This window comes from Sminthopsis crassicaudata, chromosome 2, assembly GCF_048593235.1.
Source record: "Sminthopsis crassicaudata isolate SCR6 chromosome 2, ASM4859323v1, whole genome shotgun sequence".
NCBI classification, from domain to species: Eukaryota; Metazoa; Chordata; class Mammalia; order Dasyuromorphia; family Dasyuridae; genus Sminthopsis; species Sminthopsis crassicaudata.
In genome coordinates, this window is record NC_133618.1 from 373,087,489 (window position 1) to 373,231,667 (window position 144,179).

The window sequence follows — 144,179 nt, forward strand, 5'->3', positions numbered from 1 at the left end:
TTTTTTTTTTTTTTTTAAAGCTTTAATAGGGGAAAAAAAGGATAGAACCACTATTGGGGGTGGAGGGGACAATGATGACTGACAGTAGCCAGGAGGCATAGATGCTTCATCTTTCTTTTCCTTTTATTTTCTCTGAGAAGGAAATAGGTCGTAGACTAGAAAGGACAGAACAAAAATGGCTTGAAATTGATACACAATAAAAATGACAGGAAATTGATATGCAGTAGAAATAAGGAGATAGAGGATGCTCAACTGCTCTTAATGAATTAAAATTGCTAGCAAGAACTACATAATTGGATACTTAAAGAATTGGCAGATGTGATTGTCAAAATAAATTGGAGAGATCATGGAGAATAGAAGAGAGAGATTGCAGAGTTTAGGAAGGGCAAATGTCACCATTTTGAAAAAAGCAGAGAATATATAGGCTGGTAGATGACTAATTTCTGCAAAAAAAAAATCTAGAATTAAAAAAATGATTAGTGAATTCATGGAAAAGGAAGCTATGATTACAGATTACATGTCTTCATTAAGAATAGGTTATGTTGGATTAACTTAATTTCCTTTTGTGATAAAGTGATTAAATTGTTACCTGAGATGAATGTTGTCATTATAATTTATCTGGGTTTTAGCAAACTGTCAAAGTATTTTAGCTATTCACGTGGAAAAAATAAGCTAGAGGATAGTGCATTGTATGGATAAGGAATTGGTAGAATTTCTGGAATCAAAAAGAGTAGTCAGAGCTTTGATGCCATTGTAGAAGAAGGTCTCCATGGGAATGGTCCAGAAATCTATGTTTAAGAGAAAAATCATAGGTATAGAGCTGGAAGGGACCTTGGAAGCCATACAATCCTATCTCCTTGTTTTATGGATAAGAAACTGAGGCTAAGAGAAGTTAAATAATTTACCCAAGAGGTAGTGAATAGCAGAATTAGGTTTATTTTATAGTTGAAGATATTGAGGTAAACAAAAAGTGTCCAATGTCACATAACTAATACATGTCTGAAGCCAAATAATAATAATAATTAGCATTTATATAGCACTTGCTATGTGCCAGGCAGCATGCCCAGTGCTTCACAATTATTCTCATTTGATTGTCACAACAACTTTAGAAAGTAGGTATTATTATTTCTATTTTATAGTTGAAGAAACTGAGGCAAACAGTAGTGAAGTAATTGATGTCAGTGGAAATTCACTAACAATTAGAATTGCTGTTTTGGGAAATAAAGGGTCATTTGTCTCTCATTTAAAATTTTCATTCAGAAAATGAATGGCCCCTTATTGGAAATTTTATAGAAGAGATCCTTGATTGGAGTGTAGGTAGGTCAAACACAGAGTCCAATGAGGTCCCTTCCCATTTGGGGACTTGAAGCTAGGTTTTCCATTGAGTCCAATGTTCTTTCCACTAAGTTGCTTCTAATTATTTTTGTTCTTGAAAACCATACATTTCTGATGTAAAATGCTCACCCATAATAGAAGACTGTGGGCTCCCTCTAGGAGAAACCAGCTCTGGTGCTAGAGATATAAGCGTGGCAATGGTGCCCTCTAGTGACCTCTTTTATACTAAACAATTAAGATCTGATAATTTTACTTTGGCAATTGGATGGGAAGAAAGCCTTTCATATTAAATTCAGTTCAATCATTCAACTGAACACACATTTCCCGACAGCCTAGCATGTGCAAGGCCTCATGTTAGGAAGAGGAGGGGAGAAGGAACTGAGGCTCAAATAGGCTGAAGAATTTACCCAAGATCACAAAAAAATAAGTGACAAAAGTAACTCACAAAAAGTGGAATTAAGATTCAAATCCGCGTCTTCTGTCAATCCAGAACTCTTTCTACATTCTTGTGTTGAATATAGCTTGGTTACTTGTGGTTTCAGCTGAACTCAGATCTTCATTTGCCCCTACACATAACATCCATTCCCACACACCTGTATTTAGGAGCTTTGTAAAGGTTGGTGGCTTGGTGACTAAAGCCACAGAGCTTGGAGTCAGGAAGACCTGAGTTCAAATCTTGCTTTAGACACTTATTAGCTGTGTGGCCTTAGGCAGTTCAATTAATTCTGTTTGCCTCAATTTTCTTATCTGTAATATGATCTAGTAAAGAAAATGACAAACTACTCCAGTATCTTTGCCAAAAAAAACCCAAATGGGGTCATGAAGAGTCAGAAAAGATTGAAAAAACAACTAAAATAACAACAAAAGGTATGCATGCAATTGAGTTTCACTGGAATAGACTAAATTGTATGGAAAAAAGACATGTATGTTATAGATACATATATATGTATGTTTTAATGTACATAAGTATGTATATATGTCTGAGCTTAATTGTAGCTTTCTTGGGGAAGGAAAGAAGGAATAAGGAATAAAATAATGAAATAAAAAATGCACAACAAACAAAAGAAGATCTACAAGAAAACAAAAGATGGACAGCTCTGAATACAATGTATAGGATTTATTATATAGACTTTTTTGAAATGGAAATTTTTTGCTTCATATTTTGAATCCTCTCATGTTCTGCTGTGTATATGGGAATATTTTGTCTTCCAAATATTTTGTATTTAGCTTTTAAATAAATAAATAAAATTTAAAAAAAAGACAACCTGGAAAATCTGGATCTGCATTCTAGTCCTGACACTAGTTCTATGATCTTCAAAACTTCAAGAATCCATGATTTTTTTCAGTGGAAGCACTCCCTACTAAAGTCACCCCCTATCCTCATAAAGTTTTATTATATGGCTAACAAGAGTTTCTGTGGGCCAGCTTTTTGGTTAGGGGCATCTCTGAACTTAGTGAGAGGAGGTGCTAAAGTAATAGCCCATTTCTAGACCTATATAGGAGGGCCTTCCAACTTGGTAGGTCTTGCCAGAATATGGGCTTTTGCTGGCATAGTCTTTGAGAGCTCAGGGTCACTCTATGTCCCAAATAAGAGACTGAAGGAGCATTTTAATAGAACATAACCCAGAGGATCCCCAAAGTCTTAGTGCACCAAGACTGTATTTATGTGGTGGCTGTTTTTCAGTCATGTCCAACTCTTTGTGACCCCATTTGGGGTATTCTTGGCAAAGTAATGAAGTGGTTTTCCATTTCCTTCTCTAGCTCATTTTACAGATGAGGAAATTGAGGCAAACAGGGTTAAGTGGCTTGCCCAGGATCACATAGCTGGTAAGTATCCAATGTTATATTTGAACTCAGGTCCTCTTCCTTCCAGGTCCAACACTGCACAATCCAGCTGCTCCTAACCATTTATTGTAGATACTTAAAAAATGTTTGTTGAATAAATGAATAATTGCTGGCATTTCTATAGTATTTTATAGTTTATAAAGTGCTTTCTTCATAATACATTTGTGATATGGATAATATGCATACTACTCCTCTCATTTTACTGAAAGGTTCATTGACTTGTCTAAGCAGTAGGTAGTAGAACTGGAACTCTGTAGTGCAACTCCTAGTCCTTTCCATTTCCCCCTGCTGCCAGCTCTAAATTATGTAAGAATGAATTCTAGATGGCTTGAATGTACTGATTAAAAGGGAATAACAGGACTTTAGCCAAGTTTCTCATTAGCTCCATTCCTTTAAAAAATGAGAAAATAATCTAAAGCACAGGTGAGAAGAAAAGTGAGGTAAATTCACATTAATGTCATACCATTTGACTAATGATATTAATTTTAATTTGTAATATTCCCTTCTCTGTCAAAAGGCTATCTCTTATACTAGCTTAAAGAGAATCCCCTCCCCAGCTAAGGAATGTCATCACATAAGTGTCTTCTTAAGGCATCTTTATTAGATTTATTTTTTATTTATCTTTATTAGATTGGGTTGGGCCCCACTCAACTGGGAACCTGAGTTCTGTTTACTCTATAAACAGGACCCAGCTTGAGTTAGTTCCTTCCCTGGGGGGATGAACATATGTCTTGGATCCTTTCATGAGAATCTGGGGTGGCCTGGCTCATGAAAGAGAAATAAAATCAGAGGGAACCTGATCAGGATATCCAGATTGCTAGAAGGGGTTCAAAACTCATGACCAAGCCTAATTTCTCAGATGACCGGCCCCTCTCAACAGCATAATAATCTGTATATATTAGAAACTAAGACTTTTTAGCCTACCTTATTAAGTGTCATAGTTGTCATTCACTTCTTAGGAAAGGAGCCTGTCAAAAGGAAACAGATAGATTTAAGATGACCCAAGACCCTGCCTTTTTGTTTTTAATTACTAATAAATCATCATCCATCAATTTATTGATTTTTGATTAGTATAATTACTAATTTTATTTTTAAAATACTTGGAAATTTTGTTACTTGGAAGTACTTGTCACAGAAGAAAGAGACCCTATTGTAAACCTGCTCGGGCTGTGCCTCCGGTTGCACTGGTAGACTTGGAGATTAACACAGGGGACCCCTTAAAGAAGTTGGGACTTAAGAACAGCAAAGGATGAAGATTGCATTTGTCTGTCTATATGCAGATTCTACAACTGTCAGAAAAATGAATGAGGATGGCAGCAATGAAGATAGTTTCCAAATGCAGAGGAGTCAGGAAACATTTGGAGGTGAGCCCTGACTAGATGTTTAAAACTTAAATGTTCCAATAGTTGAAAGAGGGAAGATTTAGGAGGAAAGAGAATGCGTTTCTTTTTGGACATGTTGAGTTTGAAATGTCTGTGGAACATTCAGTTCCAGATGGTCAATAGACAGGTAGAGATGTGAGAGTACATCTTTTAACCTTTATATTTCCAGTGCTTATTATAGTGCCTGGCATATAGTGGCACTTAATAAGTGCTTACTGTCTGAACAATATGGATAATCTCTTGCTGGCTGTTATTATAGGGAATTCTCTTTAGGATATGGTTTACTCTAAATGACTTCTGAGGTCCCATCTAACTCAGAAATTCTGGGATTTTGTGTTCCTCTTACTCTTGCTGTTATTTTGATAATATGGTGGATATAAAAGAACAATTCACATTTCTACTGGATTCTAAAGAGCTTTCCTAACAATAACCTTAGTAGGTCAGTAGCAGCAATTATTATTCTCTATTTTATATATTAGAAACTGAAGCATAAAGAGATTTCAATTCAGTAAACATTTGATGGCCTACTGAGTGGAAGGCCTTTTGCTCAAAGATAGGGAAACAAATGTGCTGAGTATCCTCTGGATCATTTTACCAGAGTTGGGCTGTTGTATCTTTCCTTCATGAAACCTGAGAGTTTTAAAAAAATACTCTTTTTCTCTTACCATTAAATTCTTACAATTTATGTTCTAATCTTTGTAAGGTACCTGAGACAAATACTCAATTCCATTTTACCAGTTAGCATCACTTAGCTTTTACAAAGGGATATTTACTCAAAAATAAAGCAATTACAAAAGTACAACCATTTCCTCCATCACTTTTGGGATATATTTTACCAAATTTCACCTCTCTCTCTCTCTCTCTCTCTCTCTCTCTCTCTCTCTCTCTCTCTCTCTCTCTCTCTCTCTCTCTCTCTCTGTATACGTGTAGTGGGGGGATAGCAAAATCAAAATTTAACTTAGTTCCTATGTAGCATTGGTTTTTATTAAGTTCAAAACCATATATGGCTTTATTGTGAGATGAGTTCTCATTTCATCTTCTATTGGGACTACCTCCAGAAGATCATTCTTGAAGGTCATAGCTTGTTCCTTGAGATATCAGTGTTGGGCTGGGTACAAAACCCATATGATAGCTTGCTCTCCTGACCTTTCAAACTCATGAAGTCAGACTTCATGCCTTTTAGCTAGAACAGGAAAAAAAATTGAGGAAGATAGGAACCAAGACTCATTTCATAGAGCCACATGGGGGAAAGGACCTGAGGTCTTACATTTCATATATATATATATATGTATCTTTTCTCTAGTTACATTTAAAACAATTTTTAAACATTTAGTTTTTAAAAAAAAAAACAAAACTTTTTGAGTTCCAAATTCTATTCCTCCCTGTTCCCTCCCTTCTCCACTTCCTAAGATACTAAGCAATCAGATACAGGTTATATATGTACAATCATATAAAACACTTCCATATTAATTATTTTGTTCAAGAAGATTTAAATAAAGAAAGAATGAAAGAGAGTGAAAAATATAGTGCTTCTGTTCTGTATTCAGACAATATCAATTCTTTTTCTGGAGGCAGATAGCATGCTTCATCATTGGTCCTTTGAGACTGCCTTGGATCACTGTATTGCGTTGTACGTCTTGGCATATCTTTTTAAAAGCATTGTTTTTCATCAGAGTCTCTGACAAAGGGAGTCTCCTGTTAGAGCAGCCAAAAAGGCTGAGGTAAGAAAGATGTGTAAAAAACCAGCTAAGGCCTTTTGACCACTTCCAGAGCCAATCCAAGAGCTTTCCATTCACTATGTAGTTAGATCTATGAATGTCCTACTGTTTCCCCAAGGATTCTCCCTTATATGTCATCAAGACTTCTAAAAGCAAGCTTCTTGGCAGCTCTAGATGAGGAAGCTGTATCAGCCCAGTGAGCTGGTGCATGTGTCTGTGCTCTAAATCCCCATTATACATAGACAAAAGTTAACACTTCTTACTGTCAGGGAAGCCACATTCTACTGGGGGAATAATAAGAATATAGATAAGTAAACACAAAAGATGAACAAAGAATTTACTGAGTAATTTCAGAGGAGTCTGGGATGCCCTCAATAGAAAAAAAGGAAGTTAAGAAGAGGATTTGTGATGAAGGAGATGGAGTTATGTTTTGGATATAAGCTTGAAGTGTCTAAAGGATAACTAGGTGGAGATGCATAGTGGGTAATAGTGAATGAAAGACTGGAAATTAAGAGAAATGGTGATGTAGATTTAGAAGTCATCTGTAAAGAGATAAAAGAGACACAGAGAGAGAGAGAGAGAGACAGAGAGACAGAGAGACAGAAAGACAGAGACAGGGACAGAGACAGAGACAGAGACAGAGAAGGAAATTTAGGGCACACCCATGAATAGAATCAAAAGGGATCATTTTTCCAGGGAATGAAGTGGAAAAATAAATCAGGGATGATGTTGAGGGGCTTTGAAGTGTAGAAAAAGTCTATAAATATTAAGCACTTACTATGAGTCATGAGCTGAGCTAAGTGCTGAAGATACTTACAATCTAATGGGGGGAAAGACAATACACAAAAAGAATCTGGAAAGGAGGGGAGGAAGGGATCTAGTGAGGGGGCAAGTTGGACAAATCCAAAGGACTGCGGCTGGGCAAGGCAAAGTTCTTTAGCCTGAGTATCCTCCTTAAATTGAGATTTTTGGAGGAGCTCTCCAATCAGAGGGGAAAAGGTGTATTGCAGAGGTCTGAGTATCAAAGCTATTTCCAACTTTCCTCCCCCATCCCCGGATGAATTTTTTTTTAAATGTTAAATAGTATTTGATTTTTCCAGATACATGCAGATAGTTTTCAGCATTTAATTCTGCAAGATTTTGCGTGCCAAAAATTTTTCCCTCTCTTTCTTAGCTTCACCCTCCCCAAGACAACAAGCAATCTGATGTAGGTTAAATATGTGTAATTCTCTTAAACATGTTTCGATATTTGTCATGATGTGCAAGAAAAATCAGAGCAAAAGGGAAAAACATATGAAAAAAAGAAAAGGTAAAAATACTATACTTTGATTTGCATTAGTCTCCATAGTTGTCTCTCTGGATGTGGATGACATTATCCATCCCAATTTTATTGGATTTATTCATTCATTTATTCATTCAATCATTGCTGAGAAGAGTCAAGTACACCATAGTTGATCATCTCATAATCTTGTTATTATTGTGAACAATGTTCTCTTGATTCTGTTCACTTTACTCAGTATCAGTTCATGTAGGTCTTTATAGGCTTTTCTGAAATTAACCTGCACATCATTTCTTATAGAACAATAATATTCCATTACATTCATATACCATAACTTATTCAGTTATTCTCCAAATGATAGGCATCCACTTAATTTCCAGTTACTTGTCACAACAAAAAGATCTGCTATAAACATTTTTGCACATGTGAATCCTTTCCCCTCTTTTACGATTTTTTTGAATACAGACCCAGTAGTAAGATTTCTGTATCAGAGGGTATGTGCAGTTTTATAGCCCTTTGGGCATAGTTCTAAATTGCTCTCCATAATGACTGGATTACTTCACAATTGCACTTTCCACATTCCCTCCAACATTTATTATTATCTTTTCCTGTCATCTTAGGCTATTTCCATCTTGAAGGATAATAAGGTTCTTTAATCTCTAACACATGATATCAATTTTCTTGGAAAACTATGAGATACAGTTCTATGCTGAGATGAAGGAGATGGAAAAGTGTGAATAGACAAGTTAAATGGATTGTGTTAGTCACAAAGATAGGACATGTTGCAGCTAGGATTTGAACCCCCTAATCTGACTTCAGCTCTAATGTTTCTTTCTTTATAACACATTCCTTTCCTTTGGCCATCTTCAGTTATTCCACTCCTTCATGTCCCTCCCCCTTTCCCCCAGCCTTTAGCTTTAAAGTAGTCATCAAATATCATTTCTGGAAAAGATGTACCAGTCAATTGACAGTCACTGCCTGTAGCTTCTTTGGCAAAAATTACTTCTTTTCCTGCAACACTTCTATATGTTGTTCTCCCCATTCATATATAAGGTCTTTGAAGGTAGGAATTAGCTTGCTTGTTTTATACCTTATTTTGTCCAACATTGAACATAAGACCTAGCAAATCGTAAGTAGGTAATAAATGATTTTTCATTCATTCTTAATTTCTGAATTCTGAATTTGCCTCCATACTTGGACTTCTCACCTCATATCTCCCTTAGTTGTGCTTCTGATTTTAACTTCACTTCCTTTTTAGAGACTTCTGGCTCCTGAACTTGGCATCTGAGACAGAAGAGATTTTTTTATTCAAAGAATTGCATCAGCAGCCAACTACCTTTGTTTTTTTTTGTTTTTTTTTTTTTTTGGTACTACAATTTTGCCCTAAACTCTACCCTGAAGCCTTCATCAGGGAGGTCAAGTGAAACCTTTTCCCTTTCTCCCCAGGAAGGCTTTTTAGTTGAGAAACCTGCTCAGTTGAGAAACCTCTTGGTCCTGATTGACCAGTACAGACCAGCAGAGAGCAGCAGTGTAATGAGGATTTCACAAAGTACTTTGAACAGGGGCAACTCTGGCTAAGGAACTATAAATGACCTTGGAAATAGATGTTGTAGAGCTTTCAGGAGTGAGATTTTATATTTTTCTATCTTTTAGTAAAACTGTTCTTGTGAATTATCTGTTTGCAAGAGGGAATGTGTTAGTGTCTGTTTTCTTGGCCTAAAGATTTTCTCAAATTTCTGAGGGGCTTGAGCAGGCAAAGTGTGAACACCTCTCTCTCCACTAAGACACATTATGGTTACTTTATATCTCATGAAATGATAGTCTGATATAATGGAAAGATTGCAATACTTTAAGTCAGGGCAGCTAGGTAGCATCTGGAGTCAGGAAGACTTATTTTCCTGAATTCAAATTTGGTCTCAGATACTTACTAGCTGTGTGATCTTATGCAATCCTGTTGCCTCAGTTTCCTTATTTGTAAAATGATCTAGGGATGGAAATGGCAAACTACTCCTATATCTGTGCCAAGAAAACCTTAAATAGTATCACAGAGACCTGGATTCAAATCCTACTCTCTGACCCTTATTAGCTAAGTGATCATGGGCAAACCACTTAACTTTTCTGAGCTTCAGTTTCTTATTATATAATGGGAACTTATCCATCTTCTAAGTAATATCCTTTTTTAGGTATGAAATTATTATAGAAATGTGTATTGTTAGTGTTCGCTATTTGTTGTGGCTACAAATATTTCCTTACCTGGTAGTCATTTACCTGTTGATGAAAAGTGTTGTCTCCTTACCTGGGCTGGTTTATAGAAAAAGCTGTTTATAGTTTGTTGAAGCCTTTTCAAATTGATAGGACCTGCTAGGGTGTGTTTCGTAGTCATAGCTTTTGTGAATTTGGGATCATCTTCATGCCCTGTCAAGGCTCTGTACTAACTTTATTAGTGTGAAACTGGCTATGTCACCCTTTCAGGGGTTCTTGAATACCCTTCAGGGTGTTGGGGAAGTTTTTCTTTAATGCTTTTGGCTCAGGAACCCATACTCTTGTATTACTTCACTGTTAACTTCCAGTAATGACTGCTCCATTTAATGAATTAACAATTCTATTTTACAAAAAGCTATTTGCTGTGAAGTTATGGCAAGAAGTGCAAAGATTCCCTATTCCCTCTACTACCTAGTGTGAAAATCCTTTTCTATAGCACTATTGGTTCCTGGAGAGAGTGGTCTCAAACTTACAAGTTTTTACATGGTGAATATAAGTATTCACAACCAAATTTATTTCCAAAAGAAGCATCGCTTCTGGATATTTCCTTGTCTAATCAACCATTAGGCTAGAACTTGAAGATCATTCATTCTTTGGAACCTTGCTACTGGACTGGCTGCCCAAAAATACAGACCACATATTTTCCTTGGAGGGGAGGTCCCTAGGCCTTTCTCTTTATAGCATTGCATTGTGTCTCTCTTACAGTGAAATAGTCAGGTAACAAAGACCAAGACCAAAGGCAAGAGACTCATTTTTACTGATTGGTACATTTTGTATGTATCCTATTTTTAAATCTAAAGCCAAACAAAAAGGTTTGTCTTCAAAATATAGTTAATAGATTGTAGCTACTTAAAGTATGTCTGCTGCACATACTTCACATTGGAGAACAGGATATTTCTGTTGCATGTCTGCATACTTTTCTGGAAGCAGGCTCCATAGCCTTTTTCATGTGAGGATTATTCCTTATTATAAAGGCATCAGAGGTAGACATCAATAGAGAAACAAATAAAATGACTATATATGATTTAAGCCACATTTCAAGATATCAATACAAAAACTGTTAAAAGGCAGAATGTGATTCCTTAGGTTGAAGGTCTGACATTTGCCAGTCATGTGAATTTAAGAAAAACATGTGACGGTTCTAATTTCCCAGTTTCTTCTGTAAAATGAGGAAGGAAACAAGTATTTATTAAGAGCCTATCATGTGTTAACTGCTTCACACATGTTATCTCATTTTATCTTCACAACAACTCTATTATATTATTAACATTCCTATTTTGCAATTGAGGAAATTGAAGCAGACAAAAATTAAGCACCTTGCTCAGGGACATAACATCTAGTAAGTGTTTGAAGCTGCATTTGAACTCAGTTCTTCCTGACTCCAGACTCAGAGCTCTATGTACTATACCACCTAGCCCGGCATTATAATGCTTATCCTGCCTATTTTATAGGGTTGTGCCCAAGAAAGCATTTTGTGAATAATGCTATGTAATTGTGAATAATTGTGATAAATGGAATTGCTAAATGAATGGTATGAAAAGAGGGTGGATGAAAATTTAGCAGAGAAAGAAATCTGTAGGAAATACTACGAGGTGATGATTTAATAGAAGAAGTTATGACTTCACCAAAGAAGTGAGGTTTGAAGGTCTCAGAGATTTCACAAAGGTTTCCTTTGAGAAGAACAAGTTGGAAATGTAGAATGTCAGAAGTAGAAGGAATCTAAAGAGAGGAAAAACTGGAGAAATAAATGGCAAACATTCCAGTATCTCTCCCAAGAAAATCCCAAATAGGGTCATGAAGAGTTGAACATAATTTTAAAAAATGATAGTACACCAATTGAAGAGGGAGAAGAAGAAGGGTCTTATTTTACAGATGAGGAAACTTATCCCATGAGAGCAAAAGTACTGGAAGTTAGGAAGAAGACTCAAATGACCAGTATGATTGGACCAGAGAGCTCATTTAGTGGAGTAGTAGCCAGAAAATTAGATGGGGACCATATTGTGATGATAAATACAAATTCCCAGAGAGCTGGTCTGGCTCTAGTGGAAATGGCATTTAATCAAAGAGAAGAGAGAAGCTTTCTCAGCATGCCAATAAGGTAATAAAAGCAGAATTAGTTTGTCAAAGGCCATCCAAAGCATTATTTCTCACCTCTCCATAGAGTTAATATCAATTTAGCTCTAAAGAGAGCAAGACAAATTCACAAATCAGCAGGTCTCTTAATTGGATATCCTTTTGTTTTATAGACAGATAGACCATGAATTTCCATTTGCAGATTTAATGATTTCTTTTATTAGGGTTTCTCACACCAATTTTGCTCAGACAGTTAGTAGTGACAGGTTGGGTTTTAGTGCAGGGAATGAAGTATCCTTGAAAGCACTTTCTTTTGACAGGAGCTGTCCATCAAGCCAGAAAACCAGTGTGTTGCTACAGTAAACACACACACACACACAAATACAAAAAAAACTTAGGATCTTTCTTAGCAACGACACTAACTCAGGCAAGTAACTTCTACCCTCTGGATTTCAGTTGCTTTTCTGATAATGAGAAGGTAAAATTAAAGGCTTTTTAAACTTGCTACCCTTTTTTACCCACAAAATTTTTGTGACTTCAGGTATATAGGTATGTAAAATAGGTATAAACATTTGCTGATAGCAAATCATAATTTTATAATCCCCACATTCAGTTACAAGACCCAATATAGGGTTGTGAATCAGTTCAAGAAGCTGAGAACTAAATCTCTACTATTCCTTCTAGCTTTGATTTGTAAGGTTTGAGTACTCAATGATTTTTCATATTAAGGCCTATTTTATTCTAAGTTTTGACATTCTATATTCTATCAATGAACCCTTCACTGACTAGTCTAGCTCATATTGAACTTAACTCTATAGCAATCAATCAAAACCTAAGTATTTATTAAACATCCAGTTTCCTTTTCCAGGAAGACTGAAAAGCATAAATGAAAATAGTATCTGTTCTGTCTGTTTTGTTGGAAGGAGATAAACTGAAAACATCTAAGTATGTACAAAATAAATACAGGGCAAAAATTTGGGGGCTGAAGGAGACACAGGAAAGAGCACACATAGAAGGTAATATTTGTGCTGGACTTTGAAGGAAAGTAGAGATTCTAAGCTTGGTGGCACAGTGGATGGAGATTCTGGCCAGAAGTCAGAAAGCCTCATCTCCCTGTGTTTAAATCTGGCCTTAGATGCTTCCTAGCTGTGTGATCCTGGGCAAGTCAGTTCATCCTGTTTGCCTCAGTCTCTTCATCTGTAAAATGAGCTGGAGAAGGAAATAGCAAACGACTCCAGTATCTCTGCCAAGAAAACACTAAATGAGGTCATGAAGAGTTGGACATGACCTAAATGACTAAACAATAACAACAACAACAATAGATTCTAAGAGGCAGAGCTAAGAAGGGAAGGTATTCCAGACACAAAGACACTGTTGAAAGTTATGTTGACTCAGTGACCTATTGTTCCCATCCTTGCTTGTCAATCAGTGTCAGGGGAGGCTGTTTTGGGAAAAGCAACATCCAATCTGCAGTTTTTTACACTACCTGCTCTTTGTCATTTGCCCTTTGTTCAGTTATGTCATTCACGTTCCCATTTGGAGTTCTTTTGGCAAAGATATTGAATTTCCTTCCTTCTTCTGATCATTGTACACAGATAAGGAAACTGGGACATACAAAATTAAGTGACTTGCCCAGCTAGCAAATATCTGAGGTCATATTTGAATTCAAGAAAATAGGTCTTCCTGACTCCATGTTGGATGCTCTGTTCGCCATCCCACCAAACCCCTCTCTGTAATGTTTGTATCTCTATCTGAAAATTGTCCTTGCCACCATGAGAAAGAACCTAAAATTCAAAGATTCAAATTTTTGTTGAAATTGACCTTCCTGAATTGTCTTTATCTCATTACAAAAATTACCAATAAAAGTTGGTCCCACCTTGAAGCCATAGCTGATGTGTAATGATCAGAGTGAAATATACAGCTACCTAGATATACTAATAAGTAATTCCTTTTGGTTCTTTTTGTATTGAGTTTTGCCTCATTAATCAGGATAAATGCCCAAAGAATTTTCTTTCATTCATTACTTATACCACATTGTTAGCTATTGATTGTAAATGATCAACTTGCCCTGCCATTGTTTCTTGTGTTCCCAACCAATAGGTACCCGAATAATACAGGAATTGTTTCTACTTTTCTTGTAAATACCCCTTCCTATTCCTACACAATTCCTAGAGCAGGCCTGGGCACTTAGTAAATACACCTTCAATGACTAGTGTAGTCTAAGAAATGTATTTATACATTTTTGATGACGTCCAGAATGATGTTTTGGACAGAGAGAAACTAAAGAATTGATCCTTGAGACAAGCAGGGAGAAGGCACTAATAGAATAAGTTTAGCTCCATGGTGCTTTGCTGAGGTCATCCAGTCTGAAATCCAAGCCTCTGTAGAGGTCTTGAGCACTCACCTTGACATGCCCTGTCAGAAATCCCAGTCATGTCCCTGAGTTAAATTTTCCCTATAAAATCTACTTATGGGCCACCCCATGGCTGCTGCCCACTTTTGGGTCAGTCCACTACGGCACTCTGCCTCATGATGTCTTTCCCCTTTCTCCTCCCCCATGCCATGTGGTCTCTCTCCTAACTCCACTATGGTTACCATCCCTACTTCTCCTCCTTATAGCTAACTCTTTCAGGGTGCTAGGTCCCTTTCAGGAAAACCCCTTTCTATGCTCTTCATATTTATCATTCCTGGTGTCTGTTATATTCCTTCATTTTGTCTGTAATATATTCCCCTGAATAAATCTACCTTTTGTCAAAGAAAATGTCCATTATGAATTCTTCACATGACCAAACCCCAACTTTTGGTGTTTACCATCTGGTGTATACATCAACCAAATCATGTTAGTCCTTGAACCACAACACTTCAATATTTTAGAATGAAAGTTGTAATGATTCCCAAATAATTTAATAATTCAAGACTCTATAGCTCAATTGATATTATGCAGAATCTCTTCATTTGTGGATTTCTTGGTAGTTTTCTCCTCTTACAAGGAACATTTTAGATTTAGTTATTGTGGCTAGTATTCAACAGTCTGGGCTCTCAAAGAAAGGCAGGTCTTAGCAAACTGTGAAAGTTGTGAGGATGACAAACAGGTGAGTGAATGTCCATCCACCTCTAAAGACCGTCAGCTTAATTGGCCAACAGGTAATGACTGTAACTATGGCTACTGATTAAGATGCAGGGCCTCCTAAAGTATAGCAGTCATATGACTTGTGTTAGTGGAGGGAACATACAAATAGATGAATTCAGCAATTCTTTGAAGTGAATCCAAATAAGAATACTGCATTCTAGGATCATTGTGAACATTCCCTTATTTGATCCTTCCACTAACCTCAGAAGTATCTGATGTGATGGAGGCATTTGCTCCATTTTCTTTAAGGAAAATTGGGTTTCAAAGAAATAAAAAACTTTTCCTGGGTCTTAGTGATGAGGTGTGAGAAAGGAGAGTTGAGAGATCCCCTAACAGTTAGCATTGGGATCCCCTTGGCTGGTGGCAGGCTTTGCGAAAGAATTCACAAACCCCAATGAATACAGGCTCAAGGTTTGTGGCAAAAATGGATTTATTTATTCTAAGAAAGCAGTGTGCTAAGAAGACAGCTTTCTTAGTGAGCAAGATCCTGTTAGGACCATTGCAAAGATAGTTTACACTGAGAAGAAAATATCTTCATCAGGGGGGAAAATCCTATTAGGACCTCTGAAAAGATTTACACTGAGAAAGACCCAGCAGGCTAAGTCCAGAAGGGCATTAGCAAAGATTTGGGCTTCAGAGTCGTCAGAGTCAGAAGGCTAATGCCTTCTGAGGTTTGATTAAGGGCTAATTTTTGATTCAATAGAGGGAGGTGATTATGGCCCAGGCCAAGATCTCCAATTGAATGAGATTACTTATCTGGGAGTTACCCTCATGAATGGACAGAAGGGTGGGCCCTCCCAGAGGTCAGGAGGGTTTCCCCCAAAAGTTCCTTTCCAACCCTTCTCCCCAAAAAGGGATACCATTTACATCAGGGCCCCCCAAAGATTAAAGGGGACACAATTTACATCATTAGGATTAATAGGTCTTGGAGCTAGGAGTTCAAACTTAAGCCTTGGGACTTGAAGGCAATGTGTTGTAATGGAGATAACAAAGTTTTGACCTTGAGGAATTAATTTAACTACTTTCAACCTCACTTTCTTCACCTGTAAGATGTGTGTGTATGTATGTTTGTGTATTTTGTGTGTGTATGTATAGGAAATGAACTGGGATGGTGATGCAAGGAGGAGGGATCTCCAAGGTTCTTTTCAACTGTCTTCCACAAAGCCCTAAGTTCAGGGCTATTTAAAAACAATACCAAACCAAACTTTAGAACTGTGCTTATTGGAGAAGTGAGACACATTAGATGTTCCTATAGATATTCATAAAATCACAGAACTTGAAATTTGGAAGGAGCCTCAGTAGTCATCTAATCAAATGCATATTTAAAAGGAATCCCCACAATAATATACTCAACTAGAAGTTGAAGACCTCTACGAAAGGACAACTCATAGCCTTCAGAGCAGCCCATCATTCCTCTTTTCCTTAGATCTAATTATTAGGAAGTTTTTTTTTTTTTTCTCTGACACCAGCTTAATTGCAGTGTCTACCCATTTCTCCTTATATTGTCTTCCTGGAAGGTGAGGGAAAATGACTTCCATTCTTCAGGCTAAACATATTTGATCCATTTAACTTAATTCAATTTGGAATTTCTGGTTTAATGCAAAGAAGAATTTTATAGTCATTGTTGTTGTTCAGATATTCTGACTTTTCATGACTCCATTTTGGGTTTTCTAGGAAAAGATAGTAGAGAGGTATCATTTCCTTCTCAGCTTATTTTACTCATTTACCTAAGTTGCCTAAGGAAATTTAGGCAAATAGGATTAAGTGACTTGTCCAGGGTCACACAGCTAATAAATATCTGAGGCAGGATTTAAACTCAGGAAGAGGTGTCTTCCTGACATCAGGCTCAAAATTCTATCCACTGCACCACCTAGATGTTGGTTAGACTTGCCCAAAAGTGGAATTTCACAACCTAGGGGATAGTAAGTTCCTTATCACTCAGTGGAAGCCTTCAATCACAGTGAAGAATAACAATAGCCTGCATTTACACATCATTTTAAAGTTTATAAATCACTTTCTCAAAGCAACAAGAGTGAGATGATTATAATAATGTAAATGAAAAGACTGCAAGTCAAATTCTGAGTAAATGAAAAACCAATAATGATTCCAGGGAATAGAAATGAAGAAATATACTTGAAGACTACTTGAAAAGAATTGTGTATACATTGTTGTTTTGATTACTTGTTGGTTGTTGTATTTAACTTTTTTTTTTTTCAAGTCAAATCAAGGCAATAAATATTTATTAAGTGCTTACTATGTGCTAGGCTATTCACTGGATAGTCAAATATTGAAGCTGAAGCTTAAGTATTTTGGCCACTTAATGAGAAGATGGGACTTGATGTTGGGGAAAATTGAAGGAAAAAGGAAAAGGAGATTTGCAGAGGATGAGATGGATAGTGTCATGGAAACAATAAACATGAACTTAGATAGACTTTGAGGGATAGTAGAGGAGAGAAGGGCATGGGGTCACAAAGAATTGGGTGCCACTGAACAATAACAATGTGCTAGGTACTGGGAATACAAAGAAAGGCAAAAGATTGTCATCATTCTCTCTGTCTCTGTCTCTGTCTCTCTCTCTCATAAATCTTTTTATTTTCAAAACATATGCATAGTTTTTAACATTCACCTTTGCAAAACCTTGTGTTCCAAATTTTTTTCTACCTCCCTTCTTCCTCTCTCCTAGATTTTATATTTGATCTGGGAAGTAATAGGAAGCCACTGTTACTGAATAATAGGGAGGTAGGGTAGGTAAGGGTAGGTATCATGGTCAGATCCATGCTTTCCGAAATTCAAATGAACAGCAAAGAGAAGTATAATTTATAGTGGGGGGAGACTTGAACTAGAGAGACCCACCAGAAAAGGCTTGACCAGAGTAGCAGCAGTGTCAAAGGAGAGAAGGAATTATATGATACACACACACACACACACACATACACACACACACATATACACACACACACACATATATACATACACAAATATGTATGTATATGTAAATATTCCTTCTTTCCTTTCCCTCCTTCCCTCCCTCCCTCCCTCCCTCCCTTCCTTCCTTCCTTCCTTCCTTCCTTCCTTCCTTCCTTCCTTCCTTCCTTCCTTCCTTCCTTCCTTCCTTCCTTCCTTCCTTCCTTTCTTCCTCCCTCCCTCCCTCCCTCCCTTCCTTCCTTCCTTCCTTCCCTACTTCCCTCCCTCCCTCTCTCCCTTCCTGTCTTTTACTTGTTCCAAGGAAGCAGATCACAAAACAATATAAGAGGAACAGGGCTCCTTTCTCCCATTAGGAAACAAAAACAAAATGGCAGAAGGTAGGTAGGGAGTTAAAGCAGCTTCAATGACATTTTTTAAAAAAAGAATTAGATTGAGTCAAACGAATAACCAATTCCTCTAAACTGTTGAAATTTTGGCTTCCTTGTCTATTATAGATTCTTTGTCACAGACACATGGGTGCCAATGCTGCCTTTTTTTTTTTTTTTTTTTTTTTTAATGTTTAAAACCCAACTTGTGTTTTGCTTCCTCAGCCCCAGGTGAAGATTGTTTGTCCTCATGCCCAGGGATTTGAGTAATCACTGAAATGTATTGATTAGCTTTTGGAACTGGCACTTCCATTTTGAGGATGAGGAAACTGAGACTCAGACTTGCTCAAGAGAATGTGGAATCAGAACCCCATCTTAATTGTGTTTTTAGAATTTTACATTACTGCAAAGGCCATTGGTAACATGAAGAAACTATAAGGAAAGAAAGCTGTCCTTAAGTCAGATGATGGAAAATACTTAAACAACTTGTAACATTTTTTCCTAGAATACTCTAATTATAGCTGAGTCATTGTGTTCCACTAACCATAATTTCAACAGAATTCTAATATTTTACTTCCCTCTCCCAGCGTAGTACCATTTTCTATTCATCTTTAATACTGTACCTTCCTCAATCTATTCTTTGTTTCCTTAAACCAGTTATAAGATTATAATTTGGCTAGTCATACACCACTTTGAAGAAAATGGTTGTGAGACTTGTGTGTCCATTGTCTAGTTCTACCTTTGTGTATGTACAATGCTTTGGAGAAATAAGGAAAATGAAGAATATTAAATTAATTTTTCAATACTGACAAGCACTAGAGACAGAACCTGGATAGTATCTGGTCTCTGGATTTTTCTAAGTCAGGATTCTTTCTATTGTAACACATTGCCTCTGATAGTTAAAATACTTTTCTATATTTAATCAATATCATCAGTGTTGATGAAGTGCTACTATCAGAAGTCTTTTTGAAATAGATTTAGATTTTTGAATATTATTGTTAGATGTAGATGAAATATGACCTTCATAAATTATGCTTACAATTTTTAAATTATAGGTTAACAAAAGGAGATTTATTTAGCTAGAATCAAGTTTACCTAAACAGAAATATTAAATGCAACATTATTGACCAAAATGTGATAGTTATATTTAATAAAAGGCTTTTGAAGAAAATAATAAAAGTTAATTGGAGATAAAATAATTTAATCCTGAAGAAAATCATAGAAAGAAATAAAAATTTCATTAAAGAAGATGAGACAATAATGAGACAATATATGGGATAGAAGATATAGAAGACTTTAGGGGGAAAGTTGTATCTCTAAATTTTTTCATCAGCAAAAGAAATAAAACAATAGATCAATGAACAGGGCAAGCAATTAAAAAGCAACACTTAGAAGAACAACAAATAAAAACCAACAACAACTAAATATCCACAAACCATGAAAGTTGAAGAAGAGATGAACAAAATTGAAGGTGAAAAAAAAACCCAAACTCAAAAAACAAATCTAACAACAATTTACTGAATAGATAATTAAAATTAGGAGCTATGTTTTAAAAAACAAACAAATAAAAATGGTGAAGTAGTGTGAAAAATAGAGGAAATCAAATTATTTGTATCAAAAAATGAAAAAGGAGAATTCAGAACAATTGAAAATGAAATAAAGAAAACTACCAAAAGCTATTTTGCCCAACACTATGCCAATAAAACTGATAACAGATGGAATGGATGAATATTTACAAAAATATAAAATAATTAACAGAACAATAAATAATTATTTAAATAGTCCAATATCAGAAAAAATGAACAAGCCAGAAATGAACTCTCAAAAGAAAAAAGAAACAGTTGAATTTATAAGTAAATTTTATCCTTCACAAAACACTTAATTCTAATATTACATAAAATGTTTGAAAAATAGGAAAAGAAAATATTCTTCTAATTCTATAATATAATATGGTCTTGATGTTTAAACTAAGGAATGAAAAAGCAGAAAATTTTTTTTGAGCATTACCTCCAATTAATGCAAAATAATAAATTTAATATTACAAAGAGGAGAGTATTTTAAAAAATTATTCATTATGCCTAGGTTTTATTTATACCAGAAATACATGTTTGGTTCAATAAAAGGAAAACTATAAACATAATAAGCAATAATAGTAACATTAATAACCACATGATCATGTCAATAGGTATTATACAACACTCATTTGGTAAATATTTTTAAATAGGAAAAACATCTTTCTTTAATACTATCTAATTTACAAGTACTATCTACTAAGTAATCTACAAATACTATCTATCTAAAACCAAGAGTCAACAGTGTACTTAATGAAGAAGATTAATGAACTTTATAATAAGATCGGAATAAAGCAAGGATATCCACTATTGCCACTATCATTTAACATAATGTTATAAATGTTAATAATAGCAGAAAGACAAGAAAAAAATAAAAGAATACACATGGGCAAAGAGGAAACAAAACTCTTGCTTTTGATAAAGAATCTAAGAGTCAGTTGAATAATTAGCTAAAACACTAAAACAAAAAAACCTCAGCAAAATTTCTAGATATGAAATAAATTTATACAAATCATTATATTTTGTGTATGTTACCAATAAAACCCAGTAGGAAGAATTAGAAAGAGAAAGTCCATTCAAAATAACTCTGGAATGATATTGAAATGTCCATATACCAAAACACATGGGAACTACATGAATAATATTACAAAATACTTTTTGTACAGAAATAAAAATAATTGAAATAGTAGTAATTACTCATAACAGGCTATATATATTGATCTAATATAACAGTAATGATACTTAATAACTTGATGTACTTATTTAGGGTCATATCAATTAAACTACCAAAGAATTACTTTATGGAAGTAGGGAAAATGTCATAATTATCGCAAATATTTAGTAACAACTAAGAAACAGAAAGGTTAATCAGTGGAATAAGTTAGGTATACAACATAAAGAAACAAAAGAAACTAAAAGCTAGTGCTCGATAAAGCCAAATAGTCTAGCTACTGGGATCAACGATTTAGTAAAAACTCATGGAAAAACTAGAAAGCTGTCTGGAAGAAATTAAGTATAGAGATTGATCTCACACCATATATTAAAATAAAGTCTAAATGGATACATGACAGGCATAAAAAATTAAATCATTAATAAATGAGAGGACTGAGAAACAGAATACTTTTTAGATATATGTATAGTAGAGCAATTCATGGTCAAACAAAGGATGAAGAGGATTACAGAAAATCAAATAGATACTTATGATTTTATAAAATTTTTTTTTTTCAAAAAAACCACAAGTAGTTAAAATTAGAAGACAGACATTTAAATAGGAACAGATTTTTTCAGGACATTTCTCAGATAAAAATATCAAAAGATATGTAAAGAACTTAATCAAAGTTAGATGAACAAGAATCACTCCTCAGTTGGTAAATGGTCAAAGAATATGAATAAGTAGTTTAAAAATTTTAAATTCAAGTCATGAACAACTACATGAAAGAATGCTTCAAATTAGTATTAATGAGACAAATACAAAGTTTTACTCATTTCATATCCTCAGATTCGTAAAGATGATCAAAAAGAAAAATGCCAATTATTGGAGGGGCTGCTTAATTCACTGTTGGTCTAGCTAAGAATTAGTCAGTCATTATCTGGAAAACAACTTGTAATTATGTTACTAAAGTCACTAAATGGTGCATACCCTTTTAATTACCAATACTGCTTATTAGGCTTGTAGCCCTAGAAAAATCAAAGAAAGAGGAAAAGGACCTGTATGTACAAAAATATTTAAAGTTATTTCTCTTTATTATAGCAAAGAATTGGATATGAAGGTGGTGCCCATCAATTAGGGAACAGCTGAACAAATTATGATATATAAAAGCAATGGAATATTATTATTTTTTGAGAAACTTGGAAAAAGTTATGGGAACTGTTGCAGAGTAAAGGGATCAGAATAAGGAGAAAAATTGTCACATTAACAACAATCTTTCAAAATTAAAACCCTCCCACTCACAGTGTTTAGACTTAAGAACTTTGTTCAATATGATAACCAACTGTGACTATAGAGGACAGATAATAAAGCAAGCTACCTATCTTCAGGGAGAGAAGTAATGGACTCAAAACTCAGAATAAGGCAGACATTTTCAGACATGGCCAATACGGGAATTTTTATTTTTTTCCTATGCATTTTTGTTACAATGTTTTGTTTCTATTTATTTTTTTCTCCAAATGGCAGTAAGTAGCAGTGAGAAGACTAAGAGATAAGGCCAGGGGGAAAAAAGGAAAAGCAAAGAAATAAAAAGATCATTAAAGTACATTTTATAAAATGTAAAGAAAAGAACAGAAGAAAAGCCAGAAAAAATCAGAGAAAAGCATGGTAGCTTTGAAAGTTGCATTTCTAATTTATTAAATTTTTTATGTAGCATATGTCAATATACTATAATATAAATACACAATATGTTTTAAAAGAAAAGCTGTCTTTACCTAACATATTTTTAGTTTCATGTTCAATTCTCTTTTTAAGGTAGCTAGGTGGCATGGCAGATATGGTGCCAGGTCTGGAGTAAGCAAGACCTGAGTTCAAATCTCATCTCAGATACTTACTAGTTATGTGACCCTGAGTGAATCCTTCGCTCCCTGTTTGCCTCTGTTTCCTCATCTATAAAATGAGGATAATAATAGTACCTATCTACCTATGTTGTTTTGAGGATCAAATAAGTTAACATATATTAAGTATTATGCAAATCTTAAAGCATGACATAAATTTTAGATATTATTATTATTATTTTTCTTTTCTATTATATATGTGCTTGTTTGATGTTTAAGTCAAGAAAATGTAGGAGAAAACATCTAAGGATTCTGGATTCTCCTCTGTCCCTGTTTTGGAGAGGAATCAGACAAGACACCAGAAGTTAAGAGTAGATTGTACCTCAGGGATCTAGAGGAGAGTTCTTGTACTATCCAGGAAGATTTCAAAACAATTTACTTGCTGTAGCAAGTGGTTTTGAGGCTGGGGAACACAGGGTTAGTTCCATTTATATATGGCTTAAAAAGGAGTATTTGGTAGGTATCAGTTGTGAAAATGGTACTGGTGTACATATGTTGAATTGGCTGATCTTTGGTGATATGTGCTGTGAAGAATATGTAAATTAATTGTTAGGTAGATGTCCAAGAACCAGGACTATGGCTCAGCTGCTGTGATCTGGTGTTTCTCTATATTCTCCCCTGTATTCATTGTTTGGTTTCTGACTGCTGACTCCTTGGAAGAGATAGAAGCTTGTGTAATGTGCCTATTTTCTCTCAGTATCTATATGTAGATGGATTCTTTTGTCACTCAATCACATAATTATTAGAGCCTCACATGTTCTATGTCCTAGGCTACTTTAGGTTCTCTGGTTATTTGTTTCACAAAACAGACTAGGAGAGATAAAAAAAATATCCTATTCAGGTGGTGGGAAGGGTGCTAGACCCCCTTTTCCAAATTAATTAATCAGAAACATCTTTAGGTACAAAGAGAAAGCATCTCTTTAATTCCTGCACGGAGAGGCCCAGACACACACCTGGGAGATTCCCAACTCCTGCCATGTGCCCCTGGAGTCTGGCCAGTTTCCACCTTGTCCAGGTCTTAAAAGCAAAAGACCCAACCAAGCCTTCTCATTGGATAGACTAAAAGGACGTAACCATCCTTGATCAATGGTCACCAATGTTGGCTACCTCTACAGGTCATGTCACTTCCTGCAACTTCACTGACTTCCTGTATCCCAGGGTTCAAAGTTCATCCCCCCAGAGATCAGGGGCTCCCCCCTCCCCCAGGGTCCCAGTTCTGGGAACAGGGATCATGTGACTCAATACTGAGAAATCCTTCATCCAACCAGTCCCATTCACAGGTAATTGGGTGAGATGAAATCTGATTGTAAAGTTTCATTCCTTAATCTCTCTGTCTGTCTCTATGTCTATGGTTCTCTCTGCATCTTTCTCTCTCTTTCTCTGTTTCTGTGTCTCTCTCTTTCTATCCCTTTTTTCTCCACTCCTCAAATATACATGCTAACTGAATCCTCCCTGTCCTCATTATTCACTCTTTGCTTGTTTAAATATATATGTAACAAAGTATATATGTAACCAGAGAGTGTTACAGTGTAGATAGACCATGTAGATAGGACCATGGACAGGGGTACTGACACAGGGTTGAAAATGACATCAACGCTTGCTTCTTAGCTAGTCTACCTAGAATTGTCTAGCTGTACTTATTTGACTACATTCCTTCTTTGTGTAGTTTGTGTGACCTTCACTCAAGGTCAGAATTTAAACTCAGAATTTAATTATAGATTAGTACTAGTAAAAGCGTTAGTCACATGTAATATAGACCACATATTCTACCCAATTCCCAGAACTAGAGATCATTTCCCTTATTGAGTCTTAGTTGAAAAAAAAAAAAAACACACACACACAAAACACCTAGTTCTGATAGAAATCCCTGCTTCCAGAAAAGTCTCATTGAATCTTTTTCTTCCATGTTCATGGATTGGACATTGTCAATAGTTAGTGGAAAGCTAAGCCTGCTTAAACAATGGTTGACAAAATGTCTTAAGGCTGGTACCCACAACTGGAGTCCTGGAGTGCTCTAATACTCTGCATTCTCTTTTTACTGATTAATTTTGGGCACTAAGCGGTGCTTATCTCTGTGTCATTTTTATCAGAAGTGATGACTCATATCACATCAGGAAATTTTACATTGTTTTACATTGTTTAGAATTGGAGTCTACTATTTTCTTTTCCTATCTTTTACTTGAAAAACTGCTCTCTCCATCAAGTACAGCTTCATCAATCTAGTCCAAGGTATCACTTGACCTGCCCTATTTGCATCTAGCTACTGCTAGGGAGTAGAGCAACATTCCCTTTTATAGTAGAATAGTAATAACAATTGGCATTTCAATAGTGTTTTAAGATTTCCAGACTCTTTCAATATTATCTTATTTAATCTTCAAAATGACTTTATGAGGTAATTAGTATAGATATTATCCCTGTTTTAAATTAGATTAGATTAGAAAGACTAAAACACTTGTCCATGATGTCAGTAGGGTCAATAATAAGATTGAACTAAGTCTCTCTTTCCTTCAAGTCCAATGTCGCTTTCCCCTCCCCCCTTTATACTATGCTGCCTCTCTGACACTTTATTTTGACTGCAAATACTTCCCAAGAAACACCCAAATAGTATCCTTCTTGTTCAGCTCCATCCCTCAAAGAACCTTTGCCATAAAACCGCTCAATTCTTTATTCACTTTCCTAGGTCCTAATATTTAACATTTAAATTACTCATTTTAAAAAGTTTTATTGATACCTTTTATTTTGACATCAAAATCTTTTCTAGATATTTCCCTTTCCAGTATAACCCATTGTAACAAAGGAAAAATAAATTAGTTAGGCAAAAAACAAACAAAAAGCCAAAACAAACTCCAAAACAAACCCAAACCACAAGCAACTAATCTATCAATTCCATTTGACAGCATTTGCAACATTCCACACTTTTGTCTCACCTCTCCAACAAAACAAAAAAGAGGTGAACTTCCTTTTTTTCCCCTCTAGGGCTAAATTTTTTCATTATAATTGCATAATATGGTAGTTTTCTTTTACTGTTTTTTTTTAGTTGCATTGTTAGTCGTTGCCTTCACACATTCTTGATCACAACAAATAATCTCTTTGCACAACCTTCCTTTCACTGTATCCAACCTAGTTTCCAATTTCCAAAATGATCAACAACTTTAAATACTTTCTGGTCCTTTATAAAGGCATTGGGGAATTGATGTAGCTGTTCAATTCCCCCCCTCCCACCCCCCATCCCATCCTGTCCCTAATCCCTTGCCTGCCCACTCAGAAAGGATGCTCAGCTTGTCCTCCTTTCATGGCATATCAATTTTTGGTCTTATGCCCTCTCCAAAGTACATCTTCTCCTACTTCTTCTTGGAGAGGTAGAGAGGCACATCTACTCCATTGGCATGAGGAATTTCTATTTGGACTGAGGGCAAAATTATTGGAAGCCCTTGAAAGTGCTTTTGGATTTAGTACTGTTTCACCCTTTTTTTCTGGTGTTCCTTTTGATACTTTTAAGTACACTGACTGAGTACCTCATTCAACCTTACTCCTCTCTTTGAGATCTATGTAAGATTCTCTCTTTCTTTTCAGATATGACTGCTTCCCATACCCACTTTTAGACACAGAACTGGATGATGATGTGCTCTTTTTTTTAACTTCTAAAATTCATGTTGGAGATTATTAACCTTTTCTTATTGATCACTTTGAATTTGGGTTGTTTTTTCTTGGGAAGGAGGTATGAGAAAGCATCTCAATCTCATGTCTTGGAGGTTAGTCGGGGCTCAATACATTGTTTTAGATGAAAAGAGAAGAGAATAGTGCTGGAACCTATAGATCAAGGGTTTCAGATCCTCCAAAAGCAAAACATGGAACCAGGGCCTTTGTCCTGAGTATTTGATATGTCCTTTTGACACCTAATGGTGGCCATTCTACTATGGCTTCTTTAAATGTTCCTCTTTTCCAGTTGCCTTTATGTGTTGCTAGGGTTACTTTCAAAAAAATATTAGTTATGTATATCCTGCATCACACTGCTCTTTAAGTACTTTCTTAAAAAAAAAGCCCAGAGAATGCCTTAAAAATTCTCAAAACAGATCAGATAAACAGCATGTCAAAACCTTATTACCAGTGTCTTATCACTGCTTTTCTTTGTGTTGTCATGCACACGTGTGCATGTATAAGTCTATATCTGTGTATTTATGTATTTGTGTGTCTATGTCTGGACACTGTGATGCACATTCCTAACAGTCCATACTGGAATAGAACTAAAGGCATTTCTAGAACACAGCAGTTTTACATTTGTCCAAATACTTACTTTTTCAGAAATTTTCATTCTCCTGTACCTTCTTCCAGGATCCCCATCTCAAACACTAGCTCTCCAGTCTTTTGGACTCTGGGGACACCCAAGTTGAAATGTAAATAGCTATGCTAAGAAGGTGGTACAGGCATGCAGCTGCCCACAGCTGTTAGTTATATCCACAAATACTCAGGTTATTTAGGCAGTGTCAAAAATGTTGCTTTGATACTGGTGATGGTGTTTGGAATGGTGGTAGGAAATCTGGCTCCTGGATGTTTGCAGTGGGATATGTGGAAGATGGTGTGTGGGTTGGTTTCCATGAGTCAGTGAATTAGCAAAGTGTGTGACTTTGTGATATGGAACTCTGGTAGTAATTCTAGGCATAAACATAAGAGTGGAGGATATAGAGTCCCAGTAGGCTATGAATAAGTTTTGAATTGTGGAATTTTGGAGACTGACAAAGACTAGCTTGTTCCTACAGGTGTTTCCTGTCCTGAAACTATACATCTCTTATCCCAAGCGTCCTCATACTGTGGCAGCAATAATTGGAGAGCAATAGTACAATTCTGAGACCCTGGCACTCTGCCCATGGGAAATGAGAATGCAGGTGGGAGAGAGAAAATCATGCTGGCAGGAGCACAAATAGATTTGCTGGACATGGGAATGAGTTTAGTATGAATGTGATTGGGCCAGTAATACTATGTGCCTTCCTTTACTACAGCCAGATCAAATTCAACCTCCTAAACAACTAACACTAACTCAGAAGCTACTTCTTTATGCCCTTAACAGGCTAGGGAGAGCAAGAGTTAGCTGTATGCCTTTGAATCTTGGATTCATGATTATTTTTTCTTTGTTGACATCCTTAGTATGACACTTGTGCTGTTTTAAAGCTGGACACAGAATGTTCCTTTATATGATGCCAACGTCAGTCAGTCAACTATCCTGTATTTGGTACCTACCATGTGCCATACACCATGCTTTGTGGAAACAACAAAAGGCAAAGAACAGTACTTGCTCTCAAAAGCTTTATAGTCTAAAATAGGGGAGACAACATGAAAAAAACTATTTACAAACAAGATTTAGAAAAAATAAATTGGAAGTCAATAACATAGGAAGACAACTGAGGTGGATAAAGAAAGGCTTCTTGAAGAAGGTGGGACTTTAGCTAAGACTTGAAGGAAGTTGTAATATGAAGTAAATATGAAGAGGGACAAAGTTTCAGCTATAAGGGATATATCTAGAGTTGTGAGATGGAATATTTTGTGAGAGGACCAGCAAGAGGCCAGCATCATTGTATCATACATTATTGTGGGAATGGAGGTATCAGGTATAAGAAAACTGGAAAGGCAGGAAAAGGCCAGTATATAGAGGACTTTAAAAGACAAAGGATATTTATTATATTTGATCTTAGAAGTAATAGAGAGTTACCAGAGATTAATGAATAGGAGGGCTGATATGGTCAGATTTGCATTTTAGGAAGATTAATTTGACAGCTGAATGGAGGATGGACTGGAGTGGGGGAGAGACTGAAAGTAATAAGAACAACCATCAGTCTATTGTTATAGTCTAGAAAAGAGGTGACAGAGGCTTGTATCAGAATGGTAACAGTATCAGAGGAGAGAAGAATATGTATCCAAATGTGTATTTTAGATTCAGTTTAAAAGGATGCCTAAGAGCAGACTAGGCTAGACTAGCATCCAGGAAGACTATAATTCCTGAAAAAGGAGAGGACTAGTTTTAGCCATAGAATCCAGGATCAAACAACTTCTGCCTCTGCTTCCCAGGAGTATGATAATAGACTTTGACTTAAGCACAAGTCTTCAATTCATAAAGGGGTCGAAGATATGAACAAATAGAAGAAAATGATCAATATAATAAAGAAATATCTTAGATTCATCAAAGCCCCAGGAGTAAACTGAGAACAGAAAAGCAATTCAATGGTGGACTGAAGTAGCATTTCAAAGAGAATAATGTTGTGAGTACTAGGACTACATCAGAAAAAAGAAATGAAATGTTTTAAAATGGAAGCAACAGGGAGAAAGAATGGCAAGGAGAATAAATATTATAGAAGAGTCAGTGATAAACTATTCCAAGAATTGAACTCTTTGAAAATTATAATGTACCAAACAAAGCAAGACCAAACAAGACAGCAGGAAATATTAAAACAAAGTAAAAAGATTTAAAAAAGAAGAAAAGTGTAAGCTATATAGTGTAAAAAATAACTGACCTGGAAAACATGTTAAGGAGAAATAATTTAAGGATCATCAGATTATTTGATAATCATGACCAAAAGCACAAATTCTATATTTTAAAAAAGAATAAATGAAAATTGTCCAGAGGACAGTGAATCAGGGCAGATTGAAGTTAGAAACAATCCACTAAGCACCTCTTGAAAGAAATTCTAAAAAAGAAAACTCCCAGGAATGTCATAGCTAAAATCCAGAGTTTCTTAGGTCAAAGAAAAAAAACATTACAATTAGTGGGCAGAGGATGAGGGTACAGTAGAGAAAGCATCCAAGCACTAAGGAATCACAATGAGGATCATTTAAGCTTTGTCAGCTTCTGTAATAAAGAAGAGGAGAATTTAGAATGTGATATTCTAAGAGGCAAAAACTAAAAACTTACAAACAAGAATTACCATTCCTTCAAAACAGAGGATAATCATACATGGAAGAAATAGAATTTTAATGCAATAAATTACTTTCAAATATTCCTGACAAAAAGGCCAGAGCTGAATAGAAACTTTGAAATGGAAACATAGGAGCCAAGAAAAACATGGAAAGTTACACACATTTGATCACTTGTAAAGGACTGCAAGAGAATGAATTGTTTACATGCTAAGTGTCTTTTCTTAGTCTTAGATCTTTAAGAATCATAGAGAAACTTACATAAAACAGGAAGATGATCTGGGCATGGTGGTGGCTTGTTTTGCTTTGAAAGTCGTGAGAGAAGAAGGAAATGGGGGGGGAAAATAAGACGATCATACTGGGGAGGAATGGACAGAAGTCTTTATCTTATATACTACAAATGCATGCCTTATGGGTATAGTACAGATGATGAGCCAGCAAAAGGAACTGAGGAGTAGTCAGATTGATAGAAAAACTATGAGAGAATAAAGTCACAAAAATCCTGAGAGGAATGGATATCCAGGAGAAGGTATTCAACCATGTTAAATGATCAAGAGATCAGGAATGATGAAACTTGAAGAAAGGACATTAGATTTGACACTTAAGAAATAAGTGGTAGGGGGCAGCTAGGTGGCGCAGTGGATAGAGCACCAGCCCTGTTCAGGAGGACCCGAGTTCAAATGTGGTCTCAGACACTTAACACTGCCTAGCTGTGTGACTCTGGGCAAGTCACTTAACCCCAGCCTCAGAAGAAAAAAAAAATTAGTGGTAATTTTGGAGAGTACAGTTTACTTTGAGTGATGAAATCAGAAGTTAGACTTAAGAAAACAGTAAAAGGAAAAAAAAAAGTAGAGGGCAATAAGTCTCAGAAGATAACTGTAGTCTAGGACATTTGTGGCTTTCTTGTTCTTGCTTTCTTTATCCTCTACCCTATGGTCAGAGCTGATGAGACTGGCAGAAGGATCTGATCCGTTCTACATACTATAATGTAGAGAAGTAAGTTCAAATAGAAATGGGAGCCACTCAACTGATATATAGAGTATGTATTTAGCTAGGTGATGTCATAGTATACAGAGTGCCAAGTGTGGAGTCAGGAATTCATCTTCCTGAATTCATGTCTGATCTCAGATACTTACTAGCTGTGGGATCCTAGGTTAACCCTAACTTAACCCCATTTGCCTCAGTTCTTCATTTATAAAGTGAACTGGAAAGGAAAATGGCAGACCATTCCAGTGTCTTTGACAAGAAAACTCCCAAAAGGGTTATAGAATCAAACAGGATTAAACAATAAACAATCATAAACTGATATATAAGTATCTCTGTGATGACATATTGACATATTAACATTATTTATATTCTATTCTTTTATTATTTCCCAATTACATGTTAATCTAGTCCCTCATACTACGTAGCTAGAGGTGATAAGAATTAAGTAAGGGGGTAACCTCTTTTGGTTCGGCGCAAGGATACATAGTTAATTGCAGTCTAATGACGACTCAGAATCCCCTGTAAAGGAATTTACAGGCCTGAAAACTTAGATTGATAAAAAAGGTTTATTGCAGGGGTTTGGAAGTAAGGGTAAAGGTAGAAAGACGCCAGGGCCAGAGCTGATCACCGGGAGGACAGAAATCCTTACATGGTCAGTATAAGGACACCATGTTTAGGGCTCTGCAAAGAGTGGACTCCAGGGTTTCCCTTTTTATGATCTTGAAGGTGGGTGGAGTCCCAGGCTCCTGGCTGGTTTCAGCCAGGGTTAGCATTGAATAGAATTCAATGAGTTTTTAGATAAGGAAGAAGCTGTTTGTGGGGAGTTGGGGAAATGTGAGCAGATAGTGGGGGACTGGGAAAGTCCAAGTTAGCTCAGATCCGGTGGGGGCTGGGAAAGCCCGGATATCATTGGAATTCAAAAGGGTGCTTTTTGACCAGGATTTGTGAATCAAAGATCCTAGCTTCTTCAGCCATGGGGAGGTTTGGAATCAGAAAGGAATCTTAAAGGGACCCTAACCCACATCAGAGGGAGAACTTGGTAATTGATAGAGAAAAAGGATAAAGAGGACAAGAGAGAGTTAGCTTGATGCCCCTGCTGAAAATAGAGAGAGACATTTGGAAGAAGGATTGTAATAGCCACATAACTCTTTTAAAGGGCTGTAGCATGTTGTAGCCTTTAAGAGCTCCCAATCCCAGAGGATTTTTAAAGGTACAAACAAAGTACTTCCTTATGACCTTATGAGGTAAGTAGTATAGAATGATGATTATTTAGGCAAGATGAAAATGAGAAAAGCAATTAAATGACTTGTAGCCAAGGTTTTAAACCCTAAACCCAGTTATCTTCTCCCCAAACCGCTCATATTCCTGACTTTCTTATTTCTGTGGAAGGCCCAAGGTCTTAACCTTGGGGTCATTCCCATCCTTTTCATCACTCACATTGAATCAATTATTTAGAAATGTTGATCCTATGCTCACAAGGTCTTTTTCATCTGATCCATTCTTTTTACCTACTACCATAGTATTCTCCTCTCTCCAATCCATCTCTTCCCCAGTTGTCAAATTGATGGCACTAAAATACAGAGCTAACCTTTGTTTTCCTCTAAAGAAGTTTAAGAAGCTCCTTTTTGTCTCTGGGATCAAATGCGAATTCTTCTGTATTTAAAGCTCTACCTCCAACCTACCTTCTGGCTGATTGTATGCTTATCTCTTTCACATTCTGTTAGCCAAATGAGCCTACCTGCTATTCCTTGTTGTTGGCACAGGTTGTCTCGCATCCTTGGAATATGTACCTTCCTCATTTGTACCTTTTCAGAGCCCTGACTTCTTTCAAAGTTTAATTCAAAGGTTGCTTGCTAGAGGAAGCCTTTTCTAACCTTCCAGTTTTTAGTATTATCTACACCCTCACACTTCCACCAGAAATTATTTCGTATATATTTTTTGCATTTACCTTTCTTTTTTCCCATTCATACTTTTCCTCCCCAAGGACAGGAATTATTTTGCTTTTTTAAAAATCTACAGTCAACCCTCAATATTCCCATGTACAACTTTCAGAACTTGAAGCATTCGGGTAATTTTATTAATGACCTCATTTTGACTTTTGACTTGGCAACTGTGCATATTTGTGGCTATGCGCAGTAAGAAAAAAAAAAAAAAAAAGAGAGGCATGATGCATATAACTTTGTGTAGTGGCTAGTATACTACTAGATCCTTCCCTGGTCTTGTTCACCCTCTCATTGTAAAGAGATTTCTGTGAATTTATTGCATATTTTCATGGTCTGCCTTTCAAACCAAAGTTTTATGTTATAATATCCCTGCAAAGTATAGCATAAGTCCTTTAGGCTCTAAGCCCAAGTATGCAAAATCAGTGATGTGTCTAAGTGAGAAAATAAAGGCGTTAGATAAACTTCATATTAGAATGTCTGCAGCCACTGTCGACCACAAATTTGGTGTTAACGAGTTAAGGATTTACTGTATCCACAAAAAGGAGGAAAGCAATCATAAAAGTGTTCATGAATTCACCAGCTGTGAAGGACAGAGTATTGGAGGTAATGGTGAGACCTCATCAGTCTTGGCATCTTCTGACAGAAGTCTCATCAACCTCTCCTTTGAATTTCAGAGGGTGATCAAGGTAGAAAGGTTGATAGCAAGTAGTAAACAATACAATACAATGTCCTCACATTACTATCTGACACAGTGGATGGCGCAATTCATGTTAAAAAAAATCTTGGTTTTAAATTTTTTCTTTGCTGTATAGTATTTATGGTACTGTCTATTTCATATGTTATGAAAAGTGAATATTGTTTGAAATAATTTTTTTAAATATTAGCACAAAAGGTCACAAAATTCTAGGAAATTTAGTAGAGAGAAAAATGTTTTGCATGTTACCAATTTTATTTTGTGTACTGCATTTTATAGGTTATTTTATGGTTAATTTATTAGGAAAAGTGCATATCATCAGAATTAATATTTTATTATAAAGGATTATATGCAGAAAAGCTTATTTTCAGTGAACTCTAAGTGAAATATTACAGTTTTTAGTGGTCCTAGGAACTTAGTCCCCTACTTCCCTTAGGTCCAATGTATCAACATTTGTATTTTTTACTTTTGTATCATTTTCACCTAGAAAGTTGAGGATTAACTATATTTGCTTTTTTGGTTATTTATTTTGTCTGTTTGCTGGTGGCGGATCGTGTTGGACCTGGAGCCTGGAAGACCTGAATTCAAATCTGGCTTCAGAAAATTATAGCTATGTGGCTATGGGCAAATCATATTGTTATCCTCTGTTATCCTCACTTTTTTAATCTGCAAAATGGAGATAATAGCATCAGGGTTATTGTGAAGATCAAATAAAATAATATTTATGAAGTCTTTAGTACAGTGTTTGGTACATATTAGGCACTAAATAAATGCTTATTCTCTCTATACCTCTCCCCATCCCAGCACCTGGATTAGTGTCTGGCATATAAAGAAGGCACATGATAAATATTTGTTGGTTCATTCTATCACTTTAGTAATCTGCTCTTTTTAAAAAGATTCTTTAAAAAACCTCTAATTATGAATGAAAAGTTTCTTTAGTGTCATAATGGTGTTTAAAAAAATTTTTTAAAACAAGGTAAGAATGATTTTTTATTTCTTCTATTGAGCAGAATTAGTATTGAGTAGAAGTAGAATTGAGTATCTGGAAATTAAGTTTGGTTTGGAATTGTGGTGTTCACCTAATTGCTTTCCTACTAATTCCCATTCATCTAGATCCAATTCTTCTTCCAGAGAAAAACTCTTAACTCACTAGAATCCAGCCCCTCCCTATCTAATCATCTCTTCTTTGACACTTCAAGGTGGACATGTTTTCTGAATATGCTGAGCTCTTTTCTGCCTGTGAACATTTGCTCAGATGGTCTCTCTTGCCTAGAATGCTTTACATCTTTTCCTCTGCCTATCCCAGTCTGTATCCATTTTGCTTTGTCCAACTCAAATACCACTTTCTCCAAAAAACCTTCCTTTAACTATTTCAGTCCAAGATAATCTTTCCTTTGTTTGAAATCAGTTATTATTTACCATACAGATGAATCAGAGTTGGCCCTTAATAATTTATTGTTGTAGAAGGATTCCTAAAGGAACCCCTGAATAACTTTGTCACAGGGTTCACATAGTTATTAACTATTCCACTTGCACAAACTTACCTTTATCTCTCTTGTAAACTTCTCCAGAGCAGGGGATTATGTGAAATACCTATGTTGACTCCCCAATGGGTCTTGTCTGCAGTAATTGTCCAGTTAATAATACTTAATGAATTGAATTGGGTAACTTTGTTTCAATTCAGAATGATTCATTCATTTATTCATTATTTGTTATTAATACATCTGTAATGTCTGAGTTTTTTCATCCAGCAAATATTCAACACTAACTACACTATTAAAAATAATGTTTTATTATATACTTAATAAATATCCACAAATGTAAACATTTAAATATTCTAAGGATAGAAAAGAGGATTTATATGAAACTGACCTGTTACAAGGCAATTTTGAAAAATTAAATGTATATTAAATTTAACATGTCAACAATAAAATTGTCCTACTTAGCTTTTTCTCTTATGATTTTTTCTCTATTCTGTTCTTTTCTGTATATATTTTTTTAAAATGCTTCATTGCTATTTAAAAAAATAATTCACATATCTATAGAGCTTTAAGGTTCTCAAAACTGTTTTCTCCTCAACAATCCTATATGGGAAAGATATGAAAATTATCATCTTCATTTTATAGAATAGGAAACTGAGGCCTAGAGAGGAGAAATGAGTTGAAATTGAAACTGGGAGGCTTACAGAGTTCTTCTGATCCTAAGCCTGGAGCAGTTTTCATTCTGTCATGCAGCTTGGAAATTATGATTGTCCAAATTTTGCTTAGATTTGAAACAATTACCCAGTCATGAAAACTCCAATTAAGGGAAAGTATAGAGAGTGAAACAATGGATGGGTGGAACTTTCTTTGAGTGAAAGTGTCAGAATGAAAAATGGCAATTTAAAATTACATCTAAATGTTCCCTCTCTTCCAAGAGAATAGGGCTTAATGGCAGGTGCAAGTTGAAAATTAACCAGGAAAAAAGAGAAATATTCAGACTAGGTTTCTAACACTCATTTCCTTAATCTTATATTCCCAAATAGAATTAAATGTTGAGGGAGATGGTAATTTTCAATTTTGGTGTAAATCACCATACTTTGCTATTTTCTGCCCTGTATACTAAATATGGCTTCAGTTAAGCAATCTATTCAATTTTGCATATGGAGATATTGACTCAAAAGTCCCTAAACATTAAGTGTAAATTTTAAACACATTTATTATATTTAGAGAACTAGTTATTTGGGGGTGGAATTCTTTAACTTTTTTGTTGTTCCAAGTCTTCTCTTCCTTTCCCTTACTCCATCTCATACCATGACTTGTTTCCTTTCTTAATGCAATAGGAACCTCTGAAAATCTATGATGACAGGGGAGTATAGAAAATGATGTGGAAGATGGATCAAGACAGGTAAGTAAGAAACTTCTTCCTTTTATTCTCCTTCAGTTATATCCTCTTCTTCATGATCTCATTTGGATTTTTCTTGGCAAAGATACTGGAATGGTTTGCTCTTTCCTTCAACTCATTTTACAGATGAAGAAACTGGGGCAAACAGTAATTTGCCCAGGGTCACATAGCAATGGTTGAGGTCAGACTTGAACTTATGTTTTCCTTACTCTAGACTCAGCGATCTATCTACTATATCTCCTAGCTGTCTACTTTATGTGCTTTGTTGATTAAAAAAAGTTACACACTCTCTCTCTCTCTCTCTCTCTCTCTCTCTCTCTCTCTCTCTCTCTCTCTCTCTCTCTCTCTCTCTCTCTCACACACACACACACACACACACACACACACACACACTCATTCTCTCTCTTTTCTTTCTCTCTCTTTGCTTCGCTGTTTCTCTCTTTATCTTTCCTTCTCCTTCTTCCTTCCCCTCCCTTTTTTCTCCTCCCCTTAGTATCTCTCTGTGTCTCTATCTATCTTTTCCTCTGGATCCTAGTTCCTTTATCTATAAAATGAAGGATCTAGAAATGTCTACCAGGTACACATCTATCTCTTCATCTCCATAATTAAGCACAGTGCCTCCTGAATATTACATACATTAAGTACCTACATGCTTCATGGAGCTCTGAGGAAAGTGTTTGGTAAACTTGAAAGAGCTACAGAAATGGGAATCATGATTACTAATTATTCACAGAAATGTTGACTTTATTGTTGATAAGTGGAAAAGAACACCAGAGAAAATCTGAGGTAGAATTCTGACTCTATTTTTTATTACCTGTATAGCCTAGGGTAAGATATTTAATTTCTCTCAGCCTCAGTTCCACATTTGTAACCCAAGGGAGACTAGAACTAGGTGCTGGATTCTTGTCTAGCTCTGATCCATGAATCAAAAGTTAGCTCTTGACCCAAATGAACTGGATTCAATCATGAAATTTTCTCAATAACCATGATTTATTTTATTCTCACCAAGAGAAACTGTGGTAACATTTGTGTTTGGTTCACTTGTAGTTCTCCTCAAAGGTATTCAGTTCTTCTGAAAGAATTAAACTAATGGGGAGGATTCTGGGGAGATGGTGAAGTAGGTTGGCAAATTTCAAGCTCTCCCAATTTCCTCCACAAATAGAACACATTTGTGTCTCAGGGTGAACATAGAGAGTTGAAAAACCAAGAAGACTTGGGGCAGAACAAGAGTCCTCCTGATATAACCCAATGAGATCTGAAGTAATACCCCTAGCCCAGGATTAACCTGTCTGAAGTGCAAACACCTCCAGGCTAGCTTCACAGAAACAGTCAAGTGAGGATCCCTGGGCTACCTGGTTGTGGCTGGAGCCTCAGCAGGAACCACAGAGACTTTCACCTCTTGGCCTGTTTGTCGAGTTGGGTTTGAGTCCCAGAAGACAAAGTAACCTTGACTGATTGGGAATGCCAGGCCCAGTTGTGCTCACACCTAGTGAGTGCAGAAGCAGCAGGGCAGGGGCATTGCAGGAGGGTAGAGCTCTTGGTTCTGGTTCCTGGTCAGAGTAGAGAGTTGAAGGGATGCTTGAGGCATCATCCCTTCTACCCCCTTTAGAACTTACATTAATACCTCTTATTCAAAAAAATGAATTGGCAAAGAAGAAAGAACCCTACCGCTGAAATTTATTATGGGAACAGGGAAGACCAGGATTCATCTCCAGAAGAGGAGACTTTATAAAAAGGCTTCTCCCCCAAAGAGTAATGTGAAATGACTCCCTGCCCATAGAGAATTTATAGAACTCAAAAAAGAATTCAAAAATTAAAAAAGAGGAAAAACTAAAGAGAAAATTAAAACCATCCTTGAAAAATAAGATTATGAAAAAAATTTTAACCAATTAGAAGAGAAGGTACAGAGTTTCAAAGATGAAAATAATGCTTTGAAGATTAGAATTGGGCAAGGGAAAGCCAGTGAAGCTATTAGAGATCAAAAAATAACAAAACATTATAAAGAATGAAAAAATAGAACAGAAAGTGAAACACCTTATAACATTTCTGGAGAACAGATCGAGATAAAAAAATAAAAGAATAATTGGATAGCAAGAAAGTTGTGACCCAAAAGAGAGCCTTGACATAATAATGCAGGAAATAATCCTAGAGAAAATTGTTCTGGAGTGATAAAACATGAGGGGAAAGTAGAAATAGAAAAAGTCCACCAATTTCAACCTCAAAGAGATCCTTTGCAGAAAACACATAGGAATATTATTGCAAATTTCGAAACCACCAAATCAAAGAGAAAATTTTGCAAGAAACAAGAAAAAAACCCTTCAAATATATTGGAGCTACAATTAAAATTGTACAAGACTTATCAGAAGCTACAATAAAAGCCTGCAGGTCCTGCAATCATATCTACTGCCAATAAAAAGAACTATGCTTGCAGCCAAAAATATCATATCCAGCAAAATTATCTATAATTTTGAATGAGGAAAAATGGACATTCAGTGACCTTGCAGATTTTCAGGACTTTGTATCAACCAAACCCAAACTTAGCAGATTTAACATATAAGAGACAATATCAAAGAACAATTTTAAGGAATTCAACATGGACAAATTGTTTATGTTTCACGGGAAATGTAATTATGAGAAGAAGAAAGATAAGTATACAAAATATACAAAATGTATACTTTATGTTTAAAACTTACATCAAAATAAGGTAAGCTCAAAAGAAAGGTTGGCAGAATAAAAGTAAAAATAGCAATCATGTTATACAAAAGAGGTGCAGAGGAAGAATAGACACAGAGGTATTAGAGGGGGAGGAGGGCTCATAGTTCTGAAAATCTATTAACATTGGGAATGGATCAATAGGCAATACTACATATATACCATGAGAATGATATAGCACCCTTCAAATCTATAAAGAAATAAAAGGAGAGGGACAGGTAGATAGGGAAATAAAGGGTAAGGGAAGCAGACAAGGGAGGGATCTCTGATTGGGGGGAGGTTAAGTAATAGTAAGTCAAGTTATGGAGCAGAATTTCATGAAAGAATCAGCAAGGATATGTGGGGTATGTGTGAGTATGTGTATGTATGTATGTATGTATGTATATATCTATATATGTATAAATAAATATATCTCTTCTTAACTATAGCCTGTTTTGGGAAAGGGGGGATGAAAGAGAGATATGTCTGTATGTCTGTGTATGTACATATCTACATGTGTATATATAAATATATCCTTTCTTAATCTGGAGTGGGGGGGATGAAAGGAGGAGGAAAAGAACAAAGTAAATAAGGTATATAGCAGAGAACAAAAGAACAGTTTACAAGGAAGTAAAGAAAAGATGGACACAATATAATTTCTTTTATTAATATATATATATATATACATATATATCCATATCTATCTATCTATCTACCTATCTATCTATCTATCTATATACTTTCTTAAATTGGTATTTTGTTATATATTTTTAATCCTCCTTGATGTTCTGCTTGGCACATGACATGTTTTGTTTCATTTTGTTTTGTATTGCTTTTCTGTTTTTCTTTTTGCTCATTCTTCAAATGAAATAAATTTGAAAATTTGAAAAAAAAGAGTTTATGACTTGCATTTGAATAAACTGTTTTGGTGGGGCTTCAATCTCTATTTCTTAAAAAAAAAGGACTAAACTAGTAAGGCATAATACTTTATCAAAATACATGTAAAGAACAGAGAAGGACTAGTATCCTAGGCTGGCTAGCAAGACAACATTTATTTCCTCTCTCTCTATCCCCTATTTGGTTTAATTACACAAGTAACCCACAAAACATTAATAATGTCTTAATAATTCTGGCCACTTGCCCAGCTTACTTGAGTCCCAAGGTTGGTACCATGTCAACTGTTCTCCAGGGTGTGTACTCTCTTCCTTCCTCTCACTACAGTGTCTGCTACCATTATTCTGGCTCCTGGCCACTGTTCCTTGTACATACTGTCATTTTTCTGCATGTACTGCAGGCCTAGCTTGGCTCTAGAAGTCCAAGCTCGTCATAGAGAAGTTATTCTTTTTACTCACTGATGCCAGTTAATCTACATTTCTCATTGCCACCATTGTCTTAGTCCCTTTATTTCCCGAAATCTCTTCTCTGAACTTATTGTGTTCTGGCATCCTTGTTCCTGTGATATCATCAGAAAAGATACTCTGGACCCTTAGGAATTACTCGGATTCTTATAGCACAGATCTGTCATATGACATCCTAGATCCTTTATAAAGTTTCTTCCAGTTTCAGAATTTCATAGTCTTTATTCTGAGGTTCCTTCCAGTTCTGACATTCTGTGTTCTCTGATACTATGTCTCCTTCCAACTCTGACACTGTGCGTTCTAGGATTCCAAGGTTCTTTCCAGATTGACATTTTGTGTGTTGTGATTCTAAGGCCCTTTCCAGATCTAACAGTCTATGTTCTGTGATTCTAAGGTTCCTTCCAGCTCTGACATTCTATGAGAGTATTTTTGTGTTCCAGGCTGTTTATAACAGGTCATTTGTGCTGGAAGCAATTAGGTATTCTGTGTGTGTTTTCCCTTCTCGTACTCAGTTCAAACTAAACTCCATGATGGGCAGTTTTTTATTTTTTTTCAAGGCTTGGTCCTTGGCATTGGGTTAAGGGAAACAGACCAGGAAAATGTAATAGACATAAGCCTGAAAAGCAGCCTTCACACTTTGAGATTTCCAATTGCAATTACCTTCTGTTTGCTCAAAGCCTAGCAGTATGGTGACCTTTGAGGCTGCCCATCCTGTGATGGCTAGCCTGAGAGATGAAGTGTGTACATACCCTGATGGTGGGCGTGGCTGGGACTACTCACCAAGAAGACTGAGTGTCTTGTTACCCTTGTTTTTTCCGTTGTTCATAACTTTGACATTCTACTTTGGCTAAAATTTGTCATGTTGTGTCAGAGTCCAAAGATGATTTTTTTTTCTCTTTTCAATTTTAGTTTTAAAAAATCCTGTAGTTGCTACTAAGTTATGACTATTAAGAAAACACTAGATTCCCATTAAAAATGAAGCTTTGATTTTTAAAAAAAGTTTTATGTTTTTAAATAACTCAAAACAGATGAACAAACCCACTTAGCATGAAAGTTGTCCCCAGTGAAGAACTTCTATTTGGGCAAATTAGAGGGAATCTGTGCTTTGGAAGTGAAGGCATTAGCAGGGCTCTCACTGGGCAGGGAAAAGATGCCAGGCCATGGTGTGAAGACTCATCAAGGGAGAGGAGTAAAAGGTGCCAAATCCTGTAGAAAAAAAAAGAATTTGGTTTCCCTGAGAATCTGTCCATAAAAGCCCCTGGTTACTAAAATTGGAAGGGGGAAAAAAAGAGATTTTGAAAGTGTTTTTCTTTTTCTGCATGTAATGCACCCATTGTAGGGTGTGGGTTGATTGAAGGCCTTGGACACAATCCTAAGCTCCTAAGAAAATTGAAATCATTTGATCATTTCTCATAGGTGAAGCTATTCAGAAGGCTCCAATAAGCCCCTGTGCAGAGAATACCCAGTTGATATATTATGTGAGAGCCTGAAGGAAGAGAGAAATCATGTCTTAGCTTAAGAATTGCTGCCATTTGGATGCCTATCCCTGTCAATGACTATTGTCACATTCCTGACACTAATTAGTTTTATGATCAAGGTTTAGTTTTTTAAGCTTTCAGGGTCTGGTGCTTCATTTGTGAAATGGAGATCATGTGTACAATACTTGGCTCACAGGGTACTTGCAAGGTGTAAATGAGACATCATGGGAAAAGTGATTTGTAGACTTTAAAGTGCTATATAATCACAGTTGTGTTATTATTGTTATTGTTATGGCAAGGTGGAACAGTGGATATAGCATCAGATTAGGAAGTTCAAACTCTTGAGTCTGAGTCCAAATTCAGTTTTAGATACTTACTAGCTGTGTGATCCTGGGCAACTCATTTAACTTCTGCTTCAGTTTCCTTAACTGAGTAAATCAGGGATAAAAATAGAACCTATCTCATAGGTTATTGTGAAGATTAAATGAGCCAACATATGTTAGCACAGTACTTGGCATGCAACAGGCACTTAATAAATACTTGTGTTTCCTTCCCTCTTCTATTTATTATTATGTAATTGAAAAATTAAAAATACTTACAATTCAAGGGCCAAGTATCCAAAATGAGCTCATAACATGATGGAGAGAGCTCTGACCTTAACATCTGGGGAACTGAGCTTTGTATCCTGGTTCCCATTCACCACCCATCTGAATCTCAGTTTCTTTCTTTGTTAGATGAGAAAATATTTACAGTACCTACTTCCCCACTACTATTGTAAGGAAAAGAAAACCATACAAACCGTAAAGTGGTATAAAAATTGAAATCATTACTATGAAGGCCCTTTTGCCTCCCTTCTCATTAAAATGAAGAAATTTCCCTCTAAGGAGGAAGATGGGTTGGGACGGGTTGCCCACATCTGCAGTCTGCCTTGAGGAATGCAGATGCAGAATGGGGAAAAGAAGGGAAATTCCTTCTAGGAGTCATTTGACTAAAGAACTACTTTATTAAGAGAAGTGCTTGTTAGGAATATAGCAGTTCAAGTAGAAGGTGAGGATGATTTTGAATTTCATCCTGGATATTCACCTCATTTATCTTTCTAGCAATAAAAGATCACATTTCTCCTATTCTTGAAGGTTTACAAAATTTCTCAACACTAGGAAGTATCAGAGCTGGGATTCAAACCTAGCTCTTGATTTCTGTTGTAGTGGTCTTTCCATTAGGCCATCAAGCCTAATTTGCAAGAAAATTCTATAGGAATTAAGAGGAAGTAGGGAAGAAAAACACAAATCTATATTTCTTTTTCTTTTTGCTGAGGCAGTTGGGGTTCCGTGACTTACCCAGGGTCACACAGTTAGGAAATGTTAAATGTCTGAGGCCAAATTTGAACTCAGGTCCTCTTGACTTCAGGGCTGGTGATCTATCCACTGCATCACCTAGCTGCTCCAAATCCATATTTCTTAAATGAGTTTCTCCCTTCTTTGTTTTGCAAGTGCAGGCATAGAGTTAGTTCAAAAGATGAGATGAAAATAAGCCAACTAAGAAGAGTTAAGGGGCTTTTACACATGCTTAGAATCATGTTGGCGAGGTCAGCCCAAAGAGGAGTTGCCCTTTCAATGCGCCAGGGAATGAAGTGGATCATTTTCTTGGACATTTATTGCTCTCTGGCTTGGTTTCTTCTCCAGCACTCCCCTTCCATTATTCTTTTGGAGAAGATATTCAGGCTCAGGCTACATGGGGGAAAGCAGATTGCAAATTTTTATGGTTTCCTTGGCCAGAGACATTTACATTGTTTCAAAGCATAAGAGACTTCCAGATAGGAGAATGGTTGCATCCTGCCCCATTTTCACTTCAGAGTGATCTAAAAATTAACAATAGTTTGAACAGACTAAAAAAATCCAAAGAGAAACTTATGTAAGTTTCTTCATCCAGCTCAGGACTGAATAAAAAGATTGGGGACAGTGGAAGAGTCTGGAAGCCCCTAACTCAGGAGCACCTGGATAGTAACATGAATAGGAAAAAACTCTTTGAGAGTGGACTCCTTCATCATTCTCATTGGGAAAACCACTAGTTATCCAGTAGACCTAGTAGTGCCTTCTGGAAGAGGAAGGAGAAACATGTTGCCCAGAGAAATAAAAGAGGCAGTGGCAAGACCTGGAAAACCCCAGGAAAGGTGATAAACCAGGTTGTGCCCTTAATAGAGGAATCCTAAAGGAAAGACAGACTTCTGATCATGAAATGGGTGAGGGGAGCAACAGACCTTGGCAGAACCTAGACTAGGGAGTCATAGGGGCACAGTCTTGATATGGCAGGCAGCATATTATGTTTCACAACCCCAGATGATACAAGAGAGACAATGCCCTTAGGCCTCAAGGAGAACAGAAGATTACCAAGGATACCGAGGAAAATAAAAAGAAAATATACTTCAGTGCAAAGGTCTGGTCTAGCTCCTCTTGTCAGGATAAGCAAAAGTCCTTGCCCCACGTTGGGCACCAATTGTAGCGAGCTGTCGTCTCCAGAAGCTGTTGGATCGCTCTCTGGGAAGAGATCTGCTGTGTCTACTCAAATCTTTCAGACAGATTCTTCTTCCTGTAGTGAACCGTTGTCTCCAGGCAGTTGCTGTTAACTCTTGTCCTTAGAAGTGACTTCCCTTCCTGCAGAGAGCCCCGTCAAGCCTGATGCAATGCAGAGTCTTTCTCTTGAATCCTGGCTCTGAATCTCCTCCAACTCTTATCCTTCTTCAGGCCGATCTGCTCTCTGCGCCCAGTGCTGTCTCTTTTTATCCTCCCAGAGAATGGGCGTGGGATAATGCAAGGGCTTCTGGGAAGAACCACCCCAGCCAATGAGCTTGCCCCCTCTATCAAGTCAACCTGAGTTCTCACCTTGTAATTGTCCAGAAAACCTGAATTCTCACCTTGTCACCATCCAGACAACCTGAGTTCTCACTTAGTAATCCTAACATCTCCCCCTTTCTTTTGATTTAGAACATAGGACAGTCATGACCTTGAAACATAAATCCATCAATATGGGAAGTATTACAGATAATTACATAAATTACATAAGCACATAGTAACATAGTAACATAACACATGCTAGAAGTATATAACATAATCATAATCATAAATTGAAAATTTATAAATGTCCATAAGTCCATTGTCCATTATTCTCATCTTGTGTGAGGAAGTCCAATGATTCCTGCTGGTTTTTAAGTTCTTTAACAGTCTTCTTATTATCCATGCTCTTTCAGTGTCAGATGTTTCTTAGATCTTCTCCTTTATTTTGAGGTCTTTCTCTTTTTCTGTCTCTCTGGTTCTGGGTCAGAGAGACTGAGATCTAGATCAGAAGCTTTTCCACTGGAATCAGGACCGTGTCTGTCCCTGTTCAGGCGCCAAAATGCGAAGGTCTGGTCTAGCTCTTCTTGTCAGGATAAGCAAATGTCCTTGCCCCACGTGTGGACGCCAATTGTAATGAGCTGTCGTCTCCAGAAGCTGTTGGATCGCTCTCTGGGAAGAGATCTGCTGTGTCTACTCAAATCTCTCAGACAGATTCTTCTTCCTGTAGTGAACCGTTGTCTCCAGGCAGTTGCTGTTAACTCTTGTCCTTAGAAGTGACTTCCCTTCCTGCAGAGAGCCCCGTCAAGCCTGATGCAATTCAGAGTCTTTCTTCTGAATCCTGGCTCTGAATCTCCTCCAACTCTTATCCTTCTTCAGGCTGATCTGCTCTCTGCGCCCAGTGCTGTCTCTTTTTATCCTCCCAGAGAATGGGCGTGGGATAATGCAAGGGCTTCTGGGAAGAACCACCCCAGCCAATGTGCTTGCCCCCTCTATCAAGTCAACCTGAGTTCTCACCTTGTAATTGTCCAGAAAACCTGAATTCTCACCTTGTCACCATCCAGACAACCTGAGTTCTCACTTAGTAATCCTAACACTTCAGCATTTGGATAATTTAAATGAGATGAAATATTTACATTCTAATAGATGCAAAAAGATAAGTTCCTTCAAAACCCTAATGTCTTCGAGGAAGTTAAATAAGACAGATGCCTGGGGGCTTGATTGTTTCTATTTTGATCATCCTAGATGAAGAATGAAAAGGTAGTGAAAAGGGAATGTACAAGGAAGAAAGAAGGAAAGGATAATATCATCTCAACATTATTGGGATGAAGTAGATGAAGAATATACAAACATAGAAGGTCTTCACTTTCATCTGAATTAGACAAAGAAGAGTTGAGCAGTCACATATATCAAGAGTTTGGTGTAAAATTACATTAAACTTAAGTCATAAGCAACATAATAATAATGGTGTTTTGTAAAGAGGAGAAGAAAAGAAAGGAAAGAAAGAAAAAGGAAGAATTTGTGTCGTTTAGTTATTTTTCAATTGTGTTCAAATCTTTGTGACCTCATTTGGGTTCTCTTGGTAAAGATACTGGAATGGCTTGACATTTCCTTCTCCAGCTCATTTGATAAAATGAGACAAACTGGGTTAAGTTGGTTGCCCAGTGTCACACAGCTAGTTAAGTGTCTAAGGCTAGATTTGAACTCAGGAAGACGAGTCCTCCTGATTCCAATCCCAATGCACCACCTATCTGCCTTCTCTTTAATTAAAGAATATTAGTATTAAGCACAGTCATTATACTTTACTACCTTCTTTGTAATGAGGAGATGTTGTTGTTTTGTCCTTTGTTCTTCACAAGGATCATGATATCAGGGAGGCTGATGCCATGACATGCAAGTGAATTGGATTTAAGAGAGGGAGAGCTGTGCAAAGTCACCTGCTTCACTCCCTCCTCTGGAGCCATCCAAATCTAGTGGCCAAATATAGACCAAGACAATTGGAAATGGCCTTGGATGCAGTGGAACACCTTGGTCTTTTTAAGCTAAGGTCTTTAACAGCTCTCAGTTAGACTAAGTTGATAACCCAATCAGTGATTAAGGCTAGTTAAGATTTGAGGCAAAGAATGGCCTCTATGACCTAGTGAGAGAAAAAAAATCAATCTGAGAAGGATAAACCCTTAGAGTTTCTAGGCAAAAGAGAAATATTTCCTATTTACATTCATCCTGAGCCAAGAATCCAAACAAAGTAAAAACTTCTTGAACTAATGCTTAACCTGCACTTATTTAGCACCTCTCTCATACTGCCCACCATATGTGCCTAGCAGTAAGGTTGCACAAATCAGCCCATGGACTTATAATAGAACTCAGTCCCTAGTATTATGAAGATCCAATTTAAAGGAAATTTGTTCAGACTGCAATAGTGTATGGGAACATTCCATGTCATAGTAGAAATCTGCAGGACAGTGGAGGAATAGAAAGAAGAGAGCAATATTTTGTGTCTAGTTTTATGAAAGAACTAAACTCTTCAAATGAATATGGATCAAAGCATAGTAATTTTACCTTTTTCTTTGTTTTTTTCTCTCATGAATTGTTTTTCTTTTGGTCTGATTTTTATTGTACATTTATTGACAAATGAGACTATGAGAATTTCCCCTTGGATGAGATCCAGAAATCTCCATCTTGGTTGAGCTGTATTATTTTGCTCTCAATGGGAGGACCCCTTCATTCTGTATTGCCTCATATATAGCTTTTCTGATTTCCGTTTTGCTATGATTTGGATGTTCATCGTGGAATTGATGGAATTGGGGAAGGGGTCAAAACTTGGATATAGAGCTTGGGCTGCTCCTTTCCCCCAAATGACAAAACAATCAGAAGTTAGCTTAAACTTAATCACATTCCCTAGAGCACTAATATTTAAGGGAGTAAATAGACATGAGAAATTTTGATGCCAACTAGATCAGAAATCCTGATTGTGATTCTACAATAAAATTTATGATGAAGTAGGAAAAAAAAGTCTTATTTCAGTCTGGAGAGAAAAAAAATTAAACATGATTGTTCAGTTGTGTTTGATTTTTCAAAATTCCTTTTGGAGTTTTCTTGGTTAAGATACTGGAGTGGTTTGATATTTCCTTCTTTAACTCATTTTACAGATGAAGAAGCTGAGGCAAACAGAGTTAAGTGACTTATCTAGAGTCACAAACTAGTATAAATCTGAGACGAAATTCAAACTTAGGAACAGGAGTCCTCCTGATTTAAGCCTATCTACTATGCTATCTAACTGCTCAAGCAATAATTGATAATAGTTAAATATCAGTGATACTAAAATATATTTATGCACTTATTTTCTTTTTTTTACTTAGAGATTTTTAATTAATTTTATTTTGTAATAGTATTTTATTTTTTATAAATACATGTAAAGATGGTTTTCAACATTCATTTTTGTAAAACTTTGTGTTGAAATTTTTTCTCCCTCTCTCCCTCAACTTTACCATATTTGTCATGTTGTACAATAAAAATCAGACCAAAAGAAAAAAAAATTCACAAGAGAAAAAAACAAAGAAAAAGGTGAAATTATTATGCTTTGATCCATATTCAATCCCTATAGTTCTCTGTCTGGATGCAAATGGCATTTGCCATCTTTATGCCATCCCAAATATATTAGAATTGCCTTGAATCACCCCATTATTGAGATGAGCCAAGTCCATCACAGTTCATCATCACATAATCTTGTTATTATGTGCACTGTTCTGGTTTTGTTCACTTCCCTTAGCATCAGTTCATCTAAGTCTTCTGAAATCAGCCTGCTCATCATTTCTTGTATATATTCCATTATATCCAAAAACCACAATTTATTCCACCATTCCCCAACTGTTGGGCATCCATTCAATTTCCAGTTCCTTGTCACTACAAAAATAGCAATATACTTTAAAAAAACCACTCCATTTTTTGGGAATCTTCTTTAAGCTATCTTGACAATTTATCCCTCAATAATTTTAAAATTATGACATCTCACTCAGATTTATTCCATATATATTTAAGGTTTAAGCCATTTCCACCAATTTCATATTCTTGAATGTTGCTTCTCTTTAAAAAGTTTTATTTTTTTATTTTTTTATTTGTTAATACCAGTCACAACTTCTTTCAATTTCTCCTTACCCATAGAACCCTCTCTTCTAACAAATCAATCTTTAGACTTAAAAGGGAACTTGGAAGATATTTAGAAAGTGATTCTTAACTCAGTTTTGTGGTATGAACCTTTTGATAATCTGGTGAAACTTATGGATCCCTTCTCAGAATAACATTTTTAAATGCTTGAAATAAAAAATGTAGTATTACTAAGGAAATTAATTACATTGAAACAATGAATAATTTTTCCTATCTAATTTCACAGAACCCCTGAAATCTCTTCATGAATTCCGTGGGAGTTTGTGGAGTTCAGGTTAAGAGTTTCTGGTGTAGAGAGCCAAGCAGCTAGAGAAATAAAAGGATATATTTGGATAGTAGCAGGCAGACCCCCCCCCCCCCAAAGAGAGCATTTAGATGCAATTAGATAATTGGGATAATTTAATTTTTTTTCTGGATTGGCTTCTGTTACCTTCTGTTCATATTAGGAAATGATAAGAATATACTAATTGACAATCAAAAGCAACTGAATAGCTAATATCACTCTATCAGGAGGAAAGGGAATTCCAGCACAAATAAATTAAGGTTCTGATCAGGATCTGTTAGGACCTGAGTCCCTACTGCAGTGAACACAGTTGCAAAGGGGCAATTTGTCAGAATAGTTAGCTGAAAAAGCTATCTGAAAGAAGTTTCATTTTTATCTATTTCTGGATTTTTATTTGTTTGAGTAAATGCCAAAAAGCACCTATGTATGCATGAAGTTCAAGCTAGTCTTTTCCTTAGGTGAAATTATTGGAAGACTTTAATTTTACTTCCCAGATTATGAGGAAAAATGAGGTTTTCCCTTGCAATTGTATAAAAAGTGCTTCCAGGAAGAAATAAAGAAGATAAAGTAAATGAAGAGTCAAAGGAATAATTTTACCTGTGCTGAGAGGTTGGGGATAGAGGGAGGTAACATAAAGAAGAACTGGGGAACAACTATGAGGACTGCTCCAATTTATTGAAACAGTTTGGAGACTAAAAGGAGGCTTCACAAAAGAATCAGATCAGCTTGTAAATGCTTAAAACTTTGTCTCCTAGAATGTAATACATCTTGGTCTTTATAACAGAGTACCAACAAAAGGAAAGGATTTAAAAAGATAACTGAACATTGGAAGTAAAGAGATAGAGGGAATAAAGGAAAGATACAACTAGGGTTGCAAATGCATGAGACAGTCTTTATTTCACTCATCATAGAAAATATGTAAGATGTGACAAACTCACATGTTCCCATGATTAAATAGAAATGAAAAGCATTCAAATAGTCGTCCATCACCTTCTACCTCTACCTGAAGGCAAAAACCTTTTGGGGACTGCCTAACAAACATTCCTCTATTTACATTCCACCTACACTGCAACTCATGCCAATATCATGGAGGGTTGACAAGGTCTAGATCTGTTGGATCTCCATGTTGTGGCTCCAATTTTCCATTTTCAGAGACAATGTTAGTGGTCCTCTTCATTCTCTCAGAAGTACATTGTTGAAGGAGTCTTCTTCCTCCAGTGAGAGATACAGCCCTTGAACTCTGAATCTTGATAACTTAGCATTACCCATGAAACAATCCACAAGACTAGGAAAGCCCATTTACAGGGATGGACTGTTTCATCAATAAATTCTCAGAAAGTAGAACTTTAAAGAAGGTGACTAGGAACTGTAGGTACAGATACTTCCCTCTAAGGTTCCTCATGTGCTGTTCTTGCAAGTCACCATTTTCCTTTCAAGGTTAAGAGAGGGAGAAGTCCCCTTTACTTCCCTATTTGGTCAAGTCTGGAAATCTAGAGGAGAGAAAATAGACAAAAGGTATATGTTTCATAGCTTGTTTTTGCAGACCCTAGGAAAAAGATGACTCAAGAAAAGCCTGCCTGTCCTTACTTTCAATCACCAATCATCTTGGAGGCAACCCTGGTAACTGGGAATCAGAGGGATCCCTGTGTTCACTCAACAAGACCCAGGAAACATGGCTACCTTCATGAGAAATGTCTTACTAATGAAAATCCATACTCTGTAATCTCATCAAGTTGATTAGTGGACTGTCTATGAAATTAATCTGGAGTTCCCTGGATCAATATCTCCTAAAGAAAAAAAAAGGAAAGAGAAATCTTCTATTTCTCCCCAAATTCTAGAATATAATATTAAATGTATCTTTTTGAACATTTAGAAAAGAAAAAAGTAAACACAAAGGGCTCACACAGATTCATCAAAAACAAGATATGTTAGACTAGCCTCATTTCCTTTTTGGACAGGTAACTAAATTTTTAGTTCACAATAATGCTACATACATATTATTATAGTATCATAGATTTAGAGCGCCCTCATTTTACATATGAGAACTTGAAAGTAAAAAAAAAATGACTAAGTGACCTGTTTAGAATGACACAACTAGTATGTGTCAAATTTGAGGCCAGGTCTTTCTGACTCTGAGGATAGCTGTCCATGTACTGTGCTGTATTTATATTCTTAAAAAGTGTTTGAGTGTTTAATCATGCTATGATCCTAATTAACTTTGAAAGGTAGGAAGATATGGACATCCATTGACCCTAGTAGCAGTGTCCAATTGAGCCATTTTCTCTAATGTCCAGAGCAGCCCTGACTTATGGAAACAGGTACATTGTGAACTAAGAGACATATTGAGGACACACTAGACACATGGAGGAAAGAAGGCTCAGAACTCAACAAGGGCATGATTCTCAGAATCTAGCAGAGAACTACAGCCAAGGGAAACAATGAGGTCTCCATGAAAGTACAAAAAGACTTCCAGAAATCAGAAACTTTTAGTTTTACCTTTGATCATATGTAGTGTCTAATTTTGAGCCCACCCAACCCAGGTACTTTGTGTGTCTAAGGAAAGAGTTTACCTCTCATTTTTACTATACTTCTAAGACAACTTCACTCTATCATTTCAATAAATACTCTTTGCTATAAATGAGGCAAGATGCCACTTTGGATAAAGTGCTAGGTTTGGAGTCAGGGAAATAAGAGTTCAAATCCAGCCTCAGGCATTTAATAGATATGTGATTTTGGATAAATCATTTAGCTTCTGTCTAAGTTTTGTGAACTACAAAATTAGGATAATGAAAGGACCTATTACCTATTGAGGTAAGGATCAAAATGAGATATTTGTTTTTTAATGCCTGAAACAGAATGCTACTTAAAAAGTTAATTGCAGGAGGACCTGAGTTAAAATCTGACCTCAGACACTTAACATTTCCTAGCTGTAGGATCCTGGGCAAGTCACTTAACTCCAATTGCCTCAGGAAAAAAAAAAGTAATATATACAACAAGCTAATTGTGTATACTGTTTGCTTGAAATGGGAAGCACACTAGTTGGGGCTCAATATTAGAAAGGTAATGTTTTTCAGTTAGGTAGAAACCCCTGAGGGAGTTGTTTCAACTACTGAATACCTAGCCTGCAATTTCATTGAGAGCTAGGGGAATGAGCCTGAGTGGTGAGGGTTGGGGATGGTCCTATTCTATCAGGATAATAATAGCACCTACCTTACAAGGTTGTTACAATTAAATTAGATGATATTTATAAAGCACTTAACACATTCTTCCTAGTGCTATCGAAAAGCATTGTAAAAGTGTTTTGAATGGAGTATTTATTTAGGTACAGGTTGCATTAGGTGCCCTTTGAGTTTCCTTCAAACTCTGAAATTCTATGATTTTGTAATCCTACTTACTTATTGTATTGATATAGAATCAAAGACCCAGAGAATATAAGAACTGTGACTCTAAGTCCTTCAAAGCTAGTGCTTTTTTTAAATTATAATCAATATAACACAGATGCAATATCCATAGTCTCAGTCTATTAATTGACAGTGATTATCTATTCTGAATAGGCCTCCTTTCTATGTTATATCATGCTTAATAAATGGTCAATCCAACTTTTTCAATAAAATCTCTAGCAAATGGGAACCTGCTATGTTTCTTTTTTTTTTCTTTTCTTTTTTAAATTCAATTTTATTGTGTTCTTAGGTCCAAATTTCCCACTCTCACCTCTTTTCTATCCTACTACTGAGAAATTAAGAAAAATAAAATCCACTCCAAATATGCCTAGTCAAACAAAACAAATTCCCACGTTGGTCATGTTCACAAAACAAAACAAAACAAAAAATAAGCCTCAGTCTGCATTCTGAGTCTATTACCTTTCTATCTAGAAGCATGAAACATGTTTCATTATGAGTCATATGGAATTGAACTCACTATCTTTTGGAACAATTCAATCTACTTTTCAGTAGCTCCAATTGTCAGAAAGTTTTTTCCATGTACAAAACTAAAATCTGCAACTATTATCCACTGCTCCTATTTCTGTTTTCTGAGGCCAAGTAGACACTCCCAATATGTAAGTGTGAAAGCTGGAATCTGAAATTCAGTTGCTTAACTCCGAACTATAAATGTAGCACTTTTTAAGAATTATGCTTCTCCCTAGAATGTGTATTGAGGGATAGATAAATTCTTGGATCTTATGCAGCTTGGGATACACAAGATAGAGAAGTAAGCCTAAAATCAGGATACATCTGAGTTTCAAATCTGGCCTCAGATACTTGTAAACTGTGTGACTCAGTTTCCTCAATTATTAAAGTATGAGCTATTAATAGCATGTTTCTCTGGGTTGTTGTGAAGGTCAAATGAGAATAGTAGTAAATTTATTATGCAAACCTTAAAAGTACTCTATAAATGCAATTATTCTGAAGGATTAAAGTAATAATTCCATATATATGGTAAATAATAATTATGGTAAGAGTAAAATTTTTTTTAGATATTTGGGACTAGGACAAGAGAGAGTAGAGTGATCAGGAGAATTAGAATCTTAATTTATCAGAGGCAATAGGATAATTTAACTTCATGCTTCTTAATTTCATTAAAGGAAAACATATTCCACTGAAATAAAATTTGAGAGAATTGTCAATATTCCCAATCACACCACTCAGGTAGTTCTCCAGCATTGCTAAGCTTTAAAAATAACATTCCCCTGCCTCTTTCCCACTGGGCCAGCGTAGTGGTGAAGAATGTTGATTTGACTTATTTTACTACTGCTAAGGGTTCTGGGGAGGGGAGGTTGGAGGAAGGGGGGCAGGAAACCAACTGTGTGGTCACTCTGTATATCCAAATATGAAAGAGAGACCAGTGGAAGTTGTCAGTATTCAAATTTGGACAGCTTTTGTCCCAATGGATGTCATAATCACCATCCTGATCAAAACAGTAGAACTTGTGATTCAGGGAGAATTATTTATTTCTTTTAAGGGGGTGTTTTACCTTGTATCATAGCAATTAAATTTTAAAAAATCTCTTGTATTCTGACAACATTCTTCTTTTTTTTTTTTTCAAGGAACTTTCACACTCAGTGTTTACTTTTGATAATGAAACATCAGGAAAGACTATGCAAAAGATATGAGTCTAAATTACCTTCTAGTTCTGACAGTTTTTATTTCCTATTATAAACTATTTCCTATCTTTAACCTGGTATCTTTGTTTTAAAATCCTCTCGGGGAAGCTAAATGGTATAGTGGAATGAACTCAGTCCTGGAATCAGAAGGACCTGAGTTCAAATATGATCTCAGACATTTAACACTTACTAGCTATGTTACCCTAGGCAAATTATTTAATCCCAACTGCTTTGCCAAAAAGAAGTCTCCTCCAACTCTGAGATTGTTTTGTTCTATCTAAGGGGTCATAGCTCTCAGAAACCACCTACTCTACCTCCCTCACTTGTTGGGTGAGGAAAACTGAGCCCAAGGAGATTGTGATTTGTTTAAGATCACACTCATAAAAGCATCGAAGACAGGATTTGAACTTGGGACTTAGATCATAGATCTAGTGTTAGAAAGAGAGGTAGAAAGAGTAGGAGAGCTTGGGGCTTAGAGGCCATTGAATCAAATCCCCTAATTTTATAGATGAAGAAACTGAAGCTGTGATTTATGCAAAATTTACCAAGGTAGTAAAACAGGTAGAATTTGAACTTAACCCAGTGCTCTTTTCATGTTGTCTCTACTCTATGAGTCAATGGGGGAACTGAGAGAAGAAGGAGAAGAAGAAGGAGGAGGAGGAGGAGAAGGAGGAGGAGAAAAGAGAGAGAAAGAGAGAGGAGAGAGAGGGAAAGGAGAGAGAGTGAGGAGAGAGAGAGGAAGAGAGAAAGGAAAAGAAAGAAAGAGAGAGACAGAGAGGGAGAGACAGAGAGAGAGAGAGAGAGAGAGAGAGAGAGAGAGAGAGAGAGAGAGAGAGAGAGAGAGAGAGAGAGAGAGAGAGAAAGAGAGAGAGAGAGAGAGAGAAATACTTAAACTCAGGTGCTCCTCACTGGTATAAATGAGTCATTGAGTCATTAGAATGGTTGGGTAAAAGGTGAAGAAATGGATGGAAGAGAAGAGAGAACTGAGGGGGCTGAAATTTGCTTGTAAAATATGTTCTCAAGGAGCCAGACTGAGTCATTAGTACTCAATTCATATTTGCCCTAGGAATCCCAAATCTTAAAATTCCCCCACCCGCAGCTGTATCTCCAGTTCTGTCCAAAGGACATGATACATCCTGTTTCCTGAGTGACTCACCAAGTCCTAGCCCTAGAGGTTTGGGGGGGACCTGTGAGACATCCTTTTAGCACAGGCCTTAGCCGTGTGGGTGAATGACTCCAAGTACAAGGTACCAAGCCAACTGGTGACCCTACAGTCCTATGAAAAAAAGGTCAAAGCACAGGGTGTCTGCATCAATCCCCAATTTTTCATGAGGAGATAATTAAAGAAAATCAAGAGGGAACATTTACCCTGTGTCCAAAAACACTCAGAAATTGAATGGGGGGGAACCCAAATCCTAGCATTGTGTAGTTTGCCAAGAAATTAACATTTGATTTTGGAGCTTGGAGAACTTGATGCTTTGCACACAGAGGTATGAAAACCATTTGTCAGTCCCTCTTTCTCCCCATTCTCGAATCTCCATTGCTTAAGTCTCTGGCCTCTTATTTCAACCTGCTGCCAGATATTGGGAAACCCGCCTCAGTTTTGGATTGATCTCCATTGCCTTTGATCGCCAAATGGATTCTTTCTGCACCTTTCCCCAACTTCTCTTCGAGGATCTAGGGGCCAATGGACAAACCAGAGCCAAATCCCTTGTAGGATTCAAAACCGCTATTCTGCAATCTTGCGGAAAATCGGGTATTATTAAACAACTTGAATTTCTGGGACACTCATTTTCTCAGATTTTTGCTGTCTGCGCTTCCTCGCTCCCAACCTTGCTGGGTTGTGAAATGATTGGGTTTCCTAAGTTTTTGGCTCTACTGGCTCCATAAAAAATTGAACTTCTTGATCTATTCTCTGTGGTTTCTCATCTTCTGTTTCCATTAGGAATTTTCCTAAAGAAAGAGACATTAAAGTCCCATTGTACTGAACAGTTGGGGGATCTTAGCAATGGATTTGGGGTTTTCTTAAAAATGACACAAATTTGAGGGAGAGGGGCTAGTTTTCTTCTGTTCAAATGCTGAAAGAAATTAGTCTATGTAATGGGAAAACCACTGGATTTGGAATCAGAGTAACTGAATTCATAACCTGTCTCTGCTACTTACTACTACCTGTGTTATTTGGACAAATTTCTTATTCTCTCTGAGCCTCAGTTTTCCCATTTGTCAAATGAGGAAAGTTAGGGTAGATAATATCAAAGAAATTTATAGCTCTAGTTTCCTGTTTCAGTTTCTTTATCTGCTAAATGAGGGATTTGTACTAGATGAAAGCTAGCAATTCTTTCCACCTCTGAATCCTATGATTCTATGAATGGAAGAGTCTCTTCTCACATACATCTTGCATCAGTTCCTTCACCTGGCAGAAATCCTAATTCAGATCCTTATCACTTGAAAAGAGTAGTAGTGAATTTGAGAGGTTCAAGGACCCTGGTTCAAATCATGGATTTTATACTTAACTGGGTCAGTTGCTTCTATTTGGGCCTCAGTTTCCTCATTTATTATACAAGGGGGTTGGAATTAAATGCTTTATTAGCATTAATTATTGGAATTAATAATTGGAATTAAAAGCTTTGCTTAGAGTAATAAAAATGCTTTATTTAAATTTTTAAATTTCAAATTAAATTAAAATTTTTTAAAATATTTTATTTTGAAAAATAATATAGGTGTTTCCAGAAAATTGCTCCTCCCAACTCTCTTTTAGCGAAACCAAAAATTCATTGAATTTGTAGTGATGATGATATAAATAATATTATACATTCATAGTGTCAGAAAGGCAGGGAGGTGGCTTAGTGGATAAAGTACTACACTTGAAGTCAGAAAGACTTGAATTCAAATCTAGCCTCAGATACTTATTAGCTATATGATTCTGGACAAGTCATTTAATCTTGTTTGCCTTAATCCCCTGAAGAAAGAAAGAGCAAACCATTTCAGGATCTTTGCCAAGAAAGCACTCTATGAGGATCACAAAGAGTCAGACATGACTCAACAACAAGTTATTAGAAAAACTCCATAGCATTTCCCTTTTGCACTCACTATCTCTCTTATTTTCATAGTTACTTGTGTAATTGTTCTACTTGCTTCTCTCCCTCCTCCATTAAACTATACATCAAAAATTTCAAAAACTGATGATTTCATCTGTCTTTTGAATCCCCAATACCTAGCACAAGGTTTTGCATTTACAAAGTTTACTGAATGGTTGCTGAATTGAATTTATTTATTTAATTTAATATTCTCCTAACAGGTCTCCTTACTTCTAGGTTGTTTTTCTGTCTCTCCATCTCTCTATCTCTCTTTTACCTCTCTGTCTTGGTCTGGCTCTCCCATTCATCCATGGTTATACATCACAATGCCCCATAGAATTAAACTATAGACTTCTGGATGACCAAAGAATCAGAATAAGCATGGTACAAGATTGGGTCCTTTCGTCCAGCAGGGTCAAAGAATGTTATATTTAGAGTTGCTTAATACATGACCAGAGTCAATTCTGATTGTAATGATTCTCCTGTTTGGGCAGGTGTTTACCTGACCAAGATAAAGTCCAAACTTTTATTTAAAATTTTTTTAATAATAGCTTTTTATTTTCAAAATATAAGCAAAGATAGCTTTCAAGACTCACCCCTGCAAAACCTTGTGTTCCAAATTTTTCTCCCTCCCTTCCTCCTAATTTTGTCCCCCAGAAATTCCAAATTCTTTAACCTGGCATTCAAGATCTCTTGTAATCTGACTCTAGCCAACCCTTTTTATCTTTCTGATACTGCTTCTATTCATGTAACTTACTTCTACCATCTTGGGTGATTCACTGTTCTCTGAATACACTCAACACTTTTTATTCTCCAGACTTTATGCATAGGCAACTCACTTTTGTCTAGAATTCTCTTTTCTCAAATTCTTTCCCAATTGCAGTTCTACCCTTCTTCAAGAGCCTAGCTCACAGGTTACTCCCTCTGTGAAATACTGCTGCTTTGAGGCTAAAGTCCCATTGCTGGTGATATTATCTCTCCTCTGAAGTCTCATTGCACTGTTGATCCCTCTCCTCATTCTGATTCAGCATGCACCTTATTAGGCCTTATTATTAGTTGTCATTTCCCCTTTTGAAGGGTCAGTTCCTTATGGACAGGCATTTATCTTTTCGTCTATCTTGCCTAGGAGATGAGAAGTCAATTTAATCCAGTGATAAGATTTCTAAAATTGAAGATTGAAGGCCTGAGTTTCCTTTCTGGCTCTGCCTCTGCCATTTAGGGCCTAACTAGGAAGAGTGGAGTATGGCCTGCTACCTAGGGCCTAATAGTAAAAGGTACTTGGCATACTAGTAGGCACTATATAAATGCTTAGTACTTTCCCTCCCTATTTGTTATTTTTGTGATGTTGGGTCAACCACTTCTCTTTTGGCTTCAATTTTCTCACCTATAAAACAAGGAGTTTAGACAAAATGATCTCTAAATCCCATCTAGCTTCAAACTATAGTTCTTAACACTTCACAAGGAATGAGAAAAACTTTGTAAATCTTTAAAGACTAGAGAAAAGTGAGTTTATTAGGGTAGTAGGAATTGATTTCTTCTTTCCTATGGAGAATGAATATCCTTTAGCCTCATAGAGTTCCCATAGAGAGGGGTGGTGGGTCTTTGTCCTGTACTATATGCAGTAGGTAGGAGCTTCTGAATCTCCCATGATCTGTGTAGTTTTTGACTTTCCTGATGTCAGAGAAGGCTACCACTGGAGGAGGGTAGGTTTAGGACTATGAAGGAGATAGGGGGAGAAGAGTTGAATTTGAATTTTCTTATTTCCATTTTCAGGCTTCTCCCTAAGCTATGGAAATACTGGGTTATTCCCAACCGGCTGCTGGGCATCAGCCTCTGGCTGAGTTAATTGTGGATTTTTAAGAAGTCTTGACTTGTGGATGAGAAGTTGCCAATAGCAGCCAACCCTGGGAGTAAATGACAATAAATAGGGTTTTCATAGCTGATTCTCTGTTCCTTTATTGCCTTCAATTACAAGATGGAAGCACAGAAAAAGAGACTTCCTTGAATCATATCTTGTCCAGAGCCAAGGGGGATAACGACAGAGTCATAGGGTAGAATGTCAGAGTGGGCTTAAAAAGAATTTGTGTCTGGAAAAAGAGAGATAATCCTTTTGTCATCTTTTGCCATGGTCAGACCACATGTGGAGAATTTCATTTCTAGTTCTGGGCATTGCATTTGAAAAAGGAGATAAATAAGGGGGAGGACATTCAGAAGAGGCTGACCAGGATGGTGATAGGAGTAGAATTAATGCTATATGAAGACTGAGTGAAAGAATTAAATAAAGGTGCTTATCTGGAGAAAAGAAGACTTAGGTGGGCGGTGGGAGTATGGGGATGAGACTAGCTCTTTTCAAATATTTGAGAGGCCTCTGTTTCCATATAGTTCATGGCCCAAGGGAACAGAAAAGTGTCATGTGGTGTTATGAAAAGAGATCTGGTTTCAAATTCTAGCACTGCCATTTTTTTTATTGTAGTAAGTTTATTTATTTTCTTAAACATATGTGGCTTTATAAATCATGTTAGGACAGAAAATTCAGAGCAAAAGGGAAAAACCATGGGAGAGATTTTAAAAAACCCACAGAAAAAAGAGGTGAACATAGCCTGTGTTGATTTATATTCAGTCTCCTTAGATCTTTTTCTGGATACAGATGGCATTTTCTGTCCAAAGTCTATGGTGATCACTGAACTACGAGAAGAATCAAGCCTTTCATAGTTGATCATTGAACATTCTTGATCATTGTTACAATGTCTTCCTGGTTCTGCTTGTTTTGCTCAGCATCAGTTCATGTAAATCTTTTCAGGTCTTTCTATAATCAGATTGTACATTGTTTTTTATAGAAAAATAATATTCCATTACCTTCACATAACATGGTTTGTTCAGCTATTCCCCAATTGATGGGTATCCACTTCTTTTCCAATTCTTTGCTAACACAGAAAGAGCTGTTACAAACATTTTTGCACAGGTGGGTCCTTTTTCCTCCTCTATGATTTCCTTGGGATACAGACCCAGTAATGGCACTGCTAGGTCAAAAGTATGCACAGTTTTATAGCCCTTTGGGCATAATTCCAAATTGCTCCCCAGAATGGTTGGATTATTTCACAAGTTCACCAGCAACACATTAGTGTCCCAGTTTTCCTACCTAACACTGCCGTTTAATACTAGGTGGCAAGCCACCTCATTTCTCTGGACCTCAGTTTCCTCATCTGTAAAATCAAAGGATTGGAGAAGTTGGCTTCTAAATCTGATCCTGTGTTCCCATTGGATGGGAATTGCACAGAAGTTTTCAGCTCATTATAAGGAAACCTTTTTTAATGCTAAGAGCTGTCCAGAAGAGGGAAGTTTTACTTCACAGTTTCCTGTCACTAAAGGTCATTAGGTGGACCTTAATGTGGATGATCTCATATTGGGAATACTGTATAGGATATTCTTGACCATAATTGCACTTGATGTCCTCTGAGGTCTCTTCCAACTCTGAGGTTCTGAGATGCTGTCCTTGGAGTGAGAGAGGCAGCTCTGAATGGATGCTACTTTGGAAGTGGTGGTGTCTCCCTAGGATAGGTTTTTAAGTAGAGGCTGGATGGTAATCTGTTAAGGATGCTGCAGAAAGGATTTGTGACTAGGCAATTCATTTTCCCTCCAAGAGAGTAGCTTCCTTTTTTGAAAAATGAGGCATTGGGCTAGATGAGCTCTGAGGTGCTTTCAGTTCTTAAATTCTCTGAAGAGAATTTAGAACTCAGAGTTGTTCAGAACTGGAAAGGGCCTTAGACACCATCTGGTCCAAACTCCCATTTTATAGAGGAAGAAACTTGAAATCCACAATGGGAAAATGACTTGCTTTAGCCTGAATTAGTGACTTAGTGGCAAAACCAGGTGTGTGACATCCCAGAACAGTTATGTGCTTTATCAAGTGCCCCCACTCTCCTGACTAGTGACCAATTCCTCTCACTATCTCTGTCCACCTTCACTTATACTTTTTACTGTCCCAGTTTAGATCCACAATGCTCAAAGTCTTGTTTTATGTCCACTTTTTGTGTGTTTGTATAAAGTATATAAAGTATAAAAACTTTGTTTTCTCTTTTGTTTAGAGGAGCTAAGGCCTGGGAGGGCTGGGGGGGATGGGGTGGGATGAGAACGAGAGGGACTTCTCCAGGCTCAGTGGGTGGCTCTGTACTCTAAGTCGGGATTCCAGGGTTACAATTGCCTGCCTCAGGGAAGGAGATTTTACTGAGACTTAGCCAGGTGTCAGAATGTATTACATGTGAAGTCCTTTGGCAGTAGCGGGGAGGAGCACACGCCCCCAGGGAAAGGAACTATTCCAGCCAGTTTGTCAAAGAAATTACATCAAGCATGCCTGATTGGTAAAGAATGTAGAAATGTATATATATCCCTCTTTTTTGTGTAATTGTTTATATATTAAAAATGTTTTTGGTTATTCTGAACTTGACAAACACCTGAAACATGATTATTGTGCTATACAAAGAAGAACAGAATAAGAGGATTGCATATGAAACCAAGAAAATTACATATTTTTAAAATTATAAATTCAGTTTCTTCATCTATAAAATTAGGGGATTTGATTCAATGGCCTCTAAGCCCCAAGCTCTCCTACTCTTTCTACCTCTCTTTCTAACACTAGATCTATGATCTAAGCCCCAAGTTCAAATCCTGTCTTTGATGCTTTTATGAGTGTGATCTTAAACAAATCACAACCTCCTTGGGCTCAGTTTTCCTCACCCAACAAGTGAGGGAGGTAGAGTAGGTGGTTTCTGAGAGCTATGACCCCTTGGATAGAACAAAATAATCTCAGAGTTGGAGGAGACTTCTTTTTGGCAAAGCAGTTGGGATTAAATAATTTGCCTAGGGTAGGGATAATGTGAATATACTTTATATTTTGATAAGCAAACCCTTAAATAGTCTATTATTATCTTCAAAAATGATAATTTTGTTTCTTCTTAGCTTATATATATTCCCTCATTTTTTCCCTTTATTATTGCTATTTCTAATATTTCTAGCCTTAGATCAATAATGTTGGTGATAACGGGTATCTTTTCTCTTGGTCTTAGTGGGAAGGCCTCTGGAAATTTTTCATCATACATCATGCTAACTTTTTGTTTTAGATAGTTACAATTTTCTATATTAAGGAAAGGTCTGTTTATTTTCATGTTTTTAAATTTAAAAAAAAAGGAATAATATTATGATTTCAATATGATAAAGTCCAACAGTTTTGAAGACTTTTATAAATTGATGAATTAGGAAATGAGTAGGACTGGGAGAATGATTTATACAGTTAAAATAGCACCATAAGTAAAAATAACCTTTAAATCTGTAAGAATTAAGATCAATATATAACCATGATTCTAGAGGAATAATGATTGAAATATCCTATCCCACTCTTGACAAAGGGGTGATGGATTTAGGTGTATTTTTTACAGTCAATAGACCTATACCCAATGAAAGAATTTTTGTTTTTTTTGCTTATGAAAATTATTTGATACAAAGCATTTATTTTTCCCCCAGTAGGAGTGGGGGTAGGATGGAGATAATATAGATTTTTATTAATTTAAAAGAAAATTTAAAAAATAGAGAAATGGGTAGAGAGTTACAGATGTGGAATATTTCATGTACTTTCAGATGAAATCACTATATGTCAGTTTTGCTTAATTATTTTACTTAGTTACATATCAGTACTCATACTATGAAGTTAGTGATGTAAAAACAAAACATGTCAACTTTGCCCCCAAATATTTAAAAAGCCAAAATCTAAATTGTGCTGCATTTTTATCAAAAGCTTTCTTTAAAATAATTGATAAAATGAGCTTTTTGTTATTATTATGATATATTAAGTTTATTATTATACCAATTCTGCACTTAGTTTTTAACCTTTAAATATGTTTCTGTAGCTTATTAGTATTTTATTAAATATTTTTGTGTTAAAATTCATTACAGACATCAAGTTAGAAGAGGAGTTCTTAAATTGAGATCAATAAACTTGTTTTTTTTTCCTTTGTAATCTTACATATTTTGTTAAGCTTTTAAAAACATTTTTCTGAGGAAGAATCACCAGATTTCACCAGACTTCTAAAGGAGTCCATGAAACAAGGTTAAGATATAGGCTCTAGTTCTAATTTTTTTTGCTTTCTTTTTTTCTTTTCCTGAATTATTTGTTGAGATCATCAAAGAAAAAATTGTCCTATTCCACTCTCATGCTATTTATGTAACATTAGAATTGTTTGCCTTTTTCAAAAAATTAATCTGTAAATCCATTCATTCCTATTTTTTCATTTCAGAAATTTTTTGTTTATTCAATTCATTTTTCTGAAATTGTGTTACTTAAATGTTCTGTTTTTCATTCTATTAATCTGGATATTATATATGTATACAAATTATACTATGTAATAATCAACTGTGATGGACCTGGCTCTTCTCAACAATGTAGCAATTCGAGATAATTTCAATAGACTTGGAGTAGAAAAATGCCATCCACATAGAGAGAGTACTATAGAGACTGAATATGGATCAAAGCATAGTATTTTTACTTTTGTTGTTGTTGTTGCTTGTTTGCTGTTTTTTTCTTTCTTTGTGTTTTTCCCCTTTGTTGGGATTTTTCTTACACAATATGACAAATATAGAGATATGTTTAAAAGAATTGTGTAGAGTTCTCAGGCAAGAATTCACTAATCAGAAAAAGGGGTATAAGAAAGAAAGCATTTCAAGGATGAGAAAGCTGCTAGTTCAAAAATAGCAAGATCTGGAGAGTCAGAAGTGTCAATAGTAGAGATATATACAAAGTAGTATACAAAGTTTATTTCATTAATTAGTTTTGTTAGCATCTAATTAGACAAAATACTTTCTTCTAGTAATATTCTTTATATCTTTTTATTTAATTAATTTTTTTTTCAATACTGGCAAATTGGTTTCCATATCTTCTCTTTTTAAATAAGATTAGCTAACATTTTACACACACACACACACACACACAAAAAAAAAAAAAAAAAAAAAAAAACTTCCTTTCTTCATCTTTTCCAAATATTCAAAAATCTTCATAGTCAAGCTATTTTCCCTGATATTCTGCTTGTAATTGTGATTATTCTCTTTCAGGTTTCCACTTTGGTAGTCTTTGGAGTCATGATACTTATTTATTACATTTGATCTTCATCTATTTTGCTCTTTTATTCTGCTTTAGTTTTTGATTTGTGACCTTGTGTTAGACTTACCTTCCTCCTGCTCTTGTACGAAAATTTAAGATCCTGTTTCCTTTTGACTTTAATCTCCTGGATTCTTGCTGTTGATTTTTAGACCACTGTCAATGGTCAGATTTACTAGATTATTGTGAGGTCAAGCCAATGTTCTTACCAAGAACTTTCTCACCAACATTTTTTCTTCCTGTCCCTAGGTAAAGAGCACTAAAGATCTCAGGTGACCTTGAAGAAGTTCTCATCTATGTTGACAAGCTTGTGCCTATTTATCTGTGCTTCTGGTGGAAGCAAGGAAAGAAATTAGGGAGGAAGGAAGTTGGAAAGGAATGAAAAAAGGAAAGAAGGGAGGGAAAAAGGAAGGAAGAAAAGGAGGGAGAAAGGAAGGAAATAAAAACAGAAATACATTTTGGATAATATACTTAATATAAAACAAAGAATATTTTCAATTTGTGAGTGTTATCTTAAAAGGTGAGTTTGAATTTCTACAACTAATTTATTGGAAAACATTCTTTCTTTCTTTTTTGAATGGAAATGTAAAACTTTATTCAGTAACAACAATTTCTTAATGCCTCAGGTCCATGTTGTGGCCAATTAGGTGAATATGTTGCTTTTTAATACAAATACATATTTTTATTTATTTATGTTTATCATAGCTAAAAAAGTTTTTTCTAACATTATCTAATCCATGTTGAATTTGTATTTAAGATTTTTTCTTTTAATTATTGTTTTTATATTTTTGTGGTTCATGCAGTTTTAAATTTATTATGATGTTTTTATCTCAAAACAGCATCAATATAAATTTCTATGAAAGATTATGAAAGATTAACATTTATTACAACTGTTCATATGTAGAATTCATTGATTTAAGTGTTTTTTTGTCCTGTGTGTCAGAATTGTACTTTACATTCATTTACTTCCTTTTTTGTTTAGAAAATTTTTCAGAAGTCATCTGTTGATTCAACATAATTTGAGCACTCCAGAAGCAAAATAATTATGGTTAAATAAAAAAAAAGAAGTGTCTATGTGCCAAGTACTTTACAAATATTATTTCCTTTGATCCTTACAATAATCCTGAGACATAGCTGTTATTCTTATCCACATTTTGTAGTAGAGGAAATCGAGTCAGACGGGGATTAAATGATTTGCCCAGAGTCACGCATCTAGTATGTGTTTGAGGTCAGATTTCAACTCTGGTCTTTCTGGCTGTAGATCCAGCTCTTTTTCCTGCTGGAGATGAGACTTCTTTTCCAATGCTTGCCAGCTTTTGGCTATATTTTTGTGTAGTTGTCAGCTGGGATAAAGGTACTTCTTATAGTTTTTCTTTGTATTTTTTTTATCATTATTTGGTCTAGCACTCTTTTTATAACTTTGTTGGAGTACATATGTACTTCAGTTTCTCTCTGTTCATACAATCTTCATTTGAAATATGGTTTATATTTTTCAAAACATTTTCTTTGAAAATGTAGTAAACTTGGGGCAGCTAGATGGCACAGTGGATAGAGGTCAGAAGAAGCTGAGTTCAAATCTAGCCTCTGATACTTAATACTTCCTAGCTGTATGAACCCTGGACAAGTCACTTAACCCCAATTGTCACAAGTAAAAAAAAAAGTAGGAAACTAATATAAAACTGAGAGCCAGAAGGGCTAAACTGTAGGCATGGTTCTACTAATGATAAGATGTTTGATTTTTAGGAAAATCCTTTAATTTCTATAGCTCTCAGTTTTTTTCCTGATAAGATAGGGATAAGATGTTATCATTTTAGGGTTTAGAATGAGCCTCAGAGAGAATCTGTTTCAGAGAATCTGATCCAAACTCCACTTTGATGTAAGAGTAAAATGAGAGGATATCCTCTTGTTTTATCCTCTCAGAGAAAAGAGTATCCCTGAAAGGGAAAGGAATTTTTTCCAAGATAACAAAACCTTTTGGTGTCATTCTGGAACTAGAACCAAAATGTTCTGTTCTGTTGCCACTTGTACAGGAACAATCTCAAGAACGATCAAACCTGAGAGATGTTCAAACAGCCATGATAGTGTGGTGAAAAGGGCTGGGCAAGTTATAGAATATATAGAAGTTATAGAATCAAAGGATTTAGAGATTATAAGGAATCTTGGAGAAGTTCAACTCTTCATTTTATTAGTAAATTGAAACTCAGAAATTAAGTAATCTGCCCAAATTCAGTCAGATAATATGGAAACAGGCCTGGAAAACAGATCCTTTGGCTCCAAATTGGGACTTGCACATCCTAAAGATTTTGGGCTGATCTTAATCTCATTAGCTGTATGAACATGGGCAGGTTCCTTCTGCTTTCTGAGCTATGGGTTTCCTCATCTATGACAGAAGACATTTGGAATAGATTATCTTTAAGAGTTCTTCCTTCCTTCCTTCCTTCCTTCCTTCCTTCCTTCCTTCCTTCCTTCCTTCCTTCCTTCCTTCCTTCCTTCCTTCCTTCCTTCCTTCCTTCCTTCCTTCCTTCCTTCCTTCCCTCCCTCCCTCCCTCCCTCCTTTCTTCCTTCCTTCCTTCCTTCCCTCCCTCCCTCCCTCCCTCCCTCCCTCCCTCCCTCCCTCCCTCCCTCCTTCCTTCCTTCCTTCGTTCCTTCGTTCCTTCCTTCCTTCCTTCCTTCCTTCCTTCCTTCCTTCCTTCCTTCCCTCCTTCCTTCCTTCCTTCCTTCCTTCCTTCCTTCCTTCCTTCCTTCCTTCCTTCCTTCCTTCCTTCCTTCCTTCCTTCCTTCCTTCCCTCCTTCCTTCCTTCCTTCCTTCCTTCCTTCCTTCCTTCCTTCCTTCCCTCCTTCCTTCCTTCCCTCCTTCCTTCTTTCCTTCCTTCCTTCTTCCCTTTTCTTCCTTCTTGTTGTTACTGTGCACAATGTTTCCTTGGTTCTAGCTCATTTCATTTAGCATCAATTCATGCAAATCTTTTAAGAGCTCTATCCGCTTTGACATTCAGTAATTGATTCTAAGGTCCCGTAATGCTGATAAATCTGTGTTCTATGTTCTAGGATTCCCTCCCTCAGCTCTGATATTATGTTCTGAGGCCCTTTCCAGATCTGATATTCTATGTTCTAGGTTTTAAGTTTTTCTCCATCTCTGATATTCTGTGTTTTAAGGTTCTTTCAGTTCTGACATTCTACATTCTATGTTCTAAGGCTCCCTCCAGCTCTAATATTCTGTGATCTATATTCTAAGGCCCTCTACAAATCTTTCCTTCTGTGTTCTATGATCTAAGGCTTTTTCCAGCTCTGATATTCTGTGATCTATATTCTAAGATCTCTTTCAGTCCTCACATAGACATACACAGACAGACACAGATATACACACAGACACACACACACAGACACACACACAGACACACATACACACAGACACACAGACACACACACATACACACACACACACACACACACACACACACAGTCTCAGTTCTTTGCATTTCCCTTCTGCCTTTGTAGAGTGAAAGGAAAGAAAGAGGTTCACAAAACATTTAGACACCTATAACCATTAAGTTAATTGTTTTGGTGTTCTCAATCATAGGACCACAAATTTAGAGCTAGAAGCCACTTTAGAGAATATTTAGTCTATCTAGTCCTTAAAGTTTACCTAGACTAACTCATAACAAAAAAGAAATCCTCTCTATGTTGACTTCAACATCTTAATCATACAGATGAAGAGACTGAAGTCCAGGAAAGCAATGACTTACCCAAGATCATAAAAGCACTAAAAATAAAAAATGGAATTGAACCCAGGTTCTCCAGTGACCAAGGACATAATAATAACATAATATTTCTTATCTAGTTTAGCTAGGGCATAAAATTATATGAAAATGAATCATGAGATAAGGTAGGGTAGCAATAAATTGTAGGGGACTTTGGATGATCAGGAATTAATAAGGAGCTGCTGAAAATTTGGGGATGATGAACTATATATGCTATTAATAATGAAGATTATTCAAATATTGGAAGGGATAGGAAAATTGAGACATTAATATACTTTTTTTCTGGGATGATCAAGACAGAAAGGGGACCATCTAGCATGATGAACTCATATTACAAATGAAAAAAACTGATGCTCATCTATGTTATTTGGAATGCCTCAAATCTTAAGAGTAATAAGTGGCAGAACTGAGTTTTTTTAAATTGAAGGCTATTTGCATTGCATTACATTCTTCTTCCTTTTTGAGAGGTAAAGCTTGGATGTGGATTTGTAGATCTGGATAATCTTGTTACCTGGGAAACAAAAATGAAGAAATAGTTATCCACCAGGCCAATGGTTTTCCCCATTTTAAAAATACTATTCCTTCCCTTCCCTGGATGATAACTCTAATAGTGATAACTGCTCTCTGACTTGGCTCTTAGGGGCCAGTGTAGAAACTGCTCATGCTGAGAATTAGGTTCCATGAAGAGGACCTGAGCAGCTTATAAGAGGCATGCCTGAAAATTTCTAACATTACCCTATCTGGACCCAAATTTGACTTTCCGCTTAATGATACTTTAAGCAATTCCAAGCCTTAGTCTGAATTTTCCCTTTTTTGTTATTTTGTTGCTTTTCCCTTGATCGTTTCCAATTTCTCCACATCTGTCAGAAAACAAGACCAGAGTGAATACCACACTGTTTAAAAAAAAAAAGTACTTTACTGGTTCCAGAGTCAGTAAGTAGAAATATTTATTCTTCAATATTTCAAGTCTTTATCCTGGGTAACACACACAAGTGTTAGATTTCTTTTTAACAAAATCAATAACAGTACCATATTGGAGGCTCATTCTGAACTTGTGATCTACTCTGATGCCATTGTCTTTTTTTATCTATTTGTGCCTGCCCATCTCTCATTTGTTAGTTTGGGCATGGGACAAAATTGAGTTCAAGTCTTGGTGTGCCCCTGCAATGTGACTGTAGGCAAAGTCCCTTTATCTTTCTGCCACAAACGCCTTCTCTGCTTAGATTAAATCACCTCTCAATTCCTTACTGACATTCTCTAGTCCTAGATCATTTCTCTTCTCAGACTTGCTTTTATAGCTACAAATCATACAGTTGGACTAGACATTTTCTAGATGCTTTCCCATGCTAATATTCTGTTTTATTATGTTTTCAATCCCTTTTGGACTTTAAACAATTTGGTGAAAATTTATTTAGTGCCTTCTTTTTCAAACAGTCTGTTCTGGGCTTTGGGGATAGAAAGATTAAAGACATTATCGTTTCTGCCTACCAGGAGGTCACAAAGCATTGGGAGTTAGGAGTGGTTTCAACATGTAAACCAATAGGTGTGATCCATGGCAGAATATGGGGGGTGCGGGTGGGGAGAGTGTTGATGTGCAGAGGAAAGACTCAGCCAAAGTGCTCTGGACATATTAGAAGAAGTAGGGTTAGGGTGGACTTCACAAAGGACAAAGTGACACTTGAATTTGACTTTGAAGAAAGAAAAGGATCAAGGGTTTGTTCGATGTTAAAGTGAGTCTACTCAGATTTATAAAACTCAGTAGTAATGCTATCTTATTTGATCTTCACAACAATCCTAGGAGGCAGGTGCTATTATTATCCCTATTTTGTTGAATTATTGGCCTGGTGTCTCTCCTTCTCTGCAACTTTCTAGTCTTCTTCAACCTTAATCCTCATCACATACTCTTCAGGGATCTTTTTCTGTTCATCCAATAAGACTTTCCTCCATATCCAGACACTCAACATTTTCATTGGCCGTCCTTCCCTACCCTCCATGTCTGGAATACTCTCCCTCTTCATCTATGCTTCCTGTTTTCCTTTAAGTCTCAGCTAAAATCTCAGCTTCTTTCATCCATTTTCCTTCTGTGATCATTTCCATTTTTATCTAGATGGTACACGACTTGTTTGCACATAGTTTTTGGCATGTTGATTCTCTCAATTAGACCATGAGATCCATAAGAGCAAGGTCTAGCTTTTGTCTTTCTTTGTATTTCCAGTTTAGAGCAGTGCCTGAAATATAGGAGGTGTATGTACGTACATGTACTTATACATGACTGACTGAGATGAGGAAATAGGCTGAGAAGTTAAGTATCTGAGGTGGGATTTGAACTTGGATCTTCCTGGCTTTAAGCACTCCTACAAATTGCATAAGAGACACAATGTGCACATGAGCAGAGGTGGGATTGAGATTCACAGTTTCTCCAATGTGACTAGATTACTCTGAAATTTTTTCCAAGAGGTTTTATTTTTTCCTTCACCTTATCACGAAGCTCTGCAAAGAAGTTTTCAATTCTAGCCAAAACATGGCATCTTGCCAGAACCAAGATATTGCTTCTTGTAAAATATCACTTGCTGTGTGCCTTGGAATCTCTCCTAAGACATTGTGTTGGGCAGTGGTTGTGTTTGGACTCCTTGTATGGGCAAATAATATCAGCCACTCTTTGTGGGGGCTATTGTGTAGGACAGAAGCAAATTTTGTTCCAGCAGGAGAAAAATGAAAGATTCCTGAGATTTAAGTATAATGTGTTTGTCTATTTCTGTGTATGTGGTGGGTTTCTGTGTGTGTGTGTGTGTGCACACAGCTATATTGTTCAAGAACGTTTATACAACATCCAAGTTTGATAATTTCTCGGAATGTTAACAACACTGTAGCATCTTTGAAAACTTGGACCTTTTAAAGTTCCAGCCCCACCCTTCCCAGTGTTTATGGGCCCATCTGAGCTATGTTTTCTTCCCCTAACTTGTTTCCTTAAAAAAAAAAAAAAAAACCAACAAAAACAATAAAAACATGTGGAAGTCAGCTAGGCTAGGAGGTCTGTCCCTATCTATCTTCCTGGCATTGAGTACAGCCCTTTTCTTCCACTAATCCTGTCTTCTCCTTTCTAATCTTATCCTATTCTCTTCTCTGTCCAGCCCCCTTATCCCTCTCCAATCCCCTAAAGCTGCACAAGCTATGAGCCCCAGGAGGACATGAGAGGACTTGGATACACAATTTGCTTTTCTCCCTTGGCCTTGAGCCCTGGGTGCTGGCCCAGCTCAATCTCCACAGCTCTGGCTGACTCCAAATGCACTTTGCTACCACAACCCTTGATATAGAACCAGTGAAAGCCAAAAAAGCAATTTTATTTTTAGACTATCTACCCCTCCACGTCCCTAGAGGAATATATATGCACTTGTATTTATTAGAAGACTCAGCCCATAGGAAATTTTAAAAGATTATTTTTTTGTCTCTTTTTAAAAAATTATTATTATTTTTCCCATAGGAAATTTACAATGGAAGCAAGGAAGGACATTTTGGAGGTTGTTGAAAAACAAAAACAGCCATTTCTTCAGAAGGTTTTTTTTTCTGAAGTTTTCAGATTGATGGTCTCTTTGCTTGCTCCCATCTGTCTCCATCATACACTATTACCTCTAAACATCCCCTGAGTATATAGCTCCCTCTTCACCCCTTTAAGAGTCTTTGAGGTCATTGGTCTGAATCCTTTCTCCATCTACTAAAATCCCAACCCATACACAAATGGGTAAGGCTAAGAAAAATCAATCTTCTAGTTATCAATTTTCTTTCTAGTGCCAAGTCTCCCCATACCTACCTTGGATGGGAAACAGATGCCCAATCTGCCATGGAACTGGAACCTTTCAAGCTTCATAGGTTTGCCAGAACTTGAGTTCTGAAAGTTCCACTGTCTTTTGCCCTGGGCAGATCACATCTAGAGAATTGTGTTCAGTTCTGGGAGCCCAAATTTAGGAAAGATTATTGATGAGCTAGAAAATGGCTACCAGAAAGGTAAAGAGCCCAGATTTCATGTCCTATGGGATCCATGAAAAGAACTGAGGATATTTAGCCTAGAGAAGAGAAGGCTCAAGGGAGTATGAATGTATTTGAAAGAATTTCAAGTATTTGAAAGTTATCTATATGGAAAATGCTTTTTATAATATAACAATAAAAATGATCTTTAAAAAGGAAAAAACAAGAAATCTGTTTTGTTTGGCCAAAGAAGAAAGCACCAGGGGCAGTTGGTATAAATTGTAAAAAGGTAAGGAGCAGGGAATAGTGGACTATGCCTGGAGTCAGGAAGTCCTATACTTTCTGGCCATGTGATCTTAGGCAATTCACTTCACCTCTGTCTACCTCAGTTTCTTCATCTGTAAAATTGGTATTAATAATAGCACCAATCTCATAGGGTTGTTGTGAAGTTCAAATGAGATAATATTTGTAAAATATTTTGTAAATGTTAGTCGTTGTTGCTGTTATTATAAGGGAAAACTTCCTTATCATTGGTGCTATCCAGAAGGGGAATGGGTTTTCTGTCACTCTAAAGCTTCAAATAGAGGTGGGATGGCCACTTGTCATTGTAGTTAAAGACTCATTTTCAGGCATGGATTGGGTTAAATGATCTCTTAGATTCCTTTTAGTTAGAAAATTCTCTGATTCTGAGAGTTCCTCTGACACAGTCTTTGCAGAGCCAGGATCACTACTATGCTAGAGAGAGGCATCAAGTCTAGGACACCAGTGGCCTCTAAGACCTCATGCTGTTTTTTTTTTCTTAAAAAGAATGCCATTTATTTATTCAATCCTCATTCACTCCGAACCTTATATATGTCTAGCCCTGCTCTATATACCAAGGGAGATTCAAAGTTGTTCTCAAGCAGAGTAAAGTCTAGCACCTGAGATAAGACAAACTAAAATAGAATGAGGCTCACTATTTCCTACCTATGTGAAAGAACCAGTTACTTCATTTTTCTAGGGTTTAGTTTACTCATTACTAAATCAAAAGTTTATTCCCTTCCAGGTCTAAATCCATTTTAATCAGTGTATAGATAAATATAACAGCAAAAATAATAACTAGTACTTAAAAGTTTATAAAGTGCTTTGGGCATATTATTTCATTTGATTCTCAAATGCTATTTTTTTTATCTGATTTTACAGATTAGGAAACTGAGGCAGATTGAGATTCAGTGACTAGACAAAGGTCACTCTGCTAATGTTTGAAGCAAAATTTAAACTCAGGATCTCTCCACTCCACTCTAGCATTCTTTCTCTTGTGCTACCTAGCTTCTAGCATTTATACTTCTCAAGTTATTAAAGCCTAAAGTAGCATTAAGACTTTTGGGATACCTTTTTTAGATAACCTAGTTATATTACAGATGAGGGAGAATGTAAGGTAGTGCACATCACATTAATAATAATAATGACAGCACTTACATAGCATATTAAGGTTTTCAAGGGCAGCTAGGTGGCACAGTAAATGGGGCTGGAGTATGGAAGACTTGAGTTCAAATGTGGCCTCAGACACTTATTAGCTCCATAATCCTATTTGCCTTCATTTCCTTGTCTATAAAATGAGCTGGAGGAAGAAATAGAAAACCACTGCAGTATCTTTGCCAAGAAAAGCCCAAATGAGGTCATGAAGAGTTTGAAACAACTTCATAACAACAAAATTTGCCAAGATCTTTATGTATATCATCTTATTTAGTCCTATCATTAATAGGTAATAATTATAACCTACTGATAAGCATAGAGGGAAAGTGCTATAGAGGCTATAGCTTGACCATAAATAGGTATACGATTGGCTAACTAGAGAATGGGAAGATGGGTCACATTTTCTTCATCTCTTAGCTATCTAGTTCATTACTTCTAGAGCACAATATTTCTATTGTGCTCTCTCTTTCTGGTGGACTCCCCTATGGCTAGTTCCCTTAGGGAAGTTGCAGTCTAACCCAATTTGGACACCTGCAGCAACCCATCAGGTGAAATTCCTTGCCTCTCTTTCCTTTCCTCTCCCCTTACTTCCCCTTCCCCACTCCCATTCCCTCTTCAACCAGCCACAAGTTCAGAACTTGGGACACTGGCTGGTGAGCAAACCTCTTTAATATTACTCCTTCCCCCTAATCAACCTTCCCTTACTCATCTTGATGAGTAGACCTTTTCCCCCAAAACTCTCCCTTCTTTCAAACTTCCTAGTTCTGTTGAGGACACTGCCATCCTTCTAATTATCCAGTTTTGTAACTTTGCCAATATCCTAGATGCTTCCTTCTGTCTTAGTCTACATATAAAATCAGTTTCCAAATCTTGTCATTTCTACCTTCACAACATCTCTTGTATACGCTCCCTCACCACTCACTCAGCCATCAGCAGGTTCTCATCACCTTTAGACATTCAACTTCTCAATTGATCTCTCTGCCTCAAGTCTCTGTTCTCACTCCAATTCATTCTCTACTCGTCTGCCAGAAATTTTCTTAAAGCTCAGATTTGATCATGTCACTTACTTGTTCAGTAAACTTCAGGGACCCTTCATTACCTTCAGAAGTAAATATTATTTTGCCTTTGTTTCATCCTTTTAAAACTTCCTTTTTGCATGCAAATTTTGAAGGATACATAATTATTGGTATATTAGGTGTATATAATTTTAAAATAAGTATATATGGAGATATGTGTTCAGTTAAAAAAATTAATGTTATAAAAGTGTGCAAGAATTTGATCTTAAAGGCTGTCATAGAAGAAGAGTTAGGGTTGTTTTATCTGGTTTGGAGGGCAAAACCAGGAGTAGGGGGGAAAAGTTGAAGAGAGAGATTTCTGTTTCATATAAGAAAAAAAATACACCAAATTTCTAGCAAGAATTATCCAACAGCAGAATGAACTGCTTCCAATAAGTTGAGAATTCATTTTCACCACCAGTGTTAAAGTAAAACATTTCCCAATCTTCCTTGATCTTAATGCCTCCTCTCTCAGATTACCCCAATTTATCCTGTCTATATTTTGTTTGCACTTTTTTTTGCATATTGTGCCCTTATTAGATTGGAACTCCTTGTTAGAAGGGTCTATTTTTGCTTTCCTTTGTATCCCTAGCACTGATTACAAGGCTTGGTAGCAGGCTTGGTAGGTACTTATTAATTGCCTATTGACTTGACCTGACTTAAGGTATTAGAGGAGAATCTAAATGATTATTATCTGACAGTAAATCCTTGCCTAAGTGGTAGATTGAAAAACTGAGAAAACATTTAAGTGTCATCTGTATGTAGAATACTGTGACATGCTGTGACATGCAAAGTTTAATTCAGATTGGATCCTGCCCTTTATGCAACCCATAGCATTATAGGGCGTATATCATATATGCAGAATCCTGGAATTTTAGAATTCAAGGGAAATTCAGTAGCCATCTAGTATAATTTGGCTTTAAAAAGGAATCCTCACTGTCAAAGGATTATCTAAGACTATCAAGAATGGCAATCCATAACCACTGCTGGTCATATACATATGGGACTTGGTTTTTTCCTTCTGTCTCTGATCTCCCTGCAGGACATGCCTAGTCACATAATTCTAAGTTGCTTTCCAGACTCATTAGACTAGTTTACCTTTCTACCAACAGTCTTTTAGTGTGAATGATTTTCAGCAGTCCCTGCAAATGTCTTTCAAAATCTGACATTTTATGGACTATTTCCATTTTATTTGCTCATCTTTGCCAGTTACTTTGAATTTTTCTAATTATTAGCAATTTGGAATAGTATTATATGGTTGGTAATAGATTGATTTATCCTTTGGAAAACTGTATTTTTTTCTCTATAAGTAGGTATAAAATAGGGAATGTAAAAATTTCTTAACGCAAAATATGTCCTGCCTCAGTCTCTCCCTTTTGTTAGAAAGTTAACTTCTTGAGGGCAGGAATTGTTTCATCCTTTGTTATTGTATCCTCAGTGTCTAGCATAGTATGTGGCACATAGTTGGTGCTTAATAAATACATGTTGATTGATTGATAGCTTTATGTTGGAGGTAGAATCAAATCCTATTCATATTTCTGGGTGATTCTGGGAAAATCAAAATCTCTGGGTCTTAGTCTTCTCATCTGTAAAATGAGGTTTCTTCCTCTTCTAAATCTATGATCCTATCATATGGTTGTCTGATTATTTTTCTAATGTTTTGTTTTGATCATATTCCTTGCTTACTGAAAAACTGTCAGTGGCCCTTCATTTTATTCCAAAAATAGCTTAAAGCCTTGATTCTAATCAGTTGTAGAAATAAAAGAGTGGGTGAGTTATAAGAAAGAAATAAACATTATTAGGCATCTACTATGTGCTGGGCACTGTACTAAGTGTCTTACAAGAATTATATATATAGTATAATACAAAGACCTCTGGACTTGGAGTCAGAGAACCTGAATTTGAATCTCATCTATATCTCTTACAATCTGAGTCATTTGCCTCTTTTGAGGTCAATAATCCCTGCCCAGTAGACCTCACATGATCATTTTTTATTGTTCAGCCATTCGCAGTTATGCTTGACTCTTAGTAACTCCGTTTGAGGTTTTCTTGGCAGATACTAGAGTGATTTTTCCATTTCCTTTTCCAGCTCATTTTACAGATGAGAAATTGAGGCAAACAGGGTGAGGTGACTTGACCAATCTCACAGCTAGTAAGTGTCTGAGGCTGACTTTGAACTTGCGAAGATGAGACTTCCTGACTTCAGGCCAGGCACTGTATCCACTACCCCACTGAACTGTCCACAGGATCATTGTTGGGAAATATAGTTTATTCTGTGAAGCTGTCCCTGTTTCTCCTCTGAATCCCTACCTCTAGCTAAAAGTGTTTTGCCTCCTAAGATTTCTCCTAGTATCTTGCCTGGACTTTTCTTCTGTACTTAATTTTAAATTTCCTTTTATGATAGTTTAGCAAATTCCTTTAGGTTGGTCATTTTTTGAGAAGAGCTGTATTATATATGTCTCTATATCCCCAAAAAAGGGTCTTGCATACAGTAGGGATTCAATAAATGTTTATTGAATTGAATGAATCCAATAAAATAATGTGTATAAAAATGTTTTCCAGTTATAAAGTATTACATTGTATACTTTATTGCTATCATATGTTTCTATATCCTGATCCAAGTGTGACATGAACTTTTAAGGCAGACACATTAAATTACATTCCTAGAAAGAAGTTGATTTTAAATCAAGTTCTATCCAAGGCTTCCTCCATTCCTAGCTGAACCACCCCTTCCCCCGATTTCTTGGATGTATCTTATCTGTCTTGCAATAAGACTTGGGCATGCAGCCAAGAAAATTCAATATAAACATATCTTTAATTGCATGAAAGATAATGTTCATGGAGCAGGTTCTTCAAGACTTATTTATAAGAGTTAGACTCCAAGATCATAAATATTTGCATAGTATGGTAAAAAGCCTTGAACTGAGAACCAAGAGACCTGGATTCTTATGTAGAGCTCTCTGTCTCTGAATCTTGGTTAGAAGCTCTGCAAAAAAGAAGGGTCTAGATCAGATCTTGGAAGGCCCTTTCCTATGTTCTGATATCCTGTGTTCCACAATCTAAAAATTCCTTCCAGCTCTGAGATATTCTATGTTTGATGATTTTAAGGGGTCTTTCCAATTTTGACATTCTATTATTCATCACCAGATAAGATGTTTACCATCTTCTCTGATGTTTTCAAGCCAGTTTTGGATTGCATCAATTCCATGCTTCGGAGAGAACAGATCACTCTAAACTTTCCATGCCTCCCTTGCCATGGGCCTGCTCAAGTTTCTGACCCATCAAAAATGTAGCCCTGGCTCATAAACCTGGAACCCAGAGATTCTCTACAACTCATTTCAAGCAAATAGCACTTCTCTGGCAGTCTGTGGCCTACAGGCAGGTTCTGGAACATTGACCAAGTGACTTGGGTACAATGCAAAATGAAATTGCCTTATCCAATCCAACAAAGATTTATTGAGCATATATCTTATGTTCAGTTGTGTAGGGGATATAGGACACTGTCCTTAAGAATTTGATAGTCCAGTAGAAAGACAAGATAATCATGGAACAATTGGACAAAAATAGAAGGCAACTGATGTAGAAAGAGTGCTGAATTTGGAATCCAAGTTCCAACCCTAGCTGTGTGACTTTGGATTCATTAGTCACTTAACTTCTCATTGTCTTAGTTTTTCTACCTATAAAATTGAGGGGGGGGCCCTCTGAACTTGATGATTTATAAGGTCTTTCTATGATACTAAAGAGCCTTTTTCAATTCTATATCCTATAAGGTCCCAATGTAGAGTAGCATTGGAGCTGAAAAGGACCTCAGAGATCTTCAAAATTGACCCTTCCTATTTCTGTTGAAATCTTCTCAGTCACCCAAGTCCACATATTAGGAATTTTCTGTGATTCTCCCTTTCCTAGCCTCCCCACACTGCCCCAGAATTTGTCAAGTTTTATCATTGCTACCTCCATAATATCTCTAGTGTCCCCCCCATCTTCACCAATTACATGGCCACCATTCTCATTAATTAGTTGTTATTCAGTCATCTCAGACATGTCCAACCCTTCCATTTGGGGTTTTCTTGGAAGAGATAATGGTATAGTTTACCTTGTCCTCCTTCATTTTACAGATGAATAAATTGAGGCAAATAGGATTAAGTGAATTGCCCAAAGTCACACAGCTAGTAACTGTCTGAGACCAGATTTGAACCCAGGAAAATGAATTTCCTGACTCCAGACCTGGCACTCTATCTACTACACTACCTAGCTCCCCAGTTCTCAGATATACTATTGCAATAGCTTTGTGGCTGAGTTCAACTAATAGAGAATATATAATCAATTGATTTGGCAAGCATTATTTTATTTTCTTACTACAAGTCTAATTAAAGACTGTATTCTCAATTCCTCTGGATAGTATAGGACAGATTTTTGTTCAGGAATTGATGAGGTATATACCTAATGATGAGGTTTATGCCTCGTTAAAATTAGGATTGAGGTCTAGTGGCAGGTTTGGGGTACAGAGAGTCACATGGAGCTCCCCTGAAATCCCCTTTGGATTTGGCGCAAGGATACAAAGTTAAATGAGGTCTAGCAGCGGTGAGAGTCCCCTGTAAATGAATTTACAGGCCCAAGAACCTAGATTGATAAAAAGAGGTTTATTTCAGGGTTTGGAAGTAAGGTTAAAGTCTGGTTAGTAAAAGGTATTAGATAGAGGAAGAAATACACCAGAGGTGGTGGGACGGAGAGTCTGTGATGCAAAGCATGTTGCTGGCATGTTTCAACTCTCCGCCAAGGGATGATTCCTGCTTGGCTCTTTTATTTGCTTCAAGGAGCTTAGTGCATTGCCAAATTCTTGGTGGGTTTTTCAGATAAGGAAGAAACTGTTTTGGGGAAACCTGAGCAGATAGTTGGGGGTTGAGAAAATCCAAGCTAGCTCAGATCTGGTGTGGGCTGGGTGTAAGCCCAAACTAGCTCAGATAGGATCTCTCCCCTTGGAATACAAAAGGGTGGTTTTGACCAGATCTTGTAAATCAAAGATCAGTCCCAAAGGAAGTTGGAGATCAGAATCTTAAAGGGGGCTACGCCCGCATCAGTATAAGTACGGTTAGTTTATTTCTGATGCCCAAAGAGATCCTGAGAAATATGGAAATCAAAAGGAAGGGGTGGATTTTGGGGAGAAAGGTGACAAGGATCTTCTACCTCTGTATTTTCTATGATCTCTCTGATTCAAATCTATCCCCTTTACAAATTATCTTATACATTGGTCCCTCAGAAGTCTTTCTGATGTGCTACTCTGTTGTCTCTTCTGCTGGAGGTGGTGTTGCAGAGGGGCATTTAGTAAAGGCTGGGGTTTCAGAGTTGTCTTTTATTAGCCTTCTGAGGAATGGACTTTCTTTGATCTTTGGCCCCAAGCTGGGGGATAGTCTCTCCAATGAATTTGAGAAACTGATTTTCAATTCAATTCAATTCAAAATTGAATGAGATTACTTATTTTGAATGGTGTTGCCCCTCCCAGATTTGTGGCCCTTCCCAGAACCCCAGAGGGTTTGAGAGTCAGGAGCACCCTTCCCCCAAAAGTTCCTTTCTGACCCTTCCCTCCTACACAATTTACATCACCTGAAAGATAGTAAGTACTTAATAAATGTTTATTGAGAACTAAACCAGTTACACCCAGCGAAAGAACTCTAGGAGATGATTATGAACCACTACATAGAATTCCCAATCCCTCTAATTTTGTCCGCCTGCATTTTGGATTTCCTTCATAGGCTAATTGTGCACTATTTCAAAGTCTGATTCTTTTTGTACAGCAAAACAACTGTTTGGACAGATATACATATATTGTATTTAATTTATACTCAAACATATTTAACATGTATTGGTCAACCTGTCATGTGGAGGGGGGAAGGAAGGGAAAAATTAGAACAAAAGGTTTGACAATTGTCAGTGTTGTAAAATTACCCATGCATATATCTGGTAAATAAAAACTAATAAAATATTTTAAAAAATGTTTATTGACTGCCTGACTACTGGGGATGAGAGGGTGGGAAAGGGACTTACAGATAGTGGATAACTTGAGTTCTGAATTTCTGAGCTATAGTAAAGTCAACTGGTTGTCTGGATTAAGTCTGGCTTCAATATGGCAAATCCCCAGTAGTGGGAAGCCACCAGCTGCCTAAAGAAGGCTGAACCAGGCCTGGGTCAGAAATAGAATAAGTCAAAACTTCAATGATGATCAACAGTGGGGATCAGGCCTGTGAAGGCCATTCAAGTTCAGCTTGGGCAAAATAGAGAGACAGTCTCAAAAAAACAAAATGAAACAAAAATCATGTCATTTCTCTACTAAAAACATTTAGTGACTTCTTATTGCCTACTACATTAAGTATAAACTTCTGACCTCACCATTCAAAATTATCTGTAAATTGAGTTTAATTTACCTGGTATTGACACCTATTATGTATTCTATGTTCCCCCAAACTGTACAATTCTCTTTCTCCTGTTTCTATCCCAGACTTTGGGATAGATTGTGTACAATCTATAATTTCTCTTTGTTGAAATTCCTCCATTCTTTCAAGGCCCAATGCAGACGATACCTTCTCTTTGACCTTCTCTTCCTTAGAGTTCTTTTAGCGTTGTCTCAACTTAGTATTGATACATAGAAGGCATTTAGTAAATATTTGCTGAATCAAATTAAATCGCATTTCTGCTTCAGCATAGAGTCAAATTCTCAGAACATATTAGGTGCTGTAGTAAATTTAATTTAATTGATATATGGAAGCTGAGGGGCAGGATCTCAAGTGCAACCAAGAGACAATCCTCCTCTGGAAAAGAAAGGGGTTTCCTTTTGGTTCTTAATTCTGTAGTCTATGACAAAGCAGGGCTTCTCTGTAGGAAAATGCAGGCCTATGAAATTAGCAGTTTGAGGAGGATCCAGATTGCTGCCTAAATTAGAGAAAGTGGGAAAATAAAGGCACTTAGAAGATTTCTAATATTCCTCCCAGCTCTGGCATTCTCTTTGTTGTTTGAGTTTATCTGGGTCTGGGGCCAGAAGGAATACAATAAGAGGCTATCTAAGCTGGAAGAGTTCTTAGAATAGAGGACATGAGATGTTAGAGCCAGAAAGCACCTTAGAATGTAAAACACAGAATTTCAGGGCTGGAAAGGACCTTAGAGTCACAAAACCTAAAATCCCAGAGCTAATTGGCAACTTGTGTTGTTGAGAAGTTTCAGTCATGTCCAGTTCTCTGTGACCTCATTTGGGGTTTTCTTGGCACAGACACTGGAGTGGTTTGCCATTTCCTTCTCCAGTTCATTTGACAGATGAGGAAATTGAGGCAACCAGGGTTAAATGTCTTTCTCAGGATCACCCAGCTAGTAAATATCTGACCATTGACTTTGAACTTGGGTGTTCTTGAATCCAGACTAGTTGCTCTACTTGCTGCTGATTGGCCCCACTGTAGCAGAAAACACACTGGACTGAGAATCAGAAGAGCTGGGTTCAGCTCCTAGCTCAGCCACTGCAAGCTGCATAATCACAGATTAGTCATAGCACTTCATACTATTGAGTCCTTTTTAGTTTCCTCATCTGTAAAATGGGAGTTATATTCTCTGTGTCTATCAAGATGGCTCTTTGGAAACTTCTTGGATAATGAAAAGATTTAGAAGTACTCAGTTTTATCCTAGCTAGAGCATTTATAAACTATGTGACCTGAAACAGTCACCTCTCCTCTCAGGGTTCCCCTTCTGCAAAATGAATGACATGATCTATAAAGTTTCTGCCAGATCTAAAAACCTTGCGACTCTGTCTCTCCTCTCCATATATTCTCATCTCTCACTAAGGCTCACTCCAGTTCTCCTTGGGGAGAGGCAATATTTTATCAGAGCTACTTATTCTCTACAGGTCATAGCATTGTAGGTAACTGTGGGGCTGACTTTGGGAAAGGATTCATTTCAGTGAGAAGTTTCAGAACACCCCAGAAAATGCAATATTTAAGCCCCTTTGAATGATCCATTTAATAAGGTGATGCTTAAATCTTTCCCTGTTCCTACCAAGACACATGTAGATGCATGCATCCCTCCTTACTCACATCATATATGCACTCACATACACACACCACATAGCCTTAAATGCCACCATCTGGACATCCTTAAAACACTTGCCATACTTCTCACATATGCACTCTTTAGTGTCACTCACAACCCCTCCCTATGTACATGCTCTTCACTCATTCATGTGTACTACACAAATACAGACATACTATATGTGTACCCTTAGATATAAACAGGTATAGACCCATAATGTACATGTTACCTCATACTTACAGTCATCTCACACACATACACTCATGTACAAATACATCCTTAAACATGCTCCTTTTATATATACATCTTATTCATACACCTCTCATGTACATACATCCCTGATATACTTGTCACATATGAACACATAGCTCCTACCCACCCATCCACTCATTTCTCCCCCTTCTCCATTTCTCAATCTTTCCTCTCTTTCTCCTCCCTTACCCCCTTCCACCCCCATCCCCACAACACACCAAGTTCGAAGTCATTGTTTATGACTGGATTAAATTTCCTGGCTAAGTTTTCACTTTTTCCTCCTAAACATGTGGTTTCCATTAGAACAGTAGGGGTGTTTACCACTCAGTAGAAGGGTGGGGGTGGGGGGTACTCATTTCTGCTCCCTGGGTGCCCTCAGATGGCCTTTGGCTTCATTAAGTAGTAGTGTAGCTCAATCTAATACATATTTTCAGAATACCCATTTTGTGTCCAGGGCACTGGGACTCTCAGGGGGAAATGGAAGAATGAAGCCTGAGCCCCTTCTGTCAGGGAGCTAGTTCATGGACTAGTAAGGGAATAAGACAGTCAGAGACACTCAGATACAGCTTGAGATAATGAATATCAAAGTGTTCAACAACCAACAAAGTCCTGTCTAGATCTGAGACATTAATTAATATTTTTGAGAAGCAATCAAATCAGGAAATTGAACATTTTAAGTAGAATGAAGAAGCAAAAGTTTAACTCTAGAACATGTGAGACCTGAACTTTACTGCCCACTTTATCTCTTGTTAATACATGAACTTGACTCAGTTTTCTTCTCTGTAAAATGGGAATGATGCTCCCTCCACCTGAAGCCAAATCTGATGATACCTTGAAGTCCATTCCCATTCTCAAACCTAAGAATCTACATTTCTGATAAAGTATAGATGGGAAAAGGGATAGAGAGAGATGCACTGAAGCCCTGCAGCAACAAGGCTAAATCAGGAGGGAATAGGAGTTCTTTTTCTAGTTACAGTTTAATATAGTAGAAAGAATGTGGGGATTCAAATTTTTTCTACCTATATGATTTTAGCTAGGTTACTCAGCCTTCTTAATCTTCAGCTTCCTTATCTGTTGTAAGGATGCAGTTCCCGCAAAACAAGAGAAGGGAATTGTAAGGATCCTTTAAATGGGCGGCCACAGTGCAACAGGAGATTTGAGTGGCCCAGAAGTAATCTCTGTGGATATAGGACTGCCCTGTGGGTGGGATCCTGTCCATATTGAGAGAGCTTTGTAATGGGTGATGGCTCTCTCGCTGGTTGGCTGTGTGTGTGACCTCACAGGCCCTTTATAAGCCCACTGCAGGCAGCAGTTGCTCTCTTTAACCTGGCTCCCTAACCTGGTGGTAGCTGAGCCAAACTGATGGATAGCTAAGAGAGGTAGTGAACACGTGAGTCTTCAGACCAGGTGTTCACTAGGGAACTGACAAGTCAGGGTATTATGTGAGTAGGTATAATAAAGGCTTTTAAGATTACACATGGCTGTTCTTGAGCACGCTACCAGTTATTAAACTATAGATTCAAGAGATCATGGCCAGAGACCTTTGAAGGCCTCAGAGGAGATGAGCCGGGTAGAGTTGACACTGCAAAGGTCAGTGGTCAAAGGTACTCTGTTGGGCCTAGGGCAGACTAGTAATTGTAACTGCCAGGATGGCATGTTACAATCTGTAAAATGGGGACAAGGGTACCTGCTTCATAGGATGGTTGTCAGCTAAATGCTTTAAAAGTCTAGAAAAAATGCACTCTATTATCATAAACTAAATATGCTGGCCAGTATCAAAACTCTTGTCAGTTTCTGGTCACAGATACATTATCACTGTCATCATCATCATCATTACCACCACCATCATCATTAGCATTAGCATTTATATATGTTCACGTTTGATCTTCATTCACAAGGTCTGGTAGGTGCTATTATTGCAGTTGAGGAAACAGGGTGAAAGATTTTAAATGGTTGTCCAAAGATTCACACAATGTATCTGAGATTGTATCAGATCTTGGGTCTTCTTGACTGCAATTCCAGCAATTTATCCATTGTAGCACTTAACTAACCCATAGATATCCATCTCTCTGTCCCTCCCTCCTTTCTCCCCCTTTTCTTCCTTTCCTCTCTCTCTGTCTCACCCTTTCTCTCTTCTCTCTCTCTGCCCTCTCTTTCTGCCTTTTCTCTTTCTCCTCTCTTCTTTTCTTTCTCCTTTCTATTCTACCTCTGTTTCTGTCTCTTTCTCTTCCCTTTCTCTCTCTTCCCTTTTTTTCTCTCTTCCTTCTTTCTCTTCCCTCTGTTTTTCTCTCCTCTTTCCTTCCTCAGTTTCTCTGTATCTCCCTCCCTTTCTTTTTCTCTTTCTTCTGTTTCTCTTTCACTCCCCACTCTGTTTCTCTCTTTCTGCTTCTCTCTCTTTATTTTTCTCTGTCCCTCTCTTCTCTGTTTTTTTCTCTCTCCTCTCTTTCTCCCCTGTCTTTCCTCTCTCTTTCTCTTTCTTTTTCTCTTTTCCCTTTCTTTGTTTCTCTATTTCTTACTGTCTCTCCTCTCTGTTTTTTCTCTTTCACCTCTCTCTTTGTTTCTCTTTCTTCCCTCTCTGTTTCTTTCTCTCCCTCTCCCTTACCCTCTCCTCCATCTCCCCCTCTTCCTATCTCTCTTTTCTCTATTTTCCTCTTTACCCCCCTCTTTGTCTCTCTGTCTTTCTGAGTTTTTCTCTCCTTTTCTCTCCCCCTTTTCTCTTCCCTTTCTGTTTTTTCTCTCTCCTCCGTCTCTCTCTGTGTCTCTCTCTTTCTCTCTGGGGGTCTCTCTGTCTCTATGTCTTTCTCTCCATGTGTGTCTCTCTCTCTGGGGGTTGTTTTCTGTCTCTCTGACTCTGTCTCTCTCTTCGTCTCTTTCTCTGTGTTTTCTCTCTATCCCCCCTCTCTGTCTCCGTCTCTCTCTGTGTCTGTGTTTCTCCTTTCTTTTTCTCTCCCCCTTTCTCTCTCTTTCTCCCTTTTTCTCTTCCTTCTGTTTTTTTCTCCTCTGTTTTTCTCTTCTCCCTCTCTGTTTCTCTCTGCTTCTCCCTCTTACTTTCTCTTACTTCTCTCTGTTTTTTCTCTCTCTTCTCTGTGTCTCTCCTGTCTGTTTATCTGTCTTTCTTTCTCTGTTTCTCTCTGGGGATCTTTGTCTTTTTTATCTCTGGGAGTCTCTCTATGTCTCTATCTCTCTCTTTCTCTGTGTCTTTTTCTGGGGGTTTCTCTCTTTCTCTCTCTATCTCTCTTTGTCTCTGTTTTGCTCTGTATCTCTGTTTCTCTGTCTTTCTCTCTCTTCTCTCTATCTCTCTGTCTCCCCTCACTCTGTTATCAGATAGATATCTATGTGTCTATGTACATATCTTGCTATTCTTCCAAATTTCTTCTCTTCCTATCTCCCTCCTGCTTAATTGTTTGCAGCGAGGCTAATGGCAGCTCTAAAGAAATCCTGTTTTCTTGACCCCTGGGAGCCAATCTCAGTTTCAGGTAAAATTAATCCAGCCCATGAAGTCTTCATCTGAGACAAATGGAGCTGTGTATGTAAGTTTGAGAAAAGCCCTAATCTATAAAAAGGAAAGGTGTATGTATGTGCCTGGGCTCCTTACCAGTGTCTTAATGCCTTTCCAGCAAAGGAGGGGGCAAACACCCAGTCCCTTTCTCACTTTCATTTCTGGTCTCTTTCTTCTCTTCCTTCCAGTTTGCTTTTTCTTTACTTTCCTTCAGTCTTTCTCCCTTTTCTTTTCTTCTTTCCTCCATCTCTTCCTCATATCTTCTTAACTTTCTTTTTCTTTACTCTCACCCTTCTTGGGTATTTTCTTCCTCTTCTCTTCTGGACTTCTCACTTGCTTGTTCCCACTTTTCCTTTCTATCTCTCTCTCCACTTTGTTTCTGCCCAGAATCTCTCTTTTTTATTTAAAAATTTTATTTTACTTTTAATTTATGGAATAAGTCAACCATTTTTATAAGAGTAAAACAAAGATGATTGCATATGAAACTGCAAATCTATTTATTATAAACTACTTGTTACTCTTTTAAATATGATAGTTATCATTTCTTTTTTTTCTTCCCTCCCTCCCCCAGTTCCCAAGATGGTTACTTCCCTCTTTCTCTTTACCTGTTTTCCTTCTTCTTATGTTTTCTTTCTTTTTCTTGCTCTATTCTTACATCTCTCTCTTTTTCTCTCCATTTATCTCTTATCCTCTCTCCCAGTTTCCTTCCCCTTCCTTATCTGCCTTCTTTCCTACCCTCTTATTGTTGGTATCTCTCTCTCTCTCTCTTGTTCTTTGCACTTATACTCCTTTTTGTCTTTCTATATGCCTTTCTTGGACATACCGCTTTTCCTGTCTCTTTTCTTCTTTATTTCCCAGACCTTCCTTTCCTCTACTTCCCACCTCTCCTCCCTATCCCAGAGACCACTCTCCACAGTGTCCTGAATTGTATTATACTGTGACTTCAGGTTGATTGTGGTTCATGGATGTGATTCATGGTTGAGTCTGTGGTCCCTATCAATTTCTAGTGGTTGTGTCTAGTCTCTCCTTCCCCAGGCACCTGGGGCCCAAGTTTCTGGGAGCTTGGGGAGAATATGGGAAGGAATCTGGGCAAATATGGCTCATGGCTTCTTAACACCATGGAAGAAACAATCCTTATATGGAACCATGAAACCATGAGAGAAGAGAGGAAGTATATATACCAAGTCATGTTTATTGAGAATGTACATTTTTCGAGATGAAAAGAAAAAGAGTAAAAATTAATTGAGAAAGCATTCTGGTCTTAGGCCAGATAACTCACTGATTTTTGAGTTTATGTTTGTTTCCTCATCTCTAAAATGAAGGAATCTTATAAGATGGTTTCTGAGTATCCCTCTAGCTCTTACATATTCAACTGATGTTCATTTGGTGAATTGATGGAATTCTCCATAACACATCAAATACTTGAACTTGTCATTTACCATTGCAATGGCTTAGGAGAGAAGAGTGTGGTACAGATAATACGAATCATTAAGTAACTAATTTATTTACACATTCATGCATGCATTTATTTATCTATTTATTTTTCAGATTTCTGTTTGACTTTAGAATATGGATTATGATTTCTCTGTGAATACATGTGACCAATTTAGCTTCCTAATTCTGTTTACCTTGAGCTGGTGTCAACATTGATTCTCCTTTTGTGAGCATACACCAATTAGCATCAGGAACAGATAGCTTAGGTCCATATAGGTTGGCACTCAGAAGTATGGTTAAGATTTAAAACTGATGCCACAAAGTAGAAAAGTCAGATAAAAGCTATTGAGAATTTGCATATCCTAGGATCAATGACATGGGGTGATGATGTCTTGACATGTGGATGAATTGGATGTAAGTGTGGTAGAGTTGCCCATGCATCAGCCTCACTCTCTCTTCTAGAGTCATTGAAGTCTAGTAAGAAGACAAAAGTTAAGATGATCAATGATGGTTCAATATGCAGTGGATGACCTTGGCATCTTCAATGTTTAACCAAGCAAGTATTCCATAGCATCTGCCTCAGGCCACTTCATGGCTGTTGGAACAAATTGTTCTCATTTGCCCATTCTTCTGGGGAAAGTCTTCACATGCCTAAAGTAGACTTTTCTTTAACTCACCAATGGGTTTGAGGCTCGTTGATTGCTCTCAACATGATTTAGCCTATCTACTGAGATAATTTTACTGGGAGTTGACTCTTGTACATGCTACAGCTTCTGGGAACCACAAATGATCATTGGGTGAAGGTAGACACCAAAGGTGGATGACAGCCCTAAAAATGACTGGAACACAGAAATGCATAATTCTAAGAGACTTTGCATAAGGTATAGAATGTTAGAAAAGATCATAGAAAAAAACCCCAGAAAAATAGATTGAAAGACTATTGGATTTGGGGTTTGAGGACCTGAGTTCAAATCCTAGTTTTGTTTTCTCTTTGTGGCCTTGAGTTAGTCTCATTCCCCATCTCAGTGAGGGGCTTTCCTTATATGCAAAATGAGGAAGTTAAGCTAGATGATGAATGTGGTTGATGCTAGTTCTAAATCCTATAAACCTATAAATTATTAAGCACCTTTATGTTCCAGGCATAGGGCAGCTAGGTGGATAAATGAATAGAGTGCTGGGCCTGGTGTCAAGAAGATCTGAGTTCAAATTGCCCTTGAACAATTACTAATTAAATCACAACCTCATTTGCCTGTTTCCTCATCTGTAAAGTGAGCTAGAGAAAGGAAGGCAAATGACTCCAGTGTGTCTGCCAAGAAAAACTTCAAAAAAGACATAACTGAATGACTAAACAACGTTCTAGGCACTATCCTAAATGATAGTGATACAAAGAAAGGCAAAAAACATAGTCCCTGATCTCTCAAAAATTTCAGTCTAATGGGGAAGACCACATGCTAACAGCTATATAAAATGAAGCAGAAAAATTGGGGGTAGATTCCAGGGGAAGGCACTAAGATTAAGGAGGACTAGAAAAGACAGAAGGTGGAACTTGAAGGAATCAAGGGAAGCCAGGAGGCAGAGTTGAAAAGGGGAAGTATTCCAGATATAGGAAAGAGCCAGTGAAAAGACTTTCAGTTCAAAAATGGAGTGTCATGTGTAAGGTACAGCAAGAAATCCAATATCACTGGATCACAGCATCCTCAGCAAATGACCAAAGGTCAAATTCAAATTCCTTCCTTCCTTTCCTCTCTTCTCCTTTTCTCTCCTTTCCTCTCCCCTTCCCTCTCTTTTCCAATTGTTTTATTTTATTTGAAATAGATTTTATTAGATTAAATGGATTTTGTTTTGCTAGGAATGAATCCCTATGGACTACATATTGACTTAGAAAACCGCAAATTAACATTATTTATGTCATATTATGTTTTTATTTATTTTCTTAATTATATCCCAATTATATTTTATTCTGCTTCAGGGTGCATTCAGGATTTTTTGCAGGCAGTGAGTTTGTCACTTCTGATCCATGTTGTCCTTGAAGATCTTTGCTTATGGAAATTTGGTACCTACTGAGATAGCCAATCAATCTATCAATATTTATTAAGCACCTAGTATTTGTCAAGTACAGTGCTACGTAATTATTGTAATTATTGTATTATTGGATAACCCCAAGAGAAAGTAAGATTTTCTTTTTTTTTTTATACTTTTATTGATCCAAAATCTACCTCTCTGTAATATAATCCTTCATATGATAGCTCTTTTGACACTTATAGCAATTTTTATCCATTATTATCCTGATCACCTCTTTACTTCAGGTTATGAATGTTCTTTTTAAAATATCCTGCTCAGAACTGGACATAATACTTCAGATTGTATTCTGTATTTGATACTTCTGTAAAAGTTCCCTAATATCATTTCTTTTTTTGGCTTCTTTGCTACACTGATGATTCACATTGAGCTTGCTAAAATCTTAAATCTCTTTATGGCTATTGCTTAACCAAGCATCCTTCATTCTGTATGTAAGCAGTTGATTTATTGGAGCCAAATATAGAACTTTTATACTTATCTCTATTAAATTCCATTTTATTATATTTGGTCCATTATTCTGACCTGAGGACCTCAGCTAGATCCTGATTCTGTTATCCAGTAGGTTAACTAACCTACACTACTTTGCCCCTTTGGCAAATTTGATCGGCATTTTAGTTATGCTTTCTTCTCTGTGAAATAGCTTGATGTCAAAGATGGAGCCCTTGCAGACCTTTCTCCTACCTGACATTGATTCACAAATTAACATTCTATGTGTCTGGTCATTGAAGCAATTATGAAATCTTAACTGATTGAATTAATATCCCAGATACATATCTTTCTCTACAATATAAACTAGCATCTAATGAGAAACTTTGTCAAATGTCCCACAGAAATTCAGGTATACTATGTCCACAGCTGCCTTCATTTACTGGTCAAGTAACTTTATTTGCAAGGGTCTCTGAGGGGCATCTGCCATGAATTATGAAGGTGTTTTCTATTAGACTACTTTAAAAAGAAGACTTGCCTGCATTGGAAATCAATGCCTAATTTAGTCTGGCATTTAAAATCATTTTTATTTTTGAGAAGAGGTATCTGAAGTTTTTTTTATTGGTGATTCAACACAATTCAATTCATATTTTCCTCAACTCTTCTCCTCCTTCTCTCTTTCTACTTTCCTCCCTTCCCCTTTCCTTTCTTCTCTTCTGTCTTTATATTTTATTTCATCTATTCATTTATTTATTATTAGGACTCTATCAAATTTGTGAATAAAATTTTGTTTTTACTATCCTATCTATTTCTGGATGTTGCTGCTGTATCCCTTCCAGTTCATACTCTGTTCTTCCAGCTGAATCCTGTCTTGTAACAGAGAAAGACAGTTCATCAAACTCAAGTGATAAAGTATAAAGTACTACCTTGGTAACACTCCCTACCCCACCTCTTGGCCAAGAAGGTCAGGTTTCTTTTACCCGATCTTTTTATTTGTTTTATTATTGTTATTGTCTGCATAACATTTCTTACCTATACATTATGTATAAGATCCTGGGCTCCATATAGGAGAGTGAGAGAAAAGCAAGGTGCATCTTACCTCTTCAAAACTTACCATTAAGAAGCTTACATGCTACCTCTCTCATGAAACCTTTCCTTAGTTGTTCCCATAGATAATGAACTTTTCTTTCCTCACACTTCACATGCTTCCTGATGCTTATCACATGATTTTATATTATAGCTATTATTTTTCAAAGCTTAAAGGGAACTTAGAGAAATTCTTAACATTTAAAAAATTTTAGATGAGAAAACAGAGGTTCATAATAATATAATGATAATAAAATTTGTCCAGTTGATACTAGAATTTAGGCTTTCTGACTCAAAAATCCACCTCCTTCCATTATGCTCCCTGCTAAATAGTTGGATCCATGAGAGTGGGGATTGCCATATTTTGTTTCAACATTTCCTCTCTATTTCTCAAACTGAACATAATGTTTCTCACACATGGGATATTGAATATAATTTTTTTTGTTATTGGGTTGTTTAATCATGGGACTCTTTGTGACCCCTTTTTAGGTTTTCTTGAGAAAGATACAGGAGTGGTTTGCCACTTCCTTTTCCAATTCATTTTATAGGTGAAGCATTGAAGCAAACAAGGTTGTGACTTGCCTAGGGTCATGCAGCTGGGCCAAAGTGTCTGGGCCAAATTTGAACTCAGTAAGCTGAGTCTTCTAGACTTCAGACCCAGCATTCTATCCACTGTGCTCCCAGCTACCCCTTTAATATAAATGTGGAGTAGAAATGAAAGTTGGTGGTGTATCAGCATTTTGCAGTGTGAAAAGAATACTGTATTTGAAGTCTGATGAACAGAGTTTGAATCTCAGCTCTGCCTCTTAACACCTCTGCAATCTTGGGTATAGCACTTAAATTTTCTTGGCAAATTTCTCATCTGTGAAATGAGACTGGATTAATCAGACAAAGGTTCTTTCAAGCTCTAAATCTATAATCCTAAATACACAGATAACCATCGTACAAGACAAAATTTTGGTATCTAGGGGGTTGTAACCAAAGATTGTGGAACTCTGTGGCGGGAAAGATCACTTAAAGCAGGAAGACTTGGGAAACTCTACATGGAGGAGATGCCATTGGAAACGTGAAAGAAGACATTCTCAGATTAGTGTGCAACATGAGCAAGGTTAAAATGTCAGGAAAGTAAGACAGATTTAGGAAATTATGAATTGCCCAGTTTAACTAGAATAGAGGCTATATACAAGGGAGTAGCAGGAAATAAATCTAGAAGTATAGATGGGGGGCATATTAAAAGAATATCTTGAAAGTCAGGATGAAAAAAAAAGTAAGGGATACAATTTTAAGCCCTAAAAAGCTCCCATCCCACCAGTTGTTTGTTTGTTTTTTTTTTTTCTGAAAGAGAACATGTGTTTGGAGGGAGTGAAGTAAGGATAAAAGTAGTATAAGGACTCAATGGCTTGAGAAGCTTTTAGCATTAGTCACCACATCTGGGGCTGGGATGATGGGAGATAAGAAAGCTGTGCCTATCAATGGACTTTTCCAAGAGCAGATATTTGGGAAACTTCCCCAAAATTTGGGGGAGTTGTAGACAGAGAAGATAGTAGAATCTAAACTTTTAATTTTAGAATGTAAAGATTCTGAACAAGCTCAATTTAGCCCCGAGAGGTCAGAAAGTTACTGACCATAAGAAAGGAAAAAACTTCCAAGTTTCAACCTCAGAGATATACCCAGAGGCAGAGGTTATAGGTTAGGAAAGGATCTAAGAATATCAGAAATTTGGAATCCTCATGGGATCCTCTAATGTCAGAGCTGACAGGCATTTCAGAGGCTATCTAATTCAGTTTCTTTATTTTAAAATATTCTTATTGATATACACATTTACAAATATATCCCTTTTCATTCCCTTTTTAATAAGGCTTTCTTTGTAACAAAGAACAAAAAAGAAGAGGAAAAAAATCAGATCATCAAAACCAGCCAATATATTAATATATAAACAGTATATGTATATGTGGTGTTCCATGCCCATAGCCCCCCATTTCTGCAAGGAAGGGAGAGACATTTTCTTAACATTTGTTCAGGACCAAAGTTGGTCATTATAATCACACTACTTTCACTTTATTTATTCATCTATTTGTTTATATACTATTTATCCATCTATTTATTTATTGCTGTGGGATTTTTTTCATTTGTATTTTTGTAGTCATTGTGTATGTTATATTTCTTTTCTTTATTTTACAACATTTTATATGAGGCTTCTGTTTATCTGAATTCTTCATATTTACAGTTTCTCATAGTATAGTAATATTTCATTACATTTATATACTAAAACTTGTTTAGCAGTTCCCTAGTTACTGACATCTATTTTGTCTGAGTTCTTTGATGCCACAAAAAATGCTGTTATGAATATTTGGCATATCAGGGACCTTTTTTTCTGTCTTTGACCTCCTTTATGAGATATACCTAACAGTCGAATTTCTGAGTTAAAGAGGAGAGACATTTTAGTAATTAAAAAAAAGAGCACAGTTCCAAATTACTTTCCAGAAAGAATGGGCCAAAGCACAGTTCCACTAATAGCATTAGAGTGCCTATCTTCACAAAATATCTTTTATTCTGTTTTATTTTATAGAGGAAATTGTAGATCAGAAACAGCAAGTAATTTGTCCAGTACTACAGAGCAGAGTTGGACTTAGCTTATTGATTTCCTATTGAATAACAATATTAATACGCCAAATAAGCATCTATTGTACATGTATGTACTGTATACAGAAACACACTATGCTTGGGCAAGAGACAAAAATATAGGTTAGAATCAGTCTTACATATAACAGAAAACTTGCTGGACTTGGATTCAGGAGAGAACTGTGGTCAGATCTTCATACAAATGTTTACCAGCTGGATGACTACAGAAGTGTTACTAAAATTTTCTGAGCCTCAGTTTATTTCTCTATATATTTATCTATACACACAAACATACATGTAGCTGTATATATATATCAACACATGTATATATGTATACATGTCCACAATGCACATATAAAAGAATATATAAAGAATACACATATAAAAGAATACATGCATGGATTTGCACATGCATGCAAACAATGCACAATACAATACAAACACCACACAGAAATAATATTTGATACATGCACACATACAATGTGTGTACACATAAAATTTGTATATATGTACATACACACATATACATATATATATATACATAATTACACATGTGTATTTCATCTATTATACCTCTCTCTTTATCTCTGTCTGCCCATCTCTCATGTTATTTGGTGCTATCCTATCTTTCTAGACTTTTGTCACTTTACTTTACTCTATGATTTGTATACTCCAGTCACTCTTGTCATTGATTCCTTTCTGACCTCTGAACACTCCTGACATTTTCCTGTTATCATACTTGTGCTATTTTTTATGTAAGAATGGCATCCCTCCCATTCTTCATTTATTCAATTCCTACTTATACTTCAAGGTCCAACTCAAACACTATGTTTTCCATGAAGCCTTCCTTGTATCCACATCTTCTATTTCTTTGAATTTCTCATGGCACTTTGGCATCAAATTAGCTTTTTAATATAGAATGTTATATATTACAGTTATTTAAATATGCTTTCCCTTTACCATAGAGTTACAGAATTTTAGAGGTAAGAGGGGCCTCAGGGGCCATCTAGTCTAGTCTCATATCCCCCCAAAAATTCCCACTGTAAACATACCCAGATAAGGAGGGTCAGACTACATCAGAGATATTGTGTTCAGAGCTAGAGGCCACATTTATAGGAAAGACATTGACAAATCAGAATTCATCCAGAGTAGGGCAACTTGAATGGACAGGGGAAACTGAGAACATAAGAAGGAAGGAAGTATCTATTGAAGAAATTAGATATTTGGTCTGTTGAGAAAGATTATGGGTTTGTGATTACTGCCTTCAAATGTTTGAAATTCTGGGATGTTGCAGAATGATCAGACTAATTTTGTTTGGAAACAGAAGGCAACTAAGACTGGATACTGGAGATGTTGCAGGGTCACGATTAGCCTTGAGATACAGAAGATAAATTATTAATAGAGCCAAAAGTGGAACAGTCTGCTTCCAGAGGATGATGAGCTTTTGATTGCTGATAGTTTCAAGGAGAGACTGGATAATCATTCTCAGGATGTCATAGAGGATTCTTAATCAGGAATAAGTTAGATCATTTAAATCTCTTGCAATATGATTCTAAGACCAATGAAGTTCTGACTTAATTCTCTATTCATAGATATCTGATTGCGGAGAATAGTATGTGAATTCTACCATATTTGACAAAATATTTTTTTTCCTTTCTTAAGAATTGAGGTTTCTAACTAGCAGGATGATTTCAGAGAGGCTTGGAGAGACTTACAGGAACTAATGCTAAGTGAAATGGGCAGAACCAGGAGATCATTGTACATGGGAACAAGACTATACAATGATCAGTTCTGACAGACGTGGCTCTTTTCAACACTGAGATGATTTGGACCAGTTTCACTTGTGCAGTGATGAAGAGAACCATCTACACCCAGAGAGAGAGCCATGGAACACAGCTTAGCTTTTCACTCTGTTATTATTTGCTTTCATTTTGTTTCTTTTTTCTGTTTTTCTTTCTCTTCCTTCCTGTTCTGATTTTTCTTATGCAACCAGATGGCTGTGTGAATATGTATACACATATTGGATCTGGCATGTATTTTGGCATATTTGGCGTGTATTGGACTGCCTGCTGGATGGGGAAGGGGATGGGGGGGAAAGAAGGGAAAAATTTGTGGCGGGGGGTTATGCAGGGGTCAATGTTAAAAAAATTACCAATGCATATACTTTATGAATAAAAAGCTTTAATAAAAAAAGAATAAAAAAAGAGAATTGAAATTTTCTTTGGAAGAGCATCCTGAATATCATATTGGTTAATTTTAGGATGACCTCTTGTTTTTTCCAAACCCTAAAGCTTCAGACAGATGCCCTGTTTAGTGAAATCTATCAGTCATCACTTATCACTTTTCTAATGCATTCATGTTGAAGTTTTTTTTGGCTTTTGTTTTTTGTTTTTTTGTTTGTTTGTTTGTTTGTTTTGAGAACTCTTTTGATTGTGGTATAATTGAAAGAGGCTTAGACCAAGGTTCTAGTCCTGGCCCAGTAACTAACTTGTCCTGTGTTCTTGTTGCTTTATTCAACTTTCTCATCTCAAAAATAGGATAATAAACCCTTCTTTGTCCATCTCACAGGTGTTTTGGGAAGATCAAATGTAACTTTGTTTGTGACAGAGATTGATATTAATTGCTGTCAAAATTTTTGGTCAAAGAGTTTGCAGGGCATCTTTCCAATCTCAACATGAAGCTAGATGCTTTGTGTCTGATATGGAATCTGAAGAGACAAATAAATCCAGGGGTAGGGGTGAGGAGGATGGGAAAGAGAAGAAAGGTGACTACCTTAAGCTTTGCTGTGCTACTTTGGGCAGCATGTTTAACCTCTCTGAAGAGAGAGACAGAGTAGAGCCGGCTCGCCCCACACTGAAGCTTCCCCTGCCCCCTCTCAGTCCTCTCTCCAGGACTGTGGGCTTGTCAGTTCTCCAGTGTCTCCAAAGCTGTCTGACCACTGAAATAGTTGGCTTCTTGAGCCCAAGAGACTTGAAGACAGATGAGACCTGGCCCAGTAGCTACAGCTTCCCTAAGCAGATCTGAGAGAGGGTTACTAATTTCTTCCCAGCCTCTCCCTTGAAGTTTCCTGAGGTTGTCTCTGAATGCTGGGTTTCTGGAAAGGAAGCATGGCTCCTTCATTGAAGAGAGGAGGGAGGGAAGGAGGCTCTATGGTTCCCTAGGCCCAGAGTCAGCATGTTTGTTGCTCTGCTATCTTAGGTTGCTTACTTAATGGCTCTGAACTTCATTTTCTCCAAATGTAGACCTGCTCTTTTATGTGCCTCAGAGGGCCATAGTGACTTGGGAAAAGAACATGAAAATTTCTATGAACTTGTTCATTAAATCATTTGCTTGTTCATTTGTTTATTCACTTATTCATTTACTTGTTCATTTTTTTCATTCAACGAATATCCATTGTTTGTTGTGCTTAGAACTGAGAAAGAAATAGTTCCTGCTTTCACAGAGCCCATGGTCTAATATAACACCAGAATCTAATATAACACCAGAGCAGACAGTTATAATACACAACAGTGTAGTGACTGCGTTAGTACCCTGGATGTCTTAGAATCAGCCAGAGTCAGGATAAGCAAAAGTGTTTATTCTTGGTCTTTTGGAGTTGCCCAGGGGATTAGATCTAGGAATCTCCACACTTCCTTTCTCTCTCTCCACCGCCAAAGAATGATCCTGCTTGTTCTATTCCACCCTCTGATCTCTCTCCCCTTCTCTGTCCATACCCACAGATCCAGCCAGCACAGAGTTGATTGGGTCATCCTCCAAGCATATGTTAATAGAGTATTGTCCAATTGGTAATTAGTGCTAGGTTATCTCAGTTAAGTGCATCTGCTCAGTTCTAGCCCTTTACACAACAGTATATAATTGTATTCTTTGATATTTCAGTGAATCTAGGACTTCATTGTTATAACTATGCCCTCTATCAGTGCTAATTGCAACCCACCCGTGACTTCATACAACTCTTATCTTCCAGTAAACCTCTTACATGGGAATCTCTTTGTAGTTCTCTTGTCATTGTACATTGACATTGTACATGGTACATTGCCAGTGGAGTATTTAGTAGACGGGCACACACACACACACACACACACACACACACACACACACACACACACACATGCTGTATGAGAACCAAAGGAAAAAAAATCATTACATTTCCATACATAATTTATGTTTTCTGGTGGTGATATTGCCACTCTGTTATATAATATGAATAATCAATCATCCATTGAAGTTGGGAACCAATAGCAAGGGGCTCTTAAAGTGCTGCTAGTCTCAAAGTCATAGAACACCAGATTTGAGAGGAACTATAGAGATTATTTAATCCAATATCCTCCTTTTACAGGTAAGGAAGAAAATCCTGAGATTGAAAGTGACTTGTCCAAACTCATATTAAGTTAGTGCAGAACAAGGACATACTCTCAAGCCTACAAGTCCAAAGATCTCTTCACTAAAATTTGTACTGCATCTACTTGGTTTTCCATATGATTTTTGGAAGAATGAGGTAAAATAAACAGAATTCTAAAGGACTAAGGTCACCTAACCTTTCCCCATATCTCTACCCAAATGTACACAGATTTCCTAACTGATTATCTTCTTGGAGTTCATAATCTAGCTGGCAGAATGAATTCAAAGTAAGAAACATTTACAAAATATCTATGAAGTTTGAGGTATTATAATGAGATTGTCCTATGTGGAACAGGGAGAGACCAGGCAAGATAAGAAATAAGTTGCAGAGTTGGAAGCAGCTTTGGTGATCATTTGTTCCAATTCACGGGGCAAAGCTGCGCAAAGTTGTCAGCCTTACTTTCTCCTCCAGATTCATCAGAGTCTAGTGGCAGGACAAAATTTAAAATGACTGGCAATAGTCTATGATGTAGGGTGTGACCACAATCTTTCTAAAATAATTCTTACCTATTCCATAGTCCTGAGACAATATTCAGGCAAACTGGGACCTGAGAAAGACCTTGCACCTCATATCATATCATCTCAAAGTTCTCTGTTGGTCCGTAACACCTATTCTTTTTAAAAAGTTGTTTGGCCTAAATAGCCACATAGGAGAAAAAAAAAGTATATTTTTAAAGTATATAAATAAAAATTTTTGCCACAAAAAAAGATACCAATAAAATTATTTTCAATAGAGGGAATGAAAATAAGTGAATGAATGAATAAATGAATTAATGAAAAATAAAATCATTGTTTTGAAAAGGGTATGTCAATCAACTTCCCTATCCACTAACAATCCCGGTGATTTATCAGATCAAAAGTTCCTTGCCTGGTCACCCTTCCTCTATATGTGTTGGAATACACGGGAGTCACCTGACAGTGGCTGTTGGAGATCCAATCCAGACCTGCAGAATGGATCTCTTCATGTGAGAGGATGATATAAGGAGACTGAGAGGCAGTTACTATTCTCTGACCTCTCTGACTGAGAGGCCATTGCATTGTCTGATCTCTTTCCTCTTCCCTCTGCCTCCAATTTATCTCATTCCCAATCTGCAACACCTGTGTCAGCAAAGACTGCTCTGCAACTCCTTCAGATGTTGTGATCCACAGCTGTGGAGGCTCTTGGAGAATTGATCTGTCCCTTGACATATGTGTTGTCTTCCCTTAGTAAACTAGAAGCTCCATGAAGGTAGGATCTTCTCATTTTTGCATCTACATTTCATTGCTTTGAACAATGCCTTGAATGTTCAAGTTTTTAATGCATGCTTTTCCATTCTCTTTATTTAAAATAGTTATTGATTCCTTTTGTTTTTTTTTTATCACCAGAATTTCTGCTATTTTCTCTTTCTTTTCCCTCTACTGTTATCCCTTTCCTTCTCCCTTATCTCTATAATTCCTCTCAAAATTGGGGTTCTATGACTGAGACTAACAGCATCTTAAGAACTTCTTACTGCTGATTCCTAATCTCAGTGGATGATCATCCACATTATATAGTTATCCCATACAATAAAAAAATTTTAAAGAAAAAAAAGGAGGAAGAAGAGGAGAAAATTAGTAAAACTGATCATAACATTAAAAAGTTTGAAAATATATGCATTGTTATCACATTATATTGAAAATATATACATTGTGGACCTTGGACATCTACAAAGGGATGGGGACATTTTCTATTACCTCTTCTTTAGGACTATACTTTGGATTTTTTGGGGTAATTTTGCATCATTTACTTATATATATTATATATGTGTGCATAATATACACATACATATACATAGATATCTATAGTACTACACACACACATATGCATATACAATCATAAACATCCATTAAAACTGTACAATGCTTGGTTGTCCTCTGTTTTTTTTTTAATTGAAGCTTTTTATTTTCAAAACATATGCAGGATAATTTTTTACCATTGACCTTTGTAAAACTTTGTGTTCCAATTTCTCTCCCTTTCCCCACCCCCTCTCCACTGCAAGTAATCTAATATATATTAAACATAGTAAAAATATATGTAAATTCAATATAAGTATATGTACTTATACAATTATCTTGCTGTGCAAGAAAAATCAGATCAAAAAGGGAAAAAAAAGAAAGAAAATAAAATTAAGCAAACCACAACAAAAAAAGTGAAAATGCTATATTGTGATCCACATTTAGTTCCCATAGTCCTCTCTTTGGGTGTAGATGGCCCTTTTCATCACAAAATCAATGGAACTGGTCTGAATCATCTCAATAATGAAGAGAGCCACAACCATCAGAATTTATCATTGCATAATTTTGCTGTTGCCGTGTACGATGATCTCCTGCTTCTGCTCATTTCACTTAGCATCAGTAGGTCTCTCCAGGCCTCTTTGAAATCATCCCACTGATCATTTCTTATAGAACAACAATATTCCAAAACATTCATATACCATTCTCCAATTGATGGACATCCACTCAGTTTCCAGTTTCTTGCCACTAAAAAAGAGCTGCCGCAAACATTTTTTCCCTCCTTTATGATCCCTTTGTGATATAAGCCGAGTAGAAACATTGCTGGATCATGGATATGGACACTTTGATAACTTTTTGAGCATAGTTCTAAATTGTTCTCCAGGATGGTTGAATCAGTTCACAATTGTACCAACAATGTATTAGTGTCCCAGTTTTCCCACATCCCCTCCAACATTTGTCATTATCTTTTCCTGTCATCTTAGCCAATCTGAGAGGGGTATAGTAGTTTCTCAGAGTTGTCTTAATTTGCATTTTCTCTAATCAATAGTGATTTAGAGCATTTTTTCATATGACTAGAAATGGTTTCAATTTCTTCATCAGAAAATTGTCTGTTTGACCACTTATCAATTGGAGAATGGTTTGAATTCTGATAAATTTGAGCCAATTCTCTCTATATTTTATAAATGAGGCCTTTATCAAAATCCTTGAATGTAAAAAATGTTTTCCCAGTTTATTGCTTCCCTGCTAATTGCAACATTTACTTTTGATAGTCTTGTGGTTGTTTAAGTTATTTTAGTCAATGTATACATTGTTTTCTTGGTTCTGTTTACTCCATTTTTTTTATCAGATCATATAAAGATTCCCATGCTTCTCTGTATTCATTATATTTGTCATTCTTCAGTGCCTTTTGATTGACTTATAATTTTAATTCTTCATACACTACTGTGGTATTCTTTAATTTATAGTCATGCAGCATCACCAGAAAAATGTTGCTGTCTTTGCTTTAAGGAAAACTTGAGATCATTAAAAACAGTATAGAATTTTCTAAATGAAATGTAGCCTTCTTAGCCATTTATTGTAACATCTGCCCAAGATACATTGTTTCCTTTGTTTTTAAATAATAGCTTTTTATTTTTCAAAATATATGCAAAAATAGTTTTCAACATTCACCCTTGGAACACTCTTGTGTTCCAAATTTTTCTCCCTTTCTTCCCCCAACCTTCTTCCCTAGACAGCAAATATCTAATATATGTTAAACATGTGCAATTCTTCTATACATATTTCCACAATTATTGTGCTGCACAAGAAAAAATCAGATCAAAAAAGAAAAGAAAAAATGAGAAAGAAAACAAAAAGCAAACAAACAAAAAAAGTGAAAATACTATGTTGTGATCCACATTTAGTCTCCACAGTCCTCTTTCTGCATGCAGATGATTCTTTCCATTACAAATCTATTGGAACTTATCTGAATCACTTCATTGTTGAAAAGAGCTACATCACAAAACATGTTTCTTGATAAACCACCTTGAAGAACTGACCATGATACATATTATAATCTAGACAAAAATATTTTTATATATATTTACTTTTTTTGTCCTGTGTGGCCAAACACTTTTGAAAAAAAAAACGCAAAACAGCTCCTAGTTTTATTTTTCAAGTAAAATTTCTTTTTTAGCTTTAACTCAGAAGTTTTATTTTTGTTTAGTTGGTTTTGTTTCCATCTATTCTTTTAATTGCATGATTAATTCATTAATCTGCTCTTTCCCTCTTTTGCTGATGAAAATATTGATGAAAATTCTTCCCAAAGCCTGATTTGTCTGCATCCCAAAAGTTTTTAAATGTTATCTTGTAATTTTTATGTAATTATCTATTATTTCTATAATTTACTCTTTGATGCACCAATTCTTTAGGATTAATTACTCAATCTCCACTTAAGTTTTAATCCTTTCTTCAAATTTTCTTCCTTGATTGTAATTTTTATTTCATTGTAGTCAGTGATAGATATTTAATATTTCTGCTTTTATGTATTTTCTTATGAATTTTAATATCCTCTTAAGTGTTCAATTTTTTATAACTGAGAAAAATCCTATGTTCATTTCCATTCCAATTCAATAACTATTTGAGAGATATCATATCTAACTTTTCTACAATTCTATTCATGTCTATTAACTTTATCTTTTTTGCTAGATTTCTATATATCTGAAACAGATATACTGAGGTTCTCAGTGATTATAGTTTTGCCATTTCTCAATGTAATTCAATTATCCTTTGTAATTCCAATAAACTTGGGATGGAAAATTCTAACCTCATCCTGAGAGAAAACTATGTAGACTGAATGTGGATTGAAACATAATATTTTCACTTTTGTTGTTGTTTGGTTTTTTCCTTTTGATATGATTTTTCTTATACAACATGATAAGTATGGAAATATGTTTAAAAGAATTGTACATATTTAATCTATATCAAATTGCTTGCTGTCTAGGGAAGGGGGGGAGGAAGGAAGGGAGAGAGAAAAGTTTTTAAAAATGAATGTTGAAAACTATCTTTACATGTATTTGAAAAAATAAAATACTATTAAAAATTTTAAAATACTATGATATTCAATGCATATATATTAGCTATTCTCCCAGGTAGATTGTTTTCAAGCACATGTTGCCTCTCCCATTAAAATATGAGTTTCCTGAGGACACATATATTTTTAATTTCCAGCATTTAGCATAGTGCCTGACACATAGCAAGTGCTTAATAAATGCTTATCCACTATTGATATTAATTATTGATGATGCTTTTAATCATAATGTAGTTTCTCCTCACTTATCTAATTTTTTTATTTTTATCTGAGATCATGATTGCTATTTTGCTTTTTTGTTTTTGCTTAAAGTGTAACAATTTTTTCAGCCTTTTATTTTTAGCTCTGAGTCTTTATGTTTCAAATGTGTTTTTGAAAAAAACATATTGCTCCTGATTTCTCATCTATTGTACTCTTCTCTATTTTATGGGTTACTTTACCATATTCATTTTTACTGGTTTAACTATTAATTGTATAATTGTATAATAATTCATCATGACCTCCCCATAGTTTTCCTCTTTCTCTCCAGAATCTTCTTTACAAAGAAGAGTTGGAGAGAGAAAAGGAATCAGATAAATACTAGTAATCTATAACTGATCTGTTACTATTCCTCTCCCACAAGACCAGACTGCAATCTCTAATTCCTATACTTTTTACTCTTTTAAAAATCATTCTTCATGATTAACTCCCTCAGGTTGAAGTTTATTTTACTTAAGACTATTCTCTCCTTGATTCTTTAATATCCCTCTTTTATCCCATTTCACTTTCCCCTGACTCCATCCATATCCTTCTTGAGTTAAATATATTTCTACAATTTATCTCCTTTCCCCTTCCTCTTTTTCTCCTTCCCTCTCCTTCTTCCTCTTTTCTTTTTTCTCCCCCTCTTTTTCTTCCTTCTTTCCTCTCTCTTTCCTTTATGACCCCTTCCTCTTCTTCTCCCTTTCTCCTTCCCTTTCTCTTTATCTCTTTCCCCCCTTTCCCTCCTTTCATCCTTACCTTCCCTCCTTTTCTTGTTAAATATTCTTATCCAGTTCAGAGGACATGAGATGCATGTTACTCTTATTCCTTGCTCTAAGTTTGTATAACATTTTTATATACCCCATTTGTACAAAATGGAAAGTGCTTCTCCATCTTCCACTTTCTTCTCTAGTGTTTCCTTTTCATCTCTTTTTTCTTTCCTCTCTTAAAATCAATATTCCAGAACCCCACTCAACCCCCACTAGCCCTCAATTTGTCTTATTTTTAAAACTCCCTTTTTGTGTCCTTTGAAGACTTTAGGATTCTGAAGAAATACTTGTATCTTTTGCTCCATTAATATATAAACACTTCATGATTTTTTTAGCTCCTTCACACTGTTCAAATGTATTTACTTTAAAAATCTTTTTCTTTAAGATTATGCTTTAGATTTCTCTGTTTGTATTTTAAAATTTCTGCTCAATTCTAGTCATTTCACCAAGATGATTGAAAGGCCTCTATTCTTTTAAAGACTAGGCTATTCTTAGTTGTAAGCCTTTTTCTTTTTTGTAATATATACAGTTCTCACTGTATGTAAATGGACTGTTTTATAAACCTCCACTTAAAGTGATTTTTGTATAATATGAATTTGACCATAGATGTGGGGAAGGGAGGGAGGTAAGCAGAAAGGGAATCATGCACCTATGAAGGAAAGGGCTGCCACACAGTGTTGAGATAAAAAAGCAAGAACAAAAGGAGGAACATGTTGGGACCAAGATCTGACATATGGTAACCAAGTGTGGACAAATGGAAGATAGACAGCCTCTGGTTCTCATAAATCTGAGCACTTTTATTTTGTAATTTCTTGAAATATAATATGCAGGGTGTTTTGAGGATTTTTTTTTTTTTTTGGTTGTTGTTGGGGATAGTGATGCTGGTAATGCTGTTTTTATTTTTTTATTTTTTTATTTAGGGGAAGCTAGGTGGCGCAGTGGATAGAGCACCAGCCCTGAATTCAGGAGGACCTGAGTTCAAATCTGGTCTCAGATACTTAACACTTCCTAGCTATGTGACCCTGGGCAAGTCACTTAACCCCAGCCTGGGGGGGGGGGGAAATATTTAGCCACAGTTTTCATGGAATCTCAACAATATCTCCTTGACTCTCAACAATCTCTCCTTGATATGTTTCCTGTCTGTTGTTAACAGTAGATCTTATATTGTCTTTTATTTTTCAATTTTTTACCTTTGTTCAAATATTTCTTGTTGTCTTATAGAGCTAATGAATTATGCTTGCTTCATTCTATTTTAAGAGTCTTTTATTTCTTGGATAAGATTTTCTAAGTTATTTATAATGTTCTAAGTTATTTATTATAATATATATAATTGTATATATTACATAAATATATATAATTTATACATATAAATATATATTATATATTATACAATATATTATTTATTATAATATATACTTTTTATATGTATTATAATATATTATAATATTCTAAGTTATTTATAATGTTTACATTTTCCTCTCAAAATCTCATTTTATTTTTTATTTTTGATCTCTTACTTCATTTTCCCCCTTCTTCTTGAAGTTCTTGTGCCCAAGCCATTTTTTCCCCTGAGACTCTGCTTATAATTATTTTGTGATTACTCTTTTCTCCTACTTTAACTTCTTGGATTTATCTTAAGCCATCATATTTCTTCATTGTGTTTTATGTTTTCTTCTGTTTACTTGTATTTTCAGCCTTAGTTCTTGGCTTGGGATTTTGTGCTTGGTTCTCCCATCACCCTTTTTTTCCTAATTAGCATTTTATTTTTCCCCAATTATGTATTAAGACAATTTTTAGCATTCATTTTAAAATTTAAATAGATTTTAAATTACAATTTTTTTTCCTCTCTCTCTTTCCTCTCTTCTTAAAATGGTAGGCAACATAGATTATATATCTGTTATCAGATAGACCATATTTCAATATTAGTAATTTATTAAAGAAGAAACAGATTAAAGAGGAAAATGCAGAAAAGAATAAAATAAGTGAAAAGTATGCTTTGATCTGCATTCATATTCCATTAATTCTTTATCTGTATGTGCATAGCATTTTTCTTCATGAATCCTTTGAACTTCTCTTAGATTGTTGGGTTTCTGAAAAGAGTTAAGTCATTCATCATTATACACTATTGGTGATACTTGTACAAGGTTTTTTCTGGTTTTGCTAATTTCATATGCATAAGTTCATACACGTCTTTTCAGATTTTTTTGACATCTGCCTATTCATCCTTTCTTATTGCACAAGAGCATTCCATTACATCCATATAGCACATCTTATTCAACCATTTCCCAATTGATTTCCAATATTTTGATATCACAAAAAGGGCTGATAAACACAAACCCATATTTGCACATGTACGTCCTTTCCCTTTTTTATGATCTCTTTGGGATACAAACATAGTTGTGGTATTTCTGGATCAAACAGTATAAACAATTTGGTTGCCCTCTGGGCATAATTCCAAATTGCTCTCCAGAATATTTGGATCAGTTCACAGTTCTATCAGCAGTGTATTAGTATCCCAGTTTTCTCACATCCTCTCCAACATTTGTCATTTTAATTTTTTAAAAACTATTAGCCAATCTGATAGTTATGAGGTGGTAGAGTTATTTTAATGTATATTTCTCTAATTAAAAGTGACTTAGAGCACTTCTTCATATATATTTGAAGATAGCTTTGATTTTTCTCTTCTGAAAATGGCCTATTCATATCTTCTGACCATTTATCAATTGAGGAATGGCTTATTTTCTTATAAATTCATTTCTCAGTTCTTCACATATGAGGCCTTTTTCAGAGACACTGCCCCTTTTGCTTTCCTTCTAATCTTGGTTGCATTGATTTTGTTTGTACAAAAGCTTTTAAATTTAATACAAAAAATTATCTATTTTATATTTTGTAATACTTTCTATTTCGTGTATGGTCATGAATCTATTACTTAGCTTCTCCTTAAGAATTAGTATGCTATAGCACATGGTGCATATATGTTTAGTATTGATACTATTTCATCATCTATGGTATCTTTCAGCAAGATGTTGTTTCTTTCCTTATATCTTTTAATTGGGTAAATTTTTCCTTTTACTTTGTCTGAGATCAGCATTGCTACCCCTGATTTTTTACTTCAGCTGAAGCATGATAGTTTCTGATGTAGCCCTTACTTTATTATATGTAAATATATAATACTTATATATTACTTACCATTACTTTTATTTATTATTATTAAATAAATACTATTTATTCACAAAGAAATGTCTGTTTCTTTGCTTCAAATTTCTTTCTTATAAATAGCATATTGTAGGATTCTGATTTTTGCTTTTCTCTGCTAGCCACTTCTGTTTTAGGGAAGTTCATCCATTCACATAATTATGATTAATGGGTATTTCCCTCCATCCTCTTGTTTTTCCTCTATCTCCTTTCACCCTTTCCCCCTTTAGCAGGTTTTACTTCCATCCCTCTATCTTCCAATCTGTCCTTCATTTTGTCATTTCAACCACCTTTACTTAATCTTCTCCCCTACTATTTCCCTGTTGGATAAGATAGATTTCAATTGATTATATATATTATTCCCTCTTTGTATGTATACTCCTTTTTGCTGTACTATTAATGGTACAATTTTTAACAATTATAGATATCACCTTCCCATGTTACAATATAAATAATTATGGTCCATTGAATTTCTTATCTTTTCTTTCCCTTTTTCTCCTTTTTAGGTTTCTCTTGGGTCTTGATATTGGAGATTACTTTTTTTGTTTAATTTTGATCTTCTTATTAAAGCTTGAAATCCTTCTATTGAATGACTATTCCTACCCCTCTCCCTTCCCCCACCCAAGTATTAGGCTTAATTTAGCTGGATAGTGTTAGGGGCAATGAGGCATTGCTCTCTCTGATGTTTTTATGCCACAGAGCTTGTATGGCATGTCAGCTGGTAGGGCAGCCTTAGGAGATAAAAAGGGGCTTGGCCTCTGAGTCAGGAAGTTGTGTCTTGCAGGTATTAAAGGAACTGCTAATAGGTTCAAGAGGTGGCAAGGGGTGTGTCCTCTACCTGGAATGAAGCATTCACTCCAGGTGTCTACCTTTCTCCCTTTTGTGGCTCTACCTACATGGTACTGAGTGGGCTGGGCTTGCACTCTCTTGCTCTTGCTTCCTGCTATCCCCACTGAGAGAATGACTGAATAAAAATAGGCTGTTTGCACCTCAAGATTGGCTTGTCTCCCAAACCCAAAGATACCAACATTAGGGATAAAAATTCATTATTTGGAAAAAACTGTTGGGAAAACTGGAAATTAGTATGGCAGAAATTAGATATGGATCCACACTTAACACCATATACCAAGATAAGATCAAAATGGGTCCATGATTTAGGCATAAAGAATGAGATAATAAATAGATTAGAGGAAGAGAGAATAGTCTACCTCTCAGACCTGTGGAGGAGGAAGGAATTTATGACCAGAGGAGAACTAGAGATCATCATTGATCACAAAATAGAAGATTTTGATTACATCAAACTAAAAAGTTTCTGCACAAACAATACTAATGCAAACAAGATTAGAAGGGAAGTAACAAATTGGGAAAATATTTTTAAAAGTAAAGGTTCTGACAAAGGTCTCATTTCCAAAATATATAGAGAACTGACCCTAATTTATAAGAAACCAAACCATTCTCCAATTGATAAATGGTCAAGGATATGAACAGACAATTCTCAGATGATGAAATTGAAACTATATCCACTCATATGAAAGAGTGTTCCAAATCACTACTGATCAGAGAAATGCAAATTAAGACAACTCTGAGATACCACTACACACCTGTCAGATTGGCTAAGATGACAGGAACAAATAATGATGAATGTTGGAGGGGATGTGGGAAAACTGGGACACTAATACATTGTTGGTGGAGTTGTGAAAGAATCCAGCCATTCTGGAGAGCAATTTGGAACTATGCCCAAAAAGTTATCAAACTCTGCATACCCTTTGACCCAGCATTGCTGCTATTGGGCTTATATCCCAAAGAAATACTAAAGAGCGGAAAGGGACCTGTATGTGCCAAAATGTTTGTGGCAGCTCTTTTTGTTGTAGCTAGAAACTGGAAGATGAATGGATGTCCATCAGTTGGAGAATGGTTAGGTAAATTATGGTATATGAAGGTTATGGAATATTATTGCTCTGTAAGAAATGACCAGCAGGAGGAATACAGAGAGGCTTGGAGAGACTTACATCAATTGATGCTGAGTGAAATGAGCAGAACCAGAAGATCACTATACACTTCAACAACAATACTGTATGAGGATGTATTCTGATGGAAGTGGAAATCTTCAACATAAAGAAGATCCAACTCACTTCCAGTTGATCAATGATGGACAGAGGTAGCTACACCCAGAGAAGGAACACTGGGAAATGAATGTAAATTGTTAGCACTACTGTCTGTCTGCCCAGGTTACTTGTACCTTCGGAATCTAATGCTTATTGTGCAACAAGAAAATGGTATTTACACACATGTATTGTATCTAGGTTATATTGTAACACATGTAAAATGTATGGGATTGCCTGTCATCGGGGGGAGGGAGTAGAGGGAGGAGGGGGATAATTTGGAAAAATGAATACAAGGGATAATATTATTTAAAAAATTTAAAAAAAAGATTGGCTTGTCTCCGTGTGTATTTGGGTGGGCTCCAAAGACTGGTGACTATGGCCCTGACAGCCTTGAATAGTGCTCAGACAGTCCATCACAGGATAAGTGGTTCTTGGTTGTAATCCTAGCTCTTTTGCCTTTCAGAATATCAGGTTCCATCACCTCTGATCCTGTAACTTCACAGCTACTAAGTCCTGTGTAAAACTGATTGTAGCTCCCTCATGTTTGCATTGTTTATTTTTAGCCACTAATAGTATTTTTTCTTTGACTTGATAATTCTGAAATTTGACTATAATGTTCCTTGGGGTTTTTATTTTGGGCTCTATTTCCTGAGATGATTAATGGATTTTTCAGTGACTATTTTTTCTTTGATTCCAGGATATCAGGGCATTTTTCCTCAATAGTTTCTTCCAAGATGTTATTCAGATCCTCCTTTTGATTATAGCTTTCAGATAGTCCAATGATTCTGACATTGTATCTCCTGAATCTATTTTCCAGGTCAATTGTTTTTTGAATGTTTTATGTTTTCTCCTATTTTTTTAATTCTTTGGAATTTGTTTGATTTATTCTTGATTTCTCATAGAATCATTTATTTTTATTTGCCCAATTGTAAACTTTTAAGTTATTTTCCTCATTTAACTCCATATTTCCTTTTATTTGGTCAAGTTTCTTTTTCCAAGTTGCTGACTCTTTTTCATAATTCTTCTGATTCACTTAATCTTTTCCCCAATTTTTCTTTTACCCCTTCTATGATTTTTAAGGTCCTTTGTGAGTTCTTCCATGAGTTCTTTCTAAGCATAAGATTACTTTTCATTTTTCTTTGGGGTTTTGACATTATTATTCTCTTTTGAGTTTGTATCTTGATCTTCCCTGTCACCATAATAATTTTCTATAGTCAGATTGTTTTTTGTTACTTTTTTGCTCATCTTTTGGGGCTTTCTTTCTTTTCTTTTTTTAAAAATTTGAGCTGTTACTTGGATACTGTTACTGTTCTTGTTCCAGGTTCTTTAGGACTTGATAATTTATCTGGTGCAGCACTGATGTTGCCCTGAGGCTCACAGGGACCCTTATATCTGTGCTAGGCTAAGAGGATGCCTGGTGCTACTGGAGGCTGTAGAAATCCGGAAGCTTATCTAGTACTGAACTGGGTTCCTAGTGTTAGTATATTGTATAGGCTAGACAGGTGGGGTTTTTCTATGTTTCCCTTGGGGATACATTGAAGTATACAACTTCTAGCCACTGGAGATTGCCTGTTTGCCCAGAACTAGACACATGGGGTTCTTGGATCTGGAGCTTACTCATTCCCCTGACTATGCTAAAGCATATGTGGTAGGGTCCTGGTGTTGGAATTTCCCTGCTCTTTCTCACTGAGGCTCAGGATCTCCCACTGGTTTGCTGAGGTGGGGCTTGCTGGAATGCGTCCTGTTTTGTGGTTCATTTCTTTTTTGCTCAAGTGAGATATACCTTTCTTGGTGATCTTCCAAGTTTTTGAGCTAAAAGATTTTCACCTGTTCCAGGATCTTGCTATTTTATGGTTGGTTTAAAGGTAAATATGGAAGTTATGGCAATATACTATTTATTGTATCATCTTGTCTCCTGAAAGTTCCTCACCCTTTTTCATGATCTTAAATTGATTGAATATGTCTTGTTTGATCATCTCTTTTCTTATTCTAGATGCTGCTCCTATGAATGGGGAAGTTGCTATCAGACTCTATCTCCTGCCTCAGTCCTCGTCTTCTAACTCTGTCTCCAAACAATCACCGCCTACTTTTGGTAATTCTCAATAAGGAGCTAGGTTCCAGACTCTGTTGAGGCTTTACTAGGTTCTCCATGCCCACTCCCTTTCCTTAACATACTTTCAGTTTGACTCTATCATTTCCTTGAACTATTTTCCTATATCCCTTCTCTTTCATAACAAAACTAGGAAAAAACTATTTTTAATTGTTGCATTAACTTTTTTCTTCCCTTCCAAAATATCTTCTAATCTGTCTTCCTGCCTCAGTACCCAAGAGAAATTGATTTCTCCTTTGTTACTGATGATTTCTTAAGGACTAACTCTAATAGTTTTTTTTCAGTTTTCAAACTTCTTGATCTCTCTGCAGTGTCTGATAGTCAACTACTCTCTCTTTCTATATACTCTCTTTTTGCTAGGTTTTCATGATATAAACTCATCTTTGTTTTTGTTCTACCTGACTGATTACTCCTTTTCATTCTCCTTTGCTGGATCTTCATCTATAACTGTTTTGGACTTTCTCCTGGGCTTCTTCTTTTCACTTTCTCTATTATTTCTGTAAACTTGTACACTTTTTAGAGTTTGAGTGGCCACTTTTGCATGTGAAAAGGTTAGGAATTATAAATTTTTTTCTCCCTCTACTTATTCATGAATATGAATGGGACAGATCCAGCTTGTGTGTGTGTGTGTGTGTGTGTGTGTGTGTGTGTGTGTGTGTGTGTGTGTGTATGTGTGTTTTAATTCAGAAACTCCAATCTCAAAGCTTAATTGTGATATCTGTCAGGCTGCTTGTCCCACTGCTCTTGAACTCCTGGCTTGGTTTTCAGGTTCTCTTCTGGTTCTAGGAATAATTTTTTAGCCCATGGGCCCTGTTAGCAGAGGCACTTGCTAAAGTGATACAGCAAGAATAGTTGGTACAAGAACATTTTCTGCTTAAAATTTGGGGTGCACTCTTTCACAAATGCATGTATCATATATGGAAAGATTGGGCTCAAACTTAGACTATAAGAATAATGTGAAAATGTGTAGGTATATCTAGCAAAGAATAATTCACATCTAATACTGCATGGATTGAAAATTCTTTTTCTTCTAAGGCCTCATGCATCTTCCCTTAGAAGCAACATCTCTGATAGATGGCCACTTAGCTAGGTCTTGATTTTAGCCACTCCAAGGGTTTCAATTTTATAGCAGGCACTTTTCTCTACTTCAAAGATTAACACTCCTCAAAACTGCTTCCTCATATAGATCACTGGCCCTCTATATCTGTGCCTGTCCTTTGGCATATATATTTCTGCTTGTTACTAGATATTGTTTCCTATTGATTCAGTAGCCCAGATGAGATGGATGATGGAAAAATAAAAGAGATAAAGCCCCTTTTTGCTTCTCCAAAGGGATCTCCCCCACAAATCGTTCTTGAATCTGACTCTTCAATTGCAGATTGGTTTGATGTTTTTATATATAGTCCCATGGGGCATGAATAATTCAGCCAAAAATAAGATGTTTCCAGCCTGTGGTCAGGTGCTGTCATCCAATGACAAGGCCTTATTACTCTCTGAAGCTGATTAAGGATTTGTTTGTACATTATTATGTCATTCTTTAACACCTTTATTGTTGCTGTTGGTGATACATCATTTGCAATTATATGCTGGGCCCTCTATGTTCTCATTAATTAAGAATGGGAAAAGAAATTCCTTCCTTACAGTGATTATGTTCTGGTTCTTCTCTGACTACATTAATGAAAATGGAGAGGAATTTTCTTCCTTACATAGTTATTAGGCAAATTATCTGTTTATAGATTAGCTTGGAGAAATGAACTTTTGGGAAGTGTATTGGATAGTCATCCTAAGTGTCATTGAAAGAAAAGACCAACAGTTCCAATGGCCTTGTGATGAAGAGAGCCATTTGCATCCAGAAAGAGGACTGTGGGAACTGAGTGTGGATCACAACATATTATTTTCACTCTTTTTTTATTTGCTTACATTTTGTTTTCTTTCTCATTTTTTTCCTTTTTGATCTAATTTTTCTTGTGCATCATGATATTTGAAGAAATTGGTATAGAAGAATTACACATGTTTAACATAAATTACTTGCTATCTAAGGGAAGAGGTGGGGAAAGGGAGGGAAAAAATTTAGAACACAAGGTTTTGTAAGGATGAATGCTGAAAATTATCCATGTATATATTTTGAAAATAAAATGCTTTAATTAAAGAAGGAAAGAAATGGAAAGGAAAGAAGGAAAGAAAGGGAAAGGAAAGAAAGAAAGGCAGGGAAAAGAAAGAAGGAAAGGAAGGGAAAGGAAAGAAGGAAAGAAAAGGAAAGGAAAGAAAAGGCCAAGTTTAAGGGCATTGTTTTGCTAGGCAAACCCTGTTCTTTGCTCCAGAGAGCTTGGCAACTGGACCTGAGAATCTATTGCTTAGAAGTCAGCAGGCCTCAGATCCAAGACTGAAGGAACAGAAGAGGGAAGGTCAGGTTTTTTGTTCTTTTTAGAAGATCATAGCAGTACTTTAGCCAAGATTATTAACTAAAGCTAGAAGATGAAGGCAGTGGAGACTAGAGCAAAACAAAGTTTGAATGTGTTCTTCAAAGAAGCAGGCCATTAAGTTCAGGGAGTATTGATCCCAGCAGAAACACTGCTTAGTAAGGAGTAGAAAGAAGAAAAATTCAAAAGATCCTTTAACATATATTTTTCATGTGTGGACCTTTCTTGTATATCTCTATGCCTGCTCACTCTTTCTTCTAATAATGTATACATTTATGGGAGAGTATGCTCAAAGTTTATGGGGAGAACATTCTATTGAAATTTTTTTACTACATTATTTCATTAAATGCCTTTGTGTCCACTGCCTGAATAAAGAAAAAAGTAAATATATCAATTAGGGTTCATGATTTATCATTTTAATAGATAAAGAAAAAAGTAAATATATCAATTAGGGTTCATGATTTATCATTTGAAAGGCTATGGAACCGCAGAATTCCTTAATTCTGGATTCAAGATAATACTGATCAAATGACTTCCAGATACATATAAGTAGCCCTCGTCTCTCTCCTGATTACTAACTCTATATGTTCAACTTCCTATTGAACATTTCTAACAGGGTATCCCATAGTCATCTCAAACTTAACAGCTCCAAAATGAACTCATTATCTTTCCTCCAAATCTATACCTCTTCCTAACTTCTTGTTTCTATTCAGAATACCACTATCTTGCAAAGTCACCTAAGTCTGCAAACCTAGTCATCCTTGATTTTTCACTCTTCCAGTCCAATCAGTTGCCAATTTTTGTCAATTTTATTCTCACAATATCTCTTCTCTCTCTCTCTCTCTCTCTCTCTCTCTCTCTCTCTCTCTCTCTCTCTCTCTCTCTCTTCTCTCTCTCTCTCTCTTTCTCTCTCTCTCTCTCTCTCTCTCTCTCTCTCTCTCTCTCTCTTTCTCTCTCTCTCTCTTTCTCTCTCTCTCTCTCTCTTTCTCTCTCTCTCTCTCTCTCTCTCTCTCTCTCTCTCTCTCTCTCTCTCTCTCTCTCTCTCTCTCTCTCTCTCTCTCTCTCTCCCCCTGTAGGTACCACCCTATTTCAGCCCCTCTTACCTCTGCTATTTCAGAAGCCTCTTAATTGATCTCTCTGTTTCCAGTCTCTCTTCTGTTCAATCTTTTTCCTACACTCAGATGTCAACATAATCTTCTCAAGCACAAATCTGGTCATATTATTGCTCAAAAACCTTCAATAGCTGCCAGTTGCCTCTAAGACAAAATATAAATGTTTCAGCTTGACATTGAAAGCTTTCTATTACCTAGCTCTGCATCTCTTCTAGATTTATTTAATGTAATTTTCCTTTATACTCTCTGTGTTCTGGTCAATTTGCTTCTTCTCACATTCCCCAATTTAGTACTGGATCTCTTACCTCCCACTTCTGCATGGCTTATATTTTGTACCTGGAATACAAAACCTCACACCCAACTCTTTGAATTGTTAGCTTCCAAGGTTCAGTTCACACATCCCCTCCTAATCTCCCTAGGTCTTTAAGTTCTCTTCCCTTCTCAAATTGTCATGAATGTATTTATCTATTTATTTGTTATATTAGAATTAGAATAAATCTTCTCACTTTTTTCAAGTGCTGGGCATCTCAAAACTAACTTAGGGAAGTGTCCAGGAAGGGGCCTGGAGAACAGAGGTTCTTTTTTGTCAGTTTGGAGAAGCCTGTGGTACCCTTCTCAGAATAGTACTTTTAAATTCGTAAAATAAAATACATAGGATTAAAAAGGAAATGAATTAGAAAAATGGTTGTCAAAATTTTTTTTTAAAGTTTATGGATTCCAGGTTAAGAATTCTTGCCTTCCATGAAGGAAAGGAGAAGAAGAGATGTAAACTCTTTCTTGTTACCTGCAGTTCTCTCTTTATGCTCCGATGGATAGACTACCTGTGTAATAGACTCCCAACTGAGCATAAATGGGAGCCAAAAGTAAGAAATAGTAATGTCCTCTAAATCTTTCCACTATATCATTTGGAAACCCACATGACTTTACTTTTGTGGTCTAAATATCCCTAGCTCAGCACATAGTAGGTGACTAAGACAAGTTTACCGAGGATAAATTTGAACTCCTTGAATAAGGTGACGTAGTAGAGGATAGCAGAGTCAGGACCAAAAAGAATTCTCTCCCCTGTACCTTACATCCACAACTAGATCATAAGCAGGGGTGATCTCTTTTCCTTTGCTTATCTCCCTCACAGTTAAGCAAGAAATAGATTTCTCAGTAAATGTTAGGTGATTTGATGTTACTGTAAACCCCAGAGAGCAAATCACTTCAATTTCAATCTGTCCCAAACTGCTCAAACTTAAATACTATCTCTCATCCTAGTTCTTTAATCATTCAATTAATCAGCAAGTATTTATTTAGTGCCTATTATGTGCTAGGCACTGTGCTACAGATATAATGATAAATATGAAACCGTTTCTACTCTCAAGGAGCTTAAATTCTATCAAAATCTTGTCTTGCCTGTTTTTATCCATAGTGCCACCATTTACCCTGTCTTCCAAGTTTGAAGTAGTGGGATCAATATGGACTCTTCCATTTTCTTCATATCTTATAGTTAATCAGTTACCAGTTCCTCCCGATTTTGTCTCTTCAACATCCCTTAAATCTGTTTTATCCTCTACATTTCCATGACTACAATACAAGTATTCAAGCTCATCACCACCATTTTGAGTGGTTGCAATTGCTTTCTTACAAAACTTCCTGTCTCCACTCTTCCCTTTCTAGTTATGCTATTCTTCTCAAAATCCTTCAAGGACTCATTATTGCTTCCTAGCAACTCCTTTGCCAAGTATTCAATAACCACGTATCACCCTACCATTTCATCTTTATTTCATATTATTCAGTTCCATGGATTCTATGCTCCAACCAAACTGACTCATTCTGCCTCCTTCTTCCTGCCTCTTAAAAAATCATAAAAAGCCATTTCTCTGACTATTTACTCAACTTCCTATGTCTAAAATGACATTTTCCCCTTTCCCCTTCTTTTCCTTTTGGCTTCTAATGCATCCTTGAAAGTTTACCTTTCTTCAGGAAGCCTTCCTTGATGCTTCATGCATATTAACTCTTTTGACCTCACTTCACTCTTTGTTTTTTAACTACATTCATTTTTCATATGTTGTTGTATATATTATAGCTAACTGTGTTTGGTTCTTATCCTCATACCAGCCTGTAGGCTTCTTGAGGGCAGCAACTGTGCCTTATTTAAACTTTGTGTCTCTTCTACTGTCTATCCCAAAACTTACAGTACATAGTAAGTGCTTTTTAAATGGCTATTTATTGTCGAGTCAGCAGCCTAATATGAACAACAGTGAAAAATGAATGTTGATTTTTCTAAAGAGAGATGAGTTTAGGGAAGGCTGTTTCATTTTTGGGTTTCAGTTTCCCTAAGACCCCGCATTGCCCTACCATTCTAAGTTCAGGGATTCCAAGGCTCTTCCAACTCTAGCATATCACGCTTTATCCTCTATAATCCTATTCATGAGATTTAGAGTAAGAAGGAAGCTTAGCGCTTGTCTAGTCCAAACCTATCAGATTGGAAACTGAAGCCCAGTAAGGAAAGATGACTTATTTAAGGACACAAAATAAGTTAGTAGCAGAACCAGGATTTGAACTCAGCCCTGCAATTCTGGGATCAAATGGCTTTTATACTAGCCCTGACATACCATGTTCTATGATTCTAAGGTATTATATTTCTAGGAAAAAGAAAACCCCTAAGTGCAGAAAAATCCTCCATTTGTTCATTTGCCCAGCAAAGCACCATACGGCCACAGAGCTCTGGCTTGGAGACAACAAGGCTTGGTGGGTGGGTGGGCAAGAGGGGCCAGGTTGCCGCCTCCCTCTGGTTTCCATGCAAAGGGAATGCACGCCAGGGCCCTGCCAGCCATGGGCGGCTCCCTGAGCAAACTGTCTCTTTAGCATCCCTCCTAGCCGGCCCTGTGGTTTCCTTCCCTGCAGAAGGGGCCAGGCTGCAATGGAACTCAGCATTTTTCCCTTCAGTTTTGGCTAGTGGTAGTCTGCCCTCAGAGGCTCCTGTGGGGGTGGGAGATGAATTTAAAAAGCTGTCTTTGGCCAGGTCTGAGTGATAGGCCTGGATGAGCCCAGGAAAGAATATATTCTACTGAACGATATAGCTTCTGGCCTTGTGTTTCCTAAGCTCCTTAAGCATAAGTATGTTTCTCTTTCCTGTTTTTTATCTTTTCCCAGTTGCCTCTGAAGCCTGTGTCTGGAGGAATGAACATAACATAGATTTGCAAATCACAGGATCGAAAGATTTCTAAGACCATGGAGTCCATCCCATACCTTAAAAAGAATCCTCTCTACAACAATTTCTACAAGTAGTAACCCTGCCTTTGCTTAAATATGTATAGTAGAGGAGAATTCATTACCTCCAAGGCAGCTGGTTCCATTTTTGGATAATTCTAGTTGTCAGGAATATTTTCTGTAAGTCTGCTGATTTTTATTTCTATCTATTATTCCTATAATTCTTTCCTCTGGAAGCAAGTAAAAAAGAAAGAGGAAACTATGGTGTGCCTTTTCTTCAGTCCAAGTTCACCAATCCAGCCTACAATCAAGTGACCAGAGCAGGGACTATGGATCAGTAATGGGCAATGATGGGCAGACTCAGTGTTCAGGGTTCCAAGCTAGGCTAGCAGAGTAGGGATGTCCAGAGATGGTCTTGGTCCCAGACTTGGACCCAGTCAGTAGTGTAGTGTCTCCTAGAGGGGACTAAAGCATGCACTTGGCTCCTAACAGCCTTAGCTGGTCCAGGGATGCCAAGCTGGCTAAAGTATCTAACTGGAAGAATGAGTAAACAAACCAGATAAAGAGTCATTATGATGTCTGGGATGCAGAGATAAGGGAGAAGGGGAATAGAAGCTGTTTGCATAAAACATGGAGCACCATGGTTTTGTACATTCCTCTTCATGTAAGGAAAGGACAGGAAGGAGAGAAAAAATGTATATAATATTGTTATATAAAATTAAAATGTATAAAATTAAATGTAATAATACATGAAAATACAAAGGGCACATAAAATTATATGGGTTTTTTTTGCACAAAACAAACAAATTAATGTATTTAAGATGAGAAGAGAAATAGTTAACAGGAAAAAAAAATCTTTGCAGCAAGTTTTTTTTTTTTTTTTTTTAATAAAGATCTCATTTCCAAGATACCTAAGGAACTGATTAAAAAAATAAGAGTCATTCCCTAATTGATAAGTGGTACAAGTATATGAATAGACTTCTTAAGAACTATAGATATATGACAAAAATGATTAAAATTATAATAGAGAGTTTTGTTTTATTTTGTTTTAGAAATTAGATCTCCTTATTTCACTGAGCCTAGCTGAGCAGTGGCCACTCATGAGTCCAATCCCACTACTGATTGGCATGAGAATCCTGACCTGCTCTGCTTCTAACCTGAGTTGGTTTGCTCCTAGGCAGTCTGATGCCCCCCCCAACTCCCAATATCTTACCACATCTGATCATCTCAGCCCATTGAAGTCAAACAATGTATTAGCCTCAGCTTTTCTTATTGCAGGAATTACAGACATACATGATCATGCCTGGAGAGTAATGAAAATCAAAGCAATTCTGAGATTGAGTCTCTTCCCCATTAGGTTAGGAAACTTGACAAAAAGGGAAAATGAAAATGTTGAAGGAACTGCAGAAAAAAAGATATACTGAAGAACTATTGGTAGATCTGTGAAATCTGAGCCATTCTGTAAAGCTATTTGTAACTATAGCCCTAAAGTTATTAAATTGTGCATACCTTTTGACCAACAACTACTGTTATGTCTATACTCTAAAGAGATCAAAGAAAGAAGAAAAGATTACTAAAATATTTACAGCAACTTTTTATAGTAGCAAGGAATAGGAAATTAAGCAAGGTACCCTATAAATTGGAGAATGGCTGAAAAATTATGGTATATGAATGTAATGCATTACTATTGTGCTATAAGAAATGAAGAAAGACTTTTAGAGAAATCTGGAAAAATGAATGGACTGAAGTAAAGTGAAAAGAACCAGGAGAATAACTAAAATAATATAACGTCAACATTGTAAAAGCTAACAATATTTAAACACTCTTATTATTGTTGGGCTTTTTTGGAGGAAATTGGGGTTAAATGACTTGCCCAGGGTCACATAGTCAGTGTCTGAGGCAGGATTTAAACTCAGGGCCTCCTGATTTCATGACCAGTATTTTTTCCACTGCACCAATTAGCTGCCCAAATTCAGTTTTTAAAAGAATTGGAGTGGAGTAGAGGAAAAAAATAAATGCTTGATAATTTAAAAAATTAAATTAAGTTAAAAAAATATTTGTGCTTATTTTGATTTTGATAATTTGTTGATTCTCTATTTAAAAAAAAAATTACATACTCACTTCATTAACCCTACTTTTCTATCCTATTGATATATGTTTTCAGACATATAATTTTTTTCTCAATAAAGATTGTTTTAATTCAATCCCAAAATTTTGGTATGGCATCCTTTCACATATTTGGTTATTATTTCTTTCACTTGTTCTTTGGCCCAGTCATTATTCAGGATATCATTATTAAATTTTCATTTAAGTATGTATTTTTTCATGAATTTGCCATATTAGTTTTATTATTTATGTTTTATAAAGTATGTTTAATATTTTGACTTTTTACATTATTTACAATTCATATATTTTCTAGCACATATTTTTTGAAGTTAGCATGGGATGCTGAGGAAAAATATTTACTTTTTAATATTCTGATTCTTTTAAATTTAGCTTCAATAATCTATTAAGTTCTTTTTTTTTCCTTTTTGTTTATCTTTCTATCAGATTTTATTTAGCTCTGGGATAGATAGAAAGATAGATATGTAGAAACAGGTTGATAAGCTAGATAGAGCATTAATTATTAATTAATTGGTTACATACTATATTCCAGACAGGGCAGCTAGGTGGCACAGTGGATTTGCTCTTTAATATTCTGATTCAGAATATGTCATATCTTTTAAATCTAACTTCAATAACCAGTTCAGTTCTTTATTTTTCTTTTTGCTCATTTTTCTCTCAGATTTATTTAGCTCTGGGATAGTTAGATAGCAAGATAGATATATAGAAATAGTTTAATGCAATAACAAGCTAGATAGAGCATTAATTAGTAATTGATTAATTGATTATTTACTGTATTCCAGACAGGGCCCTGATTTATCCATCCTATACAGCATCCATTGTATTTACTTAAATTGTTAACATAACTTTAGTGATTTTTTTATTTACATGATCTCCCCTCTTGACTCTTCCTTTCCTTTACCCAGAAAAATTCATAGTTCAAAAATTCTTCCCTTCCCCCATATCTTTAAGAAGCATACTTTGTGTGGTACCTTTGCTGAACTTTCATTTACTTTTTAATCCTTATTTTTTTCACATTCTAATCTATTGTGAATTTTTCTCCCAAGTATTATTATTCTTTATTTTCTCTACAATACTTCTTGCAGACCAAATTTGAACTCCTTTTCTCATATTTTCACATTATTGCATTGCATTTATTGATCTTATTTTATCCTCCCACACCCTCATGTACATAAAGATGTAACCTAAGTCCAAATGCCACTGGAATAGGACTGTCTATTCATCAAGGAATAATAATACCCTGAGTATCCATGAGAAACCTATGTAGGGGTCAAGGAGGAGTTGGTAAAACTGTTCCTCAATTTTCTTGTAGTCTGAGTTTTTTCAGAGTGGCTCTTTGGTTGTTTCTGACTACCATATAATACCAGGTCCACAATAAATATATGACATAATAGGAAATCAAAAAAGCCAATAGCAAAGCCAATAGCAAAACCCAGAAATCAAAGAAAGTATAAGTGGGAGAGTGCATTCTAGACAAGACAGTTTTTCCTTCCTTTATAAGAGAAATTCCAGCTTAACCAAGAAAGAGTCTTAATTATCAACCAAGGAGAAGTACCTTGAAATCTGGGATAGCAATTTGGCGATAAGGACATGATTGACATTACCAGCTCTTCTCATGCCAGCTTCTTCCCAGAATCTTTTTTTTTAGTAATCTGAAGAGGGATTGGCATTGCCCAGCTTCTCAGACAAAGTTGGAAGCTTTTGCTTGAATATCTTCAGTGACAGGGAACTCCCTATCTGAAGAAGCTGCATTCCATTTTTAGACAACTGATATTTAAGAAGTTCTTCGGTCTTTGGAACAGAAATATATATATGCCACCTAGCTGCCCTATTTGATTGGTCGAGTTTCTTGATTTTCTGAAATTGTATATCTATATCTATATCTATATCTATATCTATATCTATATCTATATCTATATCTATATCTATATGTTTGGCCTGTACCTATGATTTCAGTTTCTTGATATTCTGAAATCAAGAAACTTGACCAACCAAAGCTTAAAATTATAGGGCAGTTAGGTGACACAAGTGCTGTACCTGAAGTCAATAAGACCTGTATTCAAATGTGACCTCAGCTACTTATTATCTATGTGACCCTGGCCAAGTTATTTAATCCTGTTTATCTCAGTTTCCTGAAGAAGGAAATCTTTGCCAAGAAAACCTCAAATGATATCATGAAGAGTTGGGGAAACAACTAAAAGCTGCAAAATAGAGTCTTTAAAAAATTGCCTGAAGGCACTGGGAAATTTAGTAATTAGATCAGGATCTCACAGCCAGTATGTCAGTCCAGGTCTTCTGACTCTTAGCTAAGCTCTATAGTTACTTCATCACTCTATCTCTCCTAAAAAATATTTTAAAAAAGAAAAAGAAACTATTTAATAAAAACCTACCAACATATTTACAATGCCTAGCAGTGTATATAATATCCCACACTTTTGCAATGTAGTCGTTCAGTTTTGCAATGAAAGGAGTTGCATTTTTTTTTTCAGCTCTTCACCAGGCTGGCTCATTAAAATTACACTACATTTATTTTCATTTAATTGTTCTTTCTATTTCCATTCCTATACTGGTTATATAAATTGTTTTCATGGTTGTGTGCTGATTCTGTATCAATTCATTTGTCTCCCAAATTTTGATGATTTGTCATATTTCTGAAGGTCTCTATTTGACAATGAAGTAATTGAGACTCAGGGGAAAGTGATTTGTCTAAGAATGGAACTATATATGCTTTCACTGGCATCTCTGATGTCATTAAAATCTTATGCTTGTCCTTATAATTAGTGCTCAAGATAGGCTAGTGGTATAATGACTTGGAGTCAAGAAGACCTGAGTTCAGAATTCCTCATCCCCTGCCTCTCAAGGATGTTGTAAAGATCAAATGAACTAATAATTGTAAAGTGCGTAGCAGAAATGCCTGGCACGTTATAAGCACTATATAAATGTTAGCTATTATTATTATTAATCATGCCTTTGCCTCTTTCTTCTTCCTAGATCATTCTTCTCCTTTGGAACTCCTTTCCTTTCCAAATTCCTTCCCTCTCCTTTTACTTTCTCCCTGTTCCTCTTTCTCTTCTTTTGGATTCTCCCTCCATGTCTGAGCTTCACTTTCTTTCTTTTTTTTCTTTTTGAGTGTAAATCATTTATTTTAAAATATTTTTATAATAGCCTTTTTTTTTCAAATACATGCAAATAACTTTGCAAAACCTTGTGTTCCAAGTTTTTCTCCCTCCTGAACCCTGACCCCTTCCCTAGATAACAAGTAATGTGATATAGGTTAAGCATATCAAATTCTTCTAAACATATTTCCATATTCATTTTGTTGCACAAGAAAAATCACCTCAAAAGGGAAAGAAAACATGAGAAAGAAAAAACCCCAAGCAAACAAACAACAACAAAAAAGCTGAAAATAGTATACAGTCTCCATAGTTCTCTCTGAATGAGGCTGGCTCTTTCCATCACAATTCTATTGGAATTGCCTTGAACTACCTCATTGTTGAAAAGAGAGAAGTCCCTCACAGTTAATCATCATGCAATCTTCTTGTTACTGTGCACAATGTTCTCTTGGTTCTGCTCACTTCACTTAGCATCAGTTCATATAAATCTTTCAAGGCTTTTCTGAAATCAGCCTGCTCATCATTTCTTACAGAACAATAATATTCCATAACTTATTAAACCATTCTCCCATTGAGGGACATCCACTCAATTTCTAATTTCTTGCCAAATTTTTGCACATGTGGATTCTTTTCCCTTTTTTATGATCTCTTTGGGATACAGACTCAGTAATTACACTGCTGGATCAAAGGGTATACAAAGTTTTATAGCCCTTTGGGCATAGTTCCAAATTCTGAACTTCATTTTCTGATTAATGAAGCCGTAAATAATAGTCTCATGTCCCTCACTGAACTCTTATAAGGAATAAAAGACATGAGAGATATCAAAGTACTTTGGAAAGATTTTACAAAGGTAAGAAAGTAATTCTATGGATTTATAGTTACTAGTTTCTTCTGACCTGCTCCCTTATCCTTGCCCCTCATCCCCTTGGCAAAAACTTGTAATTTTTTTTTCTACATGAACAGCTATGTGGTATAGTAGAGTGCTAGACCTGAAATCAGGAAGACTCATTTTCCTGATTTCAACTTCTGTCCTCAAACATTTATTATCTGTGTGACACTGGGCAAGTTACTTTACCTTATTTCCCTTGATTTCCTGATCTGTAAAGTGAGCTGAAGAAAGAAATGACAAATCACTCAAGTATCTTTGCCAAAAAAAAAACCAAATAAAGAGTCAGACATGACTAAAACAATGGAACAATCCTTCCATTATTTTGAAAATGTTTTCTTCTTTGAGGAATTTTGAAAATCAGTTCCTGAATACCTTTTTAATTATGGTACCATCAGCATGAACTTCATTTGTATACTTTAGCTTAAGTACAGTGACTTTTTTGGACTTAATCTCCTTAACTGTCATGTCCATTGCCTCATTTAGCACAGTTGGTTACATAGGTGTTAGAATTCAAATGGTTTTACTCCATTGACCCTGAAACTCTGGTGATTCTGTTCTGTTTTACATCTGTTTGTTATCTGTCCTGTTAAATTCTTCCACAAATTTACTTTGGATAAGCTGGCTTTATGGGTCTTCTGACAACTCTCCTAAAAACCTGCTTTCCTTTCTGCTGTTCTTTAGTGTTTTCTGAGGTGATCTTGCCCATAATCTTTCTTTATATTGTTCTGTAACATTTTTTGAATGAGCTGGCACTCTAAGCCACTGTTGACTTTGGCTGCCATGTCTTTGCTTGGCAAAGAGATTAAGTGTCTGTTGGCTAAGTCTGTTTCTGATTTCTTTTGGCTTCCTTGCAGTGGTGTCTATTTTATTATTATTATTATTATTATTATTATTATTATTATTATTTTATTATTATTATTAGATAGACTTCTATTAAAAATGGCAGGATTCAGAATTTTAACTTTTATCCATTTCTCCTCCCCCCAAACTCAATTCATTTAAATAGGTCATGTTAGAGCTATTATAATTTCAATCTTCCCCCCCCCCCCCATATTTTTCCTTTCTTATAATTTGGGGTTAATTTGAACATTGTTAGTAATTGTTAGTTGAACCAGTTAGTAATCAGACAGTTGATTCTGAAATGGCTCCCATGTCAGTAACCAGTTGTTCTCTGTTTGTCACAGATTCATAGAATCTGAGAGTTGTTGGAAAGGACCCCAGAGTTCCAAGCAGGAGTGAACTTAAGCCAGCTTGAACTGGCTCTTTAGAGCTGATTAGTAAATTTTCAATGAGTATGTCAGAAATTGGCAAATGCTACAAATCAGGACTTGATTTATTTGTTGATTGTCTGGACTTAAGAAAGCAGTGGAGAAAATGTTAAAATTGCAGATTAAACTTTAAAATGTGCCATGTGTATATTTTCTTCCCTTGAGAGCTGATTGTTAAACACTTATCCAAGAACTGCTTGGTGCAATTCACCTGAACAAGAATTCTACCTACAAACTCTCCAATGAATGGCAAGCCAGCTTTTATTTGTAATTGGGATAGTACCTGGTACCTAGACCTCCACCATATCCCAAGGATATCTAATTATATCTCAGGAGAGAGCAAGTATAAATATCCAAAGAATCAGAAACCAAGCTGTGAAAAAATCAAGAATGGCTGACCTGAACCCCTTTTTTCAAATGGAAATTCCAGTAATACACCAGGCTGAGGAAAGGGATAAAGGTTTTTTTTTTTTTTTTTTTTTTTTTTTTTTTTTTGGAAGCTTTTAAATTTTTTTCTTTGCAACTTTCACTTCTTTCTTTCTGCCACCTGGGACCAGACAGAACAAATCAAATCTCTCTTCGATCTGACATACTTTGAAGTATCTGAAATCCTCACCCCCTTCAGGTGACACTCATAAGATATGGACTCCATGCCAAGGGAATGCTATCCAAAAAAAAAAAAAAAAAAAAAAGGAACCCTGAGCCTCCAGTGGACAAACGAACCACCTTTACTGTTTCAAAAGTGAAAGTGAGATAAAAGGTGGGATTTGGCACTTGTTCCTCCCCTTCTTTCCCTTTCTTCACTCATCCCTTTCCATTTTTCTCTTCTTTCCCTTTCTTTTCTTTTCCTTTCCACTGGGTGGCACCATAGTGCATAAAGTGCTATACCTGGAGTCAGGAAGACTCACCTTCCTGAGTTCAAATCCTAGGCAAATCACTCAGCCTTGTTTGTCTCAGTTTACTCATTTGTAAAAAGAACTGGAGAAGGAAATGCCAAATCATTCCAGTATCTTTACTAAGGAAACTTCAAATGGGGTCACAGAAACATGATTGAAACAATTGAAAAACCACCCTTCCTTTCTCTCTTTACTGCATTAATGGATGATCATGCTATATTTTCTTACACTATTGGAAGATCATAGATTTAGAGCTGGAAGGGATCTTAAAAGGGTTGAAATGAAATGACTTGCTCAGAACTCTGGGATAATAAGTGTGTGAGGCAGGACTCAGATTTATTTTAACTCCAATCCCAGCACTCTACTTTGCCACCTAGCTGCCCTATCTGCCACACATTTTTTTTTTCTTGGTCTCAGTACCTGGGATGTTGGCAATTTAGGAAAGAGAAAGAAGAATGCTTCTGAGGATTGCCATACTCTTCCTCTCTTCACTCACCTATAAAACATCAGGGCTGCACAGAATGCACACTCTTTACAGGATAGAGTCATGGGAACTAAGGAAAGGATTTAAGATTTTGTACATGGGGCACATAGATTGGCCTTTGACTTTTTGCCTTTTTTCTGTTTGCCCTTAAAACTGAAAATTTTCCAGGGCTGGTGGTGGGAACTGGCCAGTGGTGGTCAATGACTGTGGGGATTCCTTTGGTTTGAACTGGGTGGACAGTGGGGAAGTTACAGATAGACTGGAAACAGAAGCAAGGATAGGTGTGAAGCTGCAGTACAAAGTCTGGAGAGCAGTTCAGAGACTAGCCTACAAAGGTGAGTTCAGACCTGTGGCTAAGACTGGAAACTTATCAAAAACCTCTTTTGCTGGGGAGAAGGCTAAGAAAGAGATCGATTTCCTGGTACTCTCCCAGTGGGAGAATTACTCCTATAGTCTACACTGTGGACACATTTCTGGAATTACTGCAGCCTTTTAGGAAGGATCATATGCCATATCTCTAATCTTTTTTCTTGGCTCCACTTCTGACCAACCAATCCTAGACATCTCTTCCCCAGCTGCTTCCTCACCCTGGAGGTGCCTTTATCCCTTTCCTTGAATTGGTGTGTTCCTGTCTGGAACTTCCATTTGAAAAAAAGGGTCCAGGTCAGCCATTTTTGCTTTTTTCACAGCTTGGTTTCTGACTCTCTGGATATTTACACTTTCTCTCTCCTGTTACAGCTTCCTTTTATGAGTTATCTTTATCCATTACAATGTTTGTTTTTTTGTTTTTTTGCCTGTATTTGCACTCAGTTCATTGTAACTAATATATATACATACATACATATATATATGTGTATATATATATATATATATATATATATATATATATATATATATATATACACACACACATATGTGTGTGTGTGTGTGTGTGTGTGTGTGTGTGTGTGTGTAGTAAGTGCTAATAAGCAGTGGATATGGATTGGGATGTGAATGTGGATGTGGAGTGTGGATGAGTAGGCCTGAGTTCAAATTGAGCCTCAGGCATTTACTAGCTGTTTACTGTATGCATAACCCTTATTTAACTTCGGTCTATCTCAGTTTCCCCTACTGTAAATGGGAATGATATCTACTCCTAGGACTGTTATAAGGATCAAATGAGATAAAATCTATAAAGATGGATCAAGAGCTATACATATATTAGCTATCATTATTAATAAAAAAATGCTTTATCTATTAATTGTTGTTGTCCCTTGTTCTAGAAGAGGACCATGACATCAGGAAAGAAATAATAACTTGCAAGTGAATGAGATTAAAGTGAGGGAAGGCTGTGCACAGTCACCAGTCTCACTTTCTTCTCCAGAGCCATCTGGGACCAGTAGCAAGATATAGATCTGAATTACTCGAGATGGTCCTGGATGTACTGAGAAACCTTGCCTTTTAAGCTAAGGTCTTTCTCAGGTTTCATTTTGTCTGAGGCAACACCCTTTTGTGATTAAATATAGGTAAAAATGAGGCAAAAAATTACCTCTTTTACCTACTTCAAAAAGACTCAGAGTTTCTAGCCAAAACAGAAATAATTGATATTTACACTCACTCTGAGCCATCAGAATCCAAACAATGACTGAGTGAGCCCAAGACTGGGACCTATTCTTGGCCAATCACAGTGATGGATTCAAGGTATGTCCATAAAAAATAAATCTAGCCCATAAATTCTAAGATATACTTGCTAGGTTTCAGCAATCAAAATTTATATTCTTTTGGACAAAGGTAAGGTTTTGTATGATTCCTTATGTGGACAGAGAGAAGGAAGGAAGGGAAAAGGGAAGGAAGGAAGGAAGGAAGGAAGGAAGGAAGGAAGGAAGGAAGGAAGGAAGGAAGGAAGGAAGGAAGGAAGGAAGGAAGGAAGGAAGGAAGGAAGGAAGGAAGGAAGGAAGGAAGGAAGGAAGGAAGGAAGGAAGGAAGGAAGGAAGGAAGGAAGGAGGGTGTGTTGCCCAGTTGTCCAACTAGAACTGGCTAGTTGGATCTCACAGATTTTGTTTTTCTTGGTTCTCAAAGAGCACTGATTATTTTATCAGCTACACCATGATAGATCTTATATGTGGTCATATAGCTGACTAAAAGGGATAAGATACCTTTTATTATTATTATTAATGTGTTAATATATCCAGAGTACCCAGAATAATATATTACTAAAAGTTTTAGTTAATAATATTAATGTATTGTCAAAGGGATAATATTGTTAAAGGGAAGTTTTAGTAGTTTAAAATAATACTAAGACTCTTGGGGCCCTTTGTATTCAGTTCCTCATTACCCATTATTTGTTGATTTAAAAACAATAACAGTTGGCTCAGAACAAAATGAAACTTTGAAGATTTTCCTAATACAAGGTGTTTCACGTGTCTACATCTATCCTTCTGAAAATTTTACTTAACTATTCCCATTTCACTCCTATTCTCTATTCTACTCGAGATCCCTTTAAATAATTGAAGAGTTTTAATATTCTTTCTTCTGCCTTCTCTTCTCTAGACTAATCACTATCAGTTCTTTCAACCCATCCCAAAAGGAATGGTATCCAGTTTTCTTGTCATTCTGGTTACACTGATTAGGCTCAAAGCATCTTAGATTTAGAGTTAAAAGGGACGCCTGAGGCCATCTAGTCTACCGATGTCAAAAGATAGCATTAGGATTTAGGAAACTACAAATTACCATTATTTATGTTGAATTGTATTTTTATTTATTTTGGATTTTAATTTAATTTATTTTTTTAAAACATTTCTCAGTTACACTTTAATTTAGTTCCTTTTGTAGTCTTGTCAGTTACAAGTTTGACTCCTTCGCTGTAGTCCAACTCTTCCTTATTAGAGATGAGAAAACTGAGACCCAGAAAGATTAATTGATTTGCCAGAGATCACCCTAGGAAGTGACAGAATCAGGATTTAAACCCAAATGTTCTAACCCCCAAACCCATTTCATTTTATCATGTTGCAAATGCAATAAGGATAGATTCCCATGAGTAGTAAAATTATTTGAGGCTATTGTACTCACTTATCACCCTTCAGCCTGCTATTTTGATTTGTTTACAAATTGTCCAAGATGTAGGTATGTTTGTATTTTTCCTAATTAAATAATAAAATTTCAATACAACTCTCAATCATCTAAGCTCAGAGCTTCCCTTTAACTCATCAAATTTTATTTATTTAAGAAACTAGATAAATCTCTTTTCCCAAGAGTACTCATCTCTTTATATATTAAATGTTTTAATTATTTGAGATTAAAAATTTTTGCTATGTAATTTATAATAATTTAATCAATAATAACACAAAGACACAAATAACCAATGATATTTTAACAGTGAGAAAGATCTTGGAATCACCTTTAAGCATCATTGTAATTGCAGATGATTTCTCCTTTATTCTGAAAATATAGTTCCATCATTTAACTACCAAGTAATATTGCTTCTCAAAAATTCTTTTCATCTTCTTTATAAGGTAAAGGATAAAATAGTTTCATCTCAAAAGAAGACCTCTCCATCTTCTTTATCTTTATCTCTTCTACTTTCTCTCTCTAGCCGTTTAACAGGGAAACAATCTCTTCAGCTTTTTCCAAGCCTTTACTCTTAAGTATCTTTCTAATCAACCAGTCAATAGCATGTATTAAGTAGCTACTTTGTGCCAGACATTGTGGTTAGTATTGAGGATGAAAGAAGACTCACTCATAAAATTATTATTCTATTCCTCACCAGGGCAGCTAGGTGGTATAGTTCTTAAACTGTAGCTTGGGACCACAATGGGATCTTGTAACTGAACATGGGAGTCGTGAAAGTATGGTTTATTATCAATACATATTTGATTTTTGTACCTATTTTATAAACCTATATACCTGAGGTCACATAAGAATTTCTTGGATGAAAAGGGATTGTGAGTGAAAAAAATTTAAAAAGCCCTGGTGTAGAAGATACAGTCCTGGGTTTAGAGTCAGAAAGACTCATCTTAATGCATTCAAATCTAGTCTCAGACACTTATTAGTGATCCTGAGCAAGTCACCTGACCCTCTTTGCTTCAGTTCTTTTTCTGTAAAATAAGCTGGAGATGGAAATGGCAAACCACTGCAGTATCCTTGCCAAGAAAACCTCAAATGGGGTCATAAATTGGAACCTGAATGAAAAATGACTAAACAACTGATGAGGGTTGGGCAATTAGGAATCTTAAAGGGACCCCCAACCTTCATCACAACCATAAAATCATCATCACAACCTTAAAATTAAACATTGATAATGTTTCTTTACAAGAATTAATACAATTCTCACAAGAAGTTTCTCCTGATCTTTTTTCTGTCTTTACAGACTCCACATAGATATATCCTCATAAATCATACATAAAACATGTATTCTTCTTAATTCTATAGACATAAGACCCTGATAGAATAACAGTTACAATAGCTTCTATGCTTCTTAAAGAGATAGCAATAGTTTTCTAGCTTCTATAGGAAAGGCTTTTCAAAAAGGCTATTTTTCAAATAGATACATAAAGTATCTCATTTGGGTAGGAGTGGTTATTATGTTGAATCTTTGTAAGATTGGGAGGATTACTTCTATTGCCCACCACCTTTTTCTTCTTTATTCCCTCCAAATTCCATGCCAAAGATTCCCTCCCTCCCTCCCTCCCTTCCTTCCTTCCTTCCTTCCTTCCTTCCTTCCTTCCTTCCTTCCTTCCTTCCTTCCTTCCTTCCTTCCTTCCTTCCTTCCCTCCTTCCTTCCTTCCTTCCTTCCTTCCTTCCTTCCTTCCTTCCTTCCTTCCTTCCTTCCTTCCTTCCTTCCTTCCTTCCTTCCTTCCTTCCTTCCTTCCTTCCTTCCTTCCTTCCTTCCTTCCTTCCTTCCCCTTTTTCCACAATACCCAATTTCTTCATCCATTGGTTTTATGACTCTTTTCTCTGCTCTCTAGACTTCTCAGGTGAGCTCTTTATGTCTTTAATTCCCTGGGCCCAAATTTCATGCTACAGCTGTTGTTTGAAATGAGCAATAAACTGCAGCTGGTCTTGGCCTGCCTGACACCAGCCCTTTCTTATTTTACTCTGCCTCTCTAATCTGATATGCACTTTCTGACAGTTGATATACCAAATGTTTATTCACTCATTCATTAGACATGCATTTATTTATGTCATGCCCATTGGGTAGTTAGGTGGAGACAGAGATGGATAAAGCAAAATTCTAGCTCTCATTGGTCCCACAATTTAGTGAGAGATAAGACTTGAACAGAAAAATGTATAATTCAAGATGGTACATAGGAGTGGCATAAAAGATGGTGCTAGGGAAAAATGAGAGAAAAGTGAAATGGTTTCCAACTTGTGGGAGGAGATGTACTAGAAAGATAATGTGGTATAGCGCCAAGATTGCTGGATCCAGGATCAGAGAACCTGAGTTTTGAGTCATCATTTTGCTACTTAGGGTGACCTCTAGCAAATCTCCTTATCCCCTTTCCGTCTCTCCCTACGTACATTAAGGTTTTACTCTAGATAAAATCTTTTCAGATTTACATTCCAGGAGTAGTAATGAAGAATTAGGATAATTTTTCTGGACCTTATCAGGGAAGGATGGAGAGGATTTTGCTAGTTGGGGCTAATTGGAAAGCTTTAACCTCACCTCTGTTATCCTGGAAACTTCTTTCTTTAATCATCTATAAATGCTGAGAATGTTGGTCATTTTAGCTAATAATGCCATTGCATAGTTCATTAGTTTATCTGGCACATCACAATAATTTGTAATATTTTTAAAAGATCTATTGAGTTAAAGCTTGAAATTTAGAGAAGTTTCATTGAGTCTAGCCTTCTACCTAAAGCAGGCAACTTCTCTACAACCATCCTGAAAAGAGATTATTTATATAGTTTCCTTTGGGGGAGGGGCAATTGGGGTTAAATGACTTTGCTCAGGGTCACATAGGTATTATGTGTTAAGTGCCTGAGATCATATTTGAATTCAGGTTCTTTTGATTCCCTGACCTGTGCTCTATCTACTGCTCCATTTAATTGCCCCAAGCATTTAGTTTCCTAATGCACAAAATGCAGGGGTTGGAGTAGGTACTAAATGACTTTTGAAGTCTCTTCCAGCTACGATCTTAAGATCCACTTAACTATTTTGGGTGGAAAGAAGCTCATTTCCTGATTCCATAGTAGGATCATTCCATAGCAGTAGGATTCCTTGAGGGCATTTTTTCCTTACATTGACTCATAAAAATTAGCCTCCTTATATATTCATCCTATTCATTTTGGATTGGACCAGTTCAGACTGGTCAGTCCCTGGGTAGTTTAGGTTCAATATTGCATCAAAATGAGACGGTCATAAGTCATTGTACAATTTTCAAAAGAAGATTTATTTAGATATAGAAGGAGGACAGCCTGAGGTGATTCAGTTTAGGCAAATTCCTTAATCTATATTAATCATTGTGATTCCTTAAGCCAAATCTCTGAGAGCACCTCCTATCCCCCTCCCAGGTCGTTGTGGTTGCTTTGAATTCAAGCTATGAGGCCTTGATGTCAATATTCTGAGCTCTTAGGCACCTAAATGAACTAATGCTTGAAAAATGACTCAATGCCTTTTTAACCTGCCTGGAAAAGGTGGGGCAGGAAGGGTTAAGATACTATTCCTATCACACTATTGCATCTAATTCCATCCTCTAGAGCCATATGGAGTAAGTCAAAGTGTCTTTTCCAAATGATAGGCTCTCAAACACTTGGACAGTTACCACTGTCCCCAGAAAATCTTTTTTCTTGGCTAAATATCAGTCAGGAAGAAATCTAACCTCTGGCTATGTGAAGCTGGTCAATTCACTTAACATCTATTTGCCTCAGTTTTCTCAATAATAGTTCTTACTCCCAGGATTGTTAAAAGAATAAAATAAAATAATATTTGTAAAGCATTTAGCATAGTGTCTGGCAGATGGTGGGTACTTAATAAATGCTTGTTTCATTTCTACCTTATTCCTTTCCTCCCTTCCTCCCTTTTTCCTTCTTCTCCTCCCCTCCTTTCTTCCTTTCTTCTTTCTTTTCTTTCTTTCCCTCCTTCTTCTCTCCCTCCCTCCCTTTTCCTTCTTCTCTTTCTCTTTTCCCTTCCCTTTCCCTTTCTCTTTTTCCTTCCTTTTTCTTTTCCTTTTCCTTTCCCTTCCCTTCCTTTTCCTTTTCCCTTCCCTTTCCTTTTCCCTTTCCATTTCCCTTCCCTTTCCTTTTCCCTTTCCTTTTCCCTTTCCATTTTCCTTCCCTTCCCTTTCCTTTTCCCCCTCTCTCACTCCTTCTCCCTCCTTTCTTCCCACATCCCTTCCTCCCTTCTCCTCTAACATGTGGTACTTAGGGCTGAACACTTTACCACTGAAGTTACTGTGAGGGACAACTATCTCCCTTGTTCCAGATGTGATACCACTGTGAATGCGGCTGAGATTAGATTATCTTTCTTGGCTGTCATGTCATACTACTGACTCATGTTTAGCTGGTAGTACATTAGAACCCCCAGGCCTTTTCAAATGAGCCATAACTTTCTTCCTTCCCTCTCATATCCTAAAAAAGAAGAAAACATGGTACAAGAGCTAGAGTCCAGAGTCTCTGGATTCAAATTCTATTCCTCCCACATACTGCTTACCTGATCTTAATAAATTGATAACTTCTCTGTTTCACTTTCCACATATTTAAAATAAAGGGATTGTACTTGATAATCAGAAAATTTTCTTAATTCTATAGCAAGCATTTATTCAATCTCTTTCTGTCTTTGTTTCTGTCTGTCTCTCTCTAAATCTCAATCTGCCTCTCTTTGATAATCTTAACTGAGCAGCTTTTTTTATTAAGGCTTTTTATTTACAAAGTATGTGCATGGGTAATTTTTCCAACATTGACCCTTGCAAAACATTTTGTTACAAATTTTCCCCTCCTTCCCTATGCCCCTTTCTCTACCTGGCAGGTAGTCCAATACATATGTTGAATTATGTTGAAATACATGCTAAATCCAATATATGTATACATATTTATATAGTTATCTTGCTGTACAAGAAAAATCAGATCAAGAAGGAAGGAAAAGGAAAACTGAGAAAGAAAATAAAATGTAAGCAAATAAAAACAGAGAGTGAGAATGCCATGTTGTGTTCCACACTCAGATTGCATGGTTCTCTCTCTGAGTGTAGATGACTCTCTTCATTACTGAACAAGTGGAACTGGTTTGAATCATCTCAGTGTTGAAGAGAGCCATGTCCATCAGAATTGATTGTCTTATCATCTTGTTGCTGTGTATAATGATCTCCTGGTTTTGAACTGAGCAATTTTTAAAAAACACAAAATTATGTTTATATTCTGAATGTTTACAATTTCAGCTTCATTTGGGGGCTTTGTTCCAGCATGTTAAAGTGTTTTTGGATCCTGACTTTGTACATAATATGTCAGTTCTGCCTCCCAACTTTGTATCAATTAAAAAGTTGAGAAGCATGTCACACATACTTTTATCCATGTTATTGGTAATAAGATTATAGAGGACAGGATCAAGGATATCTTTTGGGAGCACTCTATTAGAGACCTCCAATCCAACTGAGTTTGTCTGATTAATGATTGTTCTTTGCATTTCATCATTTAACCAGTTCTAAACTCATATACCTATACTATTTAACATTATGCTAAGAGAAGGAAAGGGAATGAATATTTATAAAGTGCCTGCTATTTGTTAGGCAGTGTGCTAAATTTTGCTTTATCCTCATAATAACTCTGAGAAGTGAGTGTTATTATTATTATCCATTTTTACAATTGAGAAATTGAGGCAAACAGAGGTTGTGACTTACCCAGGGTCTCCATGCTACTAGAAGAATAAGGTCAGATTTGAGCTCAGGGTTTTCTGATTCCAGGTCCAGCACTATTGTAAGACTTGGTCAAAATCAAAGTCTGTTTGAATAAAGTTTTGCCTTGATCCAAAGTCATTAAAAGATCTTTCCCATTTTTTCTTTTAATATTTTTCTTAGTTTTCAGTTCTTCCAAATGATTAGCAGTTCTTGGTTTTTGACTGTGCCTTGGCATGTGCTATTTTCAGCTGCCTCAATGGCAATGAGAAGATAATCAATGGTAATCAATATTTAATCAAGTTGGAGTATTTCTATTCCTCAGCACTTCTAAAAATCTCTCCCTTTCTTGTTATAGAATACTGATGAGGGCAGTAGCCCCTTTGAGATTGATTTCCAACTTCCTTTGGGACTGACCTTTGATTTACAAGATCTGGTCAAAACCCCAAGGGGAGAGATCAGTATCTGAGCTAGTTTGGGCTTGTACCCAGCCCTCCCACCGGATCTGAGCTGGCTTGGGTTTTCAGCCCCCATTCTAATGATCTGTTCAGATAACCCAACCCCCAACTATCTGCTTAGGTTTCCCCACAACAGTTTCTTCCTTATCTGAAAAGCCTGCCAAGAATTTGGCCACTGCCCTAGGCTTCTTGAAGTAGATAAAACAGCTGAGGTGGAATCATCCTTGGTCAGAGAGTTGAAAGATGCCAACAAAGATGCTTTGCATCAGAGACTCTGTTCCACAGCTTTCGGCGTATATCTTCCTCTATCTAATGCCTTTTACTAACCAGACTTTAACCTTTCTTCCAAACCTTGCAATAAACCTCTTTTTACCCATCTAGATTTTCAGGCCTGTAAATTCATTTACAGGGGACTCTCGCCGCCACTAGACCTGATTTAACTTTGTATCATTGCACCAAATTCTAAGGGATTGCAGGGGAGCTCCATGTGACTCCCTGTACCCCAATCCTGCCACTAGACCTTAATTAACCCTCTTGAGGTTTATACCTCATCATTAGGTATTTACCTCATCATTTGGTTCCCTGTTACTGATGGGGGTTGAGGTCCCTTTAAGATTCCTTTCTAATTGCCCATGGCTGACCTTGATTCACAAATACTAGTCAAAGGCACCCTTTGAATATCTGGGCCCAGCCCCACTATCATCTCAGCTTCCCCCAGCCCTCACCTCATCTGAGCTAACTGAAAAGCCTGCCAAGAATTTAGGGGTACTGCCCATCATCTTCTAGGTATAAAAGAAACGAGCCAGAGCACTCTCTTTGCAGGAGCCCTCCCAGCCAACACATGGTATCCTTCCAGCCATGTAAGGGTTCCTGCCTGCCCAGCGGCCACCTCTGGTTCTGGCATCTTTCTAACTGAGCTTTACCTCCAAATTTCTACAATAAGCCTTTTATTTATCAATCTAGGTTTTCGGGCCTGTAAATTCATTTACAGGGGACACTGCGCCTCATGGGATTATCTTACTATCTATGTGCCGAGAAATGGGGTTCCCCCTTTCCTTTCCCTCATTATTACCTCTTCAATACCATTGTTAACAATGCTACCCTCTTTATTCCCTACTCCTCCAAGAAGCCATTTTAAAAATTGTAATGTGAAGGTGGCTTTTGTTTTTTTCTTTGATAGTATTTTGTTTTTCCAAATACATTTAGAGATAGTTTCCAATGTTCATTTTGGTAAGATTTTGTGTTCCAGTTTTTTCTCCCTCTTTCCTTACCTCCCCCTTTCCCATGTCATAAAGCAATCTGATATAGGTTAAACATTTACAATCTTTTAAAACATATTTCCAGATTTGTCATATTATACTAGAAAAATCAGAGTACAAGGGGAAAAATGAGAAAAAAGAAGTAAACAAATGAAATGAAAATAGTATGTTTTGATCCACATTCAGTCTTCATAGTTATCTCTGTGATTGCAGATAATATTTTCTATCCCAAGTCTATTGGGACTGCCTTGAGTCACTGTATTGCTGAGAAGAGTGGCTCTGGATTTTTATATTTACTTATTTATTTTTGTGGAGGCAATTGGGGTTAAGTGATTTGTCCAGGGTCACACAGTTAGTAAGTATTAAGTGTCTGAGGTCAGACTTTAACTCAGGTTTTCCTGACTTCAGGGCCAGTACTCTTATCCACTGTGCCATCTAGCTGCTCTTGTGGCTCTGGATTTTTAGAGACTATGCTAGTGGAACAGGAACCTAGGAAGATGTGCTATCGCACAAAGAAAGAAATTATTGGATCTTATCTGAGGACCGGCCAGGTAAATGCCACATTTCATCATCTGAGGACTAACCACTTTGCTTACAGCAATTCCTGAACCCAATCTATTAAATCAAAAAAGAATTGCAATTTGCTTTTAACTCAAGTGAACAAAAATTGATTAAACATCTGTTAGTGCAAGGCAAAAGCCAAGAAAGGATTGTAGATGGTGAAAAGGCTAGTAATTAGGAAGACCCTGGGTTCAAATTCTACCTTGGGTACATACTCTGTGACTATGGGGGATATTTTCTGGAGCTCTCAGTGTCCCAGGCAACTCCTTACTGAAGAAGAATAAATAATAGGGAAATCAGAATTACTATGTGCTTTTAGTAGTAGGAATTTTCTTATCAGTGGCTCCCCACATCAGTGCCACAACAGGTCTGAACAAACAGAGCTTTCAAGGCACTGTTCTAGGTGTGCAGGGGATTCTAAAACAAGGAAAGACTTCCTCCAAGGGGCTTACATTCTAATAATGGTATTGAGAAGAAGGATGCATTATATGTACAGGAAAGTAAATTCACAGTATATACTTCATTATGCAAGATAATTTCAGGAGGAAGAGAATATAATTGGAGAGGAAACCCCACAGATAGGAGGTAATATCTAAGAAAGATATTGAAGAAAAACAGGGATTGTAAGATTGGAGCATAGTCAGTTACAGGGTATGGGCCTATGAAAAGATAGGCAGTTTGGAGATGGAATATTATATACAGGAAATGACCTAGCAGATCAATCTGATTAGAGTGTGTGGAGGAGAATACAAAATGATTGGAAAGGTTGGCAAGTGCCAGATTTGTGATGCACAACACATTTTAAAGTTTAATCTGCATTTAAAAAGCAAAAACATTGTCTCTATCACTTCCTTAAATGTTTAAATGCCAAGCTGAGTTGTATTTTATTTTAGAGACAATAGAGAGCCATTGAAAATTTTTTGAGTAGATCAGCTCTGTATCTTATAAACATCAATATGGCAGCTTTGTAAAGGATAGATTAGACCATGGGTATGCTGGTAAATGTTTAACAAACTGGCTATCTGAAAAAAATGCATAACACACTTTTAAATTTAAACTGCATTATTAACATTTTTCCCATCATTTCCTTAAAACTAGACATCAACAAGTTAAATCAAATCTTGATTTGTAGTATTTACCATTTTCTGAGGTGTAAAAGCTCACACTGAAAACTTAATAATCAGCTCACTTGAATCTGGGTCTGGCTCAGTATATCCTTGATCTGGAACACTAAGAATTTTTGAAGAGAGTAATGTCATGGTCAGATATGTGTTCTATAAACTCATTTTGGCAGCTATGTGAAGCATCGATTGAAAAAGGGAAAGATTAAAAGCAGTGACAGACCAATAAAGAGTTTATTTTTGTAAAAAAAGCTTGAATTAGGATGATTGCTATGTGAGTGAAGAAGAGGAGATGAATATAAGAAATATAGAGGTAGATTAATTGGATTGGGACAAGTGATTGAATATGGAGTTTGAGGTGAAGGAAAGTATAAAGGATGATTAAGACATAGTGAATCTGATGACTAGAAAGTTAATGGTAGCCTCCCCAGAAATATGGAAGTTTGGAAGAAGGACAGATTTTGGAGGAAAAAGAATTCCATTTTGGACATGCTGCATTTGAGATGCCCATGAAATGTCAATGTGGAGCTGTCCAACAGTTAGGTAGTAATCAGGGCTAGAATTCAGGAGGGATATTAGGGAAGAACAACAGTGAAGCAACCTTAATGTAGCTCACAGTACCCAAATGTAAATATAGAAACTCTCTCTTTCATTTATGGGGAGCTTTTAATTTAATTCAATGGTTAAAACATTTATTAACACACTGGTGCTCACCAAGATGAAGGGTGATCTAATTCTTGCCCTTGAGAAGGTTAGTTTATGGAGAAGATAGGATGCATGTATAAATGAGCACAGAATAAGGTTATTTATGTGATGGGATTAGAAAAGAAGTTCAGACTATGCTCAAAAGGCAATAAAACTGTGCATACTCTTGGATCCAGCAGTGTCACTACTGGGTCTGTATTTTATCTTTGGGATAAGATAAAAGAGGGAAAATAATCTACATGTGCAAAAATGTTTGTAGTAGTCCTTTTTGTAGTGGCAAGGAACTAGAAACTGAGTGGATGCCCATCATTTGTAGAATGACTTAATAAGTTATAATTTGTGAATTTAATGGAATATTATTGTTCTATAAGAAATGATGAGCAGACTGATTTCAGAAAAGCCTGGAAAGACTTACATGAACTAGTAGGACTTCTGAATCAGTGGCAGTACTGATGGTCAGAGGCATCAAAAAGGACTGGGAAGGTCAGCAGAAAAAGTCTGTGGTACCAGGGTGGGAGTCTGGTGTGTAGTTCCAGTGAAGGGCACACCAGCACAACAAAAGCAGTACTCTGTTGCTTTAGCACACTAATTCTTATAGCTACAGTGAGATAGTGACACTCCTAACAGCTCTAGGGTAGAAAAAAGTGGTTGTGGTCAGATCCCTAGAGGAATCTTTAAAAACAGCTATACAAAACCCTTGAAACTTGGGACAGTGCAACCTCCACTCTGGAGTTAACAGAGTTAAAAGCTGAGTAATAGGCTAGGAAAATGAGCAGACAACAGAAAATGGTTTTGACCTTTGAAAGTTATTATGGTGATAAGGAAGATTAAAACATAAACTGAGAAGATGATAACAAAGTAAAAGCTCCTCCATCCAAAACCTCCAAGAAAAATAAGAATTGGATTCAGATCATAGAAGAGCTCAGAAGGAATTTTGAAAATAAAAGAGGAAAAATTAGGAAAAGAATTGAGAGTGGTACAAAAGGAAACACAAAAAGCCAATGAGGAAAATGTCTCAAAAAGCAACATTGGCCCATTGGAAAAAAGGAGATACAAAAGCTCATGGAGCAAAATAATTCCTTAAAAATTATAATTGAGCAAATGGAAGCTAATGACTTTATGAGAAATCAAGATGCAATAAAGCAAAACAGAAAAAAATGAAAAAAATAGAAAAAATTGAAATATCTAATTGAAAAAACAACTGACTTGGAAATAGATCCAGGAGAGATAATTAAAAATTATTGGTCTACTTGAAACTCATGATCAAAACAAGAGTCTGGACATTATTTTTCAAAAAATTATCAAGGAAAACTGTCCTGATATTCTAGAACCAGAGGGTAAAATGCAATTGAAAGAATTCACCAATTACTTCTTGAAAGAAATCCCAAAATGAAAGTTCCCAGGAATATTATAGCCAAATTCCAGAACTCCCACATTGAGGAGAAAATATTGCAATCATCCAGAAAGAAAAATTCAAGTATAGTGGAGCCACTGTCAGAATAACACAAGATTTAGCAGCTTCTACATTAAAGAACCAGAGGGAATATGTTATTCCAGAAAGCAATGGAGTTAGAATTACAACCAAGAATCACCTGTCCAGCAAAACAAAGTATAATTTTTCAGAAGAAAAGGTGGTCATTTAATGAAATAGAGGATTTTCAAGCATTTGTGATGAAAAGACTAGAACTTAAGAGAAAATATGATTTACAAGTGCAAAAGTCTGGAGAGACAAAAGGAGGTAATCGGGAAAGTGATATCATAAAGGACTTAAGATTTATCTCTTTATATTCGTATATGGGAGGATGGTACTGTAACTCATCAGAACATTCTCATTATTATGGCAATTAGAAGGAGTATATATAGACAGAGGGCATGGATATGAGTTAAATATGAAAGGATTATATCTTTTTTTAAAAATGATGAAATTAAAGGGTGAGAGAAATATACTGGGAGAAAGGAAAAGGGAGAAAGAATGATGCAAATTATGTCATAAAAAAGAGGCAAGAAAAAAGCTTCTACAGTGGAGGGAAAGAGGAGGAGGAGAAGGGTGAGTGAGAGGACCTTACTCTTATCAAAACTGGCTTGAAGAGGAAATAATATACATACTCAATATAAGTATAGAAATCTATCTTAGCCTGCAGGAAAATATGAGTGTAATGGGATATGGTGTAAAGGGCTAGAACTGAGCAATGCACTTGGATGATGAAGCACGTGAGACTAATTGCCAATTGGACGGTTCCCTATTAACTTGTTTAAGGTTGACCCTCCCCAGCTGTTCTGTGCTGACTTGATTGGTGAGACAAAGAGAGGGAAGTGACTTGTGTGGGAGGAGCAAGAGAAACTTGGGTGGTGGAACTCACGCTCACTTGCACTCGTGACCGGGCGTTGGAGGCGACGGTAAAGATCTAGAATAAAGACGTTTAGTGATCCTGACTCTTGCTGATTTCTGGAAAGATAGAGTTCCAGCATTTGGCGCCCCACGTTGGGCGCCATTTGTAACGTGCTCTCCTGGCAGTTACAATTACTAGTCTGTCCTAGACCCACCAGAGTACCTTTGACCACTGTCCTTTGCAGTGTGAGCTCTACCCGGCTCGCCTCCTCTGAGGCCTTCTAAGGTCTCTGGCCACAATCTCTTGAATCTATAGCTTAGTAACCAGTAGCGCACTCAAGAACAGCCACGTGTAATCTTAAAAGCCTTTATTATACCTACTCACATAATGCCCTAACTGATGCCCTGACTTGTTGGTTCCCTGGTGAACACCTGGTCAGAAGACCCATGTGTTCACTACCAAAACCCTTACCTCTTTTGGCTACCCATCTTGGCTTGGCCACCCAGGCTAGGAGCCAGGGTGAACAGCACCAGGTTAAAGAGGGCGGTTGCTGCCTGCAGTGGGCTTATATAGGGCCTGTGAGGTCACACACACAGCCAATCAGCGAGAGAGTCACCCATTACGAAGCTATCTCAATATGGCCAGGATCCCGCCCAAGGGCAGTCCTAATACTTCTGGGCCTCAATCTCCCGATGCACTGTGTCCGCCCATTTAAAGGGCCCTTACAATTCCCTTTCTCTTGTTTTGCGGGAACCGCACATCTCATCAAGCTAAACTTTTAGCACCAGCTATAGTTCACTTGATCCATGAGATGACAGAGTGTTATGCCCAAGGAGGTACAAAGCAGCAAATCAGTAAACAGAAGTATGACAATGAGAATCAGGCTCAACAGTGGCCCAAGTGTTCAACCCATTCATCAAAGTCATACTCGAGATAATAAGCCAAAGAGGTTGGATGCCAATGAGGTAGGATGTCAACACTGAGGTGGGAAGTCAACAAGGTAAAACATCACAATTCTAGTTAACAAATTTCAGTGAGGTAGGTTGTCACAATTCTAGTTACATTCATCACAGTTCTAGACCAATTCTAGTTTCTTACAATTTTCTGTTGCACTTTTCACACTCCTAGAACAATTCTAGCTTATCACAATTCTCAATTGCACTTGTCACAATCCTAGAACAATTCTAGTTTATCACAATTCTCTATTGCACTTTTCACAATCCTAGAGCAATTCTAGCTTATCACAATTCTCTATTGCACTTTTCACAATTCTAGAACAATTCTAGTTTATCACAATTCTCTATTGCACTTTTCACAATCCTAGAGCAATTCTAGCTTATCACAATTCTCTATTGCACTTTTCACAATTCTAGAGCAATTCTAGCTTATCACAATTCTCTATTGCACTTTTCACAATTCTAGAGCAATTCTAGCTTATCACAATTCTCTATTGCACTTTTCACAATTCTAGAACAATTCTAGTTTCACAGGTGCACATAAGCAAAGTCATGTCCAGTAACATTGTCTCAATAACAATGGCAGGTGGGTGTGTTGGTTTTTCACCCACTAATTTAAAAGCATAGTCCTTCAATAGAAAGCATAGGGCAAAGCCTCTTCCCAGGCCACCATATGGCAAGTGGCCACGG

At 36.4% G+C, this 144,179-nt stretch overlaps 1 long non-coding RNA gene across 1 annotated transcript; it reads left to right on the forward strand.

Moving 5' to 3' along the window:
• The first annotated feature begins 24,127 nt into the window (after window positions 1-24,127).
• LOC141553524 (uncharacterized) lies at window positions 24,128-118,646 on the forward strand. Its single transcript, XR_012485493.1, has 3 exons — window positions 24,128-24,210; window positions 36,279-36,343; window positions 118,468-118,646. It is a non-coding gene; the product is annotated as an uncharacterized LOC141553524 (long non-coding RNA).
• The last annotated feature ends 25,533 nt before the right edge of the window (window positions 118,647-144,179 follow it).